This window comes from Ambystoma mexicanum, chromosome 1q, assembly GCF_040938575.1.
Source record: "Ambystoma mexicanum isolate Mex_15411 chromosome 1q, UKY_AmexF1_1, whole genome shotgun sequence".
Taxonomy (NCBI): domain Eukaryota; kingdom Metazoa; phylum Chordata; class Amphibia; order Caudata; family Ambystomatidae; genus Ambystoma; species Ambystoma mexicanum.
In genome coordinates, this window is record NC_090922.1 from 564,639,391 (window position 1) to 564,783,569 (window position 144,179).

General features: G+C 46.3%; 1 protein-coding gene across 1 annotated transcript; it reads right to left on the bottom strand.

The window, feature by feature from the left end:
- Positions 1 to 24,033: 24,033 nt before the first annotated feature.
- On the bottom strand, positions 24,034 to 92,765 carry LOC138531998 (C-X-C chemokine receptor type 3-2-like). Its single transcript, XM_069641029.1, has 2 exons — positions 92,404 to 92,765; positions 24,034 to 38,122 (listed from the first exon to the last, which is right to left on the bottom strand). Exons 1-2 carry the CDS (start codon positions 92,452 to 92,454, stop codon positions 37,061 to 37,063), a joined length of 1,113 nt encoding a protein of 370 aa, XP_069497130.1. The 5' UTR covers positions 92,455 to 92,765; the 3' UTR covers positions 24,034 to 37,060.
- Between the last annotated feature and the right edge of the window lie 51,414 nt (positions 92,766 to 144,179).

Here is a 144,179-nt window from a genome sequence, read left to right on the forward strand (position 1 = left end):
AGAGGTGTACATAACCTGCCACAGTGAGTTCCGGGGCCATGGCTACGCTATGAAATGGGGCTAACTTCTTTACATGCGCAATATCAATGGAACGTATGTGCTCTGTTTCGTAAATGTTTATTGTCCACCGACAACAATAACTTGTTAAAATACTTATCAAACTATGTCTTTGCCACCAATCACAAATTTGTGAAAGATTGGCTGAAAGGCGTATATTCCATTTTGATGTGTGCTGATGTGTCTCTTGAGGTATTAATGACAAATCCTGATGAAGCCAACTCATCACGAGTTGGGCTGTAGCCCTTAAATGCGGTGGTAACGGTATTACCACTGCATTTAAGGGCTGGTCCTATCACGAGTTGGGCACTAAATGGGCTGTTTTACCTCCAGCCTTTCCCTGGAGGTGAAAATCCCCTGTTTTCGGCTGTATTAATGCCAGCTGTATTAGCCCGCATAATTAGCGCTGAAAATGCCCCATTGAATCCAATGGACCAAATGGGGAATGGGGAATTACCGTTAACACCCAACCCGTGATCCGGCTGTAATACCGCCGGACCGGTCGGTGCTAGGGCTATTACAGTCGGGCGGTATTACAGCCGGGATACAGCTCAACTCGTGATGAGGCCCAAAGTCTTAATCTACCGGTATGATTCGATTAACACAAGAACTGCATTCCTAGAATATAAGGATGTAGCGTTCCAGAGGTTCAGACACAATAATCTTGGGTGTCCGGAACCATATCTTTTAAAATTTCCTTCAGCTAAAATATGTTCTGGCATTCTTCGCTTGCGCTTTAACCTCTGGCACACTAGGGAAATCCTTGTGAGGCGTAAATTGATCCCCAAAGAATTGCACTACTGCCGGTTCTGTCTAAATGAATCAACGAAAGAAACCTTAGAGCATCTAGTGTCATTATGTCCAGCACTGATATGTGAGCGTTTGAAATGTTTTAGACAGCGCTGTATCCATTTAGGAATGTCGGACAGCGAGGAAAGATGGAGTGCTTTACTGTGTACCAATAATGTATCCATTCAAATAGCAATGGTGATTTTTTTATTCCTGCTGAAATTGGATTCATAGATCTTATTTTATTTATAGCCAGCTAATTGTCAAACTTATTTTAGATTTACTCTGTTATTTTCTCATTTATGATGTTAACTGTTGCTAAGGTTTCTATGAACTAGATTTGAATTGTGTTTGATTGTTTAATTCTAGTTTGTTTGTAAACTCTTTTGTCTTGTATTGAAAAGGTGATTTAATTCAGCTGATTCAATAAAAATAAAAAAAATTAAAAAATGATGAAGTAGTGTTCCTTATGAGCATTACATACTGGATAAGAATAGAGAAGAGGGAAATCCCACAGCGAATAGCAATAATGCAGTAGTGACCAGCATTTTTTTGAGGAGGACTTGGAAAAGGTGCCAAGTGTCCTATGGGCCACAAGCCCTTATGACGTAGGTCTGTTAACAGGGGTATGGGAAGTTAAAATAAAGCTGAAGGCAGGGGCAATTTTAACTCGAGCAAGACAAAAGACCATGTCTCGAGAGGCTGATGAAGGTATATTTTAGACTATCTCAGCACTGATGAAACAAGGTATTCTGGTACCATCGGAACTATCGTGCAATACTGCGGTGTATCCGATCAAAAAATCTAAGGGAGGGTCGTGGACATTTATACAAGATATGAGACTGATTAAGCAGATTGTAGATGCAGAGTTTCCTTTAGTTCCTAATCCAGCAGTGATACTATGTAGTATCCCAGTGGAAGCTCGAGATTTTACGGTGATTGATTAGAAGAATGCATTTTTCTCGATCCCATTGCACAAAGATTCACAAGACTTGACTTCCTTTACGTTGCGCCAAACTCGACTGAAACATATTCGTTTACCCCAGTGGTACTGTGAGTCTCCATCGATCTTTAACAGAGTGCTACAGATGGATCTAGGCAAAATTGATCTTAAGAGTGCAGTGATACAGTACGTAGATAACATTTTAATTTGGAGCACGACAGAAGATGAGTGCAGGCAAGACTCGATTCAGTTGATGACCATTCTAGCACACAAGTGTAACGCTCACCTTGTATCCACAGGGACATCACCCGACTGGTCTGGAACGCTTCTGAGACGGATGCACCTTCCCCGGGGACTCGCGCTGCCGTGGCCTTAGTCTGGAAGACAGGAGTTAAGTTTTAGCCACAACACCTTCTCTCGGGGCCCACCTCCCAAGTGTTCCCCTTGTGACCACCTTGGAACCTCTCTCACCTTGTATTTCGATAAGGTGCGCTCTCCGTCCTGCCGTTCTGTGCAGGGGTGTGTCATGGCTCGGCACCTTTCCGCCGAGTTACTTCACTGGAGTGGGCCCGGGACTCCAGGCTGGCTGCGACTCCACTCTTGAGGTAAGTCTTTAGTTTTTGTAAATGATGAGTGTCTGCAATTGTAGTTGCCCTGTTGACCTTCTCCTTCTCTTGTTAATGCAGAAGGGGTGATGGAGACGTCAAGCTGATGAAGAGGGCTGTGCTCGAGTATGTAAGAGAATGCGCAAGGCGCAGCACTATGAGCGTCTTTGAATGAGGCTAACCTGTGCTATCCTTCCTTACAGGTCGCCAAGAAGTTCCTGGAAGAAATGTGGCCAGATGGAAGTGGAGCATAGAATGGAAGATGTCCGGTCGGCGGTAGATTTGCAGGAGAGCTTTGGTGAGTAAGCGGAGCCTGGAGGCAATGGAATCGGGAGATGAACGCTTACTAACTGTCCTCTTCTTGTCTCTCCTCTCTAAGATGTTGTAAGTGGAAGAAGACGAGTTCCAGGGAAGGTTCCGGATTGATCGAGGAGCTGGATGCAGAACAGGTAAGGATGAATAACGGTCTTCTTCTTCTGGACTGAGGAAATGAAGGAAGGGTTTGAGGAGTTGAAAAAATCAATTTGTGCAGCTCCTGTTTTGGGAATACCCAATTATGCTGAGGAATTGTATTTATTTTCACACACAAATGGGACAGTCATGACGGCAGTACTTACACAGAGAACAACATTGTGGTACAAAAAATGTGCGTATTACAGTGGGATTTTAGACCTAGTGATAAGAGGACATTTTCCTTGCGAACAGTCATTGGCAGCAGCTACGTTCACCATCGAGAAGTCTACAAGTATTGTCATGGGCTGCTGTATGACCCTCTTCGTGGAGCATGCTCTGTTTGCAAAAGCCCAATGGTACATTGACATCCCAAAGAGCTTCCACCTATAAAGTAATAATTTCTAACCCAACGATCATAATTGTCTCTTGTGGAAACGAAGCCGCAGATGTAGAAGCCAAATGGATTGCATATTCTCCTGATATTTCGTTAGCGAGAGAGTAGTCACAACCATGATGATGTAAGAAGGGTTTAATAAGTTACCAATGACTCAATTAATGGAGATTCAAGGAAGTGCACCGCAAGAAGAGCAGGAATTGTGGAAGCAAAGGGGGTGTTCTTTATCTCCCACACAGACATTATGGCACCAGGATAGCACTGGAAAGCCGGTGATGCCAGTAGCATTATTAAAAATAGAGCTTGAACAGCTACATTACCCCACACATGTAACAACATAGAGTCTTGCTGCAATGATTGCGGAAAACTGGTTCATTCCGAATTTGTTAGAACATGTTGCATTCTTTATAGTGAATTGCATCATGTGTCAAAAGTTTACTGCTTGGCATACAGTAAGAATGATTAGATGAGTAATACCTCGACCAAATGGTCCTTTTCAGCATTACATATTGATTATGTTGATATGCTGCAAAAATGTAATGGATATATGTATCTGATAGTGGTTTGTCCCTTCTCTAGGCGGATCGCGGCAGGTCCATGCACACACCCAGATGCCACTTGTGCAGCAAAGTTTCTAGTATGCAAAGTCTTTCTGAGATGGGGTGCGTGTGAAGTGCTGAGATCTGACAATGGGCCACATTTTGTAATGAGGTGTTTGAACAGATAGGGCTTCTATTGAACATTAAACATAGGTTTTCTTCTGCTTATCACCCACACGTGAACAGAATATGTGAGAGACTCAACGGCCTCTTTAAAAAAAGGATTGCCAAAGTAAAATTGACTTTGAAGAGGGAATGGCTATATTGCCTACCCTTAGCTTTATATGCCCTTCATAATCAGCCTGATTCAGACCACCAACTCACCCCTCACAAACTAGTGACAGGGTGGCGAATGAGAATGCCTCTTACACCTCCATCGAGGAGTAGAAGTGATGCCCATAGTACAGCTAAATTGTTAGGTGATGAATTGAATAACTATTTGACATGTATGACCTCTAGCATCTCTCGCATTTCAGATCAACTCAAGCGTCAGGGGGGTCAGTCTCAGAGCACAGATGAAGACAATTCAGCAACCAGATCACTCAAACGTTTATCTGCACCCAAATTGTTTGTTGGATATCTTGTCCTAATTAAAAACTTTACCTGAAAGTGGCACAGGCCACGATTTTATGGCCCCTTTTGCATTGACAATATAACCCCATCAGCAGGTGAGCTTGGCTTCACTTAGGAGACATGAAGATGTGCAAAGGCGAGACTGCCCCTCTCACTGTTGCCGATTCAGAAGCAAGACAAGAAGAAAGATGTCATTGTGTGCAGACTCAATCGATGATGAAGAAGAAGGATGATAAGGGGACCAGCTGATAAATGCAGATTTTGCATTTGGACTAAGACTCAATTGAACACTCCTTATAGATATTATAGCATGAGTGCAAACCCTTGCTAAGGGTCTTAGGAATCTTGAAAAATGTACTTTAGAATTATATTGACAAATCAAAGTTATGCCTAAATGACAGTTTCTAATCAGAAACTGGAAACGTGCTCAGTATCCAGATTCATTTTGTGGTGCATATCTGTTCTAAGTGATTAGATCCATGGTGTTGACTGATAGTGATGAGCATAGGCTTGTGCTTGCTGTTTTTGTATTCATCCATCAAGCTTATCCTGCTCTTGTCAGAAGATACATTGATATTCATACCTTTTTACAGGATCCTACAAATGGCCCCCATTGCAATCATTGAACAAATACTGCAACTGCAGGATTACATTGATTTGGTAAAGTGTATTAAAATGAGGAATTTGGAAGCTGACACGGTTCTAGAGAATGAACGACAAATGCCAAAATGTCACAAAAGGTGGCTACCTATGTTTTGGTGTATAATGTATTCTTGCAAGTTGACACTCTTTGTCTTTCTATTTCTCATTTTTCACAGTCTCTATTACATTAGTACTTGTGCTGAGGCAGAAGCAATTATGCTTCCCTCTAGTATGGGAACTGCCGCTGATTTGCCCATTACCACTGAGATAGAAACTCACGTAATGTCCCCCAATGGGAGAGCTGCTTTAGAACTGTTTCCATATGTCACAACCCTTATGTTTGGGAGGTGTAAGAGAAGTGCAGAAGAAGATAACAAAGGGATAAATGCCTATTTAGACAATGCAGCACACGTGGGTAATAACATGTGGTATCAACACATGAAAAATGTGGGGGAAAGAACATCTAAGGGAAGTTGCTACGTCTACTTTCTCATACCCTATGCCATGAATGCAGCACAAACTTTCATTTCTAGAAACATTCCGTAGCACAATGCCAGGTGCCTTGTTCACCTTGCAGCAACTATGACTCGGGGACAATTTCAGTGAAGTTGGGCCACTTTACGATGGAGATTGAAATGGTCGTTTCCATTTCAGGATGATTATACCAAGACGTCACAAATGGAAAAACAACCTGGATGGGAGAGCAAGATGCTTCTGTATCTTGCAGGCGGACAGGAAAAAATTGTCATAAAAGACTTGTAGAGAATGAACTGTCCTGATATAACAGAGATAGCTGGATCACCTGGATGTTGGGAACAAACTCAATTCTTGGTTTATAGACAAGTAAAATCTAAGAAGGGATGGGAAGCAGGAATCATGTCCTGTGCAGCTCATCTACTGAAGCCAGAATATGTGCAAGAAGTACAAAAAGTAAACAATGGGTGTTTGAAGTCATGGGTGAAACCTGCCAAATTACTGACATGGGTGGAGAACGAATCAGGTCCAATGATAGTGATTCCATTTCTGAATGCATCATTGTGTTTCCGAAGAGAAGGACACATTTGTGTGGGAGATAATAAAGGCTGTAGAACTACAGTTGATGTCTCCAAAATGGGAGCAGGGACAGCTGTTCTTATGGATCGATATTGGACTTGTGGGTCCAGAGCCTACATGAAGTTGCCCAAGGACTGGGGAGGAACGTGTTCCTTGATGGTCATCCATGTTGCAGCATTAGTAATTCCTCAGAACGACCTGAATATTGGAGAATTTCAAAACAGAGATGCCCATTTGAGGAAGAGAAGAGCGCATGAATTTCTCAATCAAACTAGAAGAGAGAACTACTTCTCTGCACAATCAATAGAAGCCTTTTAGGCTATTCCCTATGAGCACAAGTTGTTAGCCATACTGCTTCAATATTTACGACTATCTTTATGCCTGTTATTCAGACAATCGGCAATGACAAATGGTTGCAGATTACCAGATGGGAGCCTTTGCAGACAATTAATACTACCATAAAGGGATTCAACGCTATCAAGGAGGAGCTGAGGGCCATACGGCTGAGGACTCCGCAGAACAAATATGTCCTTGACATTATCACTTCGATGGAAGGAGGAGTTTGCGCCAAAATCGGGCTATCATGTTGCACATTCATACCTTCTCATGATGATGAGAATGGGACTTTGACAGAGGCCATAACGTTGCTGAAAAACCTGCATACCAAGATGGAGGAAGAGACAGAGGACATTATAGATGACAGCTGGTTCGCATAATTTCTCACGGATTCCGCAGTGGATGTCAAACATTTTCAAGTTCCTTGGAGCACTATTGCTCATGGTGATGTTCATATTTTTTATAATCAAGATAATAGTCGCACAGTGTAAAAAGACAGCAAAGAAAGCAGTAGGAACGAAGATCATGATTGATGTTGAATCAGGGTTTGGACCCAAAGAGTTGACTGATGAAGATGTCAGAAAATACATAGAGGCTAGCATCGTAGCACCTGAAGGAACGAAGTTCCTGTATCTGAAAAATCACAAGAACTACGTGGGACGATGGGTCTATTGTAATCCGAATGGACAGTGCAGTTACATGACCTAGTGTGTAGATGAACATGTTAAATCGTCCGGGTCCCTGAAGGGAGTGATGAGGATCTGGACCCTGAAGAAACACTTCTATAAACAAAGGTATCAAAATGTGGAGACTGGTGAAATGATGGTCAATGACTCGACCAGAGGGGGGAGTGCAGAGGAGCAGCCGCATGCCTCTGGAGGAACGTCCCACCGCTACTACCTATATGCTGGGAGCCTGAAATTGTGCCATGTTTGACTCCAGCAGTTGTGACCATTCACCAGTGAATCGTCGAGAAATGATACCCTCAGAGAAAACCCTATCAGATGTACTCCCAAAGAGATGACAATCCGATGGACGAGCGCCCCAAAGGAATATGAAAATGAGAGAAAGAGGAGCTGGTTATGTCAAAAGAAGCGAGTGTGATGCACAGAGAAGACTGGCCAAAGAAGAACATGTATGATCCTTATAGAAACTGATGACAAAATAAAGAACCAAGTGAACACTCATATGAGAAAAGAAGATTGTATGTGTGAGAAGCACTGCAGAAACTGCAAGCCGTTTTATAACTGTACAGATGCAGCATCGCAAGTACATCAAGTAATCTTAGAAGCTGGCTATAAGTAGTGAATAGACTGCAGGCGATGCCGCCATTGTATAGAAGCTGGACATCAGTGTTAAAACTTTAGTAAGTTCAAAACCCGCCAAGAAAGAAGGATCTAAAGCTGTGCCGCAGCAAAGAATTAGCCAAGATCGTGGAGGAGTCGAGAAGGGCTGCCTGGCCTGGTATCAAGGCTGAAGCAGCCAAGACTGGTTATCTACCCTTGAAGGCAGTGAATGTGAGATGCTGAATCATCCCTTGTTAAGGTACGAAGGAAGAACACCAGGAGTGCCAAGTTGTATTCATTTAAGAAAATTAAATGCTGCAAAATTGTTCCAAAGTGTGGTCTCCTATCACGTGAGCCAAGGATGAAAATAGAAGCTGAGCATGGAGCTCCAGAACAACGATAGCACATGCTCACACTCCCTTATATTCCCAGAGATGAGAATACACAGCAAGGCCAAGTTCAAAGACAATGTTCATGGCAGAAGGCATGGGTGATGGGAGACATTGGGCTAATTGGGTGGAGAGGTAAAGTTATGTTCACCTCCTGGCACCTGGGTATGAACTTAAGTGCTGCTAGTGATCCGAATGTTCCAGACTGGCACGAGCGTGCCAACCAATTGTAGAGGGCCATATAATGAAGGGCCTTATAGTTTGAGAGCCAATAATATATTGTATACTTAATAATGATGAAGATGGCTTGCACTAGAGGTGGGCATAAGTTGTCCACCTGACAGTAGATGTCCAATCACAAACCAACCCCTTATAGAAAGTATACTTAGATGTTCCCCTTGAACGTATCACAACCCCCATAGGTTTCTCTTAGTTGCCACGTAGTGTGACGTTACGTTTAACGATTTCTGCTATAAAAAGTAATTTCTTATGAAATGCATTGAGTTGACTTGTGCAGCATCCGTTGATGTCCGTTTTAACTCCCTGTTTTAGACAATTGATATTAGAACAGAAGACACTTTGCCAACTTCCTGAGTTGGCTCAATTATTTGTTGTTAGAGTTATTCTGCATCCCATCCATTGCATGCATGCAATCCAAAGGGCTCTAACGCTCAAGGGTACGGAATTAGTAACTTGTTCTAGGGTAATCATCTCTGTCAGTTCTTCTACGGATTTGTTATTAGTCCATAGGGCCACCATTTTTTTGACATGTTCACCCAGCTCTAAAAGTTTAACCTAATGGTTTGTAATTTCTGCTGATAAAAATTGCAGGTCTGCCCCACTCTTTTTAACAACCCTTCCTTGATGGACGGAAAGGTGGCTCCCTGTGCAAGGTTACGTAGTTGATAGGACGTTTGTAGTTTGTCTTTCAACAACGGACCCAAATAGCATCTTTTAAGGTTCTCTTCCCATCCCAGTTGTTCAGCCAGACGTTCGAAGTTTAGAAAATAAAATCCTAAATCTTCGCCTTCAGGATATGGTTGAAGTACGCCCTGTGGTAGTAACGGTCTCGCCTGCAATTCAATGAATCTAGTTACATTTTCTTGGTGTCTATTTTCGGCCTGTATCTGATAGGCCACCAGTTGGGTGATGACATTGGCTAGTTCAGCCATTTCTTCCAGGGTGTAAGGGTTCCTTCTGTGTTGTCTGAATCAGAAAAGAAACAACGCTTGACTCCCTCGGATAAGCTTTCAAAATCCTCTGAGTCTTCTGATTCTGAGTCTGTCGAATGAGTGGACTTTGGTAAATTAATCTTTAACCCTGATGGTCCCGTGACAGATGATGACTGGGTTCCATGAAAAAAAGGCCTCAGAGGGAGGGGGATTCAGAGCACTAGGTATGATAAAAGAAAAGACAGGCGGAACTTTTAGGATTATTCGGTCACAAGGTTGTATGTTGTAATGGGAGAGAGGAAGGGTGTCTAGCAACACTTGAGTTTTAAAGAACACATCCTGTTGACCAGGTGGGACAAGCAGTTGTGAGGACAACACCTCTTTCAGTGTGGATACGAGTCTAGGAGATCAACATTTTATTTTCCCCTTCTGGTGCTACCACAATTATTAGCATAGATTTCAGTTTGGATCAGTTGAATCACATCCCACTACTGACACCATATCTGAGGAACTTATGGTGGCAACAGTAAAGACAGACACAAATGATCACAATTTAAAGGTGTTTATTAAACTGTATAATGGGTGAGAAAAACACCTAATCTAATCCTAAATCTAAGATGGAAGCAAGCTACGACCATCAAATAATAGTAAGGCAGTCCTAGTGGCGTCTTATCAAATAAAAAGGGCCTGTACTAAAAAAAAACTATTGCCAATCCTTACAACTAAATTACAAAGTAGTGTGGGATAATGTTCACAAGAAAAGAAAGAAGTGTTCTCCAAATGATCAATCAGGATAGTAGGGCCGGGGTCTCCCTTCCCCATGTTTTTAGCATCGGACAAGGCAGGACCTTTGAGCACAGCACACTCCTGGACCTCGCCAGCATGAGGTTACAGTTCCTTTCAACGATGCCAGGACCTTCTGGGGCCAAGTCCCTTTCATGTACAGTCTCTTGCCTTAGAAGGCCTGCTGGACCATAAACAATAAACAAACAAAAGTTCCTTTGATAATCTTTCACGTTGGGCGATTACTCTTTGGCCTTTGGATCCCCTCAGCCGGGCTCAGATCCTTCTTGCAACATTAGCCTCCCTCAGCCGAGTTCACTACGGCCTTTGCCTCAAAACATAACAATCAAAAAGTCTCAATGTCTTCGCAGGCATCCCTCAGTCGGGTTCACATTTGCCCATACCAAAGTACACAATCTCATCAGAAAGTGGGGGTTCCATTCCCCTAGCTTCCTCTTGGCATCCCTCCATCGGGTTTACACTTGCCACAGTTCACAGGACCCCTTAGGGTTTTCCCTTTACCTAAGTTCAGGTCACAGCCCCCAGTTAGGCTTTCCTTAAAACCCCTAGCCAGGCTTCCCTTAAAGCCCCCAGACAGGCTTCACACAGTTCTATTAATACCTTGTTCTCGGGTGCGTCACTGGTTACCATGATTTGTCGGCATCCCTCAGTCGGGTTCACATTTGCCAATTCCACAGTTCACTCTTCCCTCAATGTGTCAAAGACTTTCGAGTGTACGAGGGGTTTTCTCAGCCCTCGTAGGACCACTTCGACACTTCACGCCGGCCTCTCCTAATGCCTCTTGGTGCTTGTAGTTTCAACAAAACAACACAACCCAAAAAAGCTTCAGTCAGAGTCCTTCAAATGAGCGCCCCCGCCACGCTGGACCACTCTGCTTCTGGACCTTTTTCTAGGATTTCTTTAAAGTTCAATGATACAAGTTCTGTGTGCAACAATGTTCCCCCCTGCAACCTTGGGCCTAGCACAGTTCGGTTTACTATCAGTCTTCTCCGACTCACCGGCTGTGGTGAACTGTTGGAACTTCTTGTCTCGGGAGTCAAGGACGGCACCATAGCGGCAAGCGCTTCTCACTGCTTTGGCTATTGGGTGCGGGAGTGCCCCGTGTGCCACTGACACCTGTCACAGCAGACACCAGCTGGACTTCCTGGTACCACCAGGTCTCCACGCCCTTCTCCTCCATTTGAACTTCTGGTCCAGGATAGCTGTTTCTTCGTGCTTTCGGCCTTGCTCAAAGTACCCCACAAGCAGGTGATCCTACGACCCTGGTCCCCCTCCAGGAACTGGATCCAATAGCGATGGCCATTTCCTGGCCACCTGGATGGCAGATCTCTGCGGACTAGTAAGTGAGACACCTTCAGGTTCTCACACCACACACAACCACGTTGCCACTTGCAGTACACGCCTTAGCTACCAATAGTGATGCCTGACCCACAAATTCCTCGAAGATCATAGGTTTTGGGTTCTAATACATATTTGTAGTGACAGGGACCACCCTTCAACCTTTCCCACACTCTTGCCAGTTTTTGCAGGATTCCATTGCATAGATACCATTTGCATAAGCGGGTTTGGATTTACTTTGTTTTTTACAGTTAGCCCTGGGCTAATTCTCACTGCCACCAATGATCCGACTGTGGCCTGCCTTTCAAGCCACGGTTTGCTAGGTTTAGTGAAACTGTGAAGCCATCAAGGACTGGCACAGTTCTAAGCCACGTTACCTGCAAACAAATGATATCAAAACTGTCCAGATCTATGTCCCCTTTATTGAAGAGATGCACATATCGCCTCTTATTCCAGGATGCCAGAGTCCACAAGCTGGGCTTCCCTTTCCCCATTTGCTGTCAAAAATGGGACTGTTGTTGAGATCCCTGGAAGGCTATATCTTGTTTCTTATGGAAAAACGCCAAACATTGTTTTTTTGTTTTTTCTCCCACACCAAAGCTTGGATGCTAAAGGGCAGCCGCTGCCTCACCTTCTCCTCCTGAGTTTCAAAACGATGGGCAGCTTTTTCCTGCAGACACTGCAGTCGTGCCGACCCCCATTATCTTCTGTCAGTTTGCTGGGATGGATTTGATCGAGCTTCTCCCCTATCAGCTCCATTAGCTAGGGCCTTGATCAACGAAGGAACATCCAGCATTCCCTGATCTTCCGATACTGGAGTCAAATCAAAGCCCAGCATCTGTAAACTACAGCTCGCTGCCAGTAGGGTGTGTTTCACCACTGCTGAATAGATGTGAAGAAACACTGCATCCATTCGCACTTCATCAACAAATTTGCTTACTTGGAGATCTTCTGATAGGACTTGTCGCAGGCGCGGAATGCAATTGAGCAGGGCCATGATGTTTCTTCGATTTAATATTACAGCCTCGTTAAGATCAATGAGTCTTTCCAATCTCAGGCACCTATGCCCCTCTTTTGGATGCCATAATGTTTGTCTTCTAAGGTTTCGGGATTCAGACTCAAACCCCTCTTTCACCTCCACCCTCCATGTCAGCATATTTTCTTCGAAGGATCTTTCATATTGGCTACCTTCTTCCGGCATGGCTGCTTTGAAGACTTCTGCTTCAATTCCTTTGGCATTGGGCTTAGCCCACGTCTCAAATAAGGGGGCTTGAGTCTGGTCTTCCAGCACTTTACGTAACTTATTTTGCCATTTCTGAGATGTTTCAGGAACCACTATTCCATGCTGGGCAAAGATGGCTTTTCCATATTTTGAGCGTTCCACTTTGTCATGAGCCGTTCTTAATCCAGGGATACTAGGGTCCACAGGATCAACATTCATAGGTGACTCTCAAGATTCCGGCCCCTCCCAAGCTTATCACTGGGGGCTCTCATTTTGTTCATCCGAGCTCATCGTGTAAATTGACCAGATTATAGATCCATCATGCGTCGCAGAATTTCTCACCAATGCCCCTTCCTTGGTTAAATCCTTCAGCACATTACCTTCTTCTGCAATTTCATCAATCTGAACTCTCATGTTCTCCATCCCTGTCCCTGCATCCCTCAGATTTCCACCACTCTTTCCCTTGTTCCAGTGGAGTGGGTTGGCTTCCTGCTCGGAGTGAAGGGCACCAACCTCCACAATTGACTGCACTGATTGTTTGGCTTTTTGAATTCTCTTCTTCTGTTGCCTTTCTTTTCCAGACTTTTTCCTATCTCTCCAGGCAAATAGTGGGTAGACCGCTACAGAATCGTGGCTTTCAGCCAGATCAACGGGTTCTGTAGCTTCTATTAATATAGGTTAATCAACCTTTTTTAAGGCATTTCCCATTCCCAGCGTGGTCAGCCTTCGATTTCCAAGCTCTTCAGTTACATTTGACTCTATTGACGGCTTGCAGGTAGTAGTGGTAGACTCCACCATTTGGGCCTCATCTCTGATGGATGTTGGACATACAATATCTTTATGGAGGTGATTGGTCCGAACCTGTGTCCCCACTGACACTGTCTGTTGTACCATAAAGCTTTCTGGTGTACAGCTTGTTTCTGTATTCCGGGTTTCAATTCCATTCTTTGAGCCTTCGTTCTTCCGCGATATAGGGTATTAGTGATGAAAACCTCAATGAAAAAAACATTACTGTACAGCATTGCTAGTAATGTAGCTTGGTCTTTAAGGGTATCATTGATAGCCTCATACATTTTCAGAAAGGGAGCTACTGCCAAGGTCAGCATAGACATCCCGCTGCTGAAGTCTGTTCTGGGGTGATCTTTTCCATTGTGGTGGATGGGTTTTGCTGTAGACTGCTTCCCACCTTCATGATCTCTTGATTTTAAAGGGGTTCTTACCAGCCCGTTCGATTACAGGGTCCGTTACCAGCGTTCCTGGCGTTTGCAGGATGTCTTTCCCCAGCTCTCCTAATGTTTTGCCCAATTTGTCATACATGGCTTCAATTTCCACCTCCATTGCAGGACACACCTTCTCGAGCTCCAGTGGGGCAATCTTCCTTCTACTTTTCGGTGATCGTCTAGATTTCGACAGTTTGATCATGTCTTATTCTGGCAATGTCTCTCTTCAGAGAACGTTCCATTGCCTTATCTCCAGCCTTAACGTTGTTAAAAGCTGACTGATCTGGTATGCTTGTTTGTTGACGTTGGGTTGGTTGAGCATCGTCGTCACTGTTCACAGCTTTTTTAGGGACCGGTTTGCTCAGCGGCCAAACTGGTTTAAAAGCCACAGGGGTAGATACAGCAAATACCGGTGGGGGCCCTTGGTAAAACCATTTCCCCCGTGAGCTCTCTAATATGGCTGTTGATCCCGCCACTGCCAAAAGTTGGTACATGGGTCAATACCAGACCTTCACTTCCATCCACAGAGGCTCCTCCGCCCATTCCCTCCAGAATTTCTACATTTGGCAAATCGCCTTTATCATTAGGCCAGCTCTTCCTTTTGCTCCACTCCACTGCGGCCAACGTTACATGTCCTCTGGTTGGGGTACATTTCCCAGAAGTGTGCCGGCAAAGTTGGGAGCAGGTCCACCAACCATTTCCACCTTCATGCTCTCATTTTGCAATTCAGCTAATTCTCTGGCGTTCAGACTGTTATGCGCCAAAAACACTTGTGGCTCGCCTGTTACAGATAATTAATGTTTGCTGTGGCGACTGAAGGTCTGGTTTGTTGTTTAACTCCTTTGCATGGACTTGGTCTTTAGCCATTACATTGGTCTTTATAAACGTTGGGGTTAAATTGACTCACTCAGCAAAACCCCCCCTCCTCAAATCATCTGGCTCCACTGGAAGGGCATCTAAATCTGCACACGCCAACTCCGATCCAACTAAGAGTTCCATTATCTTATCGCCAAAGGCACCCAGCACCAGTCCCGCCGCCCCTGCACTCCCAACCAGCATGATAGCCACTGCCACCTCAGCCACCTCTGATGGGGCGGGTGACTTTACGGGAACATCTCTCTCCAAAGCGGAGTCAACCGCAGGTAGCTTGTTCCTCTGTGTCAAAAAATAGAATAGAATGGACTGAGGAAACGGAGGAAGGATTTGAAGAACTGAAAAAAGCTATTTGTACAGCTTCAGTTTTAGGAATTCCCAACTATGATGAGGAGTTCTTCTTGTTTTTGCACACGAATGGGACAGTTATGACAGCAGTACTGACACAGAGAACTACATTGGGATATAAGTCTTTGGCATATTATAGTGAGATTCTGGATCCAGTTATGAAGGGGCACTTAACTTGCTAACAGCTGCTGGCAGCAGCCGCATTCGCAATAGAGAAGTCTACCAGTATTGTGATGGGATGTTCTATGACAATGTTTGTTGAGCATGCTTTGTTTGCCATTTTGGAAAAACCTAAGGGTACATTGACATCTCAGAGAGCTTCTGCATACGAGGAAGATATATCGAATACAGCAATTAAAATAGTCAGGTGTAAAATAGTTTACCCTGCCACATTCGTAGCAGTGCCTGTGGCAGAGGGGGAGCATGTGCATTACTACGACAAGTTCTATGATGATATCCCACGCGTAAAGGAAAACGCGTTAGCAGGGGGGAGATTCTCTTCATTGATGGGTCTTCAAAAATTGATCAAACTAGTGTAGAAAGACATTCAGGTTCAGCTGTGGTAAGACACAGAGCCAATGGTAAATTTGAAGTGGTAGCAAGTGCAAGACTACTGTCTCACTTTTCAGCGCAAGCAGTAGAATTGGCAGTGCTTACAGTCGCACTCAAGAAACATGAAAGGCAAGAAGTAACGGTGTACAGTGACTCCGCCTATTTGACTTCAACAGTGCACGCAGGGTTAGCACGTTGGAAAAGGAGGGGCTATTTCTGAGCTGACGGCACTCCAGTGCAACACGCATTATTGGACAGGCTCATCAAGGCACTTCAACTCCCAGTAGCCATTGCAATAGTTAAATGCGCAGCACATACTAAGCCAACCGACTTTATCTCATGCAGGAACGAAGCCGCAGACAAAGAGGCCAAAAGGGTTGCATATTCACCAGATATTTCAAGTTTTGATACTCCAGATGTAACAGAAAAAGTAGTTACAATCATGATAGTAAATGAAGGATTTAATCATTTATCAAGGACACAGTTGATGGAAGTTCAAGCAGTGCGCCACAGGAAGAGCAGGAATTGTGGAAACAGAGGGGGTGTTCTTTGTCCCCCTGTGAAGCGTTATGGCGGTAGGAGAGCACTAGAAAGCCAGTGATGCATGTAGCCTTGTTAAGGGTAGCGCTTGAACAGCTGCACTACCCCGCGCATGTAACTAGGGAAAGCCTTGCAGCAGCTATTGCGGAGGACGAGTTTGTACAAAACCTGTTAGAACACGTTGCATTTTATGTAGTCAATTGCATCGTATAGCAAAGGTTTAATGCTGGGCATACACTGCGAACGATCAGAGGAGTGATTCCTCAACCGAATGGTCCATTTCAGCATTTACATATCGACTATGTTCATATGTTGCAAGTATGTAATAGATACAGGTATATGACAGTGGTGGTGTGTCCCTTTTCTAGGTGGATCAGAGCAGGTCCGTGTACACACCCTGATGCCACTTGGACAGCAAAGTTTTTAGTCCGAGAAGTCTTTCTCAGATGGAGAGTATGTGAGGAGCTGAGATCTGACAATGGGCCCCATTTTGTTAATGAAGTATTTGAACAGATCAGTCTATTGCTTAGTATAAAACACAAGTTGTCTTCTGCTTATCACCCGCAAGTGAACGGAATATGTGAGAGGCTCAGCGGTCTCCTTAAAGAGAGAATTGCAAAATTAAAATTGACACTGAAGAAGGGATGGCTGTATTGCCTGCCCCTAGCATTATATGCATTAAGGAACCAGCCTGAGTCAGACCACCACCTCACACCCCACAAGTTAGTTACAGGGAGGTGACTGAGAACGCCTTTGTCTCCTCCATCGAGGAGCAGAAGTGATGCCCAGAAGACTGCTGACATGTTAGGAAATGAGTTACATGCTTATTTGACCGTATGACTGCTAGTATCTCTGTCATTTCAGATCAACTCAAGCGTAAAGGAGGTCAGTCTCAGGATACAGATGAAGACCATTCAGTAACACGAGCTCAAGAATTATTACCTGTACCAAGACTATTTATTGGCGATCCAGTTTTAGTGCGCAACTTTACCCGGAAGTGGCACGAGCCACGCTTCAGTGGTCCCTACATTGTTGAGAATGTTACTCCCTCAGCAGTAAAAGTTCAAGAAAGATGCACCTGGATACACTTAAGCAAAGTAAAGCCATATTCCGGTGAGACTGACGCACCCCACCCTTTGATTTGGAAGCAAGACAAGAAGAAGAAGTTCAGCATGTGCAGACTCGATCATTGACTAGGAAGAAGGACGCTAAGATTGCTGATTAGAAGAAAAAAAATGCATTTGTGCATTTGGACTGTGGCTCACCCCGGACACTCTTTATAGATATTATAGCAAGGGTGCAAACCAAGTCCTTGAGTCACAGGAATCTTTGAATTGTACTTTAGAAAAGTGTTTAAGTTCTAAATATGGCAAATCTGGAGTTCGAATTTGACGATTGGAACCATGAACAGTTTCCAGATTCATTTCTCACTGAGTTTCTTTTTGGTTAATGGTCCTGTCAGAGAGCGATGCCCATAGGCTCATTCTTGCTGTAACCGTTTTCTTTTTACCAACTTATTCTGCTCTTGTTGGGCGCAGTACTAAGGTACGTGTTTTTCTGCAAGATCCTAAAAATGGAAAAATGGCCCTGCAATCAGGATGTTACTTATGGAGATAGTTGAACAGATCCTTCAATTACCTGATCATTTAACAAGGTTGCCTGATTAAAAAGGTTTTTTTCTTCCTTAAAGCAATATACAGGCACAATGAAGACTGTCGAGAATGGTACAATTCTGCAAAGTGAGCAGAATCAATGAGTTGTGGAAAATCATAAATGGTGGGGATTACTGTATTGGTGCGTAATGTATGCATGCACAGCATTCATCATTGTTTTTCTGATTTTGTTGATCCACACTGTTCACTTTACTGGTCTTAGCAAAATAGAGGTCCCTTTAACTCTTCCAACTCCAGTGACTCTCACAGAATTATCTATTACTGAAAAGCCTAGGCCATTTGTGATTATTCCTACACCAGTGACACATTTGAGGTCACCGATTTCCATGACAAGTGTTCCTATCATTCCCCATGTTGGAATGGTCTATTTTTGATATACTTCATGAGCATTATTATTACAAAAGAGAGATACAAGAGAAGTACAAGGGAAGATGATTATGAATTAAATAATTATCTAGACAGTACAGCACACCTGGGGAATAACATGTGATATCAACACATGAAAAAGGTAGAGGAGAGCTGCTATGTTTGTGCTATCGTACCCTATGCTATGGGGAATTCTAAGATAGTCATAGCTATAGAAGTTGAGTCCAGAAAGCTCATTGCCTGACAAACCTTGCACTCTGCCATACGAGAGGTCAGTTCCAGGGTCGAACGGCATCCTTGGTGTGGGTGAATGAGAAAACAGCTCCAGAAGAAGATGATTACATGCAGGATTTAAAGACAAGCAAGAGACCACACACCAGAGATCATGTATTAAGATATGAACAGCCTGGAATGAATGGAGCAGGAATCCGATGGGAAGTAAACAAAAAGCTTAATTGTCAAGGAAAGAATTATGATGAAATACAAAGATGTAAGAAGAGAGGCCAGCTGCAAATCAAGGGAACAGGTGGTTGGGAGGAAGGCCTAGTTGTGTGCTGAGCAGTAGCAATAACAGGATATTATGAACCAGTTTTAGTTAATGTGGAGAACGGGTGCAAACATCTTTGGCTGAAGATGGCAAAGTTGCTGACATGGGTTGATGACAAAGGAGGCCCATTACAGATATGGCCTCTGGCTAGTGCAGAGCTATGCTTCAGAAACAATGGCACAAGACAAGTTGGAGTGAATCAGCAGTGCAGTAGAATTCTCGATGTACCAGGAATGAAGGATGGAACAGTAGTGATAATGGACCACTACTGAGCCTGCAGATCCAGAGCATATATGAAGTTGCCCAAGGACTGAGGAGGTCTATGTTCTATAGTGATTGTCCTTGTTCCAGCGTTGGTGATTCCAAAGAGTGACTTGAACATTAGGGAGTTCCCAAAAGCAGATGCTCACCTAAGAAAGAGGAGATCAGTTGAATTTCTCAATCGAACAAAAAGAGAAAACTATTTTTCAGCTAAATCTATCAAAGCTTTTGATGCTATTCCATATGAACACAGGTTGTTCAGTCAGACTTCGGCAGTATTCGTGACAATCTTCATGCCAGGAATCCAGATGATGGCGAATGCTAAATGGTTACAAATTACCAGATGGGAGCTTCTGCAGACGATCAACACTAGCATAAAGGGATTCAACGCGATCAAGGAAGAACTGAGAGCCATAAGATTGGTGACTCTCCAGAATAGATATGTCCTGGACATGATTACAGCTATGGATGGAGGTGTTTGTGCCAAAATCGAAGAATCATGTTGCACATTCATACCTTCGCACAACGACAAAAATGGAAACTTGACAGAGGCCATAACAATGTTGACGAACTTGCACATCAAGATGGAAGATGAAGTAGAAGATATTGCAGATGACAGCTGGTTTGCATCGATATTCTCATGGGTTTCAAAATGGATGGCTAATATTTTCAAGTTTCTCAGAGCTCTATTGGTGATGATCATGTTTGGATTCTGTGTGATCAGAATAATAATCACAGAATGCAAAAAGACAGCAAAGAAAACAGTAGCAATGAAGATTATGATTGACGTTGAGTCTGGGTTTGGACCCAAAGAGTTGACAGATGAAGAAATCAGAGACTACATAAAGACCAGCATTCTAGCACCTGAGGGAACATAGTTCCTGTATCTGAGACACCACAAGAAGTATGTGGGATGATGGATCTACTGCAGTCTGAATGGACAATGTAGCCACATGACCTGGAGGGTTGATGAACATGTCAAATCAGCAGGATCTTTAAAAGGAGTAATGAAGATATGTACTCCAGAGAAGCACTATTTCAGATCAGGATGTCTATATGTGACGACTGATGGGAGAGTGGTCGATTAATCAAACAGAGGGGGGAGTGTCGAGGAGTGTACAAAGTATCCATTAAGAAAGCCCTACGTAACATACCCACAGACAAATGACAGCCTCTTAAAAGAGGTTCTTGAAGAAGCGTGAAGTGACAAAGGCAAGAGTCTGGTGACGTCACATGAAGCAGAGATGGCACACCACGAAGAGATGCTGAAGAAGAAAGTATATAGACCTTATAGATTCTGATGATGAAGTAAAGAGTCGAATAACATTTCATGTGCGGAATGAAGATTGCATGTAAGAAAAGCACTAAAAAAAATGCAAATAATTTCATAACTGTGCAGATGCTGTAACACAAGTAGACTAAGAAATCATAAGGCTGGCTTTAGATAGTGAATAGACTGCAGGCGGTGCTGCCAATATATATGTACATAGAATCTGGATGTTCCACGTCGTGTTTTAAGCAAACTAGGACCCCATGAGCAGAAAGGGCTGAAAGGGTGGCGCAGCAAAGAAAGACGGCTGCCGATGAAGGTAGAATCGAGAAGGCTTGTCTGGTCCAGTGTCAAGGGTAGAGGCAGCCAAGAAACTGGTTATCTATTTGAGAAGATAAAATGAACATGAGAAGCAAGGAAAGCTCCTGTTTGAGGTGCAATGGAAAACACTATGAGTGCCAGGTTTTATTCATTTAATAGTATTAAAGGTGAAAAGGGAGCTCAAACATTGTCTCCTGTCACATGGTCCAGATGAAAATAGAGTATTGGGCAGACCACATTGAGACTGAAGATAAGGCTGTGCTTACACTCCCTTTTATTCTCAGGCACAGTGAAACTTGAAAGGCTCTGAAACACTTGTGTATGAGCGCGATATGAATAAAATATCATATCATATTATATCAAGGCCGAGTTCAAAGACAATTTGAATGGCAGACAGCAGAAGTGATGATGGATGATGAGTTAATTGGATGGGAAGGCATGGTCACGGCAACCCACAATCACCTGGGGTACAAGCTTGTGTGCTGCTAGCAAGTGGAATATTCCAGAAGGGTACAAGTATGCCAACCATTGTAGAGGGCCACGTAGCCAAGAGCCCTATAGTTTGAGAGCCAATGAAATGTTGTGTATTCTATGACAGCGAAGATGACTTGCACTAGGGGTGGGGATAAGTTGTCCACCTGATGTTAGAGATCCAGTCACAACCCTATCCCCCAAAGAAAGTATACTTAGATGTTTCCCTTAAGCCTATCACTAGTCCAAGTAGGTTTTCTTATTTTGCCATGTAGTATGATGTCACTGATGATGAATTTTAGCTATAAATATGTATTTTCTTGTGAAACATTGAGAATGCGTGTGCGACGTCCGATGATGTCTGCTGTACTCCCTGTTTTAGACGATTGCAAATAAAACAGCTAAAGTTTTGCCAACTTCCTGAGTCCTTCTTATTATTGGTGTCAGAGTAAATTCTGCATCCCCATCCATCCAATAAATCGTTACCTCGCTTAAACGGCCTACGGTTTCAGGTCTAATTATTGGTGTCAGAGTGAATTCTGCATCCCCATCCATCTGATAAATTGTTACCTCGTTTAAAGGGCCTACGGGTTCACCACTTTCACAATTGGCAACATACAGATCCCTGTCTCATCCTCCGTCAAGACCCTAGGCGTCTACCCGGATGCCGCTCTTTCTATGTCATGCCAAGTCAACTCTATTGCCTCCACAGCTGCCTATTCCACTATGCTGATTAATGCAGCCAAACCATTCCTATCTACAGAGAACTGCCTCTCCATTGCCAGAGCAACAATAGGCTCAAGACTGGTCTATTGTAATGTCCTTTTCGCTGGCACTTCAGCAAAAAATCTAAAGAAACTCCACGTAATTCAAAATAACACTCTCTGAGCTGCTCTCAACATTCCCAAAAGAGAACACATCTCTGGAGGAAGACATGCAGCTCACTGGCTCCCCGTCAAAGAATGAATCTTATTCAAAACCCTCGCTATCACCCATAAGTGCATCACTCACGTGCCCCCCTACCTCTTCTCGAAAGTAGTCAGAGCGGGCATCTCCAGACCCACCAGAACACCATACTCCCACCAACTCACTATCCCCATAGTCAAACGCGCCAAAGCAGGTGGTGCCATCTTCCCGTTCATTGCTGCCAGGCAAGGGAACTCATTGCCATTCACCATCAGAATTGAACCCTCACACCTTGCTTTCCGCAAAGCCCTAAAAACACAGCTGTTTGAATAACCTCACACACCCGTCTATCTCTTTTCCCATGTGTATTCACGCTCTGTAACCGAACGACCTACAGACATCCTTTATGTTTCACCACTGCTTTTCCTTACTCATGTTCACTGTAACCCAACGAACTATATAAATCGTCGATGTTATGTCTTACCTTTGTAGCAAAGCAACCTAACTACATATGTAACAGCGCTGCGATGCCCACAGGCTGTAGTGCGCTATACAAATAAAACAATTCTATACATAAATAAATAGTGCCTAAAATGGATTCAGACCTGGATTTACATGCATTGTTTGCCCATTGTAGTTTAAACAAGCGTAAATGTCTCCCTCTATGAAAGCATAGCAGGTGGCATTCAACAGAGACTCCTATGGAATCCACTAGCTTTCAGCGTCTGCTTAAAGCTACTGCATTTTTCATTTTACTGGAATCCTCTGCGTTAACCCCAGCATGAAAATCAGATATTAGAATTAATTATTACATTTTGTCAGGTAGAGCATATCGGGACGGCAGGGACGTGACGTTTGTTCCGTGCCCTACGTAAAGTTGCAAAAATTGCAAAATCTCCCAGAGTGTCCAGGGATGAAAATAAGCGCCAACGTTTTACAGGCGTTTTTAAATTCATTTTACCACCCCAGTAGTTTAGAAAATGACTGCCATGGGGATCACGCAGGGCGGCGACGCGGCGTCTGTGATTAGTGACATTTTATCAGAGATGCAGCAGGCACTGATGGTTGGCCTGTGATACATATGTTATGGAGCAGAGACTGACAGACAGTCTGGGCCTCATTACGAGGCTGGCGGCCGCAGAATGAACGGTGCCGGTGCCGCACCGTTCATTCCGGGCCACCAGATTACAAGGTCTGCAGCGTGTCCTGCTTTTCACACCTGGTCAGACCAGACGTGAAAAGCGGACCCGCTAGCAGGCCAGGATGCTAACAACGGGCCCGTCATTAATGGGCCTGTTGTTAGCATCCTCCGCATTCCCATTGAGCCCTATGGGGGCTCAAATGGGAATGGGGATGTACCGGGTCTGGGTCCTGCGAAAGGGATTTACTGGGCCCTCCAAGCTCAGAATGGCCCAGTAAGTCCCCTTTTGCGGGACCCGGACCCAGGACCCGGTTTGGAGGCAGCCATGCCCTTGTTGATGGAGCAGACACTTGGTGCTAGTAAGCAACAGAGAGCAGGGACGCTGAGTACGTGGGTGCTCCAGGGCCTCGCCCCGCATCCCTGAGGAAAGGCCAATTGCGTGAAAGTCCCCATACGTTACAATGGGACTTTTATTTTCTTTACTGCCGGCCTCCTCCAGCCCCCACTGGGAAAGCCAAAAGTCTATACCCCCCATAGAGCAGTGTTTTGTCTGTCTGATGTGTTGTGTGTTCACTACAAGGTCACATCACATTAGGGCAGTGCTTAACATGAAGAAAAAAAATTGGACACGGCCCAAACATTTTCTAGCACTCCTGCGACACTGCTGGTGGGCAGTTCCCCGCCACTGCTGCCACCACCCATAGCTGTTCCCCACACTGTCGACATATTTGGGGTTGCACTACAGCTCACACCTGCTCCTTGTGGTTGATGGATGCACTGACTATCACCACTTCATAATTAAAGTGAGTCGGAGACAATAAGTGCCGTGACTCAAAAATAAGTGCCTGGGCTGAGCCCTGTCAAACACCCCCACAAATTAAGCACTGCATTATTTATTTATATATTTTATTTATTTTAGCATTTGTAAAGGGCACTAAGCCCTGGGTCATCAAGGTGCTAGATACAATCAATAACTCAACTTGAACTATTAACAGTCATTACCACAGCTTAATTGTTACAGGATACAGTCTTGTGGGGTATGCACAGGAAGCGTGTTTGGAGTAGAGGGATGCATCGATCACCCCTAAGACTCTTGGGAGAAGAGCAGAGTTTTGAGCTACATGCGGAATGCCCAGTACGAGTGTGGGAGGGCGTTCCAGTTCTTGGCGGTGATAACCGGGAAGCTGGCCCCCCCAAGCTCTTTGGAGTCGGAATCTTGGGGTTTTGAGGTGATTCGTGTGGGAGGAACGGGTAAGTCTGTTGTCAGAGGTTTTGATGAATTTTGACGCAAGCTATCTTGTGGCAGAGTTTGAGATACATTTGTGTGTTATGGCCAGAATATTAAAGCGGATGTGCTCTTTGATTGGTAGCCACTGAGCCTTTCTTCTGGCTGGCGAGATATCTTCTTTTTTTGCAATTTTCAGAGCAGTCTTAGAACATTGTTCTGTACGATTCCAAGCTTGTTGAGTTTTCCGGCAGAGGTGCCTGCGAATAGGGCATTGCAGCAGTCCAGTCTGGATCCTATCAGTGCCCTTGCAATAGTGAGGCAGCTTTCTGAAGAGAGGAACGGTCTACAAGCATAGATAGGTTTTGTAGTGTAGGCTGCTGATGAGGCAATGGCATTGACTTGCCTGGATAGTGATAGGGTAGAATCCAGATATACCCAAAGGGTTTTGATGCTGCTGGCTGCCTGGTTAGAGATGCCGCTGATGTTGAAAGATTTGTATGCCAGGTTTGTTTAGGAGGGGTAGTGAACCGACTAAGAGCAAATCAGTTTTGTCGTCGTTGCGACAGAGTATATGAGTCGCCATCCATGCTTGGATAGTTTGGTAAACTCATCTCAATGAATCCGATTTCGTGGGGTAGTCGCCGGTGATGGGTAGGAGTAGCTGTGTATCGTCGGTGTAGTTTGTGTAGGAAATTCCCTGGGAGTCAAGTAGATCGAATAGCGGCTTAGTGAATATATTGTACAATGTGGGTGACATGCACGAACCTTGGGGGACACCACAAGTGACAGTGGTAGCGGATGCTGAGGCAGAAGCAGAAAATACTCTCATTGTTCTATTTGATAAGAAGGAAGAGATCCAAGTAGTAGCCTCAGGAGAGTAGTAGGCTGAGGAATGGAGGTGCTGGCATAGTATTTGGTGAGCCACCATGTCAAAGCCGGCTGAAAGATCAAGCAGTGGGCGGGCTTGTTTGCCAGCGTCTTTCGATTCATCAAGCTGATTTTTTAAAGTCAAGTAAGGCTGTTTCTGTCCCGTAGCCTCGTCAAAAGCCTGATTGACGCAAGCCTGGGAGGTTGTTGGATTCCAAGTGTTGTTGGATCTGTAAATAGGCTGCTCTGTCCAATATTTTCAGAAGGAATTGTACAGTTGTGATGGGGCAGTATTTGGTAGGGATGTCAGGGTTTAGTGTGGGCTTTTTTAAGAGCAGTAGAATCCAGGCCTCTTTTAGGTTAGCTGGCAAATGCCTGAGGCGAATGAGACATTGATGAAGGAATAAATTAATGGCACTAGAGCTTCAGCGCAGTCTTTGATGACTGGGGTGGGGCAGATGTCTCCTTGACATCTTGAGGGCTTGAGACCCTTTATGATTGATATGACATCACTTTCTTACACAGGTTTGAACTCAAATAGAGGGACATTGAGGTGGTCCGATAGCACAGCGAGTAGAGCGCTCGCTTTGACATCTGTACAGATCCTGCTCATGCAGGTTTGAATCCCGGCAGGGCCAAACTCAGCCTTTCATACTTCCAAGGTTGATAAATGAGCACCACACACCGTGGGTAATAATAAGCAGCGCTCAGATGCCTGAGGGTTCGTAGCGCTATATAAATGCTAAATTATTACAATTTTTATTATTATTATTATTATTATTATTATTATTTATTATTATTATTATTTTGGGGTTTCAGGTCAGGGAGGTCATTGGTGGTGGGTAATTTATTTTTCTTTTGCTGGATTTTTCCTTGAAGCATGGATATTTTGCTCACTAGGTGGTATCTTTGGTACAGTTGGTGCTGGGTGGGGCTGGGGATTCTAGTTCCTGCAATATTAGGATCTCCCTGGTGCTAGAGTTGGCTTTGGCAATTCCGGCGTTGTATGTGGTGCTTTTTATTTGGAGGATGGCATGTTTGCAGGCTTTTGTTGTGGCAGTAAATGGGGGTTTGTTTAGCTGCTTATGGGTATTTCTCCAGGAGGTATCTGCTCTGCGTTTTAGGGTGCAAAGTATTTTTAGGTCTGGGGTGAACCATGTGTTGATGTGAGCGATGGGTTTGGCTTTTCTATTGACCAGCGGGGCTACCGTGTCAATGGCAATAGCCAAGGTTTCGTTGTATTTGTCAACCAGGATGGTAGGGTCACTGATGAGTATAGCTTGCACTATGAGAGGTTTCAGAAATGGCAAAATACTTGCCTGGGTAATGTTTCTGTAATTTCTTGTTGGTATGGCAGGGAGCAGGGAGGGCTTGATGTGGTGTGCCTGGGGTCTGAGCAGCTGGAAGGTGACAATAGTGTGGCCTGACCGAGGGCAGGATACATTGGATAGAATTATGATGCCACAGTTCAGGTCAGCAAGTCTATCTAGGATTCGGCCTTTATTGGGGGTAGGAGTTGTGATGTGTTGTGTGAATCCAGCGGCATCCAGGATGTTGTCCAGGGAGAGGGCGTTAGCATTGGTGATGCTGTTGAAGCCTACATTTAGGTCCGCAGGGAGTATGGTTTTAGTGGTGAGTTTGAAAGTTGCGGAGAGGATAAGTGAGATGTTGTCTTTAAAGGAGAGTAGAGAGCCCGGGGGCTGATAGATCAGGTGGATGGTTGCTGTGGCTGTGAGTGAGAGAGTAAGTTTCACAGTTAGTATTTCCCCAGATTGTAAGTTGTGGGTGTTGGTATCTCTGATGGTTAGATAATCCTTAGCTATAATAGCAACCCCACCCCCTCTCCCATGTATTCTGTCTTTGCAAAAGATTTGCATTAGGCCAACCATCTGTTCCGTATTTTGCGGGACTGTCCTGTTTTGGAAAACTCTGTCCACTGCTGGACGGGTAAAAGCCTTGCCTCCGGAGACCACCAGGGGGCGCGGAGCATGCTGGACGTGTGAGGCTCGCGCTCCCTCTGCACCGCAGGGCCTACTGAGCCCTTTCAGACCCCGGCCGGGGGTACAGAGCCCAACCGAGGAGCATCCGCCAGCCAGCACATTGGACCCCACAGAAGGAGCACGTTTGGGGGCCACTGCGAGCTTCCACGAGGTGTGGGCTCGTTCCGAGGGAGGACGCAAGCCACAGGAGCACGGACCAGCACTGCCTGAATCCCACCGAAGTGAGAACTTTCTGGGCCCAGCACCTCGGCCCCGGCGGAGGAGTCGAGGCAGGGGCGGGCTGAGGAGCTCGGCGAGTGTTGGGGACAGCAAGGTCGGTTGGACCACCGAGGATGCGGGAGAACCTGGGGGTCACACCCCCCCCCCACCACCGCCACCAACAGAGCGCCTCCCGGGGCATGGGCCCAGGGGGGCCGCGCGTTCCCAGGAGCCGGTGGCAAGGGCTCCTGTGCATACACACAGGAGGAAAGGACCTTTTGGGCCCGATCTACGGCCCCAGGGGGGAGGTGAGACAAGCGCCGGCTGCGGGGCTGGGCACGAACCGCAGACGGTGAGGCCAGCCCGACTCACGGAGCCGGGGGAGCCCGCGGGTGATACTCACTCCCCCTCCCCCACCCCGCCACGTGTGAGGTGCACCTTCTGGAACGAGGGCCAGGGGTGACGGCTGCCCCGTCTCACAAGCACCCCACAAGGAATTGAAGGACCCCGGGGGCCCACGGACTAAGGGGGAGCCACCCGAGCCCCTCATCGGGCCATCAGTTTCACAGCAACAATCCCGCAGTAGAATCTAGGTCCTCCTGGCCCAAACTTTGAGCTCGCAGGCCTACCGGGCCCCACGTTGTTGCGACACCGGCCTTCCTGGACTCAGGGGGATTACCGGGGTGGCAATGCCCACGCGGGGGTGCCAGAAGGAGCGACGAGACAGATAATAAGGTGAGGAGGAGGCGGGAGAAGAGTGGGAAACAAGGGCCCCCAAACTGATAAGCCCAAGGGCCGCTCAGGATACTGCAGACGCCTTGACCACCCCACATCCTGTGAACCTCCCCCGGGATAGAGGGGGCCCGTCCGGGGGAGAGGGCCCAGGCTCGGGTCCAGGAACTCCCATATCCCAGGGGGAACACTGCCAAGCCCTTTACATTGAAACACTGTTCACCCATAAAGAAGTAGGCCCCGACCCGAACACTCTGGACACCCCATGGTGAACCTACACAGAGGAACCACCTCTAGGTGCCCCACTCTGCACAGACCATGGAGAGAACTCCACCCTTCGGAGGGATCATCTCGTTACAGCGCTTCCGCAGGCACTCCCCGGCACGGCCCAAGGCCTCTGGAGCCATCATGCCCATGGTAGGAGAGCCGCCCTCAGCTGCGCTCACCAAGGACGACCTTAGGGACATCCTCCAAGAAATCCAGGCGATTCGTACGGACATACAGGCCTCCATCCTATACCTTAAGGGGAGAGTGGACACTCTGGAGGACAAAATGGAGGAGATGGAAAACAACCATCTCCAAACCGACCTTCTAGACATGAAATATGAGGCAAGGCTAACGGACTTGGAGATAAGAGAGGAGGACATGGTTCTCAAGATGGACGATTTAGAAAATAGAGAACGCCGAAATAACTTGCGCATCATGGGTGTGGCACAGGAGAGAGGGGAGACAGCAGCTGACGTGGGGAGAAAAGTCCAGGGCTTGATCAACCAACTCTTTGCGCTGGAGGGGGGCAAGGAGGTCCAACTGGAGAGAGCACACCAGGGTGGAGGAGGGGTGGGGGGGTCCCGAGGTCCATCGTGGTGCGGTTCCTCTGCTACAGGGAGAAAATGGAGGTCCTGGAAAAGGCAAAAAGGCTGGGGAGCTTCATCTTTGAAGGGGACACGATTAGGATTTATCAAGATTTATCCGTGCTCACACTCACACGCAGAAGGGAATGCCGCCCGCTCACTAAGTGGCTCACGAGCCAGGACATAAAATACAGATGGTCTTACCCGTTCGCCTTATCCTTCGAACGGGCGGGAGTGGACTACAGGGTCATCAGCGGGAAGGAAGCCACACAGGTGCAACAGGTGCTCAAGGGAGATACTCACGAGGAAGGAGAAGGAGCAGGAACTCAAGAAAGGGCAGAACCGAGGAGAGAGCCGGAGGGCCCCTGGTCGACAAAGAAGAAAACAAAGGGCAGGAGAAAATTTAAAAAGCCTAATACCCCGCCGTCCGAAACAGGAAGAAAATAAAGAATGGAATAGGGTCTGGCGGAGAGTGCAGGAATTGCTGCTGGATATCCCCGGTTGGGGGCATGAGGTTGGACTATTAGAACTTCGGTGCACGAACATGCTTTCACCCTGGTGGCTTGCCCATTGGCAGGCGTCTCAAAAAGGAGAGGGAGGGGGGAGGAGGGAGGACAGGGAGGGGGGACTAGAGGACCTCAGGCTCAATCTAGTTCCAGTCCCAAAGGGGGCCAGGGCAGTTCCCTCCGGACCGGGAACCTAGCGAACACAATGTGTAAAAGTAATGGTAGACACTGAGAGAAAGGGCTGGGTCGAGACTATCAAAATAGGCTCACTCAACGTTAAGGGGCTTAATTCCCCAACAAAGCGCTCCCTTTTGGGGCGAGAAATAAAGAACACAGGGATAGACGTCCTCTTTATACAGGAGACCAGAATCGTGAGAGGTGAAGAAAGGGACGTCCCTGGTGCGCACGTGGGCCAGGCATTTTGGGCCTCCGGACCCACAAAGAAGGGTGGGGTCGGAATATTGCTCCACAAGCACCAAAAACTCACAGAGGTAACCAGTTGGGGAGAGAGGACGGGAGAGCCCTGGTGGTGTCCGGTAACCTGCATAGCTCTAAAATCACCCTAGTGGCCATCTACTTCCCCAATGTAGGTCAGTGGGAATTCATTCAAGAGGTCATGGGAGAAGTGCGGCACAGAGCGGAAGTCTCCTAATCCTGGGTGGGGACCTCAACATGTGGGCGGACCGGGACCTAGATCATAGTGGGGGGCGCACCCAGCAAGAAGGGGCAGGAGGGAATCCGGAAAGTGGCGTCCGGGATCTGAAGTGGGAACAGGGGCTGGTAGACATATGGAGGGACCGCCATCCGAAAGTTAGGGGATATACGTTCTACTCAGCAGCCCATGAAACTAGAACAAGAATAGACTACCTGTTCACAGAACACCAGTACAAGAGCAGAATAGAGGCATGTGAGATCCGCCCTGTCAGCTAGTCGGACCACGACATGGTCTGGATGGACGTCAGTATTTCAGGCTTAAACACCAGGGGATCCCTGTGGAAATGCAATGACTTCCTTCTAAGGGACGCAGTGTTTAGGGAAGAAATGTCTACTGCAATCGAAGAATTCTTTGAACTCAACAATACAGGAGAGGTGGCCCCTGAGATTGTCTGGGAGGCGGCTAAAGCAACCAGGAGGGGGAGGTTGATAAGTGAAGGAGCCTCTAAAAAGAGAGAGAGGACCCTCCTGTCCCACAGGCTGAGGTCAGAGATACTCTCTCTGGAAAGGTCTGTGGGGAAGGGAGAAGGAGAAAAAGAGCTGGATCTGGGCCTGGCCAGAGAGAAAAGACAGGAACTCAAGGAAATAGAGCTGGGCAAAATTGTGGCGGGACTCCAACACCTACGCCAGAGGTATTATGAAAAAGGCGACAAGGCCGATGCCATGCTCGCGGCCAAGCTCCGGGCCCAAGAGCCGACAGGTGGGTGTCACGAGTCGGGAACGTAGCAGAGGGGGAGAGATCGGACCCGGAAGGGATAGCAGAGAAATTTGCTAGCTACTATGAGAGTCTCTATGGGTGGGAGGGGTAGGTGGATATAGAAGCACAAGAGAAGTATTTAGATGAGGACGCCCTCCCTTTGCTTGGAATACCTGAGTCCGAGGCCCTGGACGCCCCGATTTCAGAGGAGGAGGTGCTGAAAGCAATATCGGGACTGAAGCTGGGTAGGGCCCCCGGGGAAGACGGGTACACAGCGGGATTCTATAAGGCCTTCTCGGGACGGTTGGTGGGGTTCTTGGCCGGCCTGTTCTCACACATAATGCAGACGGGAAGGGCGCCCCCGTCATTTGGCAAAGCGCTGATCACAGTAATCCCAAAGGAGGGAAAAGACCCAGCTGACTGCCGCTCCTACAGACCTATCTCCTTCCTCAACGTGGATGCCAAACTGTTCACGAGGATCATCGCGACGAGGTTCGATGGCCATATGCCGAACCTAAGACAAGGGGCTGACATGCTTCGTAAAACCCTGCATCTCATGAGGATTGCAGCCCCACAGGGAAATAACCCGGTCTTGGTGTCCATCGATGCCGAAAAAGCATTCGACCGGGTCGACTGGGGGTTTCTACATGGGGTACTCGTGAAGCTGGGGTTTGGAATCAGGATCAGGCAGGCCATCAAAGCGCTATATGAGTGCCCGGCAGCCAGAGTAACCGTCAATGGATGCCTGTCACGTGCTTTCAGCCTCCAGAGAGGGACGAGGCAGGGCTGTCTCCTTTCCCCCCTCCTCTTCGCATGACCATGGAAATACTCGCGGAGTACCTCAGAGGTGCTCCTATGGTGCGGGGCATAGAGGTGGGAGACCGCACATTGAAACTGGGTCTTTATGCAGGTGACATCCTGCTCCACCTTTGGGAACCTACATGGTCAATTCCGGCCGCTATGCAGGTAATTGAGCGGTTCGGCCACTTCTCCGGCTTCAAGGTCAACGTCGGCAAGTCGATGATCTTCCCATTCGCATCAGATGCAGACAGATGCTTATCCGAATTGCCCCCTCTAGGCCTCCAAGTTTGTGTTAATGGGATAAAATACTTGGGAATTAATATTGTTCGACCGAATGAGGACCTGAGCCAGGCAAACTACCCCCCTCTGTTTGAAAAACTATACAGGGAGATGGAGGGATGGGGGAAGGGGCAAATCTCTTGGATGGGTAGAATAAACACGATAAAGACGAACCTGCTCCCCAGAGTGCTGTACCTCTTCCAGATGCTTCCCCTGGAGGCCCCCACACTACATCTAAGAGAAGCCAGGAGGCGCATACTGAAATTTATATGGCAAGGCCGGAAACTCAGAATAGGGTATGAGACCCTTACCCTCCCCAAAGAAAGAGGGGGTGTCACCCTCCCAGATCTCGAGGCCTACCACAGAGCGACCCAATTTAGAGTTTTAGCCCCTCACCTTAGAGAGGACCCCAATAAACAATGGGTCTACATTGAGAACTCCTTCCTAAGCCCCGTCACTGTAGGTGAATGGTTATGGGTCCCGCTAAAAAAACTCCAGAGGAGGATCAGGGACCACCCAATCCTGGGAACGATGTGGAAAGCTTTAGCAGGGAAGGGAAACAGGGAGAATGTGACTACATGGCCCTCCCCCCTAAGTCACATCTGGTCCACCCCAGTCCTAGAAGAAATCACAGGCCATGAACATTACCAGCGCTGGTTTGATGCTGGGTTGTGCAGGGTCGGTCAGCTGGTGAGGGAGGACTCATTCATACCTATCCAGGAACTTGAGGAGGCATTGGGAATTGGTAGGCTCTCCCCTCTCCTATACCTTAGACTCAAGGGAATCCTAATGAAGCCAAAACTGAAGGAATGTATACAAAGAAAGCTCACTGCAGTAGAGAAAATTTTAGATTCCCGTACAGAAATGAAGGGACTCATCTCACTCCTGTATCAAGCTCTATTGGCCCCCCCGGGAGGGAACGACGGGGAGCTTCAGAAGGAGATGGGAAAAGGATCTGAGCTGCACCATAGGGGATGACCTCTGGGGGAGATTCTGCACCAGGGCTTTCAAAACGTCGATCTTCTGCCAGTATAAAACCCATGCCGTCAAACTCCTCCACGGGTGGCAATACGACCCGACCACCCTCTCAAAGATGTTCCCGAATGTTGTCCCAGTGTGTTGGCACAGATGTGGAGTAAGGCTGACTACTGGCATATGTGGTGGACATGCCAAAAGGTCCAAACGTATGGGTCAGAGGTGCTTAGTTGGATCAGGGCGGCGGGGGAGGGGGATTACCCACTAAACCCCATCTTGGTGATTTTTGGTTTACAACAAATGGATGAGTGCTAGGAAAAATTACCAGACCTGGCACACTTTCTGTTGCTGGCAGCTAGAGCGGCGCGCGCCAGAACTTGGAAAAGAGGAGCCCTCCCCACAAAAAGGGAATGGGTGGCAGTGGCCAAGGACATCTACTGTATGGAGAGACTGACGGCGGCAATATATGGCTCAAGTGCACAGATAGAAATGGCCTGGCTGCAAATCATAGAGGTGTTTGCCAGCACCGAGGACGGGTCCGGATGAATATCGGATCTCGCCACCCGGCCCGAAATTACCCCTTGCGTAAAACACTTGGTAAATGACTCAGGAGGATCAACTATACGTATATCGTGTTAAACGAACTTTGAGCCTTGAGGAAAGGGTGGGGGAAGGTAGGGAGGGGGAGTGTGGAGAAAAGCACCTAAGTCTTGTGTTGCCTTAATGTTGTGAAGTTGTTGTGGGCCTGCACCCAACCACAGTACATGCATAAGCTCTTTTGTTGTTTTGAAAAACCAATAAAAACTGATTTAAAAAAAAAAAAAAGAAAAAGCCTTGCCTCCTTTCCTTTTGCAGTCATAACCCAGCTCTCCTTTTTGTGCCTGCCGATCGAGCTGCTGGTGTAGCTCTTTTAGACGTGCTGTTAATGCTCTGACACCAGACATTATTACCATGCTAATGCTTTTTTGTGGGGTAGTGATAGTCATGTTTACAGTTTAAAAACGACAAACCATTAGCATTGCAATTAAGCCAGGTGTTAGAGCGTTACCAGCCCTTTTCACCAATTGTTTAAGTAACAATTGGGGCGGGACCAAGGTGAATGCAGCCGTGACGTCATCGCCACCTTTTGGGCAAGTGCACCTCAAGAGGATATCCGAAAGTTGGCCACCCTACGTCACATTAAGATGCAATAGAAAGTAGTAGTTTATGATCAGTCAGGGATGGAGAAGGCACTGACTGCCATTTTGTTGTGAATACCATCAGAGATGAAGCTGGCATTAGGTGAGGTTAGCAACAGACAGTCTTGCTGTATAGGTGTTTTGTGTTGTTTATCATGGTCACTACCAGGTCATGTCACATTATGGTGCAGTAGAGCGTACTAGTTTGTGATGGGTACATTCTGAGACGGAGAAGGTATTGACAGCCATTTTGTGGTGCATACCATCAGGGATCGTACCAGTATTAGGTGCGGGTGAGCCACAGCGAGTTTTGCTGTTTAGCTCTGATGTTTTCCATGATCACTACCAGTATTTTAATATTTTAGTATTTTATTTATTTCTATAGCGCACCAGGCCCAGGGGCAACCGGGCGCTTAACTTAGTTACAACAAGATGAAGGCATGACAAGGCATGTGACAGAGTATTACAGGAGTATTACAGGAAGATTTACAAAATTTACAAAATATACATTCAAGCGAATATCGATAAGGCAGTGATTTACAGGATAGTTAATAAGGGATGCAGAGTAGGTCAAAGTGCAAGTAGGGCAGTAAACTGGTGTTAGCTGTCTTGGGCGGATAGCCAAGCTTTGGTAAGGTGTTTGAATTTCAGGAAGGAAGGTTCTGCTCTAAGGTCATTGGGGAGTGAGTTCCAAAGTTTGGCTGCCAGGATGGGGAAGCTGGTTCCACCTGATCTTTGGAGATTAAAACGCGGGATGACAAGGCAGTTGGCTTGGGCCGCTCTGCGAGGTCTGGTGGAATTGTGGACAGAGAATCTGTTTGCCAGGTAACGAGGGGCTTGGTTGTGGAGGCATTTGTGTGTGAGAGCCAGGGACTTCAAGGAGATGCGATGTGGGATAGAGAGCCAGTGCAGGTTGCGCCTGGTGTCAGATATATGCTGGCGCCTAGGAATGTTAAGGGCCGCTCTGATCGCATTGTTTTGGACAATTTGTAGCTTGTTTAAGTTGCGGAGATTAGTACCTAGATAGAGGGCATTACAGTAGTCAACCTTGGATAGTACGAGGGTCCTGGCCAAGGTTACGCAGTTGGCAGTGGTTAGGAACGGGCGACAGGCGGTGATGAGCTTGCAAGTATACGCTGCTGCAGATGAGACTGCGTTGGACTGTCTAGTCAAGGATAGGGTTGAGTCGATGTAAATCCCTAGAGTTTTCGTGTCCTTAGCAATAGGGATGGTGTTCCCATCAATGGTGAGAGACTTGAAAGCAGGGTCAAGTTTAGTGAGTTTTTGTGGTGAACCAAGAATGAGGAGCTCTGTCTTTTCATCATTTAGGCAGAGGCCGTGTTGGGCCATCCACGCTTGGATGACCTGGTAGATGGCGTTGATGGCGCGGGAGTCAGTTGTGTAGTCTCCTGTGATGGGGATTAGTATCTGTGTGTCGTCGGCGTAATTGGTATACGTGACGCCCAAATGGTCCAGAATATCGAAAAGGGGTTTGGTAAACACGTTATATAACGTGGGCGAGACACAAGACCCTTGAGGCACACCACAAGAGGCCGGAGCGGGTGGTGCGGCCGCAAGTGGGGAAAACACGCGCATTGATCTATTATCCAGGAAGGATCTGATCCAAGTAGAGGCATTTTCTGAGAAATGTGCGGCTGATTTGAGGTGATGGCAGAGAATTTTGTGATTGACAAGATCAAAAGCAGCAGAGAGGTCCAGGAGAAGTAATAACGCCAGTTTGCCTTTGTCTTTGAGCTCTTCGATCTGCGTTTTTAAATCGATAAGGGCGGTCTCAGTGCCATGGCGAGGCCGGAACCCTGATTGCCTGAGTCCCAGAAGTTTATTTGATTCAAGGTATTCCTGAATTTGTAGGTAGGCCGCGCGGTCAAGGATTTTTAGTAAAAAAGGTACAGTGGTAATTGGTCTGTAGTTAGTGGGTATGCTGGGATCCAGGGTAGGTTTTTTCAGAAGCGGGATGACCCACGCATCCTTAAGATTGTCCGGTACAATCCCAGAGCTAAAGGAGGAGTTGATGAGCGTAGTGATGAATGGTGCTAGGTCGTGAGCTGCTTCCTTAATAATAGGTGCAGGACAAAGGTCACCCTGACAATTGGACGGTTTAAGGCTAGTGATGATCTTTTCCACTTCGAGAATGGAGAGTGGAGAGAAGCTAAAAGGAGTCAGAGAGTCTGTGATAGAGAGGTTTATGGTAGGTATAGGGATCTGTAGAGGGTTGGATTGAAGGCTAGATTGTTTGTTGTTGATTTTAATTTGGAGAGTGGCAATCTTACCTAGGAGAGCTTCTTGGATTTTGGAGCACCAGGTGCTATCTTTGGTACAGGTGTCAGGTGGAGTAACAGGAGTTTCAAGTTCTTTTAGGATTTTAAACAATTCTTTGGTGTTAGATTTGGCTTGTTCGATGCGTTTGTTGTATGTGTCTTTTTTTGCCGGGAATATAGCTTCCTTGTAGTTAAGGGTGGCCAGAAGTACGCGTGATTTGTTAGCTAGGGAGTGATTGCTTCTCCAGTGGGATTCTGCAATTCGTTTTTCTTTGCGTAGAGCTCTGAGATGGGGTGTAAACCAAGAGTCATGTCACATTGAGGTGCAGTAGAAAGCATTCGTTTGTGATGGGTTCAGTCTGTGATGGTACAGGTGCTAACAGCCATTTTGTGGTGGATAGAATCAAAGATGCAGGTAGTCTGACTTTGTAGGACTGATGTTTTCCATGGCCACTACCAGTGCATGTCACATTAGGGTGCAGCAGAAAGTACCAACTTGTGATGGTTACAGTCTGGTATGGAGCAGTTACTGTCAGCCATTTAGTGGTAGATATCATCAGAGATGGAGCCAGCACTAGGTGCGCGCAATCCACAGTCACTATCAAGTTTTGTCACATTAAGGTGGAGTAAAAGGCGGTGGATTGCTGCTCTGCAGTGGATGACAGAGACTTCTCCCTGGTGCTTTGATTACCATTGGAGACGGTCACATTTGGGCTTTGGCTCTGAGACTTGCTCTTTCTGAACAGTTTCCCAAGTTCCTTCCTAAATTTATCACCAATAAATGCATATATGATCGGGTTAAGACAGCAATGAGCGAGTCCCAGGCTTTCAGTGATGGTCGCCCCAAAGTCCAGCACTTTCTCTAAATAGCAGTTGCGTTGAATGTAACCCAGGCGTTGGAGGCTATCAACCAGAAGAAACACATTGTACGGTGCCCAGCAGATGACGAATACCAGGAGCAGGACCACAATGACCTTCAAGGGCTTGTGCTTTGCAAACAGGTTAGAACGGTATAAGGACCTGAAAATGTTGCCATAGCAGAATATCATCACCAAAAGGGGCACAACAAACCCCAAGCTCATGTTGGTCAGGCGAAGCGCAATCCTCCATTTATCAGCATTTATCGCACTGAAGGCATCATGGCAGAAGTGCGCTTTTGCCTGTTTGAAAAATTGCACCTCCTTGAAATAGATATCCACCCCGGAGAAGGCCAGACACACGCACCAGATACAGGCACAGGTCAGGTGCGTGTGAATGGGCCTCTGCTTCCGATACAGATCGACGGCATGTATGATAGCAAGGTAGCGATCCATACTTATGCATGCCAGGAAGAAGACGGTGCTATACATGTTGATCGTAAACAGCGCTCCTACAAGCTTGCAAGGGATGCGTCCAAAGACCCAGGTGTAAGCAAACTGGGTGATCCAGAAAGGCAGGGTGAGGCACAGCAGGAGGTCAGCCAGGGCCAGGTGGAGCAGGTAGTGATCCGCAAGGTGCCAGTGGCATTTCCTTATGCTGAGGATGAGCAGGACGAATCCATTTCCAAGTAGACCCATAACAAAGACCAGGGAGAAGACAATGGGAATGAAGAATGCGTTGAACCTACTGATGGACTCTGTTGTGCAGGGCGCGGCATCGTCTGATGGTTCCGGATAATACGTGGAATTAAAATACTGAAAAATAGAAAAAGTCTATTAGTGACAGCCTTATAGCCCATGTCTCTTGCTTACAATTCAGCACAGTGTAACAGCAGCAGCTTTCAAAGAATTGGGAGAGACAAGTCTGAAGATGATTTTTGTTGGGTATCTATTTATGAGGCTGAGGGATGTTGGGCACAATGGAATGGGAATACTGAGGGTGCTGGAAGACTCGTGATCTGGTGGTGCAGTAAAGGTGGGTGTAATCCAATAATCATCACTTTTTTAACGCCCTACCATGACCTGAATGAGACCCACGTTTTGACGACTGCTGAAATACATAGCCTTGTGATTACAACCTTTGCTCCCGCTGTCTGTGCTGTCAATGAAGTCCACTAGCGGGGAAACCATCATTGCTGCTGGTTAATCCATTTGAGGCAACCTGCTGTAACTAATGAACACTGCTGGTATCTCCAATATCACTGAAGAGATAGTTGTGCAGGGCAGCCATTCTGAAGCATAATCTTTCAGACAGTTCAGTCTGATGAAAAGCCAATAGAACACATACGAAAGAAATACATTATTCATCCAAACTTGTAGTGGCTTCATCATGAAAAGGTTGGAATTAATTCCTATAAATTGCACGTGGATCACCCGGCAACTTAAGAAGTAGACTTTGGCGATGGAGTCATGATGGAGTAACTCGATGTGGCTCCAAAAACCTAATTGGGCAAATATTGATCTTCCCCAGAATTCCCCACTTTGGTATACTGTCATGATGATATAGCACTCAGCGTGCTTATTGTATCCAACTCTGAGTCTCGCAAGATATCTCACTGAGCTTGCATATCAGTCTCACAGTCTAAGGGATATAAAACCCAGCTCACTTCTTGGCCTCATCTACCACGAAATATTGCTCCCCAGTTGTTTAATTTGCTTCCCTAGCAAAGTTATTCTCATCCCCCTGGGTCAGTAGCAATAATATTAGACATACTAATCTCAGCAAGTATTTCTTCACCCATGATTTGGGTTTTTATCAGGATGTGATATTGTCACCCACAAGCCATGGGTTGCTCTCCTGTGCCATCTGGCAACTCTCCACGGGCTTGATAGGTCTTTCTTTGGGCCTGTTTTCTTTTTGCCAGAGTCTGCGAGAGAGCTCTCAGGAGGCTTAGAAATCTCTCTCTTATTCTGGTCCATCCCAGGGTCTGAGATTAACCCTTGCAGTATTGGGACTCCTGTTCCTAAGTGTGTCTCTCCCAGTGTCTGAAATATTGCCCTCATCAGGTGCCTTCCTTTAGCCCCCCCGCCCGACTAAAGTGATTACCTAATAACTTGTCTACTAGGGTAATCCCTATTTTTTCAGCCCATGAAGGTTGTTGCCCATTAGCATCTGTCGCCCACCATCTGCCTCCACTGTTTCACTTATGGTTTCCTAGTATGACTAACAATAATACCAATAGGGAGGCAGCCATTAATTTGGGCCTGCTCCAAGGAAGAGGCTGCTCTGTTCTGATGTGAGTTGTGGTAGTTTATTCTCCTCAGGTACAGACTAGGACATAACCTTATAAAAGATGGAGATACAGGAATACTGGAGATATGCCAGTAGATACAGGCGCCCACCACCCAGGCTGCTCACAGCTCAGCTTCTCCCAGTAACTGTCACCACTGGAACCCTCACTCACAAGATGCACTGTAACATTCCAAGAGTGACATAGGCATTGCATTGCTGCTAACACTCTAGCCACTACACATCTCCCCCCTTGAGGCGACCAAAGGAAAAGCACAATGGATAACAACAGCACAATGAGAGAAAAAGGTGTCGAACAAGAGTGAAAACGTCCCACTCTTATCACAGAACAATTTGTATGTACACATCACTAACATATATATGGTCTCTTACTTACTCCATTCACACCTCTCTGCCTTACACAAAAAGAAAAGCAACGTAAAATAAAAGAAGTGCCCTCCTTAAAGAAATCAGGGTAATATTAGAGTATTTACAATACTAAAGAAACTCATGAGAAAGAGCGCAAACATAACAAAAGTATCACCAAAAATATAGAACAATAGACTTGCGCCAATACAACATGCCTCATAATCACACACCGAATCATACCTGTGGGCCCTACAGAATGCAATCATATGGTATTGTTCTAACCACAAAACAGGAAGACACAACATACAACACCCCACTAAAAGCAACAAAAACTGGATGTAATCAACAAGAAACTTTCGAGACGTCAACAAACATAACACTACAGAATGAAGTCCTTCCAAAAAAACATCTCTTGCAAAAATCAGAAGAACAGGCATGGATACCAGACACTAAACCAAAAAGGTAAAAGGTGCGTACATTACATACCCCCAAAGACGTTTCACAATCGCACTACCAGCTCATGCCCTGAAGATGTGCACACTGGCAACAAGCCCAAGCAATCACAGAAAATGAGTTCCCTTCTGCCCAGGACTGCGACTCCCTAAGCCGCAGTCCTGCCACGACTGAGTACAAACCCGCTCACCCAATGAGCGTGAGCTCAGGGCCCTTTAGGAACGTGCATATGTAATGGATGGGATCATACAGAATAATTCTGAGTCCAAATAACAGAACCAACTCAGGAAGATGACAAAGTACTGTTTTATTAACAATGATCTAAAACAGGTTTACAATGAACATCAACGGATGTACGCTCAGTCTCTCAGCGATCTTTACACAAAAAGTCTTTATACCAAAAATAAATTAGAGGTGATGTCATACAACGTGGCAATAATGAAAAACCTATGAAGAGTCGGGATTGGCTAAGGGGAGCATCTAAGTATAGTTTCTATAGTAGCTAGGATTGTTATTGGCTGTCCACTATCAGGTGGATAACATATGCCTACCTCTAAAACATGTAATCTTCAGAAACATTAGATAGTTTCTCATTGGTCTTCAAACTATAAGGTCCTTTGTTATATGTACTTCTATAATTCTTTGGCACGCTTGGGCCATGACTGGAATATTCAGTTCACTTAGCAGCATGTAAGCCCAGACCCAGGTGCAAGGAGATGGGGCATGATAGTACTCTCCACCCAGTTAGCCCAGCATCTCTCATCAGCCATGCCTACTGCCATGAAGATTGTCTTTGTACTTGGCCTTGTAAAGTATCCTTGCCTTTGAGAATGCACGGGAGTGAGAGCACTCACTATCATGTCTGCGACTCCAACTTCGAACACTATTTTCATCCTTGCCTCACATGACAGGAGACCACGATGATTTGGTCCATTTTGCAGGTTTTAAATGCTCTAAATGAATTAAACTTGGCACTCTTGGGGCCTCATTACAAATCGCCCGGTATGGAAACAACGGTGGCGGTAAACCCGCCGCCACCGTTGTTTCCATGCCGGGCGATCACAACTCCTGCAGGCGGGAGGTGATGTCCCGCCAGGTCTGACCTGGCGGGTTTAACACCGCTCGCCTGCAGGCGGACGAGGAAACACCAGCAACATTACGAGATTCTGCCGGTGTTTCCATGATCCCATTCCCATTGAGTCTCATAGGACTCAATGGGAATGGGGATTAACACCATTCCGCCTCCGTGATTTCTGGAAAACCGGGGTTGTAATGCCCCGGTAATTCCGGGAATCACGGAGGCGGAATGGTAATACGAGTCCAGCGGTAACCAGGCGGTTTTACCGCCTCGGTTACCGCCGGACTTGTAATGAGGCCCTTGGTGTTCTTTCTTTGCACCTTGACCAGGCAAGATTAATCCTCGGCAGGTTCGCTACTATCAAGAATAGATAGCTGACCTTGGCTGCTTCAGTCTTAACTTTAAGCCAGACAACCTTGCCATGCAGCTCCACGATTCTGTGTATTCTTGCTGTAAGACAGTTTTCCCTTCCTGCTTCACGGGTCCTCGCTTACTATATTCATGATACTGATGTACAGCATCTATATAATGGCAGCTTTGCCTACATTCTATTCACTACGTATAGCCAGCTTCTATGATGACTTGGTCTAGCTTGCGTTTCAGCATCTGTACATTTATTGAACAGTTGATTTTCTGCAGCACTTTGTTTACCTGTAATCTTCTTTTTTGTATTTAATAGCTCACTTGATTCTTTACTTTATCATTAGTTTCTTTAGGACCTATACATCCTCTTCAGTCACTATCTCGGAACGTCGTACATACTTGTTGTGACGTCACTAGCTTCTTTTCTATGCTCTTTCTCATATTCCTTCAGGGAGTTCGTCCCTTAGGCTGTCATTATTTTGGGACACATTTGGTAGGGTTGTCTCAACAGGTATCTTCTTTCGATACAAAACGTTGTTCACTCAGCTGCTACGATGCTAGCCTTTATGTATTTTCTGACAGCTTCATCACTCAGCTCCTTGGCGTTTCGTTTGTCATTGGCATCAATCGTGAACTTCATTCCTACTACCTTCTTTGCCATTTTCTTTCATTGGGCAATCACCATCCTGAATATACAGAATCCAAACATTACAAGCACCAGTATAACTCCAAGAACCTTGAATAGATTCGCCAACCAATGAGGAATCCATGAAAACAAGGAGGTAATCCAACTGTCATCTTCAATATCATCCGTCTCTTCTTCCATATTGGTATGCAGGTCTGTCGAAATCGATATTGGCTCTGCCAAGATCCCATTCTGGCCATCGTGAGAAGGTATAAATGTGCAAAATGATGGCCCGATTTTCGGCACAAAACCCTCCTTCCATCACAGTGATCATATGATAGACATACCTATTCTGGACGGTCATCAATCGTGTGGCCCTCAGCTCTTCTTTAATGGCATTGAATCCCTTTATGGTAGCTTTGATTATCTGCAGAAGCTCCCATCTGATTTACAACCATTAGGCGTTTGCCACTGTTTGAATTCCAGGCAGAAGTATAGCTGTCATTATCATAGCAGTCTTACTGAACAACTTGTGCTCATCAGGAATGGTTTCATACGCTGTTATTGATTTGGCTGAGAAATAATGTTCTCTTTTTGTCTGCCGGAGTTCAAGTGATCTTCTTTTTCTCAAATGGTCATCTACTTTTCAGAATTCATCAATGTTTAGATGGCTTTGGGGAATCACTAATGCTGGAACATGGATGAGCACCAGGAAACACACCATGCCCCAATTCCTGGACTTCATCTAGGCTCTAGATCCACAAGCCCGATATCGATCCATAAGGACAGCTGTCCCTTTTCTCATTCCAGGAATGTCAATTGTGGTTTTGCATCCTCTGTTATGTCCCACGTGGTTCTTTCCATGGCTTCGGAAACATATTGTCGCATTAACCAATGGGATTACAACTACTGGGCCTGATTCGTCTTCTACCCATGTAAGTAACTTGGAGTGCTTGGCCCATGACTTTAAGCATCCATCATTCACTCTTTGTACTTCTTGTACGTATTCTGTTTTCAGCAGATGAGCTGCAAAGGACATCATTCTATCTTCCCATCCCTTCTTGTTATGCACTTGTCTATAAGTCAACAGTTGGGATCGTTCCCAACATCAAAGTGATCCTGCTATTTCCATCACATCAGAACAGTTCATTCTCTTCATTTCTTCAACAATCACCTCATCATGTCCTGCCGCAGGATAGACAAGAATTTTGTCTGTCCATCCAGGTTCCTTCTCCATTAGTATGGTCTTGATATAGTAATCCTGGTATGGAAACGACCATCTTGATCTCCATTGCAAGGTTGCCCAACTTCCTTGGAACTGTCCTCAGGTAGTACACGCTTCAAGATGGCTGAAGTATTTTACCACTGGGATACCGCCCAACTCGTGATGAGGCCCAAAGTCTGTTCATTTAGTTTGCGCTGAGCATTTTACGACCGCTATGGCCACTGGGAATTGTAGTGCCTTAATGAGCCGATCCAATAAGGAGGCATGCTGTACTGGAGAGCTGTCTGCGTAGAGATAGCCCCTCCTTTTCCAATGTGACAGATAGCCCCTCCTTTTCCCTATTCTCACATATAATTTAGCCCTCTTTTTTAACACCAAAGCTTCAAGCGACAGAAGACCAAGTTCCAACCGTAAAATTGCCATAGGGATACATTGTGGCAAGCCCAATACCTTTCTCCAAAATGTTCCCTTAATGATTTGAAGCCAATTTAAATCGATGTTAATAAGAGCTTCCTATCCGTAAATCACTGCAGGAATCAAACATTGAATGTATAATTGTCGGGCTCCCCACAATTAATATCCACATTTATTATGGTTGGATTGTAATATCAAAGCAGTTAATAGAGCCATTTATCCCATTCGTGCCTGTATACATGAATGGTAATCTCCTTTAACATCAATCTCCACCCCCAAATATTTATACGTCAACGTATATGGCACCTCAAGATCATTTGCTAACATACGAGGGCGGGCGATCTTTTACCCAAAGATGACCGTAAGCAATGTCTTATCGGTATTAATGGAGAGGCCATTTTAATCAGCATACAGCCATAAAGCGGTCACAGATTTCTGTATCCCATTAAAGGTATGGTCTAGTATTACTAGGTCGTCTGCATAAGCAAGTATGGCACAATGGACAGCACCGATTTTGGGAGGGCAGTTATGTATTTACATATTTTGCATAATTGGGGGGGGGGTTAGTGTTCCCTGGCTGTCCATTTTGAGGCTAGCAGTGGTGTTATTATGCAGCAACTTGATATAGTACAGTAAACTACTAGGGCAGCCCATGTTCTCAAGCTTTTGCCCCAGCAAATCTCTATTAACTGTGTCAAAAGCCGCTTTCAGATCAATATATAGTGAATACAGGGGAAGATTATTTGGGAGCAGAGCTTTAGAACACAAACTGTCCATGATCAACAGATTATGGGAGGAAGAGTAGCCAGCCCTAAAACCACAATGGAATCTGTCTAAAATTCCCTGCCCATCAACCCATATCTGAAGTTCTTGCAGCAGAAATGCATTAATAGCTTTCCTGTACAATCAAGTAGAGAGAGGAGTCTATAATTATTGGGGTCTGTCTTAACGCCTCTATTAAAGACAGGGGCAGGATTGCAGTTTGCCAGGAATTAGGGATTTGCCCACTTTTCAGGACCTTATCAAAGAGTACTTTAATAGGCTGGCCCAAAAGGATGGATTTTTAGTACCACGTCTGCTAGACCATTAGGGCCTGGTGCACGCGAAGCTTTGAGGGAAGCTATTTAAGTTTCCAGTGCCTCAGTTGATACTACAAAACCAAAACCAAACTCTATATTACTGTTTCAGTTTCCTAGATACTGTAGAAAAAGTTGTCCACGATTTACTAGTCCTTTTGGCTTCATGTATTTTCCTTCTCAAGGACCGTTTAGAATCACGGACAGCTTTATCATAAGTCACCTGAATGCCGTCTTCTCTTTCTATCTGACACACTTTAGATGTTCCATGGGCACCAGTGAAAGAGTCAATCCATCTCAAGATACCATCGATAGACATTTGTTTAAATGTCTGCCGACTATCATCTTGCAGGCCTACAACTTCACGCTCCGCGCTACGTATATTTTTATCTGACCAGGTTATACGGGTTGCAGAATGGTTTGCTAACATATTGCCTAACTCTGTCTTCTTGGGCATGTGATCACAGACACCAAAATGCAATGCCAATGCTTTATGATCGCTCCAGGTATTATCCCTGACGCTCATATAATTAACAAGCAGAGCCACATCACTGCTAACAAATACGTAGTCGAGGGTACTGCAGGCCCCAACACTGTCCCATGTATGTCTGCCCAGACAGTCTCCCTGAGTACGCCCACTAACAATTTCTAGCTCCCAATTATAAAAAATATTCAGCCAAGCTCTCCCCTCCTGGTCATCAACTGTATGTTCCATTATGGTCTTGTGATGTAGGAAAGGGTTAGAAGTGATACCCTTCCCCTCTTTAATTTGACAATTAAAGTCCCCAGCAATGATAATATAATTGCTTTTGGTATCAGAGATCCATTTACTGAGTAAACAATGTAGGGCATTATGTAATGTATCTCTTAGGTTCTCCATAGGAGAATTATACACATCAACTAACAATAATTATTCCATTTGTTCATTCACAAATATTTGCACCTCTACTGCTTTAATATAATCCTCCACTGACATTAGAATACTCCTAGACTTCATGGAGATGTCCACCCCAATTATCAGGCCACCATAAGGTCTCCCCCATTGGCCCTTTTTTGCCACTGTTTGATGAATTAGGTAGCCATTCAAATTAATGGGCGAAAGTAACCATGTCTCTTGCAAAAGAAAAAAGGTATGGTTAGTGATTAAGGCTAATGAGCTCCCTGCGGATAAAAAGTGGTTAAAACCCCAGGTATACCAGGATAATAGAGAATAATCCCAATGCTTTTAAACAGCAATAGGTAATGATTCAGCTATCCACTTTAACATGTTTTGAATGTCAGACATTTTCACGTCCTGATCCAATGGTAGAGGCTGCTGAGAATTCCCCCCTTTCTTTCCTTTGTTCTCCGTCAGTTGTATCTTAGGATCTTCTTGGTCAGGATAAGCATCAATTTCCATGTTGATTTGGTGAAGACTTTGGCTATATTCCCTGATCATTTGGGCCGTGACCAAAACTTTACAATGTAAAGCAGAAACATTAGGGTTAGTAACCCTGAGGGGTTCAACAAAGCTGAAATCATCAGACAACAATTCCTGTAATTGTGGTACCCAATGGAGTTTGGTAAGCAAGGCAGTTCTCGTTAGCCATTTACCTCGCCATTTTCGATTTAGGTTTTTGATATTACATACTTTGCTTTCTTCTGCGCCCTTTAGAGGACTCATTTCCAATGACTCTTCAGCAGTAAAACTCTTATCTTTGCCCTGTGTTTTTACCTTCTTACACAGAGTGGAAAAGTTGATCTCCGTGTGGCCCAAGCTCTGAGATAACACTGAGTCCTGTTGGTCCTCGCTCTCAATGGATCCAGCCTCTTCCTTATCGGGTATGATCCAACTAGTTAGAGTGCCGGCACCTTTTAGTTGGCATTTCTTCGTACGCTCACCGCTTTTTTCCATGCCTTTTTACTCTTCTTTACCGGTACTGCCGTGTCTGGTATAGGAGAGGCCACCTCACAGGGTATTTTCCTTTCTGGCCGCTCTTCGGGCCAGTCGACACTGTTTCCTAGAATAGAATACAATTGATTTTTCAGTGTTCTCTTGGCTGGTTCCCATATTGGGCAAAGGCTCTGCGTGGTCCGGTGTAATTACAGGAGGGGCATTACATATCTCCTCCTTATCATTTTCAATAATAGGGGCCGTACAAGCATAGTATTAACGTGGATCTGACCACATAATTTCAATAAGATCTTCAACGCGAATTGCAAAGAGGCCATTGATCATTGTAAATCCACAATAGCCGTTGCATTAGCTATAGAGGCCATTGAATAAACAGAGTCTTCACAGTGAGCGGTCTCTTCCATTTTGATTAGTAAATTCAGGGATGTAGAAAGTCTCGTTGAACAAAGAACAGCCGATGAGCTGTCTTCCGCATGCATTACTTGAGTAACTGTGGAAGTTGTTCCACCTTGCTTCATAGATATCTTAATGGCCTCCACGTTCATAGATCTCTGTATCAAGAGGCAAAAGTCAAGAAGAGAATTATTGTCTATGTTGTCGTAGTTGGTGATATCATGGGGTTGACTAATATTTTGGTTACTAGTACTGCCTTTTGCCTCTGGACCAACACTTTTGTCTTTTGCAATACTATCTTGGAAAAGGCCTTGAATGGTCCACGTTTCCTTAACAACTTGAGCTTTCTTATTTCCTTTCTTGGGTTTATTTAGGGGCGGGACGGTCTTCTCGCATCTGGGTCCTCCTCCGGCCCTCCCTTCCTCAGATTATAAAGAGATTTGGGGCCTTTAAAACCATGTGGCAGGGAAGACGGCATGGTCACTTTGAGGTACAATGCACCCCGTAAAACGGAAGGAAAAGAAAAAGTCTCTTAAATCACAGCTTAATTGCACTGACAGCACAAGCACAATCCCAGCACGGGATCAAAGGGGCAGTCCCCCCCCGCAGACTCCTGGCTACACACAATGAAGCGGGTGAAATGTTGCAAGTTCCAATACAAAAACCCAACACAAACCCAATACGGGTAGATGGATAAATCGAGATCAAAGGGAACTCATCCCCGGCATTCTCTCGTCTTGTCCACAATTATAAATGATATTTGACACACACACTGGACAGAGCTGTTCGCAGCTGAAAGGGCCCCACCGGCCACTGTTTCCTGTGCAGAGGCCACAGTTGTTGGGACTGTAGCAGTGGCTCTTAGCGGCACCAGTGCCGTGGCATCCTGTGATGTCTGCCCCTTCTGTGCCTGTCGTGGCTTGGCTGGCCCTTTCGATGTTGAAGGCCTGTTGTCTTCTTCCCTGCCCCTGGGCCTCTTCCGGGGGATTTGTTGCCTGTGCGGCTGAGTCCCGGGCCTCGCTGTCAGGATCAGAGTCTGTGGGGGACCAAGAGAGGGACAGCATCAGTGATGGTTCTACAAGCATTATGCATACATTGGTATTATTGCTGTTGTACACATTAGAGGGGATTAGGTATTGGAGTTTTGACAATCACGTTACTTGCTATATGGGTGGAGCATGCAGGCATCCGTCAGGGTCACACATGTTGGAGCTGGCGTATGCTGTGTGACATGCAGTTCTGTTGTGGACTGCGTGCAGTGTGACTAATGCCGTTTTCATATTTGTGTGGTGTGTATCAGGTATGGCATTGCCATGCTACATGCATGTGGATGTGTCAGTGCTGAGGACGTTATCTAGGCAGGGATGTGTCCATGTGTATGTAATGGGCATGCATTGCCTCTTCTGACGGAGAAATTGGTAGACTATCATCATACTTTGCATTAAAGTGTTTTCTTAGGACACCCACCTCCATCCGCCGATGAGGTGGCGCCACGTTCCATCTCGCCCACACCTTCTATTGCCTCAATGCCAATAGTGCTGGCGCAGATTTCCTCCCACCGGCTTAGCTTGATAGGGGAGCTGGGACCACCGCCAGTAGCCAGGCCCTGGCTCCGGTTGGCCGACATTATGTTTCTGACTCTCAGCCACAGGTCGTGCCACCGTTTGTGCACGTCCTTAACTGTGTGGGGGTGTTCCCTACTGGATTGACTTTTTAGGCAACAAGTTGCCAGATCTCCTTCTTCTTCATCTGTGCCTCTCTCTTGAGGTTGTTGGCAAACACAACCTCAGCATTATCTGCCAGTGTCTCGGCGAGCATTGTCAGCTCGACCTCCGTGAAGCGCTCTTTGCGCTGCTGGGATGCACCTTTTTTGACAGCATTAGGCATGATGCTGTTGGTGATGGGTTTTTTCTGCATTTGGAAATAGGCTCCAGGTCCTGTGTAGTGAGGGTGGCAATGGATTGTGTTTTTCAAGATGGCCGCTGTGCTCTTTACCGTTCTGGCGCGATGACTCTACTTCCGGTTTTGCTTATTAGCGGGTACCGCCATTAGCTAATAGTGGTGCCCGCTAATGCCGTATTCATTGATGCCCGTCACATTATTTAGGGGAGGACGGCGACGCTAGTGCTGTCTGCGCTTTTGATGATGCCGCTAAGAGGCAGTTTTGGGACTTTAGTGGCATGCCGATACTGTCGATACTGGCATGCCGCTGCGCTCATGCACGCAAACGCGTAATAGCACACTATTAGCAGGCTCTTTGCTACATGGACACGGTATTTGCTCCATGCTGGTAAGAACTGTTTTTTACCGCCAACCTCGTAATGACCCCCACTGTCTCTTAAACTAAGTTTCACCAGTTGTAGCAAGTGCCAAACACCAATGCAGCACGGTTTCCCACTTCAATAGTTCATTACTTCAGAAAAACAATGATTCACCTTCCGAAGGTGACTCAGTTTCTCCCTTCAGCTGAACACTCGTCTAAACACTCCGCCAGTCGTTCATACAGACTCTAGCTCCAGGCAACAGTTAGGAAACAGGGACAACTGACTTCAGGACACAGACCTCGTAGCATGCTGCAGGTATTCCAAACCAAGTCAAATTGACTGTGCAAGGGCCAACACTCAGCCAAACACTTGACATTTTACAATTTTAATTGTTGGGTCAGAAATCATTACCTCATAGGCTGAAGCTCCTTGGGAAGTTGATGTGCCCTGGGGTTTCTCTAAGATGGCAAAAAAGGCATGCTCCATGTAAAGGGTCATAGAATAGCCCATGATAATACTTGTCGACTTCTCAAATGTAAACGCGGCAGCCGCCAAACATTGTTCGCCAGGGTAGTGTCCTCTCATAACTTTGTCTAAAATCCCACTATAATATGTCAAAGATTTATACTCCAATGTGTTTTTTTGTGTAAGTACCGCTGTCATGAATGTCCCCTTGCTGTGTGAGAACAAATAGAATTCCTCGCCATAATTGGGATTCCCTAAAACATGGGCTGTACAAATTGCTTTTTTCAAATCCGCAAATTCTTCGGTCCATTCTATTTTTGTCTTACCAACTTGTGCTTTCTCTAATGCTTGCATAAGTGGCTTTGTGTACGTGCTGTAATGAAACACTGAAGCTCTAATATAAATGCACACACCCACAAACTGCTGCATTTGTCTCATTGTGTTCGGTTTTGGTGTTTTCATAATTGCCTCAGCTCTCTCAGGTGTCACTTTCTTTCCTTCATGTGAAATTAACTGACCTATGTACAACACTTCCTCCTGACAATACTGTTATTTCTCCTTGTCCACCTTCTATCCTTTGTCTGCCTAAATAGTCATCAATTGGACAGAAGCTTGCCTACACTCATCCTCTGTTTTAATGAAAATCAATAGGTCATCTACATACTGTATCAGTGCGCTTTTAAGATCGATATTGCCTAGATCCATCTGTAGGACTCTGTTAAAGATTGATGTGGACTCACAGTACCTTTCAAGCAGCCGAGTATGTTTTAGTCTGTTTTGGCAAAACATAAAGAAAGTCAGGTCTTGTGAGTCCTTGTAAAACAGGATCGAGAAAAGCTCATTTTTCAAATCAATCACCGTGAAGTATTGAGCTTCTACTGGGATGCTGCACAATATTGTTGCAGGATTAAGAACTAAAGGGAACTCAGCGTCTACAATCTGGTTAAGAGATCTCAAATCCTGGATGAATCTCCATGACCCCGCTTTAGATTTTTTTAATCGGATAGACTGTGGTATTGCACGATGACTCTGATGGCACCAGAATCTCCTGATTCATCAGTGCTGAAATAGTCTGAAATATACCTTCACCAGCTTCTCGAGACATGGGGTACTATTTTGCTCAGGGTAAAATTGCTCCTGGTTTAAGTTTTATTTTAACCTCCCCTATCCCATTCAATAAACCTACATCAGAGGGGCCTGTGGTCCACAAGGCACTTGGCACCTTTTAAAGATCCGCCTGAAAAAATGCTGGTTGTTGCCGCATTATTGCCATTCTCTGTGGGACTTCCCTTTTTTCTATCCTTATCCAGTATGTAATGCTCATGAAGAACACCACTTCATCATCACTTAGATCTCCCCTAAACATATAATTGGTTATGTCAATCTGTCTGTACCCCTCCTCAAGAGCTATCACTGTTCTCCGTGGTCTACCCTCATCATCTATCCCTTCAAGCATTGCCATCCCTCTTTGTACTATAGCTGCTTCCAACTCTATAGGAATAGTCTGTCCACCTTCCTCATCCATAGGTATTTGTGGTCTAAATAAAAACTCATCAAGTATCCTCACAATCTTTCCTACCAGACCAGGTAGCCATGTCAGCAAAATGCTTACCCCTTGCTCGCTATTCTTAGAGAGGCACAGCTCCACCCTACTGATGAGGTCCAACTAGACCGAAACACCTGTCTGGGGTTGCTGTTGGTACTCTTGTTCAGAGGAGAATTGCCTAGCATTTCGGTGCTGGACTACCCCAGGACAGGATAAAGACTGACATGTTTTGTATATTTCTCCTCTGTGAAGGATAATGAGCTAAAGAATCTGGGTAAGTCTCTCGCAACAAGGACTAATGTCTGGCAGAGAGACTCCCAGGACCCTCTTGTTAATTTGCATAATTTAAGTATCTTCGGGTCTCACCCTAAGTTACTAGGGGAATCCAGACGGTGACCCCTTGCTCACTATTCTTAGAGAGGCACATCTCTACCCTACTGATTAGATCCAACCAGACCGAAACACGTGTCTGGGGGTGCTGTTGGGAATCTTGTTCAGAGAAGAATTGCATAGCATTTCAGTGCTGGACTACCCCAGGGCAGGACAAAGACTGATATGTTTTGGATATTTCTCCTCTGTGAAAGATAGTGAGCTAAAGAATCTGGGTAAGGCTCTCGCAACCAGGACTAATGTCTGGCAGAGAGACTCCCAGGATTCCCCTTGTTAATTAGCAAAATGCTTACTCCATATAGAAAAATCTCTGGATTTACTGTAATGCTCCACAGAGCTACTTCTCCTGTGAATGCCAGCATGAACTCTCCCACATATATTCCTAGAGTGGAGCACGCTATTCCTTGATCAGTCAATGAAATCGTCATCCTAAGTTTAGTCATTAGATCTCTTCACAAAATGTTTACTGGTGTCTGTCGTGAATATAACAAAGAGACGGACATGTCACATTCTTGTATTGTATGTATGGTAATTTAGCAGTAAAAGGAACTCAGCTCGTAGCTCCAGAGAACCCTTGAGCATTCATGGCAATACCTGACATTGGATATTTTCCCTCTCGTGTACACAAACAAGTTTCTACAGTGTCTACAAGAAAAGAGAAAGATTTGTCTCCTATCGTCACATCAACCCTTGGTTCCTCTTGGGGGTCTGGTATCACAGATAGTACTGAACAGATCAAGTCACTCTGTGAGCTGTCCTATTGCAGGTACAAGCTCATCCGTGTCCCTGTGAAAGGAGTTCCTCCTACCACAGTGACACCTCCTATTCTAGGTGTTAGTACTGGTCCTGTATTCGCATACTGCTGTGTCTGCATAGGGACTTGTTGCGACTGCCCATGTGGTGGATGCACTTGTGCGTGTCCCTGCTATGCCACCTGCTGTTCTTGCGGTGCTTGTGTCTGATAAGATGTTTGATCTTGGGCAAAGCTCTCTCTGGTCTTTTTGCTGTATGGTGGAGGATATGCTCTCCCCCCTCTGGAAAATTGGCCATTCTGTACACTCACTAGGCTCTCGCATACGCGTGCAATATGTCCTGTAATTCCACAATTCCAACATACTGCGGGAGCCCTTCTGGTAAACCCTCTTTGGTTATATCCTCCTTCAGCGCTCTGGTTCTCATTCTGTGTGTTTTGAAACCCACCTTGGTTATTCAGAAATCCACCTCCTCTTCCCCTATAACCCATAGCTCTGCCTCGTGGCATAAACGTATACCCACCTTGGTCCATTGGGCGTGGATTATATGCCTGTGATGTACCTATTGCTTCCTGCATTCCCAATCCTTCTCCACTTGTCAACACTGCCACTTCTATGGCAAAGTTTGGAAACTTTGTCTGAACTAACTTGGCTTCCTCAATTTTTCTATTTTCATCTTTCTTCTTGTTTTTCTCTTGTAACAACCGACAATGGTGTACTATTATTATTATTGTCAACTGTATCTCAGCCCATGGCTTCGCTTCCATCCCCACTTGTTTTTTCATCTGCCTCTGTACTGGCTCGGGCAACCCTTGACATAAAATATGATAAAATAATGCCACTGTCTTTTCCCACAGCTCGAGAGTTTCAATCTACCATTTCTCCTGAATGTCTTGAATATAAGCAATAGGATCATCTTCTTCCTTCATTTTTCGTGTCATAGTTGCACCCATATCCGATGTGTCAGGATATTGTCACCTGAGAGCCCTCCAAACATCTGCCCTACAATTATTAAATGGTGCTCCATCATGCGCTGTATTTTGTGCAGTAACACTTGAATATCCTGCTCTCCTCCATATGTCATCAGCCCTCTCTCAAAGAATAGCCGCCAGGAGACCTTTTATGTCCCCACATGGCCAGAGTATTTCCTCCAGTCATTTTCTCTCATTCGTATATCAATTTTCCAGGCCCCCAAAGTCAAACTAGTGAGATTGTATTTTAAATTATCCTTGTCCATCTGTGGCCATGGAATATATTGCAGTCTTGCTCCCCCCTTTTCTGATAAGGGAAACTCTGTGAACCCCATCCGATAGTCGGATCCCACTATTAGTCTATCCATAGCAGGGATAATCGTACCTGTCTGTCTCCTTGCCGGCAATGACCTTAACGTGCTTACATATGGTGGAGACTCTGACTTCTCACTACACAATCGTCTTCGGGAAAGCTCACGACATCCTACGGGATCTGGCATTCTATCCGTAGAATGTCCCATATCTGACCATCTCACTTCCTTATCCATTTGCTGGCTTCATTTAGGGACACACACGCTCCCTCCTTCTGCCCCAAGACGAACTCTCTTTCTCGTACAACATGTCTAGGCCCCAACTAGTATGACTAACATCCCCCTCACCTTTGTCTAGGCTCAATCTGCTCAAAAACAACACTCGACGTTCATCACTAAAGAGGTTTCCTTCCTCACTTCGTAAATTGAGGTACTGGGGATCAATCATCATTCCCTCGAGTTCCGTACTCGCTATCTCATCTTAATTGCTGATAGGCCTTATCGATCCTTTCTCCAATGTTTTCCCGCATCATATCTTTCTTCTTCTAACAATACTCTAGATGCTGCTGGCGTTACTTCCTTTATCAGGAGAATCTTTTCCACTCTATCCGATCGTATTTCTGGGCTTGGCCTCAGTTGTTCTCTACTAATAAAATCTGTATCCAAACCTTGCTGCCTTCTGTTTTGTTCTATTTCTTCATCTACTTCCCTTCGCTTTCTTGCATCTCTTCTAACTCTTTCTTCCTCTTGCCTTCGTTCTTCCCTCCTTACTCCTTCCTTTCTTTCCTCTACTTCCTATTGTTTCTGCAATCTTTTGTCCCTCACCCTTTGTGCTTCTTCCTCTTCTCTCTTTCTTTCATTTCTGTCCCTTTCTTCTATCGCTCTTTGTCTATTGTCATACTTTCTTTGTCCTTCTGCCGTTTTTCATTTTTCTCTTGTTCTTCCCTATATATCTGTTCTAGTCGATCCATAGTTTTCCTTCTATGCTCATCCTCCTTTAATCTCCTATCTCGTTCCTTATGCTTCCTTTCTTGTTCGACCTTATCTTCTCTTTGCCTAACTTCCTTGATACTTTTCCCATCTATATTGAGTAATATCTGCCCTCCCATCCATTCATTTTGTACGAGTCCTACCTCGTCAGCCTTAACTTTTTCTCCTTTCCATCTCTTGATTTCTCTGTCTATATCTGTCGATACAATTTGACCATTTGCTTCTTTCTTCCCTGTCTTGTGTGAATTTACAAATATCTTCCTTTCTTTTATTATGTTCCAGACTATCGTCACTACTGTAAGCGGGGGGTTCATGTATCGGATTACTTTACCCCTTCGCTGCTTTCAATTTCTTTAAAGGATATACTCCTATCTCTTCTGTAGCAACACTCTTTGCTTCAGGCAAGGTAAGGGGAGCTGAGGGCTCAACACCTTCCCCCTTATGCTGTTTAAGCATCCACTCCTCAGATGGCAGATCTTCTTTTTCCTCTTGGTACATTTTCCAAAGTTCTAAAATTGCTAATCTTTTCTCTGATTTCTTTCCTGTGTATGCAGCATGCAAGTATGTGGTCATATGTTGCAATACCGCTTTTAAAAATGATCCCCCTTGTGGCCATGGCATAAACATATTATCTGCTGTGCCCTTTACCCATTATCCACTGTACTGTTTGAGCTTGGGCACATGTTTTCGCAGTATCTTGCATAGGTGCATGAGAGGAGTGTCCTCCATAAAGACAAGTCTCAATCAACTGTCAATACTTACCAGATTGTTAAATAAACCTTTTATTTCAACTTAAATCACTGCTTCTAACATTTTAAAACAACAAATATGAGGGAACACCATTAGTGGCTGCTCAATCCTCTTATTTCAATGACCTATCTATTCTTTTGATGGGTGCCAATCATTTTGCTACACTTTATCTTTAATCACTATTACCTTTTCAACTCTTTACAATTGTATTGCTTCTCGATACCTTATTCAACAAATAACCTTTAGACTAGTCACACATTCCATATTATAAAACACTGTGGTCACCCTCCCTCCACTATTTCCCATTTATAATGAGGGATATTATTCTATTGCCTTTATTTTACCCTGTACAGGGTTTGAGACATCACCTTATTCGGTCCTCACATGTGCGTTTTTTTTCTCCGTACTCCTGTTGGAGTTTGAGATGTCTTCTTCTAATTCCCTTGAATTAGGACTGCTAGGCAGTCTCTCTTATCCCCACAATATTTTCCATTACTCAAAATTATCACAATCCCGCCCCCTCATATTGCCATTCCCCTTAGTCTACTTACCATTTGTTAATCAAGCCTTCGGTATCGACTCTTCCTTCAATCCAACCACTTTGCCTTCTGTCCACAGAGCGCCCATGGAAACCGAGCAGGGATTTCTTCAAAGGGTAACCTGCCCACCGTATCGGTTCTTCTTGCAAGTTTATTTCTATTTGGCCGCTCTCCACAGGAAACTCTGCGATCTTCCAGCTAATGGGAGAGGATGCCCGATCGTCTGAAACTCTGGAGCAGAACTAGTTTGGATCTTTAAACCATCCGCACTGCTACCACGTGAGTTTAGGGCCCTTTAGGAACGTGCATATGTAATGGATGGGATCTGCTAAGGATTCCAATTGGGCGTCACATACCGGACCAGGACCCTCGCCCTTAGCCTTGTATGTAGCGCCCAATTGAGATGCCTTTTTTCTTTATTTTCTGCAAATTCAAATTGAGCCGATATTCAACCCATCTCACACCCCCTTTTGCAAATACCCCGGGCCACAATGGACATGAACCAGGCCAGTGGGTGGTAACACAATATATATTTATTTTAAATTCAAAGAAAATCACACCCTTTTTATATTGGGCAGCAATCACCAATGGCGGGATAATTACAATGAAAACCACTGAAATACACTTGGTTAATCTTCTACAAGAACATATCCAAATCACAAATGAATAGGCGCACCTTTTCAATTATGATAGATAGCACCCGAGTTAAGGTTTTGCCCTGCAATGTTCTCTCAACCCTCAATTATCCGACCTCCCCTCACAAAATAAGAGGCAAAAACCCTTTGCAATGGCCTAAAATGACACTCTGATTTTAACAAATAATTAATTATATGTGTGGTTAAATAATAATATACATATGTTTTATCATAGTATCAGGTATGTTATATCAGTAGCAACCAGAAGGTAATGTGTAACAAAGGCATACAGTTCAAAAGCAATTTGAAAGTAAGTACCCAGTGCAGTCAAATCACACATGGAAACGTTGCATTTTACACATTTGCAGTTTTAAATGTCAAAAAGGGTTTTTTTTTAAATGGGTGAAAAACACAGAGTCGGAATGCGGTTTTTAGGTTGGGTGATAGAGGCATATCACAGGGACAATATAGAAGTGAAAGAGTGACTATAGTTGAAGGTTTGGATGAGATTTTCAAAGTGAAAGGAGGTTCAGTTTCGGTAAAATGAAGCCGTGAAAGAAAAAAAGAATTGGTTTGGAAAGAAAAAGAGAAAGTTTCACTTAAACTAGATTATTCAGACAAAAAAGTTAAAGAAAGACATGGCACAATCCCGGGTTAATTTGCAACTGAGCCCTTTCACCCCACGTTCAGATCTATGTGGGAATTAATTTAAATTATTCCAAACATTGATAAGGAATTACAAGAGGAGGTGAATGAAAGAATTGCGCTAACACTAGAAAAACAAGGACAGGGTGCACAGAGAATTAGAACATTTTAGACAAGTTATCAGGATATGGATAGGGTTGCTTAAAGAGTCGAACAAAGACAAAAGTCAAGATGGGGTAGGATGTGGGTTTCTGTGGAATGGGGAAATACTCACAGTCCACACTTGAATCTGGGGTTTTGGGACTGTCAACCGGTTCTGGACTCCAAAGGTCTGGTCACAGGATATCGGTGGACACTCCAAACAGCAAGCAGCTGGGAAAGTCTGGTCGCTGGATGGTGGCAAGGGCACAGCAGGCATATAGCGGGTGGGCAAAAAGCTGGTCTGGCCACAGGATGCTTCCCAAAAGGGTACCACAGCTTTTCCCTTTGTTACTGAGGTTTTAGTGGGGTTTTCTGGATTAATGGCCTTGCTGGGATAGGATCAGCTATACTTTGGCCTTGCTGGGGTAGGGTCAGCAATGCTTTGGCCTTGCAGTGGAATCTGGAATCTGGCAAGATGAATGTAGAATGTCAGGAACGCATGCAGTGGAAATTCAGGAGAGAGTGTCGAGTTCTGTCAGCCACCCTTATTTATAAGGCATGGTGACATCATAGAATTATTTGGTGGGGCAGGCTTAGCTGGGCATGCCTCTAAACAACTGGATTGGACAGGGGTGATTTTTTCCGCCTTGCTGTCAGCTGGTTAGATTCTTAAGAGACGTGAAATCAGCTTTATGATGTGGGTTTACTGCGTCCAGAACCTCCCACAGTTAATTTTGCCACAACCCAGTTTTGACATAAATGGCACATTTTTACAGTTGTGGCATTTGACCAAATTACATAGGCAGATTGCATATTTTATGCAGAACATAGCAGTCCAATTCTCACGGTTGTAGGACTTTGTTTTGCCTGTCTAATAGTTTTTCGTGATTTTCAGTGATAGATATTCGACCTAAAATACTTTAACTTTATACATGTGTATAGATCATGTATGCGGCTATGATTGTTGGTATGAAATTGTGCTTTTTATCAATTTTTTATGGTATTTAGATGATTTTTTTCGTGTGCTGAATTTATTGAATAAAATGTGAATATTTATTAAAAGAGTGTCATCACATTCTACTGATCCAACTTTGGATATAAGTACACTACACCTGAAGGATCAGGGATATAAGTGCAGGACTTCCCCTTTACTTTCCCTAGATCATCATAAGGCATGTCAGTATTGAATTTCAAAAGGGCCCCATGTACACTGTCCTCATAATATCTGATTCTCTGCCACTTCTGTTCCCAAAATGACAGTGAAGGCTACCACATCTTATATTAAAGCCAGCAAAATTACATTAAAACTGTTAATTATTTACGTTCCTGGGAAGTCCTGTTGCAGAGATAAAAGTCTGAAAAGTTTATTAATAAAATAGCTGTTTAAACCAGATGATCAGCATTGTCCACCATATAAGGGTATAGCTTACAAGGCTGCTCTTGAGTTGGCTTTGCAGCTCCCAGTAGAAGTCACAAGGACGTGTGATTTACTATTTTTCACCTAGGTGTCCCAGAATCTTTATTGTAAGAGGCCTCTGCCCAGACAAATGTCTGATGAGCATGTGACCTTTCTTTGCCTTGGTCCATTCAAAGTTTTCAAAGGTAGCATTTACCAGGTAGGTGTCCCAGATCTCCCTTGTGGCTTCTCTTGGGGGTAGGGCACTGTTGTTGTCAGCCAAATGTCCCTTGAGCCATGGCAGAAACCTGTCTGGCTAGTTTTCAGAAGGCAGCCCACGTGTCAGGAATGGCACTCTGTCAAGAGTGGCACAGGGTAACCAAGTAGGGTTTGGGTGGCTGTGCTGAGGTAAGGTAGCAGATAAGCACACACAGCGGGAAGTTCAACAAGAAAGAAGAGTAGGAAACAGTAGCTGTGAGCCAAAAGGGGCAAAAGATACAAAGGTACAAACAAACTGGATTCCCTCTTGGGGTGTATGCTGAAATGGGGAAGAGTGTTCCACGAACCATAGGAAACTCCAGCCTTCTGCACAGATTGCTATAACAGAGGCCCACGGTGTATGCTCATGGCTGGGAACAACAGCAGTGGGTGTCTGTAACACTGAAAACGAGACAAAGGAAGGGGCAGAGGTTGCCTGCCGGAAACCAACAGGCAAGCTCTGTACAAAGGGATTACATAAGACACATGAGAAGACAAGAACAGAAATATCCAGCGAAAAGGAAGTCAATGAGCAATCTAGCAGAAGGAAATGAAGGAAAGGCAGTTAGACTGAAATAGATAACCTAAGGTGGAGTACAGAGGACTCAAGGAAGAGAACAAGGAGCAGCAATCAGGAAAACAGAAGGCTGCAAAGTAGGAAGCAGGTCTGCAGTCAAGAGTGGCACTAGGTGCAGGCAAACTGTATTGGACTGCGGAGGACTGTAGTAGGCTGAAAGGCAGGGAGTCCAGAAGAACAGGACAGAGAGAGAGATTAGTAGTAGGCGACAGACAGAGAGCCCAAAAGAATAGGGCCCCTAGGTAGTGAGCCCAGAGGAGCAGGGCTGTAGGCAGCGAAGAGGTGCAGGCTGCAAGGTAAGGAGCCCAGGGAACAAGGGCTTGGAGACAGCAGAAGGTTGCAAGCTGCACGGTAGGGAGCCCAGAGGACAAGGGCTGTAGGCAGCCGGAGTGAGGCAGGCTGCAGGGCAGGGAGCCCAGAGGATAAGGACGGTGGGCAGCCGGAGTGAGGCAGGCTGCAAGGCGGGCAGCAGAGGACTAGGACTGTAGGCAGCCGGTGTGAAGCAGGCTGCAGAGGAGGGAGCCCAGAGGACAAGGACGGTAGGCAGCCGGAGTGAGGCAGGCTGCAGGGCAGGGAGCCCAGAGGACAAGGATTGTAGGCAGCCAGAGTGAGGCAGGCTGCAAGGCGGGCTGCAGAGGACTAGGACTGTAGGCAGCCGGAGTGAGGTAGGCTGCAAGGCAGGGAGCCCAGAGGACAAGGACTGTAGGCAGCCGGAGTGAGGCAGGCTGCAGGGCAGGGAGCCCAGAGGACAAGGACTGTAGGCAGCCGGGGTGAGGCAGGCTGCAAGGCGGGCTGCAGAGGACTAGGACTGTAGGCAGCCGGAGTGAGGCAGGCTGCAGGGCAGGGAGCCCAGAGGACAAGGATTGTAGGCAGCCGGGGTGAGGCAGGCTGCAAGGCGGGCTGCAGAGGACTAGGACTGTAGGCAGCCGGAGTGAGGCAGGCTGCAGGGCAAGGAGCCCAGAGGAGCAGGGCAGCTAGGAGTGAGCTTAGAGGAGCAGGGCCGCTGACTGTAGAGGGCTGCAGAGGACTGTAATAGGCTGCAAGGCAGGAAGCCCAGAGGACAAGGGCTGTAGGTAGAAGGCAGCGGAGCGTGATCGGCTGCAAGGCAGGGAGCCCGGAAAGGGCACTGGAACAAAACAGGATAATGCAGCAACAGGAACAGCATACAAAGTAAAGGGTCAAGGCAAACAGGAGCGGGGAGAACTCAAGATGCAAGGCACTGTGCTCCTGCAGGCAGCTGCTTATATACAGCCCTGCCCTGTTCTGAGGCAGGCTAATTGACAGCACCTGTAGCAGCACACCTGAAGACAATCTGCGTCCTTCCTCTATGGTCCTGAGCAGGTGGAAGCAGCACTGGCCGCTAGGGCTTCTGAGGATTGTGGTCCCAATAACGATGAATGAGAATAGCCAGGAATTGAGGACTGCAGCCAGGTGCATTATGGTAAATGTAGTTCATTGAATAAAATAAGAAAGAACCAAAGTTGAGCAAATGGAAATAAAAGACCGAGGCGTGAAAAGGAGTTGTTCAAGGAGTATTAGGAGGATAAATGAGTACCAAGTAGTCCATGATGGTTGCCAATGCATGCGCCAGCGGCGCGGACATGACAGTATGCCCCTCTCCATGCCCCTCTCCAGGCCCCCTGAAGACTGACCAACAAGAAGAGCACGTCCAAGGCATGTCATACCGCGAGAGAGTCTTATACCAAAAAGGCACATAATGAAGCTCCAAAAACTGTTTAATGCTGCAAGGTGAGAGTCTTGAAGGGAGGAGACATTACCAATGTTTCAAACCTTTGAGGTATAATTCAGAATAGGCAACTTCTTAGGGACCAAAAACCCAACATTGCGTTCATGAACTGAGGAACTGTGGAGATGTGCTGCAGACTCCATGGCATATATTGCTTTGAAAGAAGTGGTCTTCCTTAGGACTGGCAATGGTACAGTGCTGAAAGGTGGAACCAGAGATTCAGCTGAATTGGTTGCTCTAGGACGGTCGTCCAAATAGTCAGAAGCAGCAATGGCAATATGAAGATTTGCGACAGAGACTTCAGGAGTTACAAATGTTGCAGGAACACCATGAGTTGCAGGAAGATCAGGAATGGCAGTAGGATGTTCAGATGCTGTAACAGCTGGAAGTATAGGTGTCACAGGAGCACCAGCCGACAGGGACGCAACTGAGACTGATGGTGTCGTGACTGGTAGTTTAGGTGCTGCAGAGGCACCAACAGGATCTACCGGAGCTGTAGCCTTAATAGGAGAACTTTTAACTGGCTTTGCAACAGGTTCTGTCCTTGCAGGCAGAGAGAAAGGGGGTTCTTCGACTGCAGTAGGAGTGATCTGAGATGAGGCATCAGTAGCAGATTCAGGAGTACTAGCAGGGGGAGCAGCAGAGATAGGGCTAGCAGATCTTGTAACAAGTAGCATGGTGGATGTAGGACCAGGAAAGGGTAAGCCTTCCGAAGGCTGGCCTGCAAAGTCTTGTGTGCCCAAGTTGACACATGGATCTGGGGTATTGACAGTAGGCAAAGTTGGATTCCAGACAGGTACTGGGTATGTTTCAGGATCTGACTCCTGGTCAGGAGTGCCAATGTCCATAGAAGCAGAATACATCTCAGATCTGGTCACTTCAGTAGAGGCTGTAAGTGGGAGTAAAGGACTGACATCAAGGGCAAGAATGGAACAATCCTCAGCGGAATGTCCAGTCAGATGATTATACTTGATCTTTGGTGTAATGGCCGTGTGAGCGATCTGGGCCACTGGAGGAGTCCATTCTTCACTATCTGAATGACAGCCTGTGTTACTGTGGCTAGTAAGTGAATGAGCGGTGTCAAGCTTTAACTGGTATGTATATGCCAAGTTCAGGTCTTCCAACTGCTCTGTAAAAGTCTGTATCCTCTTCTGCGTTACCAGTACAGGCCTTAATCTGTTAAACCAGGGGTGCACAACTGATTTTGACAGAGGGCCGAAAGTACCTTACATGAGCGCTATAGTGGGCCGAAAAGTAAATGTGGGCGGGGCGATAGGCGGGGCGTGGCAGGAGGCTTTTTAAACCCCCAATTTGTACTAAACACATGGAAAAAGAATGTTTTTGAGGGGTAACGATTTTTATTTGCATTTCAAACTTACATTTTGTACTACACATTTTCCATTGTTATAATTTATTTCTATTTAGTTATTGTATCTCGCCTGTTTCATTAACTTATATATATTTTATTGACCCTAGATACACTATGCCCCATGGCCCCCTCACCCCAACCAAACACTATGCCCCATGGCCCCCTCACCCCAACCAAACACTATGCCCCATGGCCCCCTCACCCCCAACCAAACACTATGCCCCATGGCCCCCTCACCCCCAACCAAATACTATGCCCCATGGCCCCCTCACCCCCAACCAAACACTATGCCCCATGGCCCCCTCACCCCCAACCAAACACTATGCCCCATGGCCTCCTCACCCCCAACCAAACACTATGCCCCATGGCCCCCTCACCCCCAACCAAACACTATGCCCCATGTCCCCCTGACCCCCAACCAAACACTATGCCCCATGGCCCCCTCACCCCCAACCAAACACTATGCCCCATGTCCCTCACCCCCAACCAAACACTATGCCCCATGGCCCCCTCACCCCCAACCAAACACTATGCCCCATGGCCCCCTCACCCCCAACCAAACACTATGCCCCATGGCCCTCACCCCCAACCAAACACTATGCCCCATGGCCCCCTCACCCCCAACCAAACACTATGCCCCATGGCCTCCTCACCCCCAACCAAACACTATGCCCCATGGCCTCCTCACCCCCAACCAAACACTATGCCCCATGGCCTCCTCACCCCCAACCAAACACTATGCCCCATGGCCCCCTCACCCCCAACCAAACACTATGCCTCATGTCCCCCTCACCCCCAACCAAACACTATACCCCATGTCCCCCTCACCCCCAACCAAACACTATGCCCCATGGCCCTCACCCCCAACCAAACACTATGCCCCATGGCCCCCTCACCCCCAACCAAACACTATGCCTCATGGCCCCCTCACCCCCAACCAAACACTATGCCCCATGGCCCCCTCACCCCAACCAAACACTATGCCCCATGGCCCTCACCCCCAACCAAGCACTATGCCCCATGGCCCCCTCACTCCCAACCAAACACTATGCCCCATGGCCTCCTCACCCCCAACCAAACACTATGCCCCATGGCCTCCTCACCCCCAACCAAACACTATGCCCCATGGCCTCCTCACCCCCAACCAAACACTATGCCCCATGGCCCCCTCGCCCCCAACCAAACACTATGCCCCATGTCCCCCTCACCCCCAACCAAACACTATGCCCCATGTCCCTCTCACCCCCAACCAAACACTATGCCCCATGGCCCTCACCCCCAACCAAACACTATGCCCCATGGCCTCCTCACCCCCAACCAAACACTATGCCCCATGTCCCCCTCACCCCCAACCAAACACTATGCCCCATGGCCTCCTCACCCCCAACCAAACACTATGCCCCATGGCCTCCTCACCCCCAACCAAACACTATGCCCCATGGCCCCCTCACCCCCAACCAAACACTATGCCCCATGGCCCCCTCACCCCAACCAAACACTATGCCCCATGTCCCTCTCACCCCCAACCAAACACTATGCCCCATGGCCCTCACCCCCAACCAAACACTATGCCCCATGGCCCCCTCACCCCCAAACAAACACTATGCCCCATGTCCCTCACCCCCAACCAAACACTATGCCCCATGGCCCCCTCACCCCCAACCAAACACTATGCCCCATGGCCCCCTCACCCCCAACCAAACACTATGCCACAATACAGACCCGAACCCCCACCCCCCAACTCAGCACACACACAAACATGCACCCATACAGACCCGAACCCCCACCCCCCAACTCAGCACACACACAAACATGCACCCATACAGACCCGAACCCCCCACCCCCCAACTCAGCACACACACAAACATGCACCCACACAGACCCGAACCCCCCACCCCCCAAATCAGCACACACACAAACATGCACCCATACAGACCCAAACCCCCCACCCTCCCAACTCCAAACCCCCACCCCCAACTCAGCACACAAAAAACAAATCAAAACATTCATACACATCCGACACACATCCGACACCCCCCACCCCCGCATCTCAACATACACACAAAATACATTCAAACACAAACATTCATACACATCCGACACACCCCCCACCCCCGCATCTCAACATACACACAAAATACATTCAAATACAAACATTCATACACATCCGACACACCCCCCCACCCCCGCATCTCAACATACACACAAAATACATTCAAACACAAACATTCATACACATCCGACACACCCCCCCACCCCCGCATCTCAACATACACACAAAATACATTCAAACGCAAACATTCATATACATCCGACACACCCCCCACCCCCGTATCTCAACATACACACAAAATACATTCAAACACAAACATTCATACACATCCGACACACCCCCCCCACACCCGCATCTCAACATACACACAAAATACATGCAAACACAAACATTCATACACATCCGACACCCCCCCCACCCCCGCATCTCAACATACACACAAAATACAAACACAAACATTCATACACATCCGACACACCCCCCACCCCCGCATCTCAACATACACACAAAATACATTCAAACAAACATTCATACACATCCGACACACCCCCCCCACCCCCGCATCTCAACATACACACAAAATACATTCAAACACAAACATTCATACACATCCGACACCCCCCAACATACACACACAAACATTAGGCAAAACAAACCCGACACACAAACACAAACAGAGCACTTACCGGAGACGTGCTGGAAGGCAGGTAAGCTGGAATGCTGGAATCGCACTACGGCTGGCGTGGTCCAAGGCTGAAATGCCTTCCGGCATTAAGCCTTATGGACCACGCCAGCCTTAGTGCTGGCCCTCAATTGGTGCAGCACACACGCATTACGTGGCTCGTAGGAGCGACGTGATGCGTGTGTTTGCTGAGCCAATGAGCGCCAGTGTTTTCACCGGCCCGGAAGACAACAAAGACTTTCCTAATGGAGGGCGGCCGCGGGCCGTGCTCCATTAGGAAAGTCTTTGTGCCTCGCGGGCCGGTCAAAAGGGCATGGCGGGCCGCAACTGGCCCGCGGGCCGTATGTTGTGCACCCATGTGTTAAACTCTAAAGACAGAATGTCGGGTGTTGGACACAGTGTCAGATGGTCTGGTAAATTGTGTCCCTTAACTAGATTCTTATAATGCAGATAGACAAATTCATCATAGAGGTCTTCGGTTTGTCTTTTAAGGCTTAAGAGTTGTTCTTGTAACAGGATTGTTCCATTAGCCTGTTCTACAGCTTCAGAATCTGGTGCAGCAGAAAATTCGGGTGTTGCAATAGGAAGACTGACCTTAGAGTTATCATGGTTAGTAGTTACTGGGGAAGCATTAAGACAACCGATGGTCAGTATTGGTCTTTTGTACCCAGAACCAGCTGCACTAACCTCAGGATACTGAATGCCTTGTCCGGTTAAATGAGTGTTTACAGCAGTCAGGGCAGGTTGTGTAGCTTGCCAAGCTGATCTTGAGCATATCACTTTGGCAACAGCGTACTCTGGTTGAGAGTCTGCCACAATGAGTGCAATATCCTTGGCTGTAGCAGTGTTACGACATTGGTCCTGAGACAGGGTAGGCTGGGATAAAGGAATACAAGGTTTGTGTACCGGCTGAATGTCGAATGTAGTGTCAGAAGAAATGCCAGAAACCGCATGAGTGTTTTCCACTGGTTGGGCTAACAAAATCTGCAGGAATTCATTTTCTTGCTGTAGCTCTTCTATAGATAGAGACTGCGGATCATAGTTGCAAATGTCATAGTAGTTACACATGGAAGGGTCAGCGAGCCAGTGAGTGTAGTACTGTGCTTGTAAACCTTTGTTTACTAGGGCGAGTCTGTCTTTTAAACTATGGTTTTTGTTTGCAGTCCTTAAGAAAACTTTAGATTTTTGCAGAGGTTTCTTGAACCGAAAAGAAAGCATCTTTGGTCTGTGTGTGCCCGTCCTGCCTATGGAACAAGAATCTTTTGCATTCTGTCAGGAATGGCACTCTGTCAAGAGTGGCACAGGGTACCCAAGTAGGGTTTGGGTGGCTGTGCTGAGGTAAGGTAGCAGATAAGCACACACAGCTGGAAGTTCAACAAGAAAGAAGAGTAGGAAACAGTAGCTGTGAGCCAAAAGGGGCAAAAGATACAAAGGTACAAACAAACTGGATTCCCTCTTGGGGTGTATGTTGAAATGGGGAAGAGTGTTCCATGAACCTTAGGAAACTCCAGCCTTCTGCACACATTGCTATAACAGAGGCCCACACTGTATGCTCATGGCTGGGAACAACAGCAGTGGGTGTCTGTAACACTGAAAACGCGACAAAGGAAGGGGCAGAGGTTGCCTGCCGGAAACCAACAGGCAAACTCTGTACAAAGGGATTACATAAGACACATGAGAAGACAAGAACAGAAATATCCAGCGAAAAGGAAGTCAATGAGCAATCTAGCAGAAGGAAATGAAGGAAAGGCAGTTAGACTGAAATAGATAACCTAAGGTGGAGTACAGAGGACTCAAGGAAGAGAACAAGGAGCAGCAGTCAGGAAAACAGAAGGCTACAAAGTAGGAAGCCGGTCTGCAGTCAAGAGTGGCACTAGGTGCAGGCAAACTGTATTGGACTGCGGAGGACTGTAGTAGGCTGAAAGGCAGGGAGTCCAGAAGAACAGGACAGAGAGAGATTAGTAGTAGGCGACAGACTGAGAGCCCAAAAGAATAGGGCCGCTAGGTAGGGAGCCCAGAGGAGCAGGGCTGTAGGCAGCGAAGAGGTGCAGGCTGCAAGGTAAGGAGCCCAGAGGACAAGGGCTGAAGGCAGCCGGAGTGAGGCAGGCTGCAGGGCAGGGAGCCCAGAGGACAAGGACGGTGGGCAGCCAGAGTGAGGCAGGCTGCAAGGCGGGCAGCAGAGGACTAGGACTATAGGCATCCGGAGTGAAGCAGGCTGCAGAGGAGGGAGCCCAGTGGACAAGGACGGTAGGCAGCCGGAGTGAGGCAGGCTGCAGGGCAGGGAGCCCAGAGGACAAGGATTGTAGGCAGCCGGAGTGAGGCAGGCTGAAAGGTGGGCTGCAGAGGACTAGGACTGTAGGCAGCCGGAGTGAGGTAGGCTGCAAGGCAGCGAGCCCAGAGGATAAGGACTGTAGGCAGCCGGAGTGAGGCGGGCTGCAGGGCAGGAGCCCAGAGGACAAGGATTGTAGACAGCCGGAGTGAGGCAGGCTGCAAGGCGGGCTGCAGAGGACTAGGACTGTAGGCAGCCGGAGTGAGGTAGGCTGCAGGGCAGGGAGCCCAGAGGACAAGGACGGTGGGCAGCCAGAGTGAGGCAGGCTGCAAGGCGGGCAGCAGAGGACTAGGACTATAGGCATCCGGAGTGAAGCAGGCTGCAGAGGAGGGAGCCCAGTGGACAAGGACTGTAGGCAGCCGGAGTGAGGCAGGCTGCAGGGCAGGGAGCCCAGAGGACAAGGATTGTAGGCAGCCGGAGTGAGGCAGGCTGAAAGGTGGGCTGCAGAGGACTAGGACTGTAGGCAGCCGGAGTGAGGTAGGCTGCAAGGCAGGGAGCCCAGAGGATAAGGACTGTAGGCAGCCGGAGTGAGGCGAGCTGCAGGGCAGGAGCCCAGAGGACAAGGATTGTAGACAGCCGGAGTGAGGCAGGCTGCAAGGCGGGCTGCAGAGGACTAGGACTGTAGGCAGCCGGAGTGAGGTAGGCTGCAGGGCAGGGAGCCCAGAGGACAAGGACTGTAGGCAGCCGGAGTGAGGCAGGCTGCAGGGCAAGGAGCCCAGAGGAGCAGGGCAGATAGAAGTGAGCCCAGAGGAGCAGGGCCGCTGACTGTAGAGGGCTGCAGAGGACTGTAATAGGCTGCAAGGCAGGAAGCCCAGAGGACAAGGGCTGTAGGTAGAAGGCAGCGGAGCGTGATCGACTGCAAGGCAGGGAGCCCGGAAAGGGCACTGGAACAAAACAGGATAATGCAGCAACAGGAACAGCATACAAAGTAAAGGGTCAAGGCAAACAGGAGCGGGGAGAACTCAAGATGCAAGACACTGTGCTCCTGCAGACAGCTGCTTATATACAGCCCTGCCCTGTTCTGAGGCAGGCTAATTGACAGCACCTGTAGCAGCACAACTGAAGACAATCTGCCTCCTCCCTCTCTGGTCCTGAGCAGGTGGAAGCAGCACTGGCCGCTAGGGCTTCTGGGGATTGTGGTCCCAATAACGATGAATGAGAATAGCCAGGAATTGAGGACTGCAGCGAGGTGCATTATGGTAAATGTAGTTAATTGAAAAAAATAAGAAAGAACCAAAGTTGAACAAATGGAAATAAAAGACCAAGGCGTGAAAAGGAGTTGTTCAAGGAGTATTAGGAGGATAAATGAGTACCAAGTAGTCCATGATGGTTGCCAATGCGTGCGCCAGCGGCGCGGGCTTGACAGCACATCTTTATTTCTTAATTTATTTTATTTTGTACTGAATCAAAAGCAATCCTGTTGAATAAAACATCCCATATATGTTTCCCAGCATAAATGTCATGATCACTGCTTCCAAGGAGCCAGGACCAGCCCAACGTCCTTGGAAGCAGGCCCCTAACCCTAATCCTAGGCACCAGCCGGTCCCCACGGGAACCTTTTGGACCTTGTCCTGGCGCCGGTGGCACCAAGCTCATCAGAATCATCGGTCCCGGCACTGGAAGCGCCGGGCTCATAATATGTGTGCAGATGCTTGGGTGGACTTACCTGCAGCAGACCATGCTGCTTACTTACCAGCCTATTAGAAGTCCTCTGTGAACAGGAACTACTTTCTTACCTGGGTGGGGCAAGCTCCACTCCCTGGATTCAGCACTGGAAAGCTTCTGGAACTGGAACTCTTTCCTTACCTAGGCGGGGCCGTGGAGGAAGACGCCTCATCACTCTAAGGCTATTTAAACCACACCCGATAGACGAAACGTGCTTCGCGTTATTCTGCATCTGCAGCAGAACGCTCACCGAGTCTGTTCCAGCCTTTCTTCTTACGATCCTGAATCTGCAAGAAGCATACTCACCATTCCTGCATCCTGAATCTGCAAGAAGCATACTCACCATTCCTGCATCCAGTCGAGAGCAGCACCTGCAGAGACAAGAAACAGCAGGTTAGCAAGGCAGCCTTAACTCGCAGTGCTACTCACCTGATCCATCGGCTGCGGTCATTTTCGGCACGCTGCACCTCCGCCTGTGAAGATAAAAGCATTGTCACTACTCACCGGCACTCCGTGAATTCTGGATTTCTTCACACTGCATCGCCGCCTGCGGAGATAAAAGCATTGTATCTACTTACGGACATTCCGCGGACTCCGGCGCTGCAAACCAACTTCTGAAAAAACAAAAGAAGAGACATTAGACAGGTATTTACTTACGCCCATCGCGCTCTTCGCAATAGAACGCCTGCAATACTCCGGCGTCTCTTCGGCACGAACTACGCTGCAAGGGGAAAGACAGTTAGAGCGCTTGCATTTACTCACGCATTTCCAGGCGCTTCACTCCATCTTCCTCAAGAGTCCTGCAAGACAAAAGGGAGAAAAGCATTATACGAAGTCCTGTTCAATGTTAACGTGCCTTGCACCTAAAGACTATAAAGACTAAAAAGGTGTCTGGAAACTCACCGCTCGTGCAGTTAACGACGGTAACGGTCTTCTGAGTCCAAGAGGCCTATGTTTCACCAGTGAAGGAACTGGCAACAGCGCCCTGCGCCCGACGCAGATGGAGAGCCCAGCATTCACCTATCTAAGGTGAGCACGTTGACCTGGGGGTTCTACGGAGAGGGAGAGAGAGGAATAGGGACAGTGAACAACCCAGACCATTAACCCCCCATATTCTTTCACCTGCAGAAACCTCACCCTACGAGTTCGACACACAGTGCGAAGAGGTTCGACCCCAGAAGCCCATCGGGTTCTGCACATCACCTTTCGAGTCACAGACACCTTCCTGCCAAGATCAGCGCCTCCGTGGGAATCAGGTGAGCGTTACAGAACGCGAAGCCCACCGCAAAACTCCTACCCAGGCGCAATGGAAACCTCAGACACTGATCACTTAGCCCAGTTGCTCGGGGAATTAAGAGCAGAAGTACATGCAGCTCGTCAGGAAACAAGCTCTCTAATAAGAGAACTGATAGTTTCCAAGGAGCGAACAGAGGACCTCGCTAGGCAATTGCTACAAACGCAGGCAGGACAGACACCCCTGCCCACTCCAGGAGGAAGCTATCCTTCTGCATCATCTGTAAATCCAGTGCAAATCAATCTACCTGGTAATGTGCCCTTGGCTCCGCCCGAACGTTTTTCTGGTGACCCAAAGAAATTTGCAGTGTTCCTCAACCAGTGCCGCTTACATTTCTTATGTCGACCAGCTGCATTCCCAACAGACCAGACCAAAGTGGCTTTCGTGCTTTCTTATCTCAGTGGCAGCACCGCAGATTGGTCGATCCCTTTAGTCACCCAGGATGATCCGGTTTTACATGATTTCCAGGCCTTCCAGTCCAGCATGGAGAAACTGTTTGCAAGACATGCACAAGGGCAGGCCTTGGACAATGAACTTCTTTCATTACGACAGGGTAATCAAGACCTCTTGACCTATATAGCCTCATTCAACAGACTCATAGTGGAAACTCAATGGCCCGAGGATAAGAGAATTACGCTTTTCTACAGAGGCCTGCGTGGAGAGCTCAAGGATGTGTTAGCTCAAGTTGTGAACCCTCCACAAGAATGTTCAGACTATATTGACTTAGTCGTCCAATTGGACCACAGATTACAGAACAGGAAGGCTGATCGTTCTAAATTTGATACCCGAGTGTTTTCTAAACCACAGACTTCTACTAAGGGAGCTGACACTGTGGAACCCATGCAAATAGGGGGGATGAAAGGTCCTTTAACCCAAAAGGAGCGGGAAAGAAGAAGACAGCTGCAATTATGCCTCTATTGCGGGAACTCGGGGCACTTTCTTCGAGACTGTGCAGTGAAACCAGCTAAGAAGGCTGTAGGAGCCGCAGATTCCAGTACCTCAAGTTCTGAGCAGGGAAACGACCTAGCCCGGCAAGTGTAGAGGTCCTCTTGCCGAGCGTTAAGATCTGTCCCGTGACCTCGCACTTCGTGGTGCCCATGGTCCTCATTAGTCCTGCACGTCCGGATCGTTTGCATGCAATTGAAGCTTACATCGACAGCGGAGCAATCAGCAATTATGTGGACCGTGAAATGGCATCAAGGATGAATCTACCCCTTGTCCCTAAGGCAGTAAAAGACGTCATTACTACAGTGGATGGCACGGAGATAGCCTCCGGACCAGTAACGCACGCCACCCAAGAAGTGACGCTAGTGAGCCAAGATGGACACCGGGAGAAAATCGTGTTCGATGTGATCAAGGCCCCTCAGTTCCAGATCATTCTGGGAATCCCTTGGTTAGAGAAGCACAATCCTCAGATAAACTGGCGAGCAAAGACGGTTCAGTTTCCAGGATGTTTTACCACTTGTTATCCTCGGCCTGAAGTTTCAGTGGCGGCAATCTCTTCTGAGGTTCCCACATTACCTCCCGACTACCAAGAATTCCAAGATGTCTTTCGGAAGGATCAAGCTAACACCCTGCCTCCTCATAGGTCTTACGACTGTCAAATAGACCTGATACCCGGAACAACTCCTCCTTGCAGTAGGATTTATGCCCTCACCGAGCCAGAGAATCTTCACCTCAGGCAATATCTCGACCAATACCTAGCTAACGGGTTTATCCGTCCTTCTAAATCTCCAGCTTCCTCGGCTTTGTTCTTGGTTCCGAAAAAGGAAGGAGACCTTAGAACTTGTATAGATTACCGCGCCCTGAATCAAATCACCGTTAAAAACAGATACCCATTACCTTTGATCCCTGAACTCCTGGACCAAGTCAAAGAAGCATGTATATATACAAAGTTGGATCTCAGAGGAGCCTACCACTTGGTACGAATAAAAGAAGGCGATGAGTGGAAGACGGCCTTTCGCACCAAGTATGGGCTATTCGAATATCAAGTGATGCCCTTTGGACTTTGTAACGCTCCTGCTGCTTTCCAGTATTTTATGAACGATGTCCTTAGAGAACTCATAGATGTGTGTGTTGTTGTCTACATTGATGACATCCTTGTCTATTCATCATCTGAAGAGGAACATCAGAGACACGTTAAAAAGGTTCTCGAGAGACTGCGTCAACATAACCTTTTTGCCAAGCTTGAAAAATGCGTTTTCAACGTAACTGAAGTTGAGTTCCTGGGATTCATATTGTCACCTAATGGGGTTCATATGGATTCAAAGAAGGTCGATGCAATCATCAAGTGGCCATCACCAACCTCGGTAAAAGGAGTTCAAAGCATGTTAGGCTTCGCTAACTTTTACCGCAAATTCATTCCTGAATTCTCTCGGATAGTCCAGCCCATCACCGCTCTGTTAAAGAAGAACAAACGTTTCGAATGGTCTACTGAAGCAGAACAAGCTTTTCAGGACTTAAAAGCTAAATTCATTTCTGCACCTGTTCTAAAACATCCTCGCCCAGAACTCCCCTACATCGTGGAAACGGATGCTTCTAGTCTTGCTATGGGGGCAGTGTTATCACAAAGAGATCCGGTCACACACCAATTACATCCAGTAGCCTTTTGGTCCCGCAAATTCTCGGCTTCCGAGATCAACTATTCAATTACAGACAAGGAACTTTTAGCTATCAGATCTGCCTTTAAAGCCTGGCGGCATTATCTTTTGGGAGCCAGACACACAGTCACCGTAATGACTGACCACCGCAATCTACAATATCTGAAGACGGCCAAAGCTTAGTCTTCCAGACAGCTGCGCTGGGCTCTGTTTCTGGCTGAGTTTGACTTTCTAATTACTTATCGACCCGGCAGTAAAAACGGAAAAGCAGATGCCCTCTCTCGGATGGGAGTAGATGAACATTTGACCAATCCGGAACCAATACCCATAATCCCAGAACAAAGGATTTTGGGGTTGGTCAGCGCTCAATCCTTTGAAGACATCAAGACTACAGTCAAGTCACTCCTAACTCCGGCCGATTTGCAGGACTGGCAATTAAAGGGAAAAGAATTCTCAGTGGATCAAGACCTACCATATTTCCAAAGGCGATTGTACTTGCCCTGTGAGAAAATACAAAAACAAGTAATCTCCGGTTATCACGACTCTCTAATGGAGGGTCACCCTGGCATTACCAAAACCATGGAAAAGATCAAGAGACATTTCTGGTGGCCATCATGGAAGAAGGATATTAGAGACTTTGTAATCTCCTGCGGTGTGTGTGCCCAGAATAAAAGTCAGAGGGAGAAACCATCCGGCCTTTTACACCCTCTGGATATTCCTCCCTGTCCATGGCATACCCTGTCCATGGATTTCATCACGGACTTACCTCCATGCTCAGGGTATAATACCATTTTAGTAGTCGTGGATCTATTCTCCAAGATGGCTCACTTCATTCCCCTGAAGGGCCTACCTTCGGCTTCGGTATTGGCCTGAGAATTCTTAGAAAACATTGTTCGGTTACACGGTTTTCCCTCGGTTTTAATCTCCGATAGGGGAAGTCAATTCATCTCCCACTTTTGGCGAAGTTGCTGTCGTCTAGCCCAAATTGATGTAAGACTTTCAACCAGTCACCATCCCCAAAGTGACGGACAAACCGAGAGGACAAATCAGACTCTAGAGCAATATCTGCGTTGCATGCTCCAACAAACTGAAAACCCTTGGAAGGATATTCTTTGGATCGTTGAATACACTTACAACAATTCGACTCATTCTGGAACCGGGAAGACTCCCTTCTTCCTATTATACGGACATCATCCTAGAACCTCTAATCTGGATCCTCCCCAAGAATTCGAAACACCTGCTGTGGATCATTTGCACTCTGAGATTACCCGTGCTTTTAAAGAAGCCACTGCCCATCTGCAAAGAGCTAAAGCTCAAGTCAAAAAGGGAGCAGATCGACACCGTAAAGAGGCCCCTCACTACGCAGTAGGAGATCAGGTCTGGTTATCCACTAAGCACCTGCCTCTAAAAGGACCCCGCACCTTCAACCCGAGATACCTTGGACCTTACCCCATCTCTACCATAGTTAATCCGGTGGCGGTCAAATTGGAATTACCTGCACATATGAAAATACATCCAGTATTCCATGTCTCCTTATTAAAACCAGTACAACCAGAAACCCGATTGACTGAACTCCCAGAACCTGTTTTGGTAGACGGAGAACTCGAATTTGAAGTAAAGAACATTCTAGACTCCAACATCTCCAAATCTAAGTTATATTATCTGGTTGATTGGAAAGGATACGGCCCCCAGGAAAGGTCTTGGGAACCCTCAGAATATGTCCACGCACCTCGCCTGGTCAAGAGATTCCATCTAAATCGCCCCGACAAGCCAAAACTCCCGGAGAAGACACGCTTAGGAGGGGCCTTGAGGGGGGGTACTGTCATGATCACTGCTTCCAAGGAGCCAGGACCAGCCCAACGTCCTTGGAAGCAGGCCCCTAACCCTAATCCTAGGCACCAGCCGGTCCCCACGGGAACCTTTTGGACCTTGTCCTGGCGCCGGTGGCACCAGGCTCATCAGAATCATCGGTCCCGGCACTGGAAGCGCCGGGCTCATAATATGTGTGCAGATGCTTGGGTGGACTTACCTGCAGCAGACCATGCTGCTTACTTACCAGCCTATTAGAAGTCCTCTGTGAACAGGAACTACTTTCTTACCTGGGTGGGGCAAGCTCCACTCCCTGGATTCAGCACTGGAAAGCTTCTGGAACTGGAACTCTTTTCTTACCTAGGCGGGTCCGTGTAGGAAGACGCCTCATCACTCTAAGGCTATTTAAACCACACCCGATAGACGAAACGTGCTTCGCGTTATTCTGCATCTGCAGCAGAACGCTCACCGAGTCTGTTCCAGCCTTTCTTCTTACGATCCTGAATCTGCAAGAAGCATACTCACCATTCCTGCGTCCTGAATCTGCAAGAAGCATACTCACCATTCCTGCATCCAGTCGAGAGCAGCACCTGCAGAGACAAGAAACAGCAGGTTAGCAAGGCAGCCTTAACTCGCAGTGCTACTCACCTGATCCATCGGCTGTGGTCATTTTCGGCACGCTGCACCTCCGCCTGCGAAGATAAAAGCATTGTCACTACTCACCGGCACTCCGTGAATTCTGGATTTCTTCACACTGCATCGCCGCCTGCGGAGATAAAAGCATTGTATCTACTTAAGGACATTCCGCGTACTCTGGCGCTGCAAACCAACTTCTGAAAAAACAAAAGAAGAGACATTAGAAAGGTATTTACTTACGCCCATCGCGCTCTTCGCAATAGAACACCTGCAATACTCCGGCGTCTCTTCGGCACGAACTACGCTGCAAGGGGAAAGACAGTTAGAGCGCTTGCATTTACTCACGCATTTCCAGGCGCTTCACTCCATCTTCCTCAAGAGTCCTGCAAGACAAAAGGGAGAAAAGCATTATACGAAGTCCTGTTCAATGTTAACGTGCCTTGCACCTAAAGACTATAAAGACTAAAAAGGTGTCTGGAAACTCACCGCTCGTGCAGTTAACGACGGTAATGGTCTTCTGAGTCCAAGAGGCCTATGTTTCAGCAGTGAAGGAACTGGCAACAGCGCCCTGCGCCCGACGCAGATGGAGAGCCCAGCATTCACCTATCTAAGGTGAGCACGTTGACCTGGGGGTTCTACGGAGAGGGAGAGAGAGGAATAGGGACAGTGAACAACCCAGACCATTAACCCCCCATATTCTTTCACCTGCAGAAACCTCACCCTACGAGTTCGACACACAGTGCGAAGAGGTTCGACCCCAGAAGCCCATCGGGTTCTGCACATCACCTTTCGAGTCACAGACACCTTCCTGCCAAGATCAGCGCCTCCGTGGGAATCAGGTGAGCGTTACAATAAACCCCTTTACATTCTTAGACAAGGGCAGGGCCTTATCCAACATACATTTTTAAAACAGGTATTTTTCTTATTTGCAAAAGTACATTTAAACATGGTGTGAGGCCTGCTGGCATGTTTCTTTCAAAAGGTTCCATTTGAATTTCCCACATTGTTCTACAGTCATAGTCAGTTTCTTTTATACAGCAATTTGTTTAAAACACAGATCCACTGAAATTGACATAGGCCCAGAGAGCCAGGGTCTCATTGAAGCATTGATTTTTGACATTTTGTAACCCAAAAGTAAAGCGTTTTCCTTGCAACTGAAAGTAAAGCTTTTGTTGATTTCCCAGACTTGGTCTGACACAGCCTGCCATTCAGGAATAATGTTCTTTTCTGCTAGGGCACACTCTGAAGGTGGATGGGCATGGCAGGGTCTCACTGATGAAAGTAGTGTGATGAGGAACAGAGGAAAAGAGCATCAGAGCGGCATCATTTTCAATGTAAAATATTTCCCTTTTTCAATGGGAAACTTTGGGCTTGCAGCAAAGATTTTTCACTCTGCTTCTTTAGTACACACAAGAACACACCCTGGCGGCCTTTCTCGGGATGCTCCCTACACCATGTTGCCCAATGGCACTTGGCAAAACAGTGCAGCCATCCTTTTGTAGCTGCAAAATGCAGTTTTGATGCGAGGCAGTGGTGCTCAAAGGAGCCAGCGCAGCCATTTTGCTGTTTCTGCTGAAGTGCAGCTTGATTATGGATGGAAGTACTGCTGAGTGGGTAAATATATCTCACAGATCATACAGAATAATTTTGAGTCCAAATAACTGAAACAACAAAGTAAGATGGCAAAGTACTGTTTTATTAACAATTATCTAAAACAGGGAGTTTACAACAAACATCAACGGACGTACGCTCAGTCTCCCATCAATCTTTACATGAAACATAATCTTTATACCAGAAATACATCAGAGGTGACGCAGTACTATGTGGCAATAATGAAAAACCTATGAAGGGTAAGGATTGGCTAAGGGGAACATCTAACTATACTTTCTATAAGAACTAGTATTGTGATTGGCTCTCCACTATCAGGTGGACAACATATGCTTGCCTCTAAAACATGTCATCTTCAGAAACATTAGATACATAGTTTCTCATTGGTCTTCTAACTATAAGGTCCTTCATTATATGGACTGCTATAATTGTTTGGCACACTTGTGCCATGTCTGGAACATTTGGTTCACTTAGCAGCACATAAGCCCAGACCCAGTTGCAAGGTGATGGGGCATGACACTACCTCCCCACCCAATTAGCCCAGCATCTCTCATCGCCCATGCCTTCTGCCATGAATATTGTCTTTGTACTTGGCCTTGCAAAGTATCCTTGCCTTTGAGAATGCACAGGAGTGAAAGCACTCACTATTGTGTCTGGGACTCCAAGTTCAAACTCCATTTTCATCCTTGGCTCACATGATAGGAGACCACAATTTGGTCCATTTTGCAGGTTTCAAGTGCAATAAATGAATTAAGCGTGGCACTCTTGATGTTCTTTCTTTGCACCTTGACCAGGGAAGATTCATCCTCTGCATGTTCGCTCATTTCCAGAATAGATAGCTGACCTTGGCTGCTTCAGTCTTGACTCCAGGCCAGGCAACCTCGCCATGCAGCTCCACGGTTCTGTTTATTCTTGCTGCTATACAGTTTTCCCTTCTAGCTTCATGGGTCCTGGCTTACTAAATTCATGATACCGATGTCCAGCTTCTATATAATGGTGGCTTTGCCTGTGTTCTATTCACTACGTATAGCCAGCTTCTACGATGACTTGGTCTACCTTGCGTTTCAGCATCTGTACATTTATTGAACGGTTGATTTTCTGAAGCACTTTCTGCACATGTAATCTTTTTTTTCATATTTAAAAGCTCACTTGATTCTTTACTTCGTCATTAGTTTCTTTATGATCTATACATCCTCTTCAGCCAGTATCTTGGGACGTCATACATACTTGTTGTAATGTCACTAGCTTCTCTTCTTTGCTCTTTCACCTATTCCTTCAGGGAGTTCCTCCCTTAGGTTGTTATCACTTTGGGGATACATTTGGTAGGTTTGTCTCAACGGGTATCTTCTTTTGAACACACGCTGCAGTATTGGCACATCGACTGGTGTCAAACACGGTACAGTCTCATGTATCCAACATATGGGAGGAAGGGGGGCAGGAACTCCTGCAGATGTATACAGCTGCTCCTCTACAAGATGGAACCGGGAAAGTCCTCAGGGCGCGCCTGCCCTGACTCACAAAGCAATTCCCCTCTACTTTTCCATACGCCACACAATGCTGCTGGAGACAGATCCACTGAGCGCCTGCACCGTGCAAACCGGGACAATCATTTTCCAGCGATTCCTCCAGTCCTTTATTACAGTTGGATCATGAGACGTCAGCATGCTCGATGTTCTTTCTTTGAAGGACCCCAACAGGGCACTCGATGATGTCATCATTGTGGTTCGATGCTTACGGCAGATGGAGCTCTGCTCTGCTTCATTCATCTGGCAGCATCAGGACCAGAACAGCCCAGAGCAGGACCAATTTGCCAGCAGCAGCACTCTCCTGGACATTGCTCTGCAGCTGCAGGTGAGAAACAGCTCCCACCTGCATCGGCAAGCCACTGCCTTCTTCAACCTCCAGGCACAGGAGGAGCGCTGTTAAGGTAGCTCGCTCAAACCAGATTGCTCGCCAAATCCCGAGTGCTTCACACAGTTACCTGACAACCTGCAGAAAAGAATACACGAACAACTTCAAACACAGCCAGCTCTGCAGCTGTTAGTGGCTGATTCACAAAGCTGCGGGACAGCAGGCACACAAGCTGACAGTGCCTCTGTCAGTCAGGAGCAGGAGAGCACACACTCTTTACTCTAGCCCAGGGTGGTGGGACTCTCTTCTGGTGGGCGGTATTCTGGTGCTGTCATCTACTCCCCCCACAGTAGTCCAGGCTCTTGAACACTCGTCACCATATGTTATGTCTGGTCCTAGGGGTGTACCCCAATGTACTTGCAAGGAATGCAGACAGGAATCAAGAAGGAGGCCACTCTGTTCCGGTGTCGGTTGTGATGGTTTATTCTCCTCAGGTACAGACTAGGACATAACCTTATAAGAGATGGAGATACAGGAATACAGGAGATATACCAGTAGATACCAGTGCCCAACACCCAGGCTGCGTACTGCTCAGCTTCTCCCAGTTACTATCACCACTAGAATCCTCACTCACAAGATGCACTGTAACATTCCTGAAGTGACATCAGCATTGCATCACTGCTAACTCTCTAGCCACTACAGTGGCCTGTCCTACCTTGTGCTCTGCAGTGCCATTGTCAGTCTCAATGATTGTTCCGCAGCATTCCACAGTCATTCTGGTAAGCATAGATCAACCCTGTCTCTACCTCACATGCATACACTGGAAGGTCTCTGTCATTCCCCATCTATCATGCCGTGTTATTCGGCTGTGACGGCAGCATTTACTCTCGCCTGCTCATTATCATGGTCCCACGTAGCATAACACATTTCTGAAGAGGCAGTGCGTGGATGCTAACAGGACTCCCTCTTCTTACTTGATCTTGGTCCATCTGGGAGACTCTTACTTATATTCTTTCCATATCCTGTGTTACACCGCGATCCATGGTAGAACCTCTTTGTGAATTAGATGTTTTGGATAGCCGACTAGTGCATAGGTTACCTGTGGGACCATGATCCCAGACTATTTCTGTCGCACCCCAGCATTAGCGTAATGGAGGATCAAAGAGGCCTCTTAGAAATCCCCCATGTACCACCTGCGAGTACCACTTGAAAAAGTAGTTGGTCATCTTCTCTCACCAAAGCCCCTCTGAACCTTCACAGAGACTCTCTAATGTGACTTTTTGACATCAGTTGAAATATGACTCATACTTTGAGAGTGCTCTCTCTTATGTCGCTACATCTCATTGATAGGTCTACCCCCCTCTCGATAGCTTCCAAGCACAGAGTCCTTGTGGAATGTGCTTTGCTATATGAGATATCACTGGATAGCACACCCACATTATCTCTCATCTTTCATGTACTTGCTAAAGTCACTTTGTGGCAGTTTGGGGCCTAGGGATGTTACTAGAAGGGCTTTGCCCTCTGTGATTTCTTGGGCATGGTTTCTACATGCCAAGGCTCCCCATGACACTGTGGAAGGGTCACATTTCTAATTACCACTGCTGACCCATAGACAGTCTTTGTGTCCTTAAGCACGTTACACAAAAGCACTATCCCATGTCTCGGTCAAGTATACAATCCTTGTTGTAACCATGACAAACAAGGACACCAAAAAGAAAAAAAGGTTTTTTGCTCACTTTTCAGGAATTTTCAAACACCTTTCAGACATGCAATACCTGCCAAATGCTATTATTGAAAGGATTTCCAGGTGTGCAAGCTCCCAGATCCACAATTTCTCTAGCATGTACATCCATCTTGGGGCACATTCACTTCTGTTTCATGCCCATTCTCTCCACTTTAGCTGGCAGGCTAGCTGAGGGTATCCTTAGTGCTGATCTTTGTGTGCACTGGAGTTCTGCTTTGTTGGCTTGGGTCCTGAAAGCTTCACTCCCTGCTCCTTAGCTCAGTGAGCTGGGCTAACCGTGGCATAAAGAGCCGTACAGATTGTGGCATAGCCTCATGGTAACAGTCAAAGCATAGTAACATAACATGAAAGAAGGGTGCTAGTATATCACTGTATTCTAGTGCCCTGGCATGAGTGGTGCATATAACAGGGGCAATATGTCCTTACTTGTGGAGCTTCCTCTTTCATATACAATGCAAGTTGCCTAACTGTGCAGGCATGATCAACCCAAGTGCAATTGCATTCCTCTGAGTAGATCTGGAATGTGTAAAAAGTAAGACTTGAGTACAGACTGACACAGGAAGACCATGTTTATGCATGTCATTTGCATATGATGGCAAAATATGCATGAGTTGTGCATGTAAATATAGCCAAGCCCTCAACTCTAGACAGTTGCCCTTGGGGTTTATAATTTACACTATCTCTGTTTCCTTCTATAGTGCCGCGCCCCATAGTAAATGCCTGATTCCCATGAGAAATGTGGTACAGCTATAACATGGTCTATATAGCAAACCACTTCACACCTCCACACTCAAAACTTTGGCTTCTACAACGTCTCTTCGCAGTCATCTCTGCTAATTATTGAACAGTTGCTTTAATTGCGATGTACTGTTTGCATGCAAACCAATGCTCCTTTTCTGATGTCTGTTCAGACTACGGTCCGTCGAAGGGCCATTCAACCTACAGTGCTTCAACGTCATAACATATGGCAGGAGGCGCCATACAAATATCAAGTAAAATGCCATAACATGCAGGGATCGATCGAGTTCTGAATCCGGCTTTTGATTGTGTACCAGTTAGACTGTTTCGGAGCAAGAAGTGGCATATTTGCCAACTGGTACACTGCCATCAGGTCTCCTGCGTACACCCCTGGCATAATCGAGCTGAGGGGCCTGAGAGAGATGAGGGGCCTCAGAGAGCAGAGGGGCCTGAGAGAGACGAGGGGCCTCAGAGAGCAGAGGGGCCTGAGAGAGATGAGAGACCTGAGAGAGCAGAGGGGCCTGAGAGAGATGGGAGACCTGAGGGAGCAGAGGGGCCTGAGAGAGCAGAGGGGCCTCAGAGAGCAGAGGGGCCTGAGAGAAAAGAGGGGCCTCAGAGAGCAGAGGGGTTTAAGAGAGCAGAGGGGCCTGAGAGAGCAGAGGGGCCTGAGAGAGAAGAGGGGCCTGAGAGAGCAGAGGGGCCTGAGAGAGATGAGAGACCTGAGAGAGCAGAGGGGCCTGAGAGAGCAGAGGGGCCTCAGAGAGCAGAGGGGCCTGAGAGAGATGAGGGGCCTCAGAGAGCAGAGGGGCCTGAGAGAGATGAGAGACCTGAGAGAGCAGAGGGGCCTTAGAGAGCAGAGGGGCCTGAGAGAGCAGAGGGGCCTGAGAGAGAAGAGGGGCCTGAGAAGGCAGAGGGGCCTGAGAGAGCAGAGGGGTTTAAGAGAGCAGAGGGGCCTGAGAGAGCTGAGGGGCCTGAGAGAGATGAGAGACCTGAGAGAGCAGAGGGGCCTGAGAGAGCAGAGGGGCCTGAGAGAGCAGAGGGGCCTGAGAGAGCAGAGGGGCCTGAGAGAGCAGAGGGGCCTGAGAGAGCAGAGGGGCCTCAGAGAGCAGAGGGGCCTGAGAGAAAAGAGGGGCCTCAGAGAACAGAGGGGCCTGAGAGAGCAGAGGGGCCTGAGAGAGCAGAGGGGCCTGAGAGAGATGAGGGGCCTCAGAGAGCAGAGGGGCCTGAGAGAGATGAGAGACCTGAGAGAGCAGAGGGGCCTGAGAGAGATGAGAGACCTGAGAGAGCAGAGGGGCCTGAGAGAGCAGAGGGGCCTGAGAGAGCAGAGGGGCCTGAGAGAGCAGAGGGGCCTGAGAGAGATGAGAGACCTGAGAGAGCAGAGGGGCCTTAGAGAGCAGAGGGGCCTGAGAGAGCAGAGGGGCCTGAGAGAGAAGAGGGGCCTGAGAAGGCAGAGGGGCCTGAGAGAGCAGAGGGGTTTAAGAGAGCAGAGGGGCCTGAGAGAGCTGAGGGGCCTGAGAGAGATGAGAGACCTGAGAGAGCAGAGGGGCCTCAGAGAGCAGAGGGGCCTCAGAGAGCAGAGGGGCCTGAGAGAGCAGAGGGGCCTCAGAGAGCAGAGGGGCCTGAGAGAGCAGAGGGGCCTGAGAGAAAAGAGGGGCCTCAGAGAACAGAGGGGCCTGAGAGAGCAGAGGGGCCTGAGAGAGCAGAGGGGCCTGAGAGAGCAAAGGGGTTTAAGAGAGCAGAGGGGTGTGAGAGAGCAGAGGGGCCTGAGAGAGCAGAGGGGCCTGAGAGAACAGAGGGGCCTCAGAGAGCAGAGGGGCCTGAGAGAGCAGAGGGGCCTGAGAGAGCAGAGGGGCCTGAGAGAGCAGAGGGGTTTAAGAGAGCAGAGGGGCCTGAGAGAGCAGAGGGGTTTAAGAGAGAAGAGGGGCCTGAGAGAGCAGAGCGACCTGAGAGAGCAGAGGGGCCTGAGAAGGCAGAGGGGCCTGAGAGAGCAGAGGGGCCTGAGAGAGATGAGAGACCTGAGAGAGCAGAGGGGCCTGGGAGAGAGGAGAGACTTGAGAGAGCAGAGGGGCCTGAGAGAGAAGAGGGGCCTCAGAGAGCAGAGGGGCCTGAGAGAGCAGAGGGGCCTGAGAGAGCAGAGGGGCCTGAGAGAGAAGAGGGGCCTCAGAGAGCAGATGGGCCTGAGAGGGATGAGAGACCTGAGAGAGCAGAGGGGCCTGAGAGAGAAGAGGGGCCTCAGAGAGCAGAGAGACCTGAGAGAGCAGAGGGGCCTGAGAGAGAAGAGCGGCCTCAGAGAGCAGAGGGGCCTGAGAGAGATGAGAGACCTGAGAGAGCAGAGGGGCCTGAGAGAGAAGAGGGGCCTCAGAGAGCAGAGGGGCCTGAGAGAGCAGAGCGACCTGAGAGAGCAGAGGGGCTTGAGAGAGCAGAGGGGCCTTAGAAGGCAGAGGGGCCTGAGAAGGCAGAGGGGCCTGAGAGAGCAGGGGGGTTTAAGAGAGCAGAGGGGTGTTAGAGAGCAGAGGGGCCTGAGAGAGCAAAGGGGTTTAAGAGAGCAGAGGGGCCTGAGAGAGCAGAGGGGTTTGAGAGAGAAGAGGGGCCTGAGAGAGCAGAGCGACCTGAGAGAGCAGAGGGGCCTGAGAGAGCAGAGGGGCCTGAGAAGGCAGAGGGGCCTGAGAGAGCAGAGGGGTTTAAGAGAGCAGAGGGGCCTGAGAAGGCAGAGGGGCCTGAGAGAGCAGAGGGGTTTAAGAGAGCAGAGGGCCGTGAGAGAGCAGAGGGGCCTGAGAGAGCAAAGCGACCTGAGAGAGCAGAGGGGCCTGAGAGAGCAGAGGGGCCTGAGAAGGCAGAGGGGCCTGGGAGAGCAGAGGGGTTAAAGAGAGCAGAGGGGTGTGAGAGAGCAGAGGGGCCTGAGAGAGTAGAGGGGCCTGAGAGAACAGAGGGTTTTAAGAGAGGAGGGGCGTGAGAGAGCAGGGGCGCCTGAGAGAGCAGAGGGGCCTGAGAGAGCAGAGGGGTTTAAGAGAGCAGAGGGGCCTGAGAGAGCAGAGGGGTTTAAGAGAGAAGAGGGGCCTGAGAGAGCAGAGGGGCCTGAGAGAGCAGAGGGGTTTAAGAGAGCAGAGGGCCGTGAGAGAGCAGAGGGGCTTGAGAGGGCAGAGGGGCCTGAGAGAGCAGAGGGGCCTGAGAAGGCAGAGGGGCCTGAGAGAGCAGAGGGGTTTAAGAGAGAAGAGGGGCCTGAGAGAGCAGAGCGACCTGAGAGAGCAGAGGGGCCTGAGAGAGCAGAGGGGCCTGAGAAGGCAGAGGGGCCTGAGAGAGCAGAGGGGTTTAAGAGAGCAGAGGGGCCTGAGAAAGCATAGCGACCTGAGAGAGCAGAGGGGCCTGAGAGAGCAGAGGGGCCTGAGAGAGCAGAGGGGCCTGAGAAGGCAGAGGGGCCTGGGAGAGCAGAGGGGTTTAAGAGAGCAGAGGGGTGTGAGAGAGCAGAGGGGCCTGAGAGAGTAGAGGGGCCTGAGAGAACAGAGGGGTTTAAGAGAGGAGGGGCGTGAGAGAGCAGGGGCGCCTGAGGGAGTTGAGGGCCTGAGGGAGCAAAAGAGCCAGCAGAGAGAGAGTCCAACACCAAGACGCGAGCAGAGGAGCCCGAGAGAGCAGAGGGCATGAGAGAATGGAATGGCTGGAGAGAGCAGAGAGAACAGACAACAGAGGGGTCCGAGACAGCTAAGAGCTAGGAGGGAGCAGAGGGGCCTGAGAGCAGAAGGGACAGTAAGCAGAGATGCCTCAGAGCACAGAAGGGATTGCAAAAGCTCAAAGGCCTGAGAGTTCGGGGGCGTGAGTGAGCTGAGAGTCCAGAGAATGTGGGGGCATGAGAGAGCTGAGAGTCCAGAGAGAGCGGGGGCATGAGAGGGCTGAGAGTCCAGGGAGAGCAGAGGAGCTGGCGGAGAGAGTGCAATCGCAGGAGGTAAGCATGAGGAAACTGCAGGAGGATGGATGGTGGGGCCTGAGAGAGCAGAGGAACCTTAGAAGGTAGAGGGGCCAGAGAGAATGGAATGGCCTGAGAGCGCCGAGAGGACTGAGAGAGTGGAGGAGCTCGAGACACCTAAGAGGCCTGATGGAGCCGAGTGTCACGACTGAGCTTACAGGCCAACGAGAGCATAAGAGGTGGTGGAGAGATTGCAATGGCCAGAGGAGAGGATGAGGAACTCATAGGAGCGAGATGAAGCCGAAGAGTGCAGATGGGCCTGAGAGAGCAGAGGAGCCTGGGAGTGTGAGGGGACTGAGAGTGTGGAGGGGCCTGAGCAAGCTGAGGGGCCTGAGAGTGTAGAGGGGCCTGATCAGAGAGTCATGAGAGGGCTGAGAGAGCAGAGGGGTGTGAGAGAGCAGAGGCGCCTGAGGGAGCAGAGGGGCCTGAGGGAGCAGAGGCGCCTGAGAGAGCAGAGGCGCCTGAGAGAGCTCAGAGGCCTGAGACATCTGAGAGATGTGATGAGAAACAAACTGCAAACCTAAGCATTATCCAAGTGTGGGGGGGGGGGTCTTGCAGGGGGAATCCAAATCAAGGGCAAGGTGTTTGTGCTGACTGAAAAAGCAAGCAGGGAGCTATGTCCTTAAAGACTTTGTGAGCTGGGCACCATAGGTACAACTAGTGAGTGGAGTGCTATAAGCTGGGCACTTTATCACTGGAATTGAGGTGGGCAGCATATGGGAGTTTACAAGAAATGTGCTTAGTGCTATGTCCCTCAGACTTTGGCTAAAGTGGCAAGGAGTCTGTTTGGTGTTATATTTCAGGGTTCTACGCTGAAATGCCGGGAAAAAACATGGACCAAACAACTATTTTCTTTTGGTCGAATTTCGAAAATGTTTTTACGGTGCTTATGTGCACTTATTTCCTTTTTTTAATGCGAGGGGGGACCCCCCTGCCCACCCAACATACCCTGCCTTTTTTGTATACCTTAACCCAACCCCACATCTATTTTTATGTTTAAAAAGGTGCACAAGAATCGAAAGATTCGACCAAAAGAATTCGCCATTTTCGACCTCGTTGTTTTGGTATGTTTTTTTGGGGGGGACTACAGACTTTCTTTGGGTGTTAGGAAGCAAGCTGGGCCTAAAACCTTGTGAGTGGGAGACAGAAAGTACAGGTAGGAGCAGAGGGAATCCAGTATTCCTGCTGGAGAGAAGCCCCTAAGCCACTAAACCACTTCTGTAGGAAGATCCCCTGGGTACTTTGTACACAAATCCCAAGAACTTAGAGGTGGTTATCCCATTAACCATCCTGAAAACAATACAATCCTTTTTCAAACATATTGTGTGCACTTTCGGTCCAATGCACCATGCATACTTTGAGCGCCAGCCTTGTGTTGCTTGCCACCTGATGTCGCCACCCCATAATGCTTGACATGAAGCTGCCCAAAATCACCCCCCCCCCGAATCCCTCTTCCTACCATTAACCATGGAGCTCCGCCTCTCTTAATAGGCCCTCTCGCTCACAACAGCGTCACGCTTGCAGGCTGGCACACTAATTCCACTACCTCTTTCCACTGCCCTTACCTTACTAACAGAGGTAGCAAAGTTGGCCACAGGATTAACAAGACCTCCTCATCCGCCCCTATTCTCAGAAGACATTGGTGTTCAACCTGTTGCATCAATCTCTCTATCATTCTCATGTGCCCCGCTCCATCAAGCAGGCCTACCCGAATGTGTACTCCGAAATCACTTTTGCACACTTTCCCCCACGCCCTTATCCCCTAAGCTCCCCAGCCATTCAAACAAATTAAGAAAATCATGCATCAAGATCTTTGGCATAAAACCCGGGTTCCCGACCACATTGCCTCCTACACTGGAAAAGTGCTTGCTTTATCCTCTGCCCTAGACCCTCCCAAGTCTTTCCACTATGCCGACCTATCACAGTTCTATGCTCCCTTCCCCGTAAACTGTCCAGAGCCCACCGGTCGATGCGCGCCTCAGTCGCCCAGTGTTTCCTTCCCTTTACTCTCAAGTGATGATTGTGTCTCATTCCTCTCCTTATAGATTTTCAAAATATGAGACACCTGCTCTCTCTCCCCCTCCTGCCTCGTTCTGTACATCACCTGCCACTTAAACCCTCTTATCCTGGCATTCCCTCCTACCATACACACTGAAACAGCACACACTCGCCTGTTTGCCGACACTTCCTGTTCTCCTGCGGACCGTTGCACACCCCAGACTTTAAGAGAACCTCACCCATTTAACCTATTTCTAGAACCAGGAGACATTCCAGCTTGTATAGAGGAAGTCGCTGGTTAACCAGTTCGGAAGAAACCAACAGCTGACTCCACCCACTCTGCAAACCACCCATCTGTCTCCCGTCTTGCCCATTATGCCAAGGTTCCTCGAGCATGTCCCCTTCAACCCTATTACCACTTAGGAGTCCAGCCTCTACGTGCAGGACTGAACCCGTGTTGCTCCATGTTTCCTTGCTTTCAAGACAAGTGTGTTGCCCCGTAGATATTCTCCCGGCCCCTTAGCGTGATGTGAATGCACTGTATCACCAGCCTCCAATCCAGATTCTGTCGGAAATACTCTACTGAATTGGCACTCACATCTCAAACGTACTCACAACCCTCACTTCTTGCCTTCTGCTGCCTTTGATATTCTAGATCAGCCTTCTGTCCTCCTGGCCATGTCAATCCCTGGCTTCCATGCTCTGGAGGATAGAGAAAGAGCCATCTCCCAGACAAAAGCACCTGTTCACCCACCCCCTTCCGCTGTGTTCCCTCGAGGATCTGTCCTTGGCCCCATCCACACCTCCTCTGCTAGCAATTTGATCTCCTTCGGTTTCTCTTAGCATCTTTTTCTGACACCTCCAAGATCTTTTTCTCATTTCCCTCGTTCCACCTTGAGCTATCCTCCATCACCAAGTGTCTCTGTGCCATCCTCACTGGGCAGCACTACGCTGTCTGGTGCTCAACTCCTCTTCCTCATTCTCTTCAACCTCACACATATCCTGCCTTTTCTTATTTCTTTTACCACTGATCGTGAAACCTCATCCCACAAGACCCATAAACCAGGGTGCTCTTTGACAGCAATCTCAAACCTCAACACTTCATTGCATCTTTGGCATTCCTGCTACCCTGAAACTGATGAGAATCCATAGAAATTGTTTGACATCTCACCTGTTACTGAAATGAGACTCTGAACACCACCCTAGCCCTCAGCAGAGTGGAGTACTCCTCCATCCTTCTCCTGAGACACCAGCTTTATTTAGTTGCTCTGCTTGACAAATTATTGAACTTTGCCTCCCACCCTATCTGCAAACATCCATGATCCCCGCCCTCCTCTGCCTATGCTGCCCTACAGAATGGGTCAGTGTGCTAAATCACGCTCTTGGCAATTACCTACTCCTGGTCTTTAAACGTATTCAAGGGCAAACCCTCCCCTCTTGTGTCTCTCTCTGTCTCCTGCTATTCCCCACCCACTCTGTCAAATCCCAAAACCTCCTTCCACCACCAGGTTCATCTACCACCTATTACTTCATTGCTTCACTAAAGTAACACTCGGAGCAATAGGACTTTCCTACCGATTGTATGGTCTTTTGTACAATGTTTCAGTTTGAAGAACAACAATTCTCCACAAATAAATAAAATGCAAAATAAAACACACAATTGCAAAGCAGAGATAACTTCAGAAGGAACCCCACTCCCCGGCAAGAGGGTCCTTAGTCAGGGTTGATTTTGTTTTCATTCTTATCTGACATCTGCTTCATTCACACTCTGGCTGTCATATGGGTAACTGCTCAGTTCTTGTAACATCTCACGAAGCACCCCCCCTGCCCCCATAGCTATCTTGAACATTCTATACTCTCCACTTCCATGCATGCTGCAAGCCCTTGCTGACAAACGCCTGACAGCTAATGCTTTTGTTTAGCCTACCACACATGAACAAAATTGACATGTTGTCAAACACCCCCCTTCCCCTATCATATAACCATAAGGGCTCCCACAAGTAAACACCCCCCTTGAGGTCAGGTGAGCCAATACAGTTAGTACCCCCTCGGGTGATCGGTAATTCGTGCTAGTTAGATTCTGTGGAATGATATACTTTCTTCAACAAATGCCTGAGCTATATCAACCCTGAATGATTTCTTGGAATCCGGGCACCTACTGGTTTAATTTATAATCTCATATGTTAAGACACCACTTAACAAATCCTCTTCAGCGGTACCACATGCTAACCACTAAGAGGTTATCTCTAATGGCATGCAAATTCCTTTATAGAGTGCCAGGCTAAATGCATGCCCATCACATTGAGCCCTCATGTTCAAAGGTTATATCAGGGATCTGCGAACTTTGGCTCTCCAGATGTTTTGAACAAGTCCCATTAGCCATAGCCAGCACAGTCAATGGCAAGGCTGTGAGTAAGAACTGCTCCTACTACCTCAGGCTATTAAAAGCGATTAAACCCTACCTTAGCGAGGAGAACTGCACTACTATAGCCAGAGCAATTATACTCTCGCGTCTGGACTATGGGAACGCACTAATGCTGGGGGCAAACAAACACACCATTGCAAAATATCAGCATATCCAAAACAATGCTGTCAGAATCATCAAGCAGAAATTTAAGGCAGACCATATTAGCAACGCTGGAAGGGAGCTGCACTGGCTGAAGGTGGAGGACAAGGTACAGTTCAAAGCTATGACACTGGTCCACAAAGGTCTCCACGGGAAAGCACCTGCATATCTCAAATCTCAAATCACTCGATATGTGCCAGGTCGCACATTAAGATCTGAAACATTGGGCCAAATTGCAGTGGCTCCTCATAACAGATCAAATGGATTGGGCAAATCCTCTCCTACGCCTGCAGCAGCCAAATGGAACCATTTAACTTTAAACTTGAGATTAGAATTCAACCTTTCCAGTTTCAGAAAAAAAACTGAAAACACACCTCTTTAAGTACATTCTTGCTTTGACCTGTATTATGTTACTTTCTGTCACTCTGGCTATGCCAGTTGTCTGGTCCCCATGTTTATTCTTAGGTTAGTGTCGTTTTTTTGTCGCGCCCTGATGCCTGTGGGCAGTCGGCGCAGTACATATAAATAAATAAATAAATAAATAAAGGGATCATTTGAATCGTCCATACCATCTGAGCATCTGCAGGTTGCAGACCCCTGGGTGATATGGACAAACTAATCATAGCTTTCTGCTAATAGTTATAAAAAGTACCTCTTATGATAATAATAATAATAATAATAATAGTTAAAGTTTGTACAGAGGCTGCTAGCAGTCTTGCAAACTCACAGCACTGCTGATAACAAGTGCTGGCAATGCCTGCCTCCAGTGTACCCCATCTATTGAACTTATAGCCCTATTGAAAACGTTCTGTTAATTATTTGAGTGTGTACCGATCCGAGCAGTTTATTCATTTCGTGAATGTTACCAGAGTATATATATTTTAGCCCTTCATTAAGCTTTTCAACTGAGTATCAGAGAGTGTGCTTTTCAAAGCTCTGCATTTAATCATGTGAGAGTATCAGAGTTTGTACCTACCGTAAATCTTTATCTAATCTCTCAATTGAGTATGTAAGCTTTTGAATATCATTGTCAATATTGTGATTGATCGCATGAGTATGTGCTCACCATTGTCCATTAGGGAACCTCACCTAATTGCCTGAGTGTTTGTGTTCACTGTAACTACTAGGCTGTTTTCTCCCTTGATAAACCAGAGTGTGGCCCCTGTACCTCTGTAACTGGTCTCTCCTTCGACCCTACTTTAAAGACTCTATATGCCCACTTATGCAAGGAGATTCCATCTCTCTGATGTAACCACTTGCGCTCAAGATCTGCTAGAGACTGAACCAATACAATATGTGGCCCCAACATGCATTGATCATTATTTCTTGAATTATGTGGGGCTGGCTTTCCGTTATTCTATTGCGCGCTTCTGATAGCTGAGTGAAAGTTTACTTTTTGCACATGCGCATTTAAGCTCAGTCAGTCCCTCCATGAATGTGCCCCCTGGAGAAGTTGGGCACCTTTTGTAATCACTGGTCAGTGCTCACGCTCCTCTATATAAACAACTGAGAATGTGCCCAAAGCGAATGTTTGGGTGATCTTTATATTGGTTTCAATACAAGTGATCCCTGGTGTCAGACTTGATCAGCAGGTTTGGGTTACTCACTCACAATCATCGAGATAGAATAGCAACACTTACATCAGAGCCATAGTAATCGGCATCCTCGTAGCTGCTCCCAAGCTCATCCATCTCCGGTGATCTGGTCGAGTCGATTGATGCCTGCCCTCTGTGGACTGAACTGAGTGCTCACTGGGAGACCCTCCGATGGTCTCTGGTGGCTCACGCTCTGCTCTTGGCCATCATTGCATTTAAACTATGCAATGCGATCGGCAACCGGAGGATCTTTTCCGAAACAATAGGTCAATCTCTACACCTAGTAGATGAGTGTTTCTTCTTGGGATCCGGTTCTCCCCTGAGTGGTTCTCTGTGTCTTTCGTAGGTGTGCAACCCGCCCCTCATGGATCAGTCTCCTCTGGTAGCCCAGCGTTGTCCTCCGTGGTTGTGCCTCCCTCCTGTGTGGTCCAAGCACTGTTTCGTGATCAGATTCTTTCCTTTCTGTCCCTGGAGAACCTCCCCCATGTGAGAAGTCTGCACCTCTGAAAGAGGAACTCGGCAGACCACAGCTGGCGACATACACTGACCACTAAGGTCTGAGGACATCGGAAAATGAGGAAGGGATGGTAAGCAAAAGTTGCCTTCCTTCGCGTATTTGAGCATGTTATCTCCATGATGATTTAAAAAAGAACAGAATAGGAATTGACTTAATTATCAGAGAGCATTCGGTGCTCACGCAGGATGAGAAGTGAAGCAAACTTTAAGTGATCTCATGTGTCCTGCGATAGGACTTCCCAAGGTAAAGCTAGCGAGGGATTCTGCATGTTGGTCGAGAAAATCACAGTAGTTCCCGTTCGTCCACAATCTTGACAGTGCCCCCAAGCAAGAGGGGAGGCGGGCAGGGCACGCTAGGGTGTAGGAGCTGATTGTGGGCTGAAGTATGGAGGTAAAGGGATGCATGGGACGGGGCCCATTAAAAGAAATGAAGGCTATGAGATTCTGCACTTTGGGACTGTGCAGGTGGACGAATAGCACCGATCTGTTTATTCGGTTCCATGTCATTTCCACAAACTAGATTACTTTGATGTATATTATGTCATTGAAATTACTTGGAAAAAATACTTCAATATTTTTCTTTGGGGTGCTCCCCAATGTCCCCTTCCCCTTCACTGCCGCCCCAACCCTAAACCCTCCCCCCCCTTTTGACCCTTACCCCACAAATACATATACTTTAAAAAACTATTTTCGACGTTTTTGCCTCAAAGGAAATTACATTGAAGTGATTTACTTCGTGGACACAACAGGACACCCTTTATTCTAGATAAACAGGCCCAAGACATGCTAATGCCAGTATGGCGGGTCTGCAGGTTAGAGCCCTGTGGAAGAGGGAAACCGAGGCCATTACATTCTTATCAAGTTAAAATCGGATGGCGTGATATATAGCAATGTATACAATGTCTTCAGCAGGACTCAAAAGCAGAGTGGGCGTTACACCCACTGGACGCCCTTTTCTAGATCTGCAGACATTTCAGAGAGGGGACCTGTTCATCTGCAAGGTGGCCCCTCATGCAGTTTTCCTCATTCACACTGCCAAGTAAAGAATAAAGATTTGCATGCAGGCAAAATTGGCTTTACACCTTGTTTTTGCACTTGTAGTGCAAATTGTGTAAACGGTAGCTGCTATTCACGCATGGCAGGCAACATTTGCAATGAATTCCTATTGAATGGCCTGCATTTAGCTTTTTTTAAAAAAAACATGCATATTCCATAGGAATCCAATGCCTTTGTCCCTGCATGAAAATATAATGTTGGTGTAAATGCATGAAGATTTGTATTCCAGACAGGATGGCGTGCCGGATGCAGCAATTTCCTTCTGAGCCCCCTCTGCCATCCAAATCCGAATAAGGCACAGTGTAATATGCGTGCATAAATGTTTTATGCGTGCATTTTATACATGCTTTTTACGCTACGCCATAAAGAACATGACCCCCACTGAGATGAAGAGAAGACTGGTAGCGAGATGATGAAACACCCCATGACACAAACAAGCAGAATTCTCGACAGAATCCCAATGTGTCATTTATCCGCTCTTTTTAGTACAGCTCTAAACTATTTTCTAAAGAAGTCATCTCTCCTCTGCAGTCAGGGCCCTCAGGAGGGAGACGCAGAGGAGGCAAGCTGGCCCAGGCCTCACTCTCCTCAGGGGCCTGGCATGGGCCTTATTGTCAGCCCCTTGCCAGCTGAGCACGTTGGTGAACTCTACGTCTGTGTGTATCTGCTCTTTAGCTCGGATACACGGAAAGGTAGGTGTTAAATGACTGGTGTCCTCAGGCTATTGTCCACTCTCTCTGCTTTAACACCTCTCATCATCCTCCATCAGCGACACAGCAGGTTGCATGCTGGCTTCCAAAGGAGCCTAACTGAGGCTCCTATTGTGCCCGTGTTCACGGCAGTGTTATGCACACATAGATCACCTCCCTACCACCTGGAGTCCCTGCAGCCTGCTTGAATGACCTGGAGGGAGGACCTGCATGATGTCTGCCCCCCTCAAGTCAACCCCCTTTACTGGGAGGACCATCACCTCTTCTGTGTGAGATCGCCAGTGCCTGACACCTCTGCACAATCCCAATAAGATCATTGGGGTGTAGAGAGTCAAAGGTACTATGTCCGCATAAACCTGGAAGCCCCCTCTAAGGCCATCCTCACAAACTTACACAATGAGCTCACCAGAACCCTAGATTTGTAGGCATTAGCCATGCTTTGTGAAGGAGAAACCAGCAAACAAGCTGAACAATTGGTGGGACCCCAGCTTGCTCCCCTGAAAAGAACAAAAGAGCTCTTGATTGTCATTGAAGAAGAACTCTCAACTCAGAGATCAAATCCGCCTGCCAGAGACACCAGAAAGGCTCACATGCAACCATAAACAGAAAGAAAATACCTTCATTTACAACCGTGTCACCCAGGCTACCAGCCCCTCGGCAGATGTCTTCCACATCTGCTGATACCGGTTCACAAGCCCGAGCAGACAACTTGGCCATCATTCACTAATTAAGTCCAATCGATGTAAGACATTATAGTTGCCCACACTAGACCATGGCTGCACCAAACCCAACATACTCACCACCTATCTTCTCCTCCTTCAGGGCAGTCACCCTAGAAACCCTCTGACAATACTTGTGAACCTAGCAACCCAGCAACGGACAGGCTTCTCTGAATCACAAACCTTTCTGCATGACCACCAATCAGGCTTCCACGCTACCAGAGGGATGGAAGCTGCCCTTCTATATATCAGAGTTAAAATTCTGTGCACGCTCGATAACAGCTCCCTAGCCATCCTCCTTCTACTCAATCTGTCAGCATGGTCTGACCCTGTTAACCTTGCCACACTTACTAAACGTATTCACTGGGCATAGATGGCTTCACCTTAAACTGGATCCCTTCCTTCCGTACTGACAGAATACTGCAAGCACCATCGGGGTCCTTTCTCGCCCTTCTGTCCTATCTTGAGTGGTCCCACAGAGCCTCGTACACTCCCTATGGCTCTTTAATACCTACCTGAAACCACTCTCTGATCTGATCACTCGTTCCTTCACCTCCATCCCAACATGCATTGACAACACCCAAATCCTGTTCAAGTGGGAGAAGCTGCCATCTATGTGCAAACCATTGCTGCCTGCCTCAACCAAACCCAGAACTGGATGATCATTAACAGATTCTGCCAAAACAACCTCCAAAATGTAGAGCACCCATCATCCCTCCCCCTAATCCGACCTTCTTCCCTGGGTTTGCTCATCACTCCTGTAGCTCAAGAAAAAATCCATGGAGTCGTCTTCGAAGACCTGCTCTCTTTCAATCTCGCTATTCAAAAGCTTACAAAAAAGAGCCCTTCCACCTGGCTATGCATCGATTGTGTGGAATCACAAAATAACTAATCCAATTACAACGAATCCAAAATGACGAATTCCAAAATGAGGAATTTCTAAAAAAAAATCAAAAAAGGGGTTGGGAGTGGCAATAGTGGTTTTGGGGGTGGGGGAAAAGCATTAGGAAAAAAAAGGGGGCTGGGGGCTTTGGATGGGAACCTCCCCAAAAACAACGAAAAAGGAATTTGTTATTTTGGAATTCGGTATTATGGTATTAAGTTTAATGAATTAGTTATTTTGGATTTGATGAAATCACATGTAACCTTCCACCTGCATATGCTTAACACCATTCTCCCACTACTCATCATGTCACACAAGTGAGAAGAGCCCTAGTTCTATCAGGACTTGGCTACTGCAACAGCCTCTATCTCGGCCTACCTAGAGGCTCCATCCACCAGATGCGACTCATACAAAATACGACTTCCAGGCCGATCCTAGGCCTGAGGCACCCGTATCATGTCACACCTGCCTTGATGGCCCTCCACTGGTTAACCCATGACTCATTCACTGGACCTATTGGGGCTCAGGTCCGGACTATCGAAAAAGACGAAAATCATAGACTGTCGCTCCAGACCCTTGAGAACAGAAAGCAACAAATCACTCTCTTTAAAGCATTTCAAGTTTGTTGGGAGGAAGGTAGACAACGTAGGAGCCAGACGGTGGAGAAACCCATGACCCATCCTAAGGCCAAAAAAGTTCATTGTAATTTCAGAAGAGGCCCTAGCACTTAGCTATTCAAAGGACCTTCTAACACCTTAAACAGACCCACACCTCCATGACCACTCCATCCATAGGTACTCCTGAACCTCTCTGAACTTTGGGCCCCCTGTCCCTTAATTATGAGCTCCATGTCTTGATCTCTTGACTTCTTGAAATTGGTTACTTCCCCTCTTGCACTTACTGTTTTTCTTATTTTATTTTATTTTTCTTCCAAAAAACAATAGAAAGACAATGGGGAAAATGTTAACGGGCCCGAGATTCGTCCCCAATTACTGGCTTGCGTCAGCTTCTAAACTTGAGAATCTTGTTGCCTCCATGCTGTAACCCCTCTAGGAAAACAAGACACATTAATTTATGCACCTTCAATAATTAGAACAATCTCACCATACACATTGTGTCAATTAATTACAAAACTTTATTATATCAATATATAAAATACTGGTTCACACCAAATTTTATTTTTCTTACCATGTCTTATGTACTTCTCTCCACCTCACCCCTCAGACTCATTTAATCTATCCAGAATGTAGCAAGGCTTTTATTGTCAGATACCGGCCCTTGCCCTCTTCCCTCTTGCCCTCCATCTTGAAGCACTACGAAGCAGCTGGGTTTGCAGTTGGCACTATACAAAGCACCACTAAATCTAAAACTAAATAGTCAATTTTGGCGAGCGCTCAACCTGACCTCTCTGCACCAAATCTGTCCTATTCAGCATCTCTTGCCAAAGGTCCCTCACTCTTAGACAATCCCACAGCACAGGGCCCTTGGACAGGGCCCTTGGAGATCTAACACTGCTAGAGAACCAACACCTTCCCGAGTCCAACTGGTCAAGTGCCAGGTTCCAGAACTCTTGTACCTTTTCCAAATGATCTTCCTCTATCAGCACACGCATAACGAGTTTTATAATATCATACGCTTTGAGGTTGGATTGCCTCAAGAGACAGTTCATCGTAGGTCCTGTGTTTGCATCCTTCAATCAAACTAAACTAAACTAAACTAAACTAACTTTTCCTTTAGTAAATTCCTTAGTGTTACAGCCCTACCACTCTCAATCGCAGGAAGGCCAGAACTATCTCTCAATTACTCAAGGGAGATGGGGGAATCGCTGCTGCAGATGTTCTCCACACGGCAGATGTCTGCTCTCATCCAACTTTTCCAGTTCAGCCTTCGATTAGTTAGTGGTATGGTAGTGTTTTCCTGAAGGGAATACTTACAGGGCAAGTACAAATGGTCACCGTTGGTTATCAGCAAATCCTCGAGGGAGGGTTCACCAACCCTTAGGTACACCCTGGCAACTCGTAAGGATTGTCTGTGGAATTCTTCAGCCCTAAGGGCATGAGACATCCTCCACAGGTATATATTAAAGATGAACACACAGGCGATCACCAATGGAATTCCTTTTAGAGATCCGTGAGTTTGCATGAATTAGGCATCAGTCTCCGGCATGAGATCATTGGAAGCTGTGTATATTAAGTAAGATCATATTGGAGAGCCCAGTATATATGCTCTAATGATCTGAGTACTGAACATGCACATATATCTTGAACATAGGCTCACTGGAAGTCTTTCATAAGCAATGAAATAAGTGAGCACAGGTTTTTGGATCAGGGAAATGGAAAATTCATGACCGAATTTATAAAGAAGGAGCCCACCAAAAACATGCGCAAACAAGCATGGGTGCCAACTTTTGATTTTCACTACAGTGGGCAGAGCCACATGTACATTCTTTGCAGATGAGTGGACATTTCCTCACCCCGAGTGAAGCAAATGAGCCGTACCCATCCCCAGGTCGAAACAAAACAGATTTTACAGCACATTTAGCAGCAGGAGCTGGAAAAAAAGACACAAGATTTTCTGCCATGTCTAAATGTGTAACATCTCAGCAACAGTCGCCTAAGCTGCTGAGCTGTCTTTGCAGCTCACTGCTTTGGGATTTCCTACTTTTCCAGTGCATTTGAGGAGCTTTAGATTGATCTCACCCACTCCCCTCCCCCACCCGCATCAATGCTGTGGTGACGATGAGGCAGCCATCCCACTTTGCAGTGAGCAGCACTTAATAATTTTGATGGATGCGTGCGAACACTTCACCAAGACTCAGCCCAGCAGGAGAGGAGCCTGGAGCCCAGCAGCACCTAGTGATTTAGGAGTGTGTATGTTGCAACTGCCACCTCTGCCCCCATGTTCTTGGCACCTATGCAGGCAAGTGTGCCAGTTTATGGGTAAGAGGAGGGAAATGGGTTGCTGGAATTGAGCAAATTCTGCTTACTGTGGTTGAGCTATTTGTTCGGAGAAGAATAATACAGAAGGAAATGTCAACAACACAACCTTCCTGAAATTGTCTTGTCTCTGTGTGACAAGGGAGGTTAAATAACCTCTCAAGTTAAATCATCAGTAAGGCAGCCCAGTTTCTCTCCAACCCCCATGAATAATAATGCCCTGACTAGCGTTGGGGCCGATCCAGTGCCTCACGTTCACACTCAGACACAGCACCTCATTCTCCAGGCCGAGGGCTGAGATTCACTGGATCGGCTCTCCAGGAAAGGTTGTCTAGTGTGGCAAGCCAGAATCAGGAGATTGGCTTTTTGTCTTCTCTCGTTTATTCACAATGACAATGCCAAGCCTATTCTGCCCCTAGACCTGGGATCTGGGCCCTATTCTACAAAAGAAAGTCTGACAGGTGCTTGTCAGGAAGTCGTTACAAATAATAAAGACCTGTCCGAAAGCCTACGCTAACCTAGACTCTGTCCCTACCACTTACAACCAAATATGCAAAGCAAACAAAGATATATATTGTCCCTCAGGCCTGGTAGGTGGGCTTATCCGCTCAGGTTTCCAAGCCTTTGATACGTATTTCATACGATGCTCCAAGTGTCCGTTCAAATGTCCTTTCAAAGCGTTCAATAGAACAACATAAATGTCTCTCCTTCTCCATTCTAGCAATGGGGCAGTTCCTGGTACTCTTCTTGTCTATGTGATAGCTCCACAACTTCCCACTGCATAAGAGTTTGCTTTCTCACACCCCCACCTTTCGGTAATGTATCTCTGGTTTCTTTCATCCCCACCTTGGGGTTTGGTTTCTTGTGCCCTGCCTTGGGGTTCTGCTTCTCTCTTGCTATAGTTGTTCTCACCCCACTCTGAGGTCAAGTCTCTTTCGCCCCCCCCTTGGGATCAGGTTTCTCGCAACCCTTCTTGGGGACCTGCGCCTCAGGGATATCATATCTTGGATCCACCTAGAGTATGGTTTCCTGCACGCGTCCCTGGGGTATGAACTTGTGGATACCGCCTTGGGGTATGGTTTCCTGCGCGTGTCCCTGGGGTATAAACTTGTGGACCCCGCCTTCGGGTATGGTTTCTTTCACCCTGCCCTAGGGTATGATCTCTTTGCCCTCATCTCTTGGGGTATGTCTTGCACCCCGCCCTGAGGTTGGAACAAGTGATTCTGCGTTGGGCTATGATCTCTTGGACCCCGCCTCGGGGTATGTTTTTTTGCACCCTGCCCTTGGGTATGTTCTCTTGAACCACGCCTCAGTGTACTGTTTCTTGCACCCCACCCAGGGTATTATTTATTTCTTTTATTTCATGTACTTGTAAAGCACACGTTCACCCAAGGGCATCTTGGTGCTGAATTCAGAACAGATAACACTGAGACGTCAATACCCACACGCTAAAATGAAAAAGTTTTCAATAATTGCTGAAATTGATAATGGTTCTCAGTAACCCTGAGAGATAATGGCAGATTATTCCACAGTCTAGCCGCAGCGATTGAAAAGACTCGACCTCCAATCCTAGAGAGGCGAAATCGAGGAACAACAATCATGTGGGCATCCTGCGATCGAAGAGAGCGCCTATGGATATAGGGAATACACTTTTCTCATAAATATTCAGCACCCTGGCCTTAAAAAGCATGATGCACTAAACAAAGGGGGACTTAAGCTCAACCCTCTTCACAACAGGGAACCATTGAAGGGAGAAGAACACAGGGGAGATATGAGAACCTAAGAAGACCCTGTTGTAAGTTGTGCTGCTGAGTGTTGAAGGCGTTGTAACCGACGCATAAGAAAAAGAGGTTGAACTCAAACGAGCGAGTTGCAGTAGTCAATCTGACTCAACATGAGAAAAGTGAAAAAACCAGGACACGAAAATGTGCTGGGAGGTAAGGAAGCACTCTGCGAAGAACTTTAAGATGGATATGGCCAGCCTGGCAAATGCTGCTGACTTGACCTTCCATGGAGAGTAAAGCAGTAAGCTTGAAGCCCTAATTCTTAACAACTGTCACCGGTGTAGGAAAGACCCAAAAAGCAGATGGCCAAAAAGAGGGAGTCCAAAAAGAGGATGCAGAAACAGAAGGAGGACCAACCACCAGGACCTCCGTCTTGCCTCCATTAATCTTAAGCCAGTTGCCACTCTTCCAACAACCCTCTGCCATCAAGCACTCCCTAAAGCGCAACAACACCTCAGATTGAGAAAGATCAAGCCAGACAATGATCTGAGTGTCATCGGCATAGGAGTAACAATGAAGGCTGTGGGGGTGGATGAGTTGGACAAGCGGCTGTCTGCAGATATTGAATAGCATCTGAGACAAGGCATAGCTGTGGGGTACCCACATGACAAAGAACGAGATGAGTGAAAAAGAGGGAGAGAGAGAGATTGACCCCTGTCAATCATGAAAGAGGAAAACCAAGATAATACTGGACCCAGAAGTCCTACTGTGGCCAGGCGGAGCAACAGGAAAGGGTGTTCGACCGTGTCGAAAGCAGCAGATTGATCTAATAAAAAGAGTACTCCCACTCCCCCTGGTCAATCAAATGGGCCAAATCATCCATCACCGAGACCAAGACACTTATCGTACCCCAGCCTAGCCGGGGTCAAGAAAATTAAAACTCTCCATGAAGGAGCTAAGAAGAGGAGAAATTAGACCCTCAGGGAGTTTCATAAACTAGGAAAGAAGAGAAATAGGGAAGAAATTAGCCGAAACAGTAGGGTCAAGAGCGGGTTTATTAAGAAGAGGATTAACAAGGGCCTGCTTCAACTCTTCCAGAATAATGCCAAATGATCATGAAAGGTGCACTGCATGGGTCACCCAAATGGCAATGTCTGGCATAACCTCCTTGAATACACCCAAAGGAATGGGATCAAGGGGAGATGCAGATTTAAGACCTCTTGTAGCAGATCAAATAGCCTCAGAGTAAACACGGCAAAAGAAGGCCACAGATGGGGAGAAGCACTCTCCTGTATAGCTGGAACCAAATTATACCCTCTTAGACTGGATGATGGAATGGTGTTACAAATGTCCTCAAGCTTAATGATAAAGAAATCAGACAAAAAAATCACAAAGCATTTGAGAGGGAGCTGTCCCTGGCACAGAAGCGGCGGTGTTAGAAGAGAGTGACCAATGAAGGAGAAGAGCTCTTTAGGTTGATACAAAGCAGACTCAACTCTCTTAGTATAAAAATACATTTAGCTGCATGAATGGCCAGGTGATATTGCTTAGAGATTTGACCTAGCAGTAACTTGTCACTTTGTCAATACAAAGAGCTCTACCTGTGTTTCGCTTGCCTCTCTTGAAGATGGCGGACCCTCAGGTAAAACGTAATCCAAGGCTCTGATGGTCTTTTCTGAGACCTGACATATTTTAACGGATCCAAAAGACCAGCCGCTACATGAAATACCTGAGACAAGAGAGCCAGATCCATAGAAAAGACACTGACACACTTGTCTTGAACAAAAGAAGCAATGAAGTCTGAATTGACTTGGCGGCTACTCCGCTTCAGAATATTCAGAGTTTTAGAGATGGCATGTATGGCCCATGCATGTATGGAAAATTGCACCACTAAATGATCTGACCATGACATTTGAAAGGCAGGAGAAACAGAGACAAAAGAGTCTGCTGAAAAAATAAGATATAGGGTATTACCCAGCAAATGGGTGGGTTCAACAACATTCGGTTTGAGGACGATATGTATCATGGCCTCAAAAAACTGAGTAGCTGCTGGGGACATTGGTGCATTCAATTTAACATTAAAATCACCAACAACTAACAAGTTGGAAAATGTATTTAGCAAAATAGCAAAAAATTCAGGCGATTGCTCATGAAAACCTGAGTCAATATCAGGAGGGTGATAGACAATCAATATATGTGATGAAAATGCCACCGAAATAGAAAAACGAACCAAAAGAGCCTCCATTTTAATGTTGTGAGGTAAAGGAATTGATCATACAGAAAAATAGGATTAACGAATGATCACAACCCCTACGCCCAGATGCTTGGAGATTTGACCTAGCAGACACATATCGCTTTGCCCATACAAGGAGCGCCACCTGCGTTCCGCTTGCCTCCATTTAAGACGGACGGCCCTCAGGTCAACCATAAACCAAGGCTCTGAAGATCTTTTCCGAGTCCTAACATATTTCAAGGGAGCAAAAAGATCAGCCACTACGTTAAATACCTGAAACAAGAAAGCCAGAGTCACAGAAAGGGCACCAGCACACTTGCCTTGAACAAAAGAAGCAATGGAGTCTGAATTGACTTGGCCCCATCTCCGCCTCAGAATATTCCCAGTTCGAGAGACGGCACGTATTGCCTGTGCATGTATAAAAAATGGCACCACGAGGTGATCCGGCCATACAATTTGAAAGGCGGGAGAAACCGAGACAAAACGGTCTGCTTAAAAAATAAATAAGATCTAGGGTATTTCTCAATGAATGGGTGGGTTCAGCAAAATGCTGTTTGAGGCGAATATCTAGCATGGCCTCAAAAAACTGAGTAGCTGCCGGGGCAGTGGTGCATTAAATGCAACCTTAAAATCACCAACCACAAACAAGTTGGAAAATGTATTTTGTAAAATGGCAAACAAATTCAGGAAATTGCTCAAGAAAACCTGAGTGAAAACCAGGAGGGAGATAGACAAATCAATGTATGTGATGAAAACGGCGCTGAAATAGAAAAACCAACCAAAAGAGCCTCCATGTTGTGAGGAAAAGGAATTAATGATAGAGAAAAATAGGATTTAAAAATGATCGCAACCCCTCTGCCCGGATAAACAGAGCTGCAGTCTAGGTGGAGTAGATCATCATTGTCTGGGTGGGCCTGAACCAGCACCAGATCAGAAGAATCCCTTAGCCAAGTCTCTGTAACACAGAGAACATCAGGGATAACATTGGAAATGAAATCATAACAAAAGGCTGCATGGCCAACCAAATATCGAGCATTAACCAGTCTGCATCTATACATGCCATTGTTTGTGGTACTCGCCGAAATAGAAGGTTTACAAGTAATTGGCAACACTGTGTCAGAAGAAGCCAGACTCAGAATGACCTCATGTGGTAATTCTGAGATGTTAGGCATAGTAAGCGTAGAAACATCACTCCTGGCCTGTGCACGGACAAGCACAGGCGGGCTTGACTTTGGCGTGAATTAAGTGTACAAAGATTGTGCCCGCTGTGCTTCAGGGCAGTGAGTCCAATTTGAGGACACATGACATTGCACTGAACTAATCCAGGAGGGCCTGCCAATAGGCAGCAAGAAAAGACCTGCATGCTGGCAACAAAAAAAAAAGAAATCTGATGTTCAGGAACGAGCCCTGAATGTCACGGGAGGCCCGGCACCATTCACCACAACGATTTGGGTTACGGCGAACCAATGTCTAAAGTAAATTAAAATAAAATCAACATAAGAAATAAACTAAAGGAAAATATATTTAAATAAGAACAAACAGAGACAGCATCCAGTCACAGACCTGGCATGTAGCACATAGCAGATAGCCTAAAAGGAAAGGGATAAAAGCAAACTTAAATCAAACAAAAATAAACAGAATAAAACCAATAGCCAATGCACATGGCAACGGCAGCAGTGTGAACTTGTGAATACCACATTGGAGTATGGTTTCTTGCACCCACACTGGGGTACGATCGCTTAGACACGCCTGAGGGTATGGTTTCTTTCACCCCTCCTTGCTTTCCGAATTCCCTGAAGCAACCATGTACCTGGCTGTACACTGCGGTGCTCCTCGGCGGGCTGGGGATGTTCGGTGGTAGCTTTGCTGTTTTTTCGATATCCTCTGCCTCCCTCACCTTAAGTGAGTCTTCTGCCTTTCTCTCACAGGCACTCCGCTACTCTACGGCCCCCATCTCTCAGGCTGCCGGTCAGTGCATGGGCTGGCCTCTGAGCTGGTGTCCTTGACCGGGTGTTCCTGTTTCCACATCTAGCACGGCCCTCAGCATTCCACAGCCTCAACCTCCATCAGGCCTGCCACACACAGTGTGCATCTTCCTCCTCCTGCCACACCTCCCAGCGGGGGCGCTCTGCACTTATGATACTCCTTGGATGTCTCTCCCCATCCTATAAGGATGATGGACGCTTTATTCCTCTGTGAGGGGTGGGACTTCCTCCAAGTCTTTCAACCATTGTGTCTACAGAGGGTCAGAAATCCCACCAACCATTTGTACAGGAGATTTCTGGTCATTGCAACCCCCATGTAGCCAACAAAGGTAGAATTTGAGTCTTCAGGTTCAATCTCTTAGACCCCGCCTTTGGGTATGGTTTCTTTCAGCCCGCCTTGCCTCCCCAATTCCCCGGAGTGACTATATACTTTGCAGTTCACTGAGGTGTTCCTCAGTGGGCAGGGGAAGTTTGGTGGTGGCGTTGCTGTTTTTTATGTGACCTCTGCCACCCACTCCTCGTGTGGGACTTCTGCCTTCCTCTTGCAGGCTCCCAGCTACTCTGTGATGCCCGTCTCTTGGGCTGCCGATCGGTGCACGGTCTGGGCTCTGGGATGGGGTCCTTGACCAGGAGTTCCCATGCCAATCATTTCTACAGGATGTTTCACATTATCAGTCATTGTCTCAGGAGGATAGCTCAGCGGCAATGTGCTCGCCTTGGAAACAAGACGACACAGAGCAACACAGGTTCGATTCCCTGGTCCGTGCTTAGAAACCTCTTGGTATTAAGCGCGTTATAAATAACCTATCAAATCATATCATTTCATTATAGCCTGCATGTAGCCAACAAAGGTAGAATTGAAGTCTTGAGGTATGGGGGATAACTGCTGTCCCTTCTTAGGAACCTCCTGATCTCTAAGGGGGGGTCATCCCCAGTGGGATCCCCCTTGCACTGTCCCCTATGGGGTGTTAAGCATAGTGGGCTCACCTCGCTAGTCCCAAAGGGGATGGCTCTCGCTTGGGGTGAGAGGACAAATTCCCTGAATTTGTCACACTAGTCAACTAGTCAGAGCACTTTTTCTGACTGGGCTGATCAATGTATGGGCAGCAATGCAAAGAAGTGGGTGCTGGTAATAATAATAATAATAATAATAATAATAATAATAATAGTATATTATAAAGACTAATAGACACACAACAAAAGAAATTGCATGGTATGACGGCACACATTTATGTCTATTGCTCGAAAGAAACTGCAAAACAAATGTTTGATTGTTTTTTTCTCACACATTAACCACAAAATGCAAGGGTCAGATGAGGTGTGACTCAGTAACACAAAAAGGCTTCCCTCACTGAGTCTCTCCATTTTCCCCCTGCCATTACCATGTCATGCATTAATTCCTTAATCACTCTACTGAAAAGTTCCATTGTACGATTTGATTCTGGACAGTAAATTGTGTTGCTTTCTTGCTTAATAACCGGGCTCATCGTGTACTCCTTCATCTCATATGATGTGAACGGTGGCTAATGTTCAGTGGCAATGTTTTTTGAGGTACTGTGATGAATCCTGCAGACTGATCACTAAACCCCGGCCAGGATCTCCTCACATGTGGCCAGCGGAAGGCAGTCGCTAGCTGATCCTAACCTTGGGGGTGGTACAATGAGGAAGGCTTACATGAGAGGAGATGGCTGTCAGGGTGAAGTGATAACTCCTTTGGGAGAGACGCAGTATTCATCCTTTTGTGAGGATGAAGATGTTCTAATCCCTAAATACCTAATGGCATACTGTCATTGTAAAAGTCCCTCTCACGAGGAAACCCAAATATCCTTCTGTGAAGAGTTTCACCCAGACAGAATACGTTTTATACTTTGGCAGTTGCTGAATTAGCCATGATTTTATTTTGAGTAGAAATCCTTGCCCTAGTAATAAGTCACACACCCCTCATATACCATATCCTAGCTTTAAGAACATCCAGTTCAACAATCAAACAAAAATGACTAAACACAAAAGACTTAAATCCAATATGGACTACGAGATCCATAATACCTTTGGTAATGGGATGAGGAAGAGGGACCAGGGGATAATGAGGATCAACCATTCCATTGAAAAAAATGTGTGGTCTAGTTGATTGGAGACAAGGCACCTGAGCAGGCCATTTAAATCTGAAAGTGTACCACAGCTTTGTAGAGGTGGGAGAGGCGGAAGAGGAAGAGAAAGAGCAGCAGAGGCAGAAGCATTGCGGGAAGACACTGAAGTGGTTGAAGCTGCAAGAGAAACATTCGTACCAAGCAGGTGTCTAGAACAGCAAGGAAACAGACGTATCAGTGGCTGTAAGGAAGACAGGAGAACAGGAGAGCCGTGGTTGCTGGGAGAGGAGCAGAGGCTCCCAGAGAGAGAGAGACCAAGACGGCTAGAGAACAGGAGAGGTCCCTTCAATGCCAAGCAGGAGAACCGCTGGGCTTTGCAGTACCGGAGAAGAAAGTCAAAGGTGCTAACAGTAACCGGTATGCTTCAGATAGGATACAGGGCACCAGGGCACTTCGTAGCCTTTTCTGCTCCCATAATTAAGTTAAGGGGAGCTAGCGAGCAAAGTGAAAAGAGGAGGGGGAGGCAAAGAAAGGTAAACATATGCCTAAGTAAACAACTGTATTATAAAACAAAGGGGTGCCTGATTACGGTCCCAGGTCCTTCAGGTGTAATATAATAGTCAACAAAACATTTGGACCTATGGAACCAGGAATAGCCTCTCAACACATTTATTTATTTCATAAATACCAATAAATGTTCAATTTTCAATTTCTAAAAACTTTTATTTCCATATCAAATTCATATAAAATACTAGAACATTTCCTCAGACAAGTATCTACAAATTCCACTCATACTAAATCACTCCTACCATTTGTTCAATTTTTGCTTTTTCGTATCAAATTTTTTGACATGTAAATATAAATGGCCTCACATATGGACGGCCTCCGACCCTAACTCCACATTACACAAAAGTCCTCCATTCAATTATCTGATGGTTCCGTCTGTGTGTTTCTGATCCAGGGGAAGATACCCCAACCCTGGTCACAAGGAGTACTTTCTATGCTTATGCATAAATGTGAACTTTTGCCATTTTGGGTTGAACTGAAGTCAGCCAAATATTCCTTGTACACTTTTTTTGTATGTATTAAGGTGAGGGTCGGGTACCTTTAGGGCTCTAGGTCATCTTTCTTTCGTTTTAGTTTCCTGGGTAGGGACATTCTCGTTAAGAAAGGGAAAGATGGGTGTTTATCTCACCCTTTTTCATTTTAATAAATGGCAAACATTGAGAAAACTATACCTTTGTGTCTGTCTCATATTTCTGACCTCTTACAGTACCCTGCCCTGTTTAGCACATTGAACATATGCAAATGTCCTTTATGATTCCTTTCTCAACCTATTCTGACAAATTGTCGACAGAACCCACCAATACCCCACACTTTGTGAATCATTTTATACTCTATGCTTACTGCAGACAGGGTACCACCAACACTTACACTTGCATGTTGCTGCTCCTCTGCATGCAATTCTAAGCACTCAAAAAGCGGAGTGTAATTGTGAAGAGTAAATGAATGTGAAATTGCCTTTCACGTTTACTCTAGCTTTGTGAGAAATAAAACACTTTCTGCAAATTACACTTTGCAGGAGGAGTTTGATAATGGTCTCCAATGGAATCTGCCTGCTATTTACCAGGTGTAAATGTGAGGTATATTCCACAGGAATTCTTTGGTTTTAAGTCTGCATGAAAATCTCATGCAGGCGTAAAACCATGTACTCTTCCGAGACGGAGGAGGGAAGCAAAGCGATGATGCTAACTCCACTTTGATGCCCTCCGAAGCCTCAGAATGGCACGAAAATAAGGAGTGGAAAATAGAAGCGTAAAAGCATGTTTACGCTTTCATTTTCCACACCACTCATTCTAAAATGACCACTATATCTGCTATGGATGAGACCCACCAGGTCCAAGCCCACTCTTTCCCACAACATGTTCAGGGCTTTCATCACTATCATGGGAGAGGAGCGCATCACATATCTCGGGTCCTCACTCTCACATGTCACATGACGTATGTGACATGAAAAGGCATTGGGGGTCATTACGACCAGGCGCAAAAGGATACCGGGCACCGGTAATGACACCGGTGCCGGTAATCCCTTTGCACCCTATTCCGAGGTCCCTTTGTGGGTCCTTCCTTAACCCCTGGTTTTAGCAGGCATTAAGGACGGGACCCGCAAAGGGACTTCAGAGCTAATAACGGTACCGTAATTTAGAGTACCATTATTAGCACCCTCCCCATTCCCATTGAGCCCTATGGGGGCTCGAATGGGAAGGGGATTTACATTTTAAATGGGGACTTAATGGTCCCACAAAGGTCGGATTAGACCGGTAAGTCCCCATTGAACCAGGGCGGACACGGTACCGGTAATGGTGCTAGTCATGGCGCTAGCAGCGCCATGACTAGCACCAACCTCAGAATGAGGCCCATTGACTTCTTCTTTTCCATCTTTTAACTGCAGTAATAGTCTGCATAAACCTCTCCTGTTGGTTTCCGTTTATATGACCATTTCCCGAAAAATACCTTTTCTTCAAAAAATGCAGTAAGCTCCTAAGACTGCTGATATAACTTGATTTGATGCAATGTGAATATTGGGTCCAATGGCAGAAAAGCATGGAATCTCCAAGCACTGCTTGCATTTCAAAAATGTTTGGTAATGCATGACTATAGGGATTACAGACCTATTGAGTGCCCTTACGTCCGTACATGAACACAACCTCTCTGTTGGACTGAAAACAACCACAAACAGGACAATCCACACCGATGAGACAGTAGGTTATATAATGCTCTTCTTTTCTAAATATGCTGTTTTATTTCACTTCTTTCCACAACAGTATAGGAACATTTGTCATTTTATACACTAATGGTAATAGCCTCGTAGATCTCCTATGCTGTCTGTGAGCACATCATTTCCCTCCATTTACTGCAGGATTAATGTCAGTTGGGGAAAGACCAATTTCTCTTGAGTGTTATATGAGGGGTGAAAAATGAGATGCTGACACAAAGTTGTACTATTTGCATTATCATACATCTTTATTGAAACAATAAAAAGGGTAGGATGAAGGCCTCTCTGTCCTTATCCTAAAGAGTGTGTTCCTACCCTGAAAACTAAACTAAAGTTCAGACTGTGACAAATTATCAAATTTATAAACTGTGCTTGTGTCCAAAACATACTAATCTGTTCCTCACACTAGAAATAAACAACAAAGGGCGCAAGGAAATGTCTCTGAGTTATGTTTGGCAAAAGGTGTTCATAATTAAAGCAAATAGATAAATCCAACAGAAACAGTCTTTTCCAAGGGGAAATCCTTGGATCCAGAGGGTGGTCCCCTTTCCCCGGATATTTAAGTAGAACGTCAAAAGCAACTCTTTCATGCAACAGTTCCTTGAGGATGGCAAAGGTGTCTCTTTTAAACAACTGTTTCTTGAGGATGGCAAAAGTGCTTCTGATATACTTCTCTATCATGTGATTTGCAAGATTAGTAACTTTCTTTCTTCAACTTTAGTGGACCTCCTGGTATACTACCCTGCCAGGAATCCTTTAGTAGGCTCTTCAGATCACGTGTGTACTCTCCTGCAAGGTATATTCCCATATTGTCTTATAACTTGCATATACTTTGGGTGGATGGCCTGGTATACTCCCCTGCCAGGAATCCTCCCTGAGGTCTTGCAGATACCTTCAAATGTTCACTGCCCGATGTGTTCCTTTCACCAGGACTTTGTCTCTGTTTTACTGTCCTTCAGCACAGTTGTATTATTACAGTGTGTTTTCTTGAGTTATTACTTTTTCCAACGTTCCCCACACTGACATATCATACATGGGGACTCGTTCAAGTTCTGCTGCTGTATTTATTTCTTTAGTGTTTATCAGCTGGGTTTTAGACCGGGTCTTGGAACTGCTGAGCAGGCCTTGAATCTCTGCTTGGCGGTGGCCCACTCTTAGTATATCAAGGAGGAGCCTATTTTCCTGGCTTTCATTTATCTGAGCATTGCATTTGACAAAGTCAATCATGACAAATTGTGGAGTGTGCCCAGATCCATGAATTGCCCAGGTGCTTTGGTGGACATGCTGGAGAGGTCACATCTCTCAATGGTGGTGTGTGTGAGGAGTGGGGTATACAGGCATTGCACCACTTTTTTTAAGGTGGATCGCGGGGTGAGACAAGTCTGTGTATTGGCCCCTCTGGTCTTCTGTCTATACACCAACTGCCCATACATGAACATTTACTCAAATCTACACCGGACATACCAAGGCTGGGTAATAGACGTCTGCCATTACTGGCTTATGCAGATGATACGGTTGTATTCACCCCTACCACTAGAGCCCTACAGTTCCTTGTTGATGATAATCTCAATTTAAGGATTAATTCATGGGTCTGAAAATAAATGCCCAGAAATCGGCTGTTATGGTCTGCTGTAGGGGGAAGCGTCCTCCAAACCTTTCAGCAATATTTAGCAAGGGTGAGCTAATCCCCAGAGTGGACAATTTTGATTATCTCTGAGTCAGTTTTGCATCGAATTTCGGGTGTTAAGTGCATGTTAATAAGCAGACTTTAAATTTCAAACAGGCTATTGGGTTGTGAGAGCTTTGAGCACGTTTAAAACAAAGCCGATTGTGTTGGTGCGCAAAGTTTATAATTTTAAAGCCACACCTGTTGCTAGGTATGGTATGGAGTTGTGGGGATATGGCAAGATTGAGAGCATTCAGGTGGTGGAGAACACGTTTTTTAAGAGACTATATGGGCTTCCTAGGTCAGCCCCTAATTTTGAGATGCACCAGGAACTGGGGTGCTTGTTTCTTAGTCATCTTATCGCATCCCAGCATGTAAGCCACTGGCTGAGAGTTTGGGGGAATAGTAAAGCCATTTTGACTCATGAGTTAATTAAATATCTGTTGCCTAGAGACCCCCATTTGAATATCCCCTGGCTCAAGTATGTTAAAGCCTCACTGTTGGAAGTGGATGTGACTCAATGTTTTTACACGATATGTTGTATATCTCCTAAAGTAAAAACCATGAAAGCCAGTGTGCTTCAGTCCCTTATAGGGAAGAGAGAGAGTCATTGGAGTTCATGAAACCGGCTTACAGGAAATACATGATTATTAAGGCCCCAGATCTCCAGAAGTGTCTGTGTTGGGCGGAGAATACTTCTCAGCGTATATTAATTACAAGGACGCGTTTTAATTGCATTCACTTGAGAGCAGTGTTGGCGACCAAGTCCAAGGGGAAAGATGACCAATCATGTGTATTTTGTGTGTGACGGCTAAAGACGATTTAGCTGATTTTTTATCATTTGTCCCGCATTTTCATCCATTAGAGATCATACATTAAAATCAGATTTGCAGGGCCATGGATTTTGTTGTTATGAGCCTGCTTTGCCTTGTTTGTTACGGGCGGATTCAGTTTATGCAGAGAGGGTACTTTTGTCCTTTTTACAGTGTGCATTGCCTCTGGGGATATTTTTATTAAGGTTTGTTTGAACCAGAGTATCTTGGCAATGTTTTTCGGGTTTTCATATTGTTGGTATTTATTTTTTTTAAATTCTTAATTATTGATTGTAATATTGTTGAGTATTGGTGTTGTTTTTATGGTATGTTTTGTGTTACTGAAAAACACTTTTTTGACTGACTGGCTTAGCGTAACACTTGCTCCAACTTTCCCTACATTGACATATCATACATGCAGATTTGTTCAAGCTATGTCTTTGTGCTTTATTTGGTCTGTATTCAAATATTCTTGTTTCATTTATTTGTTTACATGCCTGTCGGTTTGCCCAGGGGTCCCCAATGGCTCTGGGCAGACTCACTGGTATCTTGCAGTGTTCCCAACCCATGGCACTTCGCTGGAATGAAGCTTCATGTCTAGGACAGCCTCCTTTGCACTGCAGACCTTCCTTCAGCATTCCCAGCAGCTTTGCGATTCCCCCCCCCCTTGCTGGCTTCTCTCTGCGACCAGGACCGAAGGCTGCTGCTTCTCGGCACCACTGTATCTCCAGTAGCTCTGCTGCTGCTCCTGGTGCTCCGATGATCCATGCCCGCAACATCTCTCCTGGCCTTGCGCCACACCGGTATGTACTTCTCACAGTTGCGGGCTGATGTCTGGAAGTGCTTGCATTCTCGATCTACAACAATACGGTCCATTCCTGTACTGCTTCCTTCTCTGGCTCTGCCGGCCTCTCGGGTGTGGATACTATTTTTAAATGTCCCGTGCACTTGTGATTCACCAAAACAACAAGTCTGCATATTCAACTTTGTGTTTCTTTCAATCTGCATCAACTTCCTCTTCCTCGTCTCAGTACTTGAGGCTTTATGGGAGTTGAAGTCGATGATTTTTAAAAAGATGTTGTTTAGGACTTTTACTTAGAAAAACAGGAGATGTTAGGTGGGTGTTATGTGTGTGTGAGGTGGTTATAGGTTAAAGTATCTAAAACAAAAGGATCGAATGCCTTTTTTTCTACAACAAAAGTGGCGAAAACATTTTTTTTAATGCTTTTTTTTTCATTTATTCAGCCCCCGTTTTCCTTTAAAAAAACTTTTTTGTTGCACACTAAACTAAAAGATATATGAATAAATACATATAAAAGCATTCAAAACGTTTTTTTCAGTCATTTTGGTTTTAAGAAAAGGGCATTCGATCCTTTTTTTCTCAATCCTTTGACCGGACACCATGTGAGGTATGAATGGTATTTTCTCTATAATAACAGTATGCCCTCAGAAGTTTAGGTGCCAGAGTTTTCTTTATAAGAAAGGGGGGGTGGGGAGGAATACAGCGTCTCTTCCAGTGGATTCATCACCTTCTCATAGCAGTCGTCCCCTCCCACATAAACCTCCCTCAGATTACCACCCCCAGGGTCAGGATCAGGTAGCGACTGCTGTCCCCTGGCCATGTGGTCGGAGATCATTACCAGGGAATCAGCGATGACTCCACAGGATTTGACATCCAAATCCACCATCATGTTTACGGTCCCCCTTCCTTGATAACTAATGCCATCAGTCTATCGTTATCTCCTTCCTTGTCAACACACGCCCACAGCTAATACTACTTCTCCCATCTCAAGATTTTGTAGTCCGTTGGGATTCTTGTTTTGGTCTCTGCAGATCAGACAGTTTCTTGATCCCCAGTGCCCAGAGGGTGCATTAGTAAGAATGTATTTCTGTCTACACTCATATTAACTCTGCAAACTGCAATACAATAGTGAGAAAATCCCCTCTTCCACCTAAATATGGTATCCTCAGGCATGGGTAGAAGTATGGTAGGGGACAGAATATTTTTCATCTTGGGAGTAACTGTAACACTGATGTCGCCACTCTGACCATGAAGCGCATATAGAGTCCTCCAAACAGCGAGGCCTGATTTGGTGCCACAGGACTCCCCTGCTGCAGTCACCCCTGTCAGGCACCTGAGGACTCCTTTCACCCCAGTATAGACACACTACCCAACACTGCCTGGTATCCAAAAAGATATCAAACCTCTGCAGTATCTGAGTAGGAATCCGATACATCCCTGCCACAAATGCCCACGTGCCCATCCACTGCTGGCTGTCCTTCAAGGTGGGCTGCATGTCTTGCAAGTTAGCCCATGATAGCCCCTCATGAATGGTGCCTGAGACCTGCTGACCCGCTGCACTTCAATTTGGTTGCGCAGAAGCCTTACAAGTAAGCCGTAAGTTATTTTCACATCGATTGTGCAGGCTGATTCCTACTAATATATTCACTGTGGTGTGATTTGGCACAGTATACATTTTGTTTTAGCATAACATCACTTATTACCCATGGGACCCTCACACTGTTGCATGTACTTATTTTGCCATGATTGTTGAAACATTGTGTGTATGTTCCTATGTGTGTATGCCCTCTTCACAAATCCTGAGGTAATGAGGGTACATTCAGTACATACCCTTGTCTAGGGAATGCATGTCAACACTGCAGGGCTCGAGATGCCCCTCCTCACGTGCAGCATTACCCAACTTGTGTGCCTCTGAAGGGCTATAGGCTCCTCCCCCAAGGGCATGCACCTTACATCGGACCCACGTTGCCACTGATCTATCACATTTGCATGCAGCAAAATCGTGATAGGTGTGATGCTGTACCCCATTAAGGAAACAAGTCCCTGATAAGTGCTCGTGCTAATGTCACATGTCTATGACCATGCGACCCACATGATAAAAGGGATGAGCGGTTTCCCACTAATCAGTCAGATCCACCAGATTCCATCCTGATGTGTATCATTGCAGTGCTGCATTCCAGGCAGAGGCCCTGAAGTGCAGAGCGCTCCACCATGGCAGTGCCCCTGTGAGGCAACACTACCCACCTGTAATTAGCAGAGCCCCCTGATGGGCAACTCTGCATCAGTGTTCCAGAGCCCCTGCCAGGCACCTCTGGGTGTATGTGCCAGAATGGCCTGGGTGCCCCAGGCCATGGTGTGTCCTTGTGACCACAAGTGAACAGGGTGATCCCTGTTTCTGGATGTTGGCTGGGTGGCCCCAGAAACCATTTGCCTGGACCCTATGCCCTAGGCATCCAGGCATAACATTAGGTAGGAGACTGCAATCTCAGCCTCACGTCCTTCATCCTCCATTGGGGTCTGCTGGCCTCTCTTCCATCTGGTTGCCACTCATCGCCACTGATTGATAGCTCAGAGGCCACAGTAGAGTAAGAATATTTTAGTATAGGATGAAAGGATTACACTGTGCCACCTGGCTCATCAGAAACATAGTCAATGGTTACTCTGGAACACCCTTATGTCACATTTCTACTTACACAGTGCAGATGCCATAGATAAGTGTAAGGTGTCTATTGCGTGAACTCAGAGCGAAGCGTATGTTAGGTACCTTGGTATGGTAAGGTATATCATAAAGTACCTTAGAGGTATGCTATAGTATCAACTCGGATTTCCCCACTCTGGTACACACACCTTACCGCCTATGTAGAAGAGCAGATGTACACCTCTGGAGGAGATCCCGCCTCCCTACCTCCTTTGCATTGGAGACATGAGACTGTGCGTTGCCTGACACCAGCAGTCGAACCAATGCCGCAGCAAATATTTGGGAGGAGATACCCATTGAGACAACCCTATCGAATGTACCCCCAAAGTGATGACAACCTTCCGGTAGAACTCCGTAAAGGAATATGAGAAAGAACTCAGAAAATAAACCGATGACGCCATAAGAAAGTGTGCAATACGTCTAGAGATACTGAAGGAATAAGATGTATGGATCCTAGAGAACAAATGACGAAGTAAAGAATTGAGTGGACTATCAAAATGGAAAAGAGGAAGATTGCACATTAACTAAGTGTTGCAGAAAACAGAAGTTCAATAAATGTACAGACGCTGAAATGCAAGGTAGATCAAGTCATGGTATAGGCTAGCTAGGAGTAGTGAATAGAATGCAGGCGAAGCCGCCATTGTACAGATACTGGACATTGGTATCATGAAATAGTAAGCCAAAAAAACATGAAAGGAGAATGGAAAGCTGTGTCTCAGCAGAATAAGCAGGCTAGTGGAGATTTGTGGCAAGGCTGTCTGGCCTTGTCGAACTGGATATTAAATTATGCCTCCTATTATAACGATTTGTATGTATATTGGCCTACGCCAAGTTGCTTAAAATTGTACGCGAATAACTCTCTATGGCAAGGTCTTGACCTTAGAAATTGATGTAAGCCGCCATCTTGAATCAAGCCTCCATTTTAGGTTAGAACCGCCATTTTGGGGTTTTTGTACAAAGTCACCCTGTGATCTAAAATGGCTGTCTCGTGTGCCCTTGTTCTTGCCTTAACCTCTCAAACCTCTGTAGGAGAGTTAATGTCCAACCTGCCTTCAGGCTACATGTTAGGATCATGTAGACCTTGTCCTTTGTTGACCTCGGGAGCAGGGGATTACTTGAATTAACAATGTTAAACTACAGGTATACAAGAACAGTAATGCTATCCAAATATAATATGTGAAACATTTGTTTGGTCTGTATTAAAACAGCATGTAAAGAGTGTAAATGTTAAATTAAAGAATAATGGAGTGTGTTAGTAAATATATTCAAAAGTAAACCGCATGCACGAGATATGTAAATTAGGAAAGTGAACCTGGCGCGACCCTAGCCCAGTGTATAATTAACCTGTAAGAGGGCTGGACATGATTTCACAAATTGTATGAATGTGTCGATGTCCAGCTAGGAAATTCTGTTCACTGCTCACATTGAACCCTGCTGCTGGTCTCTGTGATGTATTGACGGCCAAATAGCTATTTGTGTACTTTGTTGAATACTGTTCAGTTTTGTAATAAAGATTCTGGGAATCTTTACAAGCCCGTGTCGGTGTATTTTCCTTTGCTTGGTGTAACAGCCGTAATATTGTATTTTTTCTGATTCCACAGATGGCGCCCGAATAGGGACCCTCAAGATTGACTTTGTCTCGTTGAAGGTTGACTCGGCTATCAGACCGAGATCAGACGTTGCCAACAGAAACGGCCACTTTAGACGAGAAGCGAATTCCTCAACGAAACTGCACGATCCGATCCCTGGACAGTGAGTTGTAGCCCGAGACAACGTCTTGACGAGGGTCCATATATTTGAGGTGGGTAAATTTGCCAAAAATCACCAGACATGTGGGTCCTTAGCATTGTCCTTAGTAACCCGATCGGGCCTCCCAGTCCTTTGGTCAGGTGAATCTTGCCCCGATTCTTAATCTAACCCTGACAATTTGATTTCGAGCATTGTACTCGCGAGCACAATTATTTCACCAGGTAACACCAGAACTTTGATATGCCTGGGAAATTGTTTGCCTGCTTTAGGGCATTATTCCGCAGCGACAGACAATCTTTGGAAGATAGCCGTCCCACACCACAGGAGGGGTCGCCGGCATGTACTATGTACTGTAAGAAAGGCTTTGGTAATATAGCATTTAATGACATTTGCCACAGACAGACCAGACATAATTCTAATCTTCGGTGGCCAACCAATGGTAGTTTTGAAATCCCTCGTATAGAATATTTAGAGTCTGTATTAGCAAAGAAAAAGGCTAGACTTGCAGCATTTGACGCGTTGCACAGTTGGAAAACAGAAGCTTTGCAGCAACAAAAGAGTAGAGAGAAACACATGCGTAGACATATGACAAATGTCGAAAAGGCACGGTTATATGATCAAAATAAAAAATTGGAGTCAGTTAGGAACACGGACAGGGCATTTCAATTAGGCATTCAGAAAATCTACCCTTAAAAGATTTTCATACGTCAGATGAATTGATTAATAAACTTTTGCCTGAACAAAGGCCTGATGCCTCCGCGCCACCTCCGTATGTCCCTCCTCCTGGCGCTTTGCCCCTTCCTGTTGTAGTTCCCCCTCCTATAGCTCCTCCGGTCCTGCCTGCTGTTCTTCCTGTTGTTCTTCCAGCCGTCGCCCCTTTGCCTGCCCCCTTGCCTTCACCTGTTGTTATTCAGAATGTGCCTACTCTTCCTCTTCCAAGTGATTCTGCATCGCTTGTAGTAGACCAGGGAGCAAGACCAAGGGTTTTGACTCATAATACTGTGTCCCCAGACAAAAGGACTGAATTGACTGCTTGGGCTAAACATTGTATGGAGAAGGGTGAACAAGCTGATGGTTTTTCCACTTTGAAAATTTAAAAGATATTCCTGAGAAAAATGTTTTTATCGAAGGATTAGGGACTCATTTGAGTATAATGTGGAATAGACTAAATGATGTAGATTTCCCACAAGGGTTACGGGATTTGAACGCCTTAGCGTTGTCCAGAGATACTGCGGAGAAGGTATATGAGCATGTTGAGAGGATTTTTGAGTATAGGGAGGAGTTGGAAGAGTTACAGAATGAGGAAGCAGATGGTCGTAGTTTAGGTATTATGTACTTACAGAAACGGTGTTCTCCTCGCCGTGAATTAAAAGGAGAGGAAGCGCGAAAGATTTGTTGTCCTGCAGAATTGTTCAGTGTTTATAAGAGAGCCTTTTCGATTGATACTTCTTCGACTGCCTTAGCGCTTGATTTGGCTCTGTTGCTTAGTAAGCGTTCGGAGCTGCCTACTTCTCAGTTGTCTATGAGAGAGGTCCCTCTGACATTTGTCCCGAAAGTTAAGATTGCGGCCGATGCTGGACGAGGAATAGTCGCCGGAGAAATTCCTGCACATTACGTTTCACAGTTTGTTCACGTCCCGTTTTCAAGACAGGAAGTGAACACCATAAAGCAATCTATTCCCGATATAAGAAAGAATCCGACCGGATTCTATAAAGAAATAGAGTCGGTCTTACAGTCGTCGGTATTCACTTTAAGTGATATTGATTTATTATTTCCCGTACTCCTGCCAGTTGATTTGTGGAAACAGATTAGGACTATAGATGACATACCTGGGTTGGGCGATACATGGGATAACTTGGTTAGGCTAGACAGAGAAAGACCAGCTGGCGAATGACCACCTCAAGTGATATTAAACGTGCCTGATAGAATTATTGTAAAATTGAAAACTATGGTTCCAGAAAAAAGAATTATTTGGGACAAGCTTACGGCCTGTGTCCAAGGAAAGTCTGAGGGTGCTACCGATTTCTTCAATCGGTTCGAGCAGGTATTCTCAGATTTCAGTGGCAAAGACTTAGGCACAGAGTCAGGGAAACGGTTGTTTGTCGACAAATTTGTACGTGGATTGCTGCCTGACATCCAGTTACAGATTATGTCTTCTGAAAGCGCTTGGCAGGCGAAGTCTCAATCAGAAGTACTGCATATGGCTCAGTACTATGAAAATCGTGTAAATACTGAAAAGGAAAAACTTGAGAAAAAAAGGGTGACCTGAAAACTAAAGTTTTATTACAGCAGATTGTTAGAAACCCTAGAGGGGGTAATCAATTTAGAGGTCAGTACATTCCACAGGGAAGTGCGCCCTTGGCTCCGGTAACCATTAACCAGTGTGCCTATTGCCGGCAGGAAGGCCACTGATGCGCACAATGTCCGACCTTGAAGCAAAGGTCATTTGGGAACATGGGTAGATGGTCCAGAGGTCACCCAAGTGCAGTGGGCCCTGGCAGAGGTCAGTTTACACCAGAATCACAGCAACCTCCTTCACAAGATAAGCAAGTTTCGAATGTGGATATTAGAAACATTTTTGATCACCCTTCTGCCGCGTACCTCTCTGAAGAGCTTCCTTTTGATAATATTCTGTTTCGCTAGGATTGCCCGAAGCAGGATTTCGAACCTACGCCTATTCCCGTTCATCAGAAAGGCCCCTACGTTGAGATGGCAGTGGGAAATAGGAAGAATCTATTTTTAGTAGATACGCAAGTAAAGAAATTTTCCATTGATCATTCACGGGTTCCAAATATTCCCCTGTCAGGGCAGTCCAATGTTTCCGTAGGGTTTTCAGGTGCACCTGTAGTTTGTCCGGTCTCTTTGCCGGTACCAATAACACTGGGTCCCTTCACGGAACAGTGTCCATTTCTACTTACCACAAACTCTGGGGAGAACTTGCTGGGGCTAAATTTGTTGAAGGCATTGCATGCAGTAACACATTGTTCTCCGGACGGAATTCGGCTAATAATTTCCCCTCAGCAATCACTCGCCTCTCAGTTTTTGACTCGACCTTTACCGCCAGAATTTAGTAATGTCCCAGAATGCTTATGGGCAATTGATGATAATGATGTGGGCATTCTTCAAATTGAACCTGTTAAAATTATTTTGAAACATGGAGTAAAATTGCCTCGTATCCCGCAATATAAGATCTCAGTTGAAGGCGAACAGGCTTTGAAATGTATAGTTTCTGATTTTGTACATTGTGGAGTAATTGAGGAGATTACGGGTAGCATATGTAACAAGCCCCATTTTGCCAGTATACAAAAAAGGTGATAATGCAATTCCCTTTCATTTTATAATTGATTTACGCGCTATTAACAAAATTGTGGCTCCTCAATTTCCTATTGTACCTGATGTTACAATGACACTAACCATGATTCCGGCTTCTGCCACTCATTTTAGCCTTGTTGATCTTAAAAACGCGTTTTTTAGTATTCCCATACACAAGGATAGCAGGTATTTGTTTGTGTTTACCCTAGGTGGACGCTCGTTTACATTCACTCGTGCACCACAAGGGTACACTGAGAGTCCAAGTATTTATAGTGGGGCATTGAAAGAGCAGCTTGATACCCTCGAGTTGCCTACTACTTGCACATTACTGCAGTATGTAGATGACCTCCTCTTGGCTGCTGATTCTGAGAGCGCCTATAAAGAAGGCACCGTGTTGTTGCTTTGTCATCGAGCAAAACATGGCCACAAAGCTTCACTTAAAAAATTCCAATATTGTTGTCAGGAGGTCAAAGGAGGGAAGACGGTTGACACCTGAACGAATAAAGACCATTTCTGGCATGTCTGTCCCAAATACGCAAAAGGAAGTTAGAGCCCTGATAGGTATGGCTTCTTACTGTAGATTGTGGATCCCTAACTTTTCGTTAACGATTAAACCAATGCTGGCTTTGACAAAGTAGGGCATTTCTTTGCCATTGCCATGGACTTTGGAACACCAGACAGCATTTGATTTGCTCAAATCCGCGCTGTGTTCAGCGCCGGTTTTAGGAACTCCGAATTATGACAAGGCCTTTGTATTGTTTGTACATGAACGTGATGGATGTGCTTTGGCTGTGTTAACACAGGAACATGGAGGGAAAAATAGGCCGTGCGGCTACTATTCCTCCGCCCTTCATCCTGTAGCATGCGCTTTGCCAAGATGTTTGCACGCTGTTGCTGCTGCTGCTGCGTCTGTAAAACAGAGTGAGGGAATGGTCCTGGGTCATGCGTTAACCCTAATGGTACCTCACTCTGTAGATATTCTATTGAATAGAACTCAAACGCAACACCTCACTTCTGCACGATTGACAAGATATGAACTAATCTTGTTTGCCCCCCACATTCAAATTCAGAGGTGTTATGTATTAAATCCGGCTGAACTTTTACCTGTCTCGCAAGATACTGTTGATGGTGACGACACGTCACACGATTGCTTTTATATGACAGAACAAGAGACTAAAGGCAGAATCGATTTGAAAGACACGCCTTTGAATAGCCCACAAGGAGAACTATTTTGTGACGGCTCTTGTTTTAAACCGCCAGACAGTACATCCACGGCTGCTTATGCTGTTACTACTTTAAGCACGGTTGTGGAAACTAAAAGAATTATGCATAACTCTGAGCAGGCTGAAGAAATTATAGTGTTAACTCGAGCTTGTGAACTTTCTGAAGGGCTTACAGTGAATATATATACTGATAGTCAGTATGCCTTTGGGGTGGCCCACAATTTCGGTAGACTTTGGAAAGAACGAGGTTTCTTGACATTGCACGGAACGAAAATCCAGCATAGCACTTTAATAGTGAGAATACTTTCAGCACTTGCACTCCCTGTTCAGTTAGCTATCATAAAATGTTCAGCACATCAAAAGGTTACAGATAATGTAGGAAAAGGGAATGCTTTCACCGATCAGATAGCTAAACAGACTGCCACTGATTTCAGTTCAGAAATGTATGCTGTAAAAGAAATTGTAAATGTTTGCACTTTGGGTGAAAGTATCGATGCTGTAAAAGATATTCAAGCAGATGCTACCATAGAGGAAACTAAGAGATGGATCGAGGGTGCAGGGAGATTGGATGACGATGGGTGTTGGGTAGACAATATTGAAGGGAAATGGTTACTCCCTGACGCCTACATTACAATGATGGTTATTATGGCTCATGGTCCGACACATGTTTGTATGCGAAAATTGACAAAAATGCTACACAGTGTATGGGCCAATGATAAGATTTTCAAAACTGCGGAGCGTTTTGTCCAGAATTGCATGGTTTGCTTGTAGCACAATGTAGGAAAAGGTACCTCGACTCCTAGAGGAAGATTCGCTCCACCTTCTGTCCCGTTTGAGGTTATTCACTTTGATTTTATTGAAATGGAACGGTGTAACAATCTTAAATATGTATTGGTTGTTATTTGTGCCTTTAGTAAGTGGGTTGAGGCCTTCCCAGTTAGAGATGCAACGGCCATAACCACGGCAAAAACTCTGTTGAAAGAGTTTTTTCCTAGATTCGGGCTGCCGAGAGTCATCTGGTCAGATAATGGGCCACACTTTATTGCCACTGTAATCCTACAAATTTGCAAAGGATTACAGATTGACAAGCGGTTCCATTCAGCTAGACATGCCCAAAGTGCCGGATTAGTGGAGAGGCACAACGGCATTATAAAGAACAAACTTGCTAAGACTTGTGCTGGCACCAAGCTAAAGTGGCCGGACGCCTTACCGATCGTGTTACTGTCGATGACAACAACCTCTCAAACTAAGACTGGGCTCTCTCCCTTTGAGGTGGTAATGGGGAGACCTGCTAATATTTGGGGTATTCCAAAAAGTCGCTCATCACGGGATATAGAAAATGTGCTTCTTTCAGATTACTGTAACCAGTTGACTAAAAATCTGTTTTCAATTTATCACCAGGTGCGAGAGGCATTACCTGTGCACTACGAGGGTCCTGGTCAAAGTCTACGACCGGGGGACTGGATCCTCACAAAGATTTTTGAGAGGTCATCTTGCCTTGCACCTCAGCGAAGGGGTCCCTACCAAGTCCTGCTAGTCACCCAGACTGCCGTGCGGGTAGCGGGTCGTAAACACTGGATCCATGCGACGCACACCAAATGGATTCCACAGCCCATGCCATATGATACAGAAGACACAGAATCCCTTCCCACTGCTGTAACTAGCGTGCCTGAAACAGCAACAACCAACAAGGGAGAATCGGAGACCGCTTCAGAATCCGCAAGGCCGGACAAAACGGCCATCTTGTCTCCGCACTCCCCAACAGTGGAACTTCCGGATCAATCCTTTTCTGATCCCATTTCCGTCCATTCGCCACTTCCAGGAGGAAATGATGACACTTTGTTCTCGCCAGAAACTGCAAAATATAATTTGCGCCCAAGGAAGTGTACAGCATGGCCTGACTGTGCGATTGAGAAAATCATTTGAGGGCTTGCCTTTTTGGCCTGACTGTGCGGGAAGATTCTGTCGGCTAAGGGTTGTGGGAAAGACATTAAGAAGACGCGCGACTGGAGTCGCCAGCAAACAAACAATTGGTGTTTTTTCGGTTGAAGACGACAATGCCTGCACCCGCTACCGCTCGTACCAAACTTTTAGATAAACATTTGACTAGCAGAGACAATGATCAAGCATGTAAGTGGACCCCCAAAGCATATTTATCTTTTCGTGATAATTACTGTATTTTTAGTAACTGTTGGGTTTGGGTTATGGTATCTGGAGGAAGCATATCCTTTAGAGGACTTTTTACCTATTGAAAATGTATCTGTTATTCCCACTCCTTCTGTGCAATTGCATACTTTGTCGCCTAGGGATTCTTTGCATAGACGGAACTATCAGAATAATACCCTTTTGTTAATAATGAATGTCACTCATGCAATTTTTAATAAGACCAATTGCTGGATCTGTACACATCTACCGCAACATGGGGATAAGGGGCTAGGTTGGTATATTTATCCCTTACCTTTGACAACTGCCTGTTACGTTTCTCTTAGAGCACTATTTTTTGGTCGATGGAATGACAGCATCTCAGGGAACTTTGATGGTACAAATTTAATTAGTTTTGAAAAGAATGTTTTGATGTCCCTGGGATGCTCGCTTTTTGCAAATAGAAGTAAGCCAAACGTTGCTTCTGTTAGGGCCTCTGATAGATTGTCTCGTCCCTTTCAGTCTTTAATCTCTTTCAAAATGGCTCCCATAGGCAATAAGGATGCCACGCCTCCATCTTATTCTGTTAATCATAGCCCCGATTCAGTATCCTTCTGCATACAGAGGAATGGAACATGGTCAATGGATAATTTTAGAAAGTGCGCTAACGTTGCGAATTTGACTAGTGAAAACAGACCTCTGTACGTAGGCGAACCTGTCTATTTTGTTTGCGGTAATGTGGCATTTCCATGGTTGCCCAGGGATTGGCAAGGAACCTGTTATTTAGGGATTCTATTTCCTGGGGTATTTATTGCCAGTACTGTAGAAATTTTAAAGACTCGTCCACAACGAGGTGTAAAAGGGGATACTCCAGCGCAAACTCTAGGAGATATTATGAAATCCTTTGTGCCATTTTTTGGGCAAATTACGAATTCAGAAGATATCAGGGGACTAGCGAGAGTATTGGAGAGAACCATCAACCAGACCACTGACATACTCTATAAAATGACGTTAGAACAGGGAGCGATAAGATTAGTGGCTCTTCAGTACCGGATGGCATTAGATGTCATCCTGGCAGAGCGAGGAGGAGTATGTAAATTAGTGGAGTCCGCTTGCTGCGTTTACGTACCAGACTCCTCTCCGACGATCTTTAGGGCTATCCAAAATCTACATGTTCTTAGTTCAGAAGTACATGTTCCTGAGGGAAACTGGGAACTTGGTACATGGTTTTGGGACCTCCTACGGTCATGGGGATGGAAGTTGTTTTCGGCCCTGCTGATTATCTTGGGAAGTCTTCTGTTTCTTTGTTGTTGTATACAGTGTCTCCCTGGTATATGCTCAGTGTTAGGGGGATGTTGCGCGCAAGCAACAAGTGTATTAGGGCATAAAATATATGCCCCAAAGAAGGTTTCCAAAGAGTATGTGTTGAAAGAAACTCTGGTGTCAGATCTAATGGCAATAGATATGTCCGACAATGATTCGGGGTGTATGGACGATGACGTATGGAGTTACTTGCAAGCATATCAGAAGTAGTGTTAGCACTTGGCATAGGCCAAAAGGAGGGTTTGTCGAACTGGATATTAAATTATGCCTCCTATTATAACGATTTGTATGTATATTGGCCTACGCCAAGTTGCTTAAAATTGTACGCGAATAACTCTCTACGGCAAGGTCTTCACCTTAGAAATTGATGTAAGCCGCCATCTTGAATCAAGCCTCCATTTTAGGTTAGAACCGCCATTTTGGGGTTTTTGTACAAAGTCACCCTGTAATCTAAAATGGCCGTCTCGTGTGCCCTTGTTCTTGTCTTAACCTCTCCAACCTCTGTAGGAGAGTTAATGTCCAACCTGCCTTCAGGCTACATCTTAGGGTCATGTAGACCTTGCCCTTTGTTGACCTCGGGAGCAGGGGATTACTTGAATTAGCAATGTTAAACTACAGGTATACAAGAACAGTAATGCTATCCAAATATAATATGTGAAACATGTGTTTGGTCTGTATTAAAACAGCATGTAAAGAGTGTAAATGTTAAATTAAAGAATAATGGAGTGTGTTAGTAAATATATCCAAAAGTAAACCGCATGCACGAGATATGTAAATTAGGAACGTGAACCTGGCGCGACCCTAGCCCAGTGTATAATTAACCTGTAAGAGGGCTGGACATGAGTTCACAAATTGTATAAATGTGTCGATGTCCAGCTAGGAAATTCTGTTCACTGCTCACATTGAACCCTGCTGGTGGTCTCTGTGATGTATTGACGGCCAAATGCTATTTGTGTACTTTGTTGAATACTGTTCAGTTTTTTAATAAAGATTCTGGGAATCTTTACAAGCCCGTGTCAGTGTATTTTCCTTTGCTTGGTGTAACAGCCATAATATTGTATTTTTTCTGATTCCACAGCCTGAAGTCAAGATCCTAGAAATCGAGGTCAGCTGTCTACTATGAAGAGAACAAATGTGCGGTGGATGAATCCTCTCATGTTAAGGTGCAAGAAAGAAAACAAAGGATGCCAAGTTTTAATTCATTTAAGCATTTAAAAGCTGGAAAATTGATCAAATCGTGGTCTCTTGTCAGGTAAGACAAAGGTGGGACAAGAGCTTCAACTTGGAGCTCCAGACAAGATAGAGAGTGTGCTCACTCCTGTGCATTCCCAAGACGAGAATACTCTGCAAGGCCAAATACAAATACAATTTCATGGCAGGAGGCATGGGCGATGAGAGATGTTGGGCTAGTTGGGTGTTGAGGTAGCTCCATGTCCTATCACCCCACACCTGGGTTTTGGCTTACGTGCTGCTAAATGAACCGAATGTTCTAGACATGGCACAAGCGGGAAAACCAATTGTATTAGTCTGTATAACAATGGACCTTATAGCGTGGAAGGCCAATGAAACATGATGTGACAACTGTTTGTGAAATGACATGTTTAAAGAGGTGGCAAACGTTGTCCACCTGATAAAGGGCAGCCAATAACAATCCTATCTCGTATATGATTGTATATCTAGATGTTTCTCTTAACCAATCCTGACCCTTGATAGGCTTTTCACTATTGTCACATAGTATGACATCACTCTGACGCGTAATGAGTATATAATCATGTTGTTTGTGAAAATCACTGAGAGACTGAGCATACGTCCGTTGATGTTCATTGTAACCTTCCTGTTTTAGATCATTGTTAATAAAACAGTGACTTGCCATCTTCTTGAGTTTGTCCAGTTATTTGGACACAGAATTATTCTGGTGTAATCCCACCCATTACATATACACGTTCCTAAGGACCATAAACTCACCTACATGGGTGTTGCCTTGATATCTGGGGAGACCAAAGATGTAACACCCAACCTGTCTATAAATAAATTAGTTCCTCCACTGGGGTGAAATTTCAGCGCTAGCCCCAGATTCTCTTAGTCCTGTGAACAGTACACTGTGTCGCCCTCAACAAGGAGGATATACCAATTTTACACCATACAGTGATGAATGAACCAAGCACATAAATGAGGGTGATAACCCAATGGGCACCTTTATCTATTGGAACAATAAATAAATACATAAATAAAGCAGTTCTTTCTTGGCAGTCCTGGGTACATTGGGCAAGCATGCATTCTTCTGTACAATTACCGTTAAAATAAGAGTGCACACATATTTCATACAGTACTTAACGACAATTGATAATTGATGCAAAAGAAACAGCAACTTGCATAAATATATCACCTACTTACATAATAGATAGGCCCTGTTAACAGATGCCTTAGGGATTAAAAACAGCTCTGTAAATTAATAAATATATATATATTACATGGCCTTCGGTAGCGGCCATGTAGTTATGGTTAAGTTTCTCATCTCATAGGAAGAGCACTTTTTAGGTGGCTTATAACTTCGCTCCCCCTGGACGAATCCTCACCAAACTATGCAAAAAAGTATATGGCCCACTCCGAATTTATTTGCAAAGTTTGGTGAGGTTTGGTCCGGGGTAGGAAAAGTTATAGGGGGTCCCAAAATTTCTTTTTTTTCCCACAGACATAATGGGAAAAAACGTTGCTCACGCCTACAGCCCAAACCGCTGGACGGAATTCCACCAAATATGCGCCAGTAGCGGCGGCTTGTTCCCCAAAGTGTGCTTTTGTTAATTTGGTGTACATCCGCCCCTTAGTTTTTTGTTAAATGACCAAAATGTAAGGCACAACAATTTGTGATAAATGTGTCCGCTGCGCGGACACATTTCCCTGTTTTCTCCGCGAATAGGACACCAATTGGTTAATCAGCTTGCATCATGTCTGTGGACACACAACGTGTTTGCTGATTTGTTGGCGTGATGCGTGAGGTGCGTCAGATTTTTAGAAGCACCGCCATCTTGGATTTGCGGACATCAGCCGATGTCCACAGACATCGGGTAAAAACAGATTAAAAAACACAACATTGCACTTGTCAAACTTATCAAATAATCTCTGGGGAGGTGAGGGGTGATGAGGATGGGATGGAATTTGGCTGCAAGAAGCAAAAAAACAGATGTTTTTTGCCGCAAAAGTCTGCGAACAATTCGTATGTTCACGGACAGTCCTCAGAAGTTTGGGGACACTTTGGATGTTTTGCAATTATATTCCAGTCCTAATTCCGAAGGTGTTTGCAACATTTGGTGGGATTCTGTCAAGAGTGGGCAAAATTAGAGGGGGGGTCTGAAAATAATGTAAAGGCTTATAAATGAGGTGCCATTTGACGAATGTACACTTAATTTGGCAAACTGATAATAGAACTAGATATTAATGTTTTCACGAAGTTTGGTGGGATTTTGTCAAGGGGGCAAAATTAGAGGGGGGTTCCAATATAATGTAAAGGCTTATAAATTTGGTGCCATTTCACAAATCTACACAAAGGTTTGCAAAAAGATAATAGATCTAGATATAAATGTTTTCATAAAGTCTGAATGGATTTTGTTTTTTGACAAGTGTCATAATATAGGTACAAAAAATAGTGATTTACCTTTGGTGACTGAGGTGTAGCCTGTGGCCATGGGCAGTGCCCAGAACAAGGTCATGATCCGGACAATCAGGCTACTGGCCATGACCACGAGGGACAACACATGGGGTAAAGTGGCCATGTCCACCTGGGACTGGCTTTGTGGTAAAGTTATTCGAAATTGGGATAGGTTTGAAAGGGAAGAAAAATGTGCTTGTGGTAATATGGTCATAGGGTTCTCTTTTCACCTGCTGCAGGCTGCCATGGAAAGCGAAGAGGGGCCCTGTATGGAACCCGGCCTTCCCTTTCCATGGTGGCCATCTTGGAAAAGGATTTTCCTTCCTACACCGGGACACCACAGGCGTCCCGGTGTAGGAAAAAATCCTTTTTTAGCACCCCAGGTTCCCACTTTGGGAACCTAGGGTGCTAATGACCTTCATGCCCCATTACAGGGGCTGGAATGGGGGGATAATGGTCCGGAGACCTCGTTATCCACCCTCGCTTTGCTTGGGCTGATAACTTGGGCTGACAGGTCGGTGTCTACCGTTCCATCCCTGGAACGGGGGATAAACGCCATGATATTGCCATTAGCATAACACAAAATGCAAATGGAGATGTTGGAAAATCTTATTGAGTCTATGTACTTTACTGAGAAATATAAAGTAGATGGTTTTGCAGGGGAGCTTAGAATGAAAGGTGGGGAGGGAAATGAGGGAAAAGGCACCAACCACTAATGTGGAGGGGCAGGTGGACAGGGGAAAATGTTGCGTGTGTGTTATTTCTAAGGTAGGGGGCAGTGTTTCTCATGCTCCTTGATTACAGGAGTGGTGGTTTCTCTTGGGAAGGAGGGATGCCATTAGCTGATTCCATTTTAAGATAAATAGCAGTTTTGCTAAAAGTATGTACTGCGTACGAGACTGTTAATGGATGAGTAGGAATAGGTGTTGGAGCTGTGCAAGGGAAATTTTGAATCTGAAAGTTCCTAGATCAGTAGAAAATGCCCTTCCGAACTGTCCGCGAAGCACGGATCTTATCGTGAAGCATATGGTCACGTGGCACTGTCCGGAAGGTCCGCAATGAAGTCAGATGTTCGTAGACGTTATGGTTAAGTTGCATGAATAAAAACCTGTGAAATTCAATGAAAAAACTTTGTTAAGGGGACGTTATGGTTAAGTTACACTAACAAAACCCTATGAAATTCAATGAAAAAACGTTGTTGAGGGGACGTTATGGTTAAGTTGCACTAATAAAAACCTATGACATTCAATGAAAAAACTTTGTTAAGGTGACGTTATGGTTAAGTTGCGCTACTAAAAACCTATCAAATTCAGTGAAAAAACTTTGTTAAAGGGACGTTATGGTTACAAGTAAAACCGAAAACCCCCTGAAATTCGCCATTTATGATAAGCTAAGCAACCATAACTCGCGCCACCACCGTGCACTGCTAAGAATAACACCCATGACATCAAAGATGACATCACAAATATGATTGATGGTAAAGTATACACCGGAATAGTCACCGGAAGTGTGTTTATTTTCTTTATTTTGTTTATCTCACATCCCAAAACCCATTCCAACCCGTTGTGCCGGAACAAACATTCTCACCCCTCCGAAGGTTTAGCAGGGGTAAAAAATAGAGAGGGATAATACGCAAAGTACAGAAAAATGGGCAAACTCTGACATCCTGGATGGCGTACACGTTTAAACATAGAGTTTGTTTACTCCACGCAGACTCACATATAGGCGGATAACACAGCAACTGCCTGCGAACCCACTCTAGACCAGGGCTGGCCTTAGGGGCAGCAGCGGCCTGGGCGAATTGGCGCCCTCCCCGCACGCCACTGGTCATCACAGGGCGGAGGGGTTGCGGGGTCAGGGTGTGCCAATTTTCTTTTATCACCTTGCTCCGGTGCCTCATTCCCGCATCGGAACGAGGAAGTAATGATGTGAAAGGGGTGCCTCAGCACCCTATTGTTATTAAATGCACTACCCTGCCTCAGGCGCATTTAATAACAAAGGGGTGCCTGCCGCGCCATCTGCCACTACGCCAGCTTTGGGGAGCCCTTAAATACTCCCCCGAGCTGGCATGGGGGGGGCTAATGGTGCACTTTTGTTATTAAATGCGCCCGTGAAGGTGGGCGCATTTCATAACAATAGGGTGCTGACAACAGCACCCTATTGTTATTGCATGCACCCGTAGCCTGATGCGCCTTCTCCCACTATGACAGCTCAGGGGAGCCCTTGAAAGACTCCCCTGAGCTGGCGTGGCGGGGGCTAAAGGCGGTCGCCCGGCTCGCCCTCCCCTAAGGCTGGCTCTGCTCTAGACCATAACTTGCACTGGGTTGGGTACAACAACCAGCAACTCAACCTTGCTTTCCCCGTAGACGCACCTCTCTTCCCTCGACCAGTCACGCTACTAAATGATATTCACGCCACAGCTCTTACAAGAGTTACCGCCCTTTCCCTCCTAGCTCATGGCTGTACGATCGCATTCAGACAAACCCGATTCTGCCAGGCTGTCACCAGGGAGTTTATGACTCGACCTTGGCAGCCCTCCAAGGGAGGACCGACCCCCCCCCTCAAGGTGAGGAAGCGTCGGACGCTTCCGGTGACCGCTGGCAGCAAAGGTCCATTTCTTGATGAGGAAACCAGACTGCCAACAGGTGTACGAAGGCCTGCGCTTAGTAATGGCAGTCTCTCTCTCTCTCTCTCTCTCTCTCTCTCTCTCTCTCTCTCTCTCTCTCTCTCTCTCTCTCTCTCTCTCTCTCTCTCTCTCTCTCTCTCTCTTTCTCTCTCTCTCCTGTCACTTGAGCGAAACACCTCATGAAATTATTTGCGTACCTTTTTTGCCTGAAAATCGCTATACCTCAAACAGGGATATTCGGGCAGAAAGGCCCGACCATCTGCGTTTTTCATGGAAATAATTGCATGAATCAGGCTGCAAATCCCTACATTCTGTCTATTTACGTGCCCAAACCCAAAATGGACAACGAGATGGCTGCGCCTGAATGAAAAGAAATGGAAACAACTGTCCTGTGAATGCAAAAGGGGAAATGTATTTGGAGAAATAGTGAAATGAGCAAACTTGCTCTCAGAGCAGAAGAGACACACACACACAAATCAAATATAATGCTAACCAAAAGTATGGACAAAATAACCTACATGCAAAGGTTTCATTTTCTTTTTTTTGTTCTCTTTGAATAGTAAAAGAAACCCAAGAATCATATGAAGGGTTACATAAGACTGACCCAGAACATATGCGTCAATATTTCAGTTTTTGTGGTTACTGTTACATTTCACACTTTTGTAAGAGCTGCCTGACTTCAACACTTCTTTCACTATTTTTTTGACAGTTGCATAATGTGAGGTCGTGAAGATTAATTGTGGTTGTTCTGCGTGTATGGGTTTTGGGGCCTGTTGTATGTGGCTACGCCGCCCCGGGAGGTCATCTTGTTATGTGATTGATGTTCTGCATGCTTTGCAACGTTGTTGGTGAACATGGACCTGGGCTTGTCTGGGCAAAGTTGTCACTCCTTGACTTAGGATTTTTGACGAGCATTTGCACAGCTTGCTGGGACAATGCACAGTGTCTTTTGTCTTTTTCTGGCTATGGGGTTTGTTTGTGCGTGCTACTTTTTGAACAAGTTGCTCCTGGAAGGTTGTGACCTCAGTCAGTTGCTTGACTTGTGGAGAAGTAGTAGAGTGTCGCTTGCTCACATGCTTGTGAGGGGTGCAAGTCAGTTGTTCCTTATTTCTAGCGCAAATTTGTGGTTTGCAATATAGCTGGAAGGCTTGTTGTGGTTGTCAGTATCTGGGAGGACGTGATCATTTTAGATTGCTCAGGCTTTTTAGTTCAGTGGTGTTGTGCAGGTGGTGTTCAGTGGTGTATTGCCGTTCCGCCTATTAGCATTAAACTTTACTTAGCATTGATGTTTGTGAGTGATGTTTGCTTGTTGGTGTTGGTGCAGTGCGGCATTTGCTTTTCTGTCGGTTGTCCGCCCTGTAGTTGTGATATAGAATTACTGTGATTCAGTGGAGTGGAAGTGTAGGTTTATTTTGAATGGCAGAATGTGAGAGTGGGTGTCTTTTGATCTCTTCTCACTTAGTTTGTCACTTTTGCATTCTCATTGGGTGGCGCGGGAAATGGAGACATGAATACGAGGTGTAATCATGTATGCCTCCATTTCCCGCTCTGCCCCATGCATGTGCTGAGAAAGGGCACGGAGCGGAGATTGGATCTCCACCGCGATCACCCCCTCAATCTGAGAATTTCATTCAACGCCTGCAGGAGATGTAAAACCAATGGATTCCTTTGGAATCCGCTTTGGTTTTGCATGGAAAAAAGCAAGCAGATTCCATAGGAATCCATTGGCAAACGCAGCCTGCAAAGCGCATGTGCAGACAGCGTTTACTTTTTCAATAGATGGACTGGTAAAATGAAGGAGGGAAAGTGAAAGCTTTTACTCTTTCCTCCTCCATTCTGCATGGTGAGTGTTCAAAATTGTATGCAGGGGTCCACACCGCAAGTAAGTGTAAACGTAATTGGTCCCCTGCATGCAAGCATGCATGTACTGTTTTGATTGTTTCCCGTCTTTGCTCTCTCTGGTTTAACTGCCAGGCTATTATGCAAGTCTATGCAAAAACTCGTCCTTGGCCTTTAAGGGGTTAAGGGTGGGGAAATGGGCCATAATATATTATGCATGCTGGCGTGCTTGTGCTTCTGTGTGTTTCAAGCATGATAAGTAGAATGCGGGGAGAGTAGAATGTGCTGATATCTTGTGTGACAGCTTGAGTGACCGTGTCTTGGGTTTGGATGTGCCAGTGGGATGGTCCCTGGAATCTAATTCACGGATCACTCACTTACCTATGAATGAAGAATGAAGATGCACCCCGTTTGTGGTTGCTCTCGAGTTCCCATTGGTGCAGAGGAACTGCAGCAGATGTCCTCACCCCTCTTATCCCGATTCACAAAGACTTGCGCTGGAGCCAATGACGATCACCAGGTAAGATATACCTGTAGCCTTTCCCATCCTTGGTCCGGGCAATGATCTGCCCCTCCCTCCCATGCCCCAGGCCAAGGGCAGTATCCACAGGAAACAGACCACACCCACCCGCCACAGCAGCTGGGGAGGAGATGGTGCACTGCAACCTGCACATCAAATCGTTGTTAAACTGTAGATGGGCTACACCCTGCGCTCTTACTTTACTCCAATGGGACACAAACACCAAGGTGGATTTTTTAGGGATCCTAATGGGTACCCCTTTTCATTTATAATAAAACATCAAGTAATTTCATAAACACTTTCCTTCTAAAACACCTCTATGCATGCAACCCTCTTCTACGTTCCCCTGGCTTGAGATCCTTTTAAGGCATCTAACCGGTCACCCCCCACCTTTCTTAGAAGGCTGAAATATAGACACAAATGATAGGGGGAATTGATGGAAAAGACGATCTCCTCCCACCTGGCGCTATCCACTATAGAGGGGGCCAGTAATTGTCCCCAGTGTGTGGTCCAACCGCCCAGCACCCTCTGGCAAGCTGATGCTTCTCTTACCTGCCCCACACCAGGGTACTAACCACACCTTTGTTTTCCTTCTTCACACCTACACTCCCACCACAATAAACATTCCCCACTTAATAATATGCACTATATATACATACCTATAAACACTTATACACACTTTAAATATACCTGTAATTATACTACTAACAAAGATATAAAGCATATATATATATACGCATGTCAAATAATAAAACTATTCACATTATGTAACATGGGGTGACTGCTGCACTCAGCCACCCCTTCTCACTAATTGATCCCTGGTGCTGTACTTGGTGATTGAGGGTCTGCCCCCTTGTGAAATATTGGCGGTGTCGCCCACAGGCTGCCACTCACCATGTTCCTGCTGTTCTTCTGGGTGGCCCCATCCACCCCATGGGATCACCCCATGTGACCTGCACCTCCACAATTTTCTTTTGGGGCAGCCCCGTCTGCTGCTGCAGCCTTCTCTTGCCTTCATGGGTGGCCCCATGCCCTGGGGGCAGCCTGCTGTCATGGCTGGCCTGCGCTGCGTCATCAGTTCTTCTTGGGTGGCCCCATGGATTAGGGGGGCACCCATTATCACTGACACATCCCGCATTCCATAACTTCTTCAGGCGGCACCCCTATTACTATGGGGATGCCACTGTTGTTTACTGCAGCATGCTGCGAGGACATGTTGCCCCACCTCCTCTACTCATTGCGTCGGATTGGTGCAGGGGGTGGGCAGTGCCCTTCACAGAGCTGCGGTCCTCATGCTGGAGCTCCCTGCTTGCCTCTGGCTGCTTCAAGTCTTAGCTTCAGGGCGAGGCAGACTTCACCTCCTGCTCCTCTCTTCAGCTGGGCCACCGAAAAGATGGCCTTGCGTTTCTCTTCACCACCCCTCCTGATGTGATGGGGTGGGCTTCAGTCACTATCTCTGCACCTCTTCACCTGTTGGGCCTCACCTGACATACGCGACCCAGGAGGAAATCTCTTCTGGGCTCACCCAGACTGGCCTCGGGTCCGACAGACAGGGGCACGCCAGGGACACCCGGTTTAGGCCACCCAGACATGTGGCTCAGAGTGGGCAGCTCTCCTTTCTTCGTCCCTGACCACCTCACGCACGTGGTCTGGAACCTTTAGTAATGGGCCCATTTGGTCTGCCCCCCGGGCAAGTCGCCAGCCCTCACATCCCCAGTGTGTGCCTGGCCGGCTCCTGGACTGCAGCCTCGGCACGGGGTAGATGCCGGACCTCTACCCACAAGTGGCCCAGTTTACTAAAGTGTGTTCTACCCTGGGGGGGGCCTCAAGGTCACAGCCCCCGAGTGAGCTGCTTGTGTCTGCCTCATCTGTTTTTTTTTCCTTCTCGCTTCTCTATTCTTCATTGGTTTCTTTTCAATTATTGCTTTTTAGAATCCTGCCTCCCCTGCCCAACCCATTCTTCGGTAGGGGAGCTCCATCCTTTGTTCTTTTTGTTTTTTCATTTTCAGATTCCATCCATCCCCATCGTGTGCTGGATACTTCAGTCCAAGCAAGTACAACACAAACACATACACTACATAAACTGTAAATAAAGTATTTGTTTCCACATTCTGGTGTCTGTATTTCTAATTCCCATAGGGGACAAGCATGTAGCCATGTCTAACTTGGCCCAATTTGGGCCATGGTCAACATTACCCCCTGGAGGAAATTCCGATACCTCGGAATGCCAATCCCAGCGACGCTAGAAGGCATCGCTATGATGACACCCCCTGGGCACTCAAGCACCTCGCCCTTCTCAGCACTTCCTCCAATGTAGCCCCTAATTTCTGGACCTGGTCCGGGGCAAGTGTGTGCACCTCCCTCACCCCAGTCCAGGGGCCAGTCCAAACTGGAAACAAACCACCTGCACCTGCCAGACTAGCTGAAAAGGAAGGGGCGCACTGCAACCTGCAAATAAAATGCTTGTTAAGCAGAAGATGGGCTATGGCTATAACCTGTTGTAAGTGACTTCAATCCAGCACTCCAACTAAGTCAATGCCTAGTCTGGGATACCCAATGGAAGCCCTTATTTATATATTTTTATGTCAAAGTTCTTTAAATCTGGATGATGAACCCTTATATAACGCCCCTCTCTTTGGATCTCCCCGACCTCACTGAGCCAAGAAGTAGGTTTGTTTTGCAAATTAAAAGGTTTATTTGAAGAATTGAACAATAAACGTATCACACTTTTATGAATAAAATAATATCTGAATAGCACACTTATGAATATGAACAGTAGTCAGTAATGGGTAATATCACAAAATCAACAATCTCTTTAATCAGTTAGGAGTAGGAATAGGAGAATAAGGTAGCAGAGAATACTTTTATGGTTCAAGGAAATACAAGATGGGAACGAATGCAACAGAGAAATAAACTTAATATGATTTCAATCAAAAGACAATATGATCACCTTTTCCCTGTGACTACTCACTCCCCCCACTATGCAATATGAAGAGGTGGAAATGAGGGCACACAGGTTTCAAGAATACACTCAATAATGCAGTTCAATCCCAGTTCCCCCAGCAAGCTTAGAGAGAACAGGTATGATTTTAAAACACAGGCCAAAAATGCTTTTGAATGTGATTGCAATGAATGGGAAAATATGCTAAAATGATTTTAATTCACTAAAGGAGATTCAGCACTAGTGAGAATTACTTTGGATTGGTACAGGTCAACACCAGCAATGATTCATAAAGGATTATCAGATTGAAAACGAATTTCAGCAGTTGGAAACAAGAAACAGCTATTTTGACAAGTGGTGAAATGGAGCTAAATTGCAATTCGCGGCAACTTTTCTGTGTGCGTGAAACGCGATTATTCAAAAACTATAATGAATTGGAATGTCGTTTCAGGTTCGTTGGAAAGCCTAGGTTCTCAGCTTCGAAATGACCGTTAAATATCGGTTCTAGGACATGCGGGTAAAATGTTACAGAGGTTTTTGTGAAGGTAGATTTTTCAGAAATAAAGTCAAGTTTTAAAAAATGACAGATCGCGCATTAAAGAGTAGGAATCAATATGGACTTATACTAAGGAGCTATGAAGAAGCAAGACACTCAACAGGCAGCTACCAGAACAGGGCACCTCCGCTCTGATCTCTGTCCGTCAAAACACTTGTCCCTCTTCAGAAAATATCAGCGCGAAGATGATTATTGCTTTAATTATCAAAAACAATATAATGAGAAGAATTCAGGATGGACACAAGATTTTATAATGCAGTTCTGGATAAGTGGAATGGTTGGAATATGATACTTTAAACTAAGAGATGACTATGCACAGTTCTAGACTAGATACTCACTCCTAGGCTTTAGAATGGAATGTGCCTCGTCAAAGATCTGGTCAAAGGTTTGGACTTCACTCGCCACCGGACAGGATCAGGCACTCTGGTCTGTGCCCAGCACTACACGACGGTCTGGGTGGCCTCTTGAACTGGATCTGACGGGTTCCGGATACAGCTCTGCTCTCTGTTTCTGGATCTGGTCTGGAGTCTGGAGTTTTCCTGCAGGGTGCTGCGCCAAGAAATCTGTTGAGTAGTGGAAAGGTGTGTGTGTTCTATCTGTCCTCACAGTCCCTATTTATGTATTTCCAAAGTGGGTGGGGAGGCTGATTCTACAATGCCCAACCCTCTAAGGATCTGATAGGTTAGAGGATTTCCTTTCCCCTGATTGGAGAAAGGATCAGCGTGTCAGAATGAGTCAGAGTGATGCTGTGTTTATGGTCCAAAAGAAATCCCTCCCTTTTGCTTTTACATAGAAAATCTATTTTTCCCAAAAAACATATTTCCCAGATACACAAGTTGTTGAGAATACATAATTACATGACAGATTGCTTAAGGTATATTTCTGTTCAAATCCCATGTTTCTACGGGTTTGGGTTCAGAAATGACAACATTTTCGCGCTTTTGGAGGGTTTCTCAATATTCCTTTCACACCAAATTTGATACATGCATGCATATCCTCTCTGAGCATATTACTGTAAGTTTTTATGTTTCTAGCATGAACACAGTATCTACAATATGAATACATTCCGGGGTTTGGTCAAAGAACATCGCACGGAGTACAGCTTAGTCTTGAACTGTGAGTGAATTTTTCATTTTAGCAATCTCAAAGTTTCACATTTTTGTCAGCTCAGTACACTTTGTTATAAGCATTTTTATAAAAAATACATTTATTCCAATGTTAAATCCACATCTCAGTCTGGTCCGCCCCCAGAGCTGGCTGACTCAGAGGGTCACATGTCTTGTTTCCTGCAGTTTGTGGTCAGTTACACCCCAAATTAGAAGTTCCCTATTCAGTCCAAGGAATCTATTGTTCCTTTCTCCAGGCTGCAGAGAAAATCTCCTCCCCTCTTGATTAGCATGCCAATGCGACATCCTCCTTCTGGTGGGAATGACAAGGTGTGAAGTGTTCTCAGGGGAAGCAAGCCCTTTGGAGTTTTAACTGCATCAGGTTACTTTCTGATCAATTGTAACATAGTTCCTTGTGAAAAAAATTACATTTATAAACTTAAAATAAGCAACATATCTTTAAATCAAGTCTTTTTCAACATGAAATCACTGTGTGGCACTCTTATATGGCATTTTGATGGAATTCTCTTCTTTGGCATATTTAACTTCTGAAACACCAGTTCTCCTGTCAGAATTATAAATCGCCAGCACCTGACAGAGGCGAGTAACGGTACTACACCCATTTTGACAGCTGTCTTTCCATCAAGTATCTTTAAAATAGAATTTTGTTCTCAGAACATATGATTCTTGCTGACATCATATTGATGTGGATTCTTGCAGTAATGATGTGGAACACCCAACAAAGAGGCTGGATCTTTTAGGTGATTTGGGAGCCATGATTTTAGCAATTTTTGACAATCAAGAAAACGGATTTTCAAACAGCTCTGTGTTTCTTTTTCAATCAGCATTGCTATTTCCAAGTGGTTTCAGGCTACTTTGTGGGTAGCCCAATGGTGGTTTTTGGCAGTGATCTCCTGTGCTCACTAAGATAGGCAAAAGTGGATGGTGGCTTATTTTTCAGGTTTTCACTGCGCAATTTCTGGTGATTTTTAGTGAGCAGCATGCTTTTCAGTGGCCATTATGATGTTTCTGCTGCCAGCAATGCACAGTGATGTTGCAGAGCTTGGATGAGTGGATTGATACATCCCACACTGTACACACCAATAAATATGCATTTTAACTACATCACCAACAATGACACACATACATATATCTACATTTTAAATAATAAAACAACTATTCCATTTTGTTGCATGGGATGACTGCTGCAGTCTGCCAACACTTCTCAGTACCTGGTCTCTGGTGCTGTCCTTGGTGGTCGGGGGTCTGCATCCTGATAAATATGGGGTTGTTCCCCCCCCAGTCTGCCACTCACCAAGCTCCTGATGTTCTTCTCGGTAGCGTTGTGCTCCACATGGGGCCGCCCTATACTCTGTGTGGCAACAGTCCACTGCATGGGGCAGCCTCTCACTGCCCAGTCCCACAACCTTTCATCTTCTTGGGCTTGTAGGATCGCCCATTGTCATAGGCCACATCCCGCATCCTATAGCTTCCTCAGGTAGAGTTCACATTGCTATGCAAATGCCACAGTCATTCACTGCGGTGCCGGCAGCGTGCTGCAAGATCTCATGGCATGCTCCTCTCTTCATTGCACCTGAGTGGCACAGGTGGCATGCCATGCACTTCCCAGAGCTTCAACCAGTGTACCAAAATTCCCTGCTTCAATCGGGCCATTTGGATGCAGCCGCAGCCTGGCACTTGGCTTCACCACTCTGCCCAGCAGGTGGGTGCACTGCACCTCCTGCTCCTCTCTTTAGCCAAGCTGCCTAGCTTGATGGCCTAGGATTTGTCTTCACTGCCCCACCCAACGTGGCAGGGTGGTCTTCAGCCACTACCCCTTTTAACTCTTTACCTTCCAGACTGCATCACAGATTCACTGACTGGGAGGACTTGTCTTCTGGACCAATGCCACCTGGCCTTGGGATGGGCTGACAGGGTACGATCGGGTTGCCCAGTTTGAGTCACCCCACACATGGCCTGGGCTGGGTTGCTCTTCTTTCTTCACCCCAGACCACCCCGCACATGGGTCCGTCCTGCCGGGCAATTGGGCGGGTCGACAGCCCTGACGAATCGTGGGTGCCCGGTCTACTTTGAGCACACAGCCCGGGCCCACGGAAGATACCAGGCCACTCCCCACATGCAGCCCAGTTTACTACAGTGTGTTCAGCCCTCTGGGTCTGCTCAATGTCACAGCCCCTCAGTAAGCTGCTTGTCTCTGCCTCCTCACTTCTCCTTCTCCCTTTTCTTCATTGGTTTCTTTTCAACAGTTGATTTTTAGAATCCTGCCTCCACTGCCCAACCCATTGGGTTTTTCAAATTCAAATTACATCCAGTCCCATGGTGGGCTGGATGGTTCCGCCCAGGTAAGTTACTAAGCACAGCACAAACACATAAACTACATATGCACTAAATAAAGTATTTTTCCTACACCCCAGCGTCTGTGTCTTTATTTCTATATTTCAAGTCTGTAGCCTTGCCAAGCCCGGCCCAATTTGGGCCACAAGCAGCAAACCTAATTCTCAATGCCTAGACCTCATACAACCCTGGAGATGCCTGGATTATCTTTTAGATGCTCATGTGCAAATGAGAGTCACACATCCTTGCTGAAAGGCAACTTAAAGATACACCAGGTATCTCCATCCCACCCGTGGATGCCATGCCCAGAAACACTGCGACCAGGTAAATCTATCCCCAAGGCCCTTCCAGGGGCAATGTAAAGAGGTCACCTTTCCTGACGTATGGCCTCTGGCCATGTTCTATGCACACCCAATATGCCCACTCAACATAGACTAAAGTTATGGCCCTTTTGCCATACCCTGGACACAACAATTACAATGTATAGGGTCTGGAGATCCCCAGAACTGGCTCAGACCTGGCTCCAGGAAGATCAGACTTGAGTCACACCTGGTCCACCCTTGGTTCCATATGTGAAAAATCACAGGCAGGCTCATATACCCAACTTGGTCATGGGTAAGGATCCACGGGCCCCACTATAGGTCTGTGGTCCTACACAGATTTATCTGAGGCCTGGCTTGGGGCCAGTGAGCTCTGAGCTGGATATTGTGGTAAATCAAACACAGGAGATGGACACAAATACATGATTCAGCCAATTCTTCATTGGTGAACGTAAAGAAAAACCTTCTCTAGTTCCTATTACTTTGATGGATTTCCTATGCCACAAAACAGTAAACGGCTGCTCATCAGAATGCCACAATACAAATACAATTCTCAGTCTAAAACCAAAGCGGACCTATCAGTAACCTATTTTAGTAGAAAGAAAGAAGATATAAAAGAATCCTAAAACTCTGCTTAGTTTAGGGTTAGGCTGGTTTCTGACCCCCACCCAGTGACGAATAAAGTCTCTGAAAGTTAGTAGGTGTGGTTTCTTCAAGAACAACAGAAGGTCTCTTAGAGTTCAAAGGAAAAAAAAACGTTTTTTTCAAATGTAAAATGTCACTTAATGTCACTTAAAAAGTTCTCCCAATATGTTCTCTGCTCAGTATTTGAGTCATATCCCATCTCCAGGGATAGTGCAACTTCATCAGAGCTGCTCGGTAAGTCCACTTCCAATACTGGTCTCTGAGCATTCCTAGGCTCTCTGGTTCTTTGGCCTTGGGTAGACGGCAGGCTTCTCCAACCCAGTTCGCTCTCTCTCCTGTGTTAGCTGTTCCTGGGCTGTAGGCTTCTCGATTGGCCCTTCTCGGACTACAGGCTTCTTTAGCCCTGGCGGTTGCTTGGCCTGCCCCTCATGGGCTATGGGTTTCTCAAGCCTCTATGGTTTCTCAGTTCGCCCCTCGTGGGCTACGGGCTTCTCTCGCCTTTGCAGTTCTTCATTGGGCCCCTCTTGACTTATGGACGTCTCTCACCTCTGTGGTTCAACGGTTTGCCCCTGGTGGGCTAGAGGCTGCTCAGGCCTTGTGGCTCGGTTCACTCCACACGTGCTAGAGCTTCTGTTGACATCCCCATGCAGGAAGTTGCATCATCGTCATTTCCAGACACCAATTTCCTTCGCCTTTGGTGGTGATTGCCCCATACAACTGGGGGACTCCACCTTCGTCAGTGCTCTGGCCTCCTCTCCCCACCTTGGTGTGTGTCTTCAATGGATGTATACTAATTGACCTTGTCAAAATTGACCTCGGGAGAATTGACCTAATTTAAAAGGTCAATTAGGAAATATATGCCGGGGGAAACCCCCGCAATCTCCCACCCAATACAAAAAAACCTGCAACCCCCCCACCCAATCCCCTTATATTATTTATAATCCAAAACCAACCCAATACATTTATAAAATAACTAAAATAATATAAAGGTCAATTGTGCAGAAGGTCAATTTGGGTAATACCTCTTGAATGGGACTCCAGCTTTGCACGGCTCCGCACATCTGTGCTTCCTGCTCCTCGGTGGCTGTTCGCCTCTCCTTCTGGTATCCGACTGGTTTTAAGTTCCTCCTGGAATAAAAGGAACAACCCAGTTGGTCATCACGTTCGGCGAAAGGCAGCACCATATACAGGTCAGAAACCAAGCCTCTCACGTTAAAGGAACCATGTACATGGTGGTCCTGATCAGTTCCCATGTATCCCATAAACTTGTCAAAGTGGGAGGAAAGGGGCAGCGGTATGTCATGGTCATTGGGACATTCCTTGTCCCCAAAGGGAGGGGCAAAGACAGTGGGATACAGCTTTCCCTGTTCCATAGGGAAGTTGTCACGTAGCATGCTCACCTACCTAGTCTCAAAGGGGATGGCTCTTCCTTGGGAAGAAGGGACCAACTCCCAGAATTTTTCACAGTATGCAGCCTCCACACATGCCCACCTCATGGGCCGCAGGGCCAAGTTGGGTCTGCAGATACTGCATAGTCCTAAGTTCCAACACAGCTCAGCGCATGGGAACAAATCATTTCCAAAATCCTCAGTAGCCATGCCCAGTCGACACACCACGTGGAGCAGTTTCTTCAGCTATGCCCTAGGCACAACAATTAGACCTTATGGGAATTAAGTGCACCCCCAGTCCGACCTGTCTCCCGGGCTATGGATCAACTCACTTCCAGGTCAGACTCAGAGCCGGGTCTATAGACCTGCCTCAGATGTGGCTCATGGCCCACTGGCCCTGTTTTGGATCTGCGGGTCAGCACAGACCTAGCACAAACCAGGTTCAGGACTTCAGGGCCCCAACCAAGCCCGGGACATTTAAAACGAGCCCTGCGCCAGTACTGCGGACCCTGAACAGTCTCAGCACC

Coding starts and splice junctions, on each gene's coding strand:
- LOC138531998 (XM_069641029.1), bottom strand. CDS start 92,454: ATGGATGAGCTTGGGAGCAGCTACGAGGATGCCGATTACTATGGCTCT. Junction 38,123..92,403: donor CCGATTACTATGGCTCTGAT/GTAAGTGTTGCT, acceptor TCTATTTTTCAG/TATTTTAATTCCACGTATTA.